This window comes from Triturus cristatus, chromosome 1_1 (assembly GCF_964204655.1).
Source record: "Triturus cristatus chromosome 1_1, aTriCri1.1, whole genome shotgun sequence".
NCBI classification, from domain to species: Eukaryota; Metazoa; Chordata; class Amphibia; order Caudata; family Salamandridae; genus Triturus; species Triturus cristatus.
This window is the reverse complement of record NC_140579.1, coordinates 1,175,917,927-1,176,062,105: the sequence shown is the minus strand read 5'-3', so window position 1 is coordinate 1,176,062,105 and position 144,179 is coordinate 1,175,917,927.

Below are 144,179 nucleotides of genomic sequence, written 5' to 3'. Positions count from 1 at the left end.
GTGGGCCTCCCCCACCCAACCCTGTTCCCCATGACCATCCCTCCTCCCCTTCTATCCCCCGCCCTCCGAGGACCACTGCAGAGCATGCACATTCCAATGCTGGGGAATAACAATATAACAGTTCCCAACTCCCCTTCCCCAGGTCAAGGTAGTAATGGCTCCGCAGCCAGAACCAAGAGTCAAACTAAACTGTAGAAACCAAACCCACACTACCATAAGGCTGTATGTGGGTTTTCTCATGAGGGAGTGGCTGCACCAGCGTCTGTCATGAAGACCATCCTGTGCTGACTCCCATGGACATCTTAAGGATTTTAGGGGCCATGGCCCAAACATATTTTGGGGGCCCCTATTCAGCTTTAAATTTATGATACAATTTCAGCTTTCTTGCCCTCTTTGACCAGGTCACTGACAGTGCACAGGCAAACTAGTCCACTTTCTAAATGTGATAGTGGGGTGTGTTTTCAATATTGTAACCCAGCAGCATTCCACTATTACTGCAAATAACCTCTGTGACACCCTCCTATTTCTCATATGTGAATTTCTGTTTTGAGCTCAAGGAAAACGTTTTTATGGATGTTGCATGGAACATAAACACAAGGTTTCTCTGCAAAATGCCTCTAATAGACTCTTACACAGCACCCAGATTAAAAATAAATTCAAGGAAAACGGTGTTTAAAACAATCTGTTTAAGAATTATTAAAGGTCATCAGGACAAGAATCTCTGCAGAACAGAGCTGGCTCTAAGCCTCTAAGGGAACAAACAACCTGAGAGGCTAGGACCCCGGCCCAGAGCCCACGTTGCCCATCCCTTACCTTAAACTGTCTCTGCTGACTCCCTCACAGAAGGATATTGGAGAAGGCTGAATGGACCGTGCCGCCATTATGGCGGTCACACTGTTCCCGGCAAGGCAGGGGGGGAGGTTGCGTCAGCAAATGATGCGGCGCTCCCTCCCCCCGCATTATCCAATGGGTGAGGCGGTCTCTGGTGAGCCGGAAGCACTTCCGGGTCGAAAGACGTTCAGCCTGCGCACAGGCTGACTGTCTGATCCGGTCGGCCTGGGGGCGCCCTCCTTAAAAGGGGGCTGTGGGGAGCAGAACAGTCTCTTGTTCTTGCTCCCCACAGGAACATACACGGGCCAGCGGAGCTCAAACACCCAAATCTAGGGGCAGCCTAAATATCTTTGCAGCCCAAACAATCTACTAAGAAGGGACTGAGTATTGCGGGCCCGAGTCCCCTCCTAGATCCACAGCCAGGAACACCAATAGGCCCTCCAGAAGTCTCAAAGAATATTTGAAATGTAAAGGTCATTCGCTGTCCTAGGCATGAGCAGTGGACCAACGTCAAGTCCCTCCGGCAGAGTCTCAGAGTTCACACTCTCGGAGGAGGAGGTCGAGCGGAGGCCAGCGACCGCCCCAGAGAGTCCCACTGGAAGGACATTGCATCAGTCGCTGCCAATGTCTCCCTCTCCATCTGTTTCTTTGAAGGTCGCACTCCTCCAGCATGCTCTCAGCACCCCAATGCTGCTGCTTTGGTCTTGATAGTCTAGGAATCCGATCCCTGTCCGTACCATCTTTGTAAGACTCCAGCCAGTTGCAAGCCGTCATTGGGTAATTAAAAACAATGTGTGACTATCAACCGTAATTATGAGGCGGGCAGGGAACCGTAGCATGTAGCGGATACCTGCATCCCTTAACTCCTTCTGAAAAGCAAGAAAAGATTCCCTCTCTTGCGGAACTGCCAGTGTATAGTCTGGAAAGAAAGTTACTTCCTAAGGTGAAACTGCCAGGCATCTCGAGCTTTCTGCAGGATTACATCTCTGTCTTTGTACTGCAACAGGCAGGCAACCACCAGTCTAAGTGGCGCTACGAGAGGAGGCGGTTTTGCAGGGGCGCTGTGTACCCACTCCGAAGCAAAGAATTGCGACAGGCCCTCAGGAGCAATCACTGTGGTCAGCAATGTCTCAAGGAATGCGACCATGTTGGATCCTTCTGCTGTCTCCGGCACGCCCACAATTTTGGCATTGCGACAGCTACGCCCCTCAGCATCATTATTATCATTATTATTAGGCAATTTATTGAGCGCACAAATACCCTTAGGTGTCTCGGCGCTATGGAGAAGTGAGTTGAGAAGAGAAGGGGGAAGGAAGATTTATTGATTGAATAGCCACGTTTTTAATTGTTTACGGAAGGATAACAAGGTGGGAATGGTTTTAATATGTAAAGGGAGTGTGTTCCAGAGTTTGGCGGTGGCGACAGTGAATCTTTTGTCACCCCAGGTGGCTTTTTTGGTTCTGGGGACAGTTAGCAAATGATCTGCTGAGGAGCGTAGGGTTCTAGTTGGTCTGTAGAGGCATATACTTTTTTGGAGAAATTCAGGACCTATGTTATGTATTGCTTTGTAGGCAATGCATAGGGCCTTGAATTTTGTTCTGCTTTTGATGGGCAGCCAGTGTAACTGTGGAATTACCTTAGAGATAGGTTTAAACTTAGGGGTGCCTGAGAGAATTCTAGCTGCTGCGTTTTGCACCATCTGCAATTTATGTAGGACTCTTTCCTGGGCATTAATAAGTAGGCTGTTACAATAATCCATTTTTTGACATGACGAGTGTACTGATGAGAGTTTTGCCTGCATTAGAAGGCAGGTAGGGCAGAAGTTTTTTTATCATCCTAATAGTAAAAAAAAAGGATGATGAGACGACCGAATTGACGTGATGGATAAAAGAAAGTTTGTCATCAAACATGACTCCCAAGTTTCTGACCTTAGTAACAGGGAGCGGAGTAGGACCCAACTCTTCAGGCCACCAGGAAGGGGACCAGCTGGGGGAGAGGTTTCTGAAAATCATCACTTCCGTTTTTTCAGAGTTCAGCTTTAAACAATTGTTTGCCATCCAGGTGCTGATGGCAAACATTCCCTCTCTGAAATTATCCGAAATTAACTTGCCGTTATCATGGATCTCCAACACAATCTGAGTATCGTTAGCATAGGACGTGAGCCGCAGATTGTGTGACTTGATAATTCTAGCAAGGTCCGATACGTATAGGTTGAACAGGGTCGGGCTTAGCGAGGATCCCTGAGGGACCCCGCACGGCAGAGAGAAAGAAGGGGAGTTGAAGTTACCGAACTTTACACGTTGAGTGCGCTTAGACAGGAAGGATGTCAATAGGGCCTTTGCTTTGTCTTTGATGCCTATGGCTGAGACACGGTCGATTAAGATAGAGTGGTCGACCGTGTCAAATGCTGCTGAAAGATCCAGCAGCACCAAGACCGCGGCGCCTCCCTTATCAAGAGTCATCCTGATTTCGTCGGCTGTCTTAATGAGTGCAGCTTCTGTGCCGTGGCCTTTCCTAAAACCAAATTGGGTGTCGTCCAAGAAATTGTTGTTCTCAATATAGCTGGCTAGCTGGATATTCATCACTTTTTCGATGATATTTGCGTGGAGGGGAAGGCCTGCAATTGGTCTGTAGTTCTTGGTATCTGTGGGATTGAGGTTATATTTTTTGAGCAGAGGTTTCACAATGGTTTCTTTCCAGATGGAAGGGTATATTCCTGTTGAGAACATTGAATTACAGATGTTGGCCAATTCGGGACCTATGATCTCCGGTATAAGTTTTATTATGCTAGGAGGGCAGGGGTCATTGGGGGAACCAGATTTGGAGGTGGATATGAGGTCAATGATGTATTCTGTAGTGATCTGACTAAATTCTAAGAACGAGGGGGGGTTATAGTTAGTGGTGTGTGATGCTGAAAGGTCAGTAGAAAATGAATCTACGTTAGTTGTGATAATTTGTTTGTTTATAGAGGAAAGAGCTGAGAAATTGGAGTAAATGTGAGTGACTTTTTCCTGAAAGAATATAGCGAGAGAATCACAGAAGGTTTGTGTAGGGGTTATAGAAGAACTGGTCTCTGGTCCTGAGAGCTTAGTAACGACTTTGAATAGTTGTTTCACAGAATCTTGAGATGTTTCAATTTGATTCAGGTAGAATTTACTTTTTTCTATGATTAAAAGATTTTTATATTTAGACAATGCTTCCTTATAGCGTGTCTTCATGGTACTGTCGTAATTTCGGCGCCAATGATGTTCTGAGTTTCTACACTTCTGCTTTTCTAGTCTTAGTGCCTCAGAGAACCAAGGGGCGGATGGCATCTTTCTGTTTTTAGAGGCATTTTTTATCGGTACCAAGGTGTCAAAGGCTGTGTGGAGCCATTGTGTGTAGTGCATGGCTGCCTGTTCAGGGTTATCCGGTAAGTTTTGATGAGTGGATAACAAGTACGATTTTAAATCTTCAGGGGAGATGCTGCCCCAGGCTTTAAACTGGGTGGAGGGAAGGGGATTGACGTGGTTGTGGGTATTAAGTTCAGTGTTAATGTTGAAGAGGACCGTGGAGTGGTCGGTCCAAATTAAAGGGATAACGTTTATTAGAGAAATTTGTTTGTGAATAACCCATCAAGTGTGTGTCCGGCCAAATGAGTGAGCTTGGTTACTAGTTGGGAGAGTCCTATGGAGTCGAATTCTGATAGTAGGGCTGAAGTATTATAATCGTGGTTAGCTTCAAGATGGAAATTAAAATCGCCTAAGATGGTAAAGTTGGCTTCTCCTGCTGATGGTTCTGCTAGGAGATCTAGTGAGGAAAGAAATTCTGCTCGAGTGCCCGGAGGGCGATACAGTAGGATACCTTTAAAAGTGTATGATTTGGTAAGTGAGATAGAAAAAATAAAGGCTTCGCAGTTCTTGGTAGGGATTATTTCTGTTCTAACTGTATAATTGTTTCGGTGAATAAATGCTAGTCCACCACCTTTATTGTTGGTTCTATCTAATCTCAACACAAAAATCATCCGGGGTTACTGTGGCAAAGTCAGGTCCGGAGGAGGGATCACCCCAGGTCTCTGTTAGAAATAGGAGATCAAGTTTATTATTTTCAAGGAAGGAGAGTATTTCATACTTATGTTTGGGAAGGGAACGCGCATTAATGAGAGCTGCGTAGATGGTACTATGTTTAGTGGTTGGGAGTTAGAAGAAGCTGGGTTTTTACTGGGGGTGGGTATGCGCCGACATTTTGCACATGGAACTAAAACTTGGGTAAGTAAGGTATCTGATGTAAAACAGGGGCAGATTTGTGAGTCCCTAAAGGTGATAGCTATATATTTTAGTTGCTTACTAGTGTAAGTACGTACGTTAGGTTGCAGAGATGGTTTACACGAGCCAGGGGGTAAGGCCCAGGGTCCGGTCCAGACGCGGACGAGCGCAGACGGGCTTGCCTTTGGCGCGCCGGTGGCCCGCCTGCTGCACGCGTCCGCTGCGCGAAGCGAGAGACATCTAGCTTTAAAGAGATGACGAACAGCTGCTGATCAGCTGATTGGTGGGCTTGCCGGAAGTACCGGTCCCTTCCTGTAGCACGTAAAGATCCCTCCACTCAACCCGAATAATCGGTGGTGGACCAAACCACCTTTCCAAGAGGTCTACAGGATGGATTAAAGAAGCCACCTGAAGTCCTCGAACTGTAGGCTCCACTCCCTCAAGTGCGTCTGCGTTTCATTTCACCTTGTTTGCCAACTTACGGTGGTCATCTCGAAGGATCCGTAGGCCAACAGACACCTTGTCAATTTTGCTTTCAAGCACTTCTCGAGATGCATTCACCGAGTTCAAGTAAGGAGTCAGTATCTGGCCTGTATCTCCCTCCTATGCATCATTATCTGTCCCAGGACGATTCCCTGTACTTTGCACGCTCGTTGTGTGACCCACAATGCCCGGTTGCTCTTCCCCCCAGCACCAGTAGCATGTTCCCACCAGACGGGGAGAGCCTCTATGGAAGAGCACCGTCTCTGTGTCACAATAAAAGGGCCAATGGATGATGACTAGTCTGGTGGACCCAGCTACTTGTATTCTGGATCATCCAGTTGACATCCTTGACTGAAAGTCCTGCTAACAAATGAAAGGCAGCAGTGTGGGTTATGCAGTTACCCCAAGATCACCAAGGACCCAATCATATCTGTGGGGGACAACAAAAACCCTGCATCACATGTATCCTTTCCAATACACCACTGTGTTCGCTGCACCCCTCCTAGGCTAGAGCAGGCTAGTGGTCCTGCTGTGGCCACCCATCTCTCATCCCGTCATCTCCTTCAGATCCCGGCTGTTAGACGGACCGGGAGGGTCGGCCGAGGACAAGGGGAGAGGTCTCCGGGGAGAGCCGTCTCCAGCGATCGTACAGACGAGTAACTTCCCCCCCACAGATGTACACCACACAAAGATAAGGTTTTGACGTTCTTTATAAGCAATCTTTAGGTACGATAGAATGGTACAAGGAGGTCAGGACTCAGGGGTCCCCTCGATTCTAGTCTCTTGGTTGGGAAAGGGGGTAGCGGGACAGTCTTGTTACCAATCTGGTAGCTGAGATGGTATGATGGATAGCTCACAATCCTCGAGCTCGGCGTTCTAGATGGACGGGCCGCGGCGGCGCCAGCAGGTCCCGGTGAAGGTGGTAGTTACAACGGTCCGCGGCAGCGCCAGCAGGTCCCAGTGAAGGTGGTAGTTACAACGGTCCGCGGCAGCGCCAGCAGGTCCCGACGAGGATGGAGGATGCAGAAGGCCGCGGCAGTGCCAGCAGGTCCCAGTGAAGGTGGTAGTTACAACGGTCCGCGGCAGCGCCAGCAGGTCCCGACGAGGATGGAGGATGCAGAAGGCCGCGGCAGTGCCAGCAGGCAGGACGATAGTTCGCAAGGCAGGGCTACGGCAGCGCCAGTAGTCCGTCAGGGATGAGTTCTTCACGGTGTCTCTTGACTCCAGGATACAACTGCCTTCCTGCTCTGGAGCTGCCCCAGTTATAGGTCTGGCGCCCTTTGATGTCCGGACCCTCGCACTTGGAGGTCGGGAGGTCCGGGATGAGGGAGTCCAGACACCCAGCAGGGGGGTGGAGCCAGCGCCCGGGGGAGCTGGGGGGCGATCGGCACCTGGCGGGGGAGAGCCATCGACACTTCTTTCTCCCATCGACCTGCCAAGTGGTCCGTTCACCTCCTGGGTGGATGGTGGTGCCGGGATGTCGGGGCCTGGCCAGGGTTAGGGTCGAGCTGAGGCCACGCGGCCTCGTGGTGCAGTGTCCAAGATGGCGGCCGGGCCGGGCGAGGGAGCCGGTAGTGGTTCGGCCCCATGATACAGAGAGGTCCGGGGGCAGGAGTCCCGTCTGGGGACGGGGTGCGGGTTGTTTCTGTGGGTAACACCTGGAGGGCCGGGGCTCGGGCCCTGTCATGCGGGGAGGGAGCAAGCCCTTCACGTGGCCTGTCCAACATGCGTCCCCCCCAGCTGAAGGCGGGGAGAGTCACCCATCCTCTTGGGGACTCTCCTCGTCGAGGCGGAAAAAGCGTGACAGGCCATCTGCGTTGGCGTGGTCTTGGCCCGGTCGATGTTCCACAGTGAAGTCCATCCCCTGCAGGGAGATGGACCAACGCAATAGTTTGGGGTTTTCCCCCCGCATCTGCATTAGCCACTGCAGGGGTCGATGATCTGTTTGCACCCGGAAGTGGGTACCGAAGAGATAGGGCCGGAGCTTTTTGAGGGCCCACACCACTGCGAAGGCCTCCCTCTCGATGGTGCTCCAGCGCTGTTCTCGGGCCAGGAGGCGTCTGCTGATGAAGGCCACCGGTTGGTCAAGTCCCTCGGAGTTCAGCTGGGAGAGGACCGCCCCGATGCCATGGTCGGAGGCATCTGTTTGTACGATGAATTCCCGACTGTAGTCGGGGGCCTGGAGCACAGGGGCAGTGCACATGGCGGCTTTCAGCTTCTCGAAGGCCGCTTGACAGTCTGGGGTCCAGTTGACCTTCTTCGGGTGGTTTTTGGATGTGAGTCCCGTGAGGGGCCCCACAATGCTGCCATAGTCCCTCACGAACCGCCGGTAGTAGCCGGTGAGCCCCAAGAAGGCTCGGACCTCGGTCTGCGTGACTGGAGGCTGCCAGGACTGGATGGCAGCAATTTTGAGTTGCAGAGGGGCCACCAGACCGCTTCCCACCTGGGCATGACTTTGAAGTGGTAGTGGCCATCGGGGGTAGAAAAGGCGGATCGTTCTTGGGCCCGGGGTGTGAGACCGATCTGCCAGTAGCCCGCTGTCAGGTCGAAGATGCTGAGGTAGCGGGCAGCCCCCATGCGGTCGATCAGTTCATCCGCTCGGGGGATGGGATGAGCGTCGGTTCTGGTGACAGCATTCAAGCCCCGATAGTCGACGCAGAATCGGAGCTCAGGAGTGGTGCCGGGGGCAGCAGCTTTGGGGACCAGCACGACCGGGCTGGCCCAGGGGCTGTCCGAGGGCTCGATGACCCCGAGCGTGAGCATCTTTGATACCTCCTCTTGGATGCAGGCCCGTACCCGATCTGGTACGCGGTACGCCCGGTGTCTGATAGGGGGACTGTCCCCAGTGTCCACGTCGTGCAAGCACCAGGGGGTGACCCCTGGGGTGAGGGAAAACAAGGTAGCAAACTGCAGCAGGAGGTCCCGGCAGCCTTGGCGCTGTTCCGGGGTGAGGGCATCGGAGAGCCGGACCCCGTCCACGGAACCATCTTTCTCACGAGTCTTCAGGAGATCAGGGAGAGGCTCGGAGTCTTCTTCCGCTCCACTGTCTGTAGCCATCAGGAGGCTGAGCTCCGAGCGCACAAAGTGGGGTTTGAGTCTGTTGGTGTGGAGGACCCGGAGGGGGTTCCGTGGAGATTCCATATCGATGAGATAGGTGACGGGGCTCTTGCGTTCGACCACTTTGAAGGGCCCCGTCCACTTGTCCTGCAAGGCACATGGTTCGGTGGGGGACATCACCCACACTTGTTGGCCAGGTTCGAATTCGATGGAGGAGGCATTTTGATCGTACCATTTTTTCATGTCCTCCTGACTGGCCTCAAGGTTCGCTTTCGCCATTTCTCTGAATCGCCTGGTCTGATTGCGTAGGGTCAGGAGGTACTTGAAGACGTCTGGAGGGGTCTTTAGGGGGGCCATCTCCCAACCTTCTTTGACTAGGCTGAGGGGCCCTCGCACAGGGTGCCCGTACAAGAGTTCGAAAGGGCTAAAGCCGAGGGACTTCTGGGGAACTTCTCGATAGGCGAAGAGGAGGCACAGAAGTAGTACATCCCACTGGCGACGGAGGGGCTCTTCCAATCCTCCAATCATTCCCTTGAGCGTGCGGTTGAACCGCTCGACTAGTCAGTTTCCTTAAGGGTGATAGGGGGTCGTGAATCGGTAGGTGACCCCGCACTGTTGCCAGAGGGACTTCATATACTTCGAAATAAAGTTTGTGCCTCTGTCGCTGACGACTTCTCGGGGGAAGCCCACCCGGGAGAAGATCCCCATTAAGGCCCGGCCGACCACCGGGGCTGTTACAGTTCGCAGGGGCACAGGCTCGGGGTAGCGGGTGGCGTGGTCCACCAGTACCAGGATGAACCGATGTCCTTGTGCTGTACGGGGGTCCAGGGGCCCCACAATGTCTATTCCCACCCTCTCGAACGGGGTGGTGACAACGGGGAAGGGTTGCAGAGGTGCTTTGAGTTTGCGGCCGCTCTTCCCGCTGGCCTGGCACGTGGGGCAGGACCGGCAGTGGTTGAGGACGTTGTTTCTCATCTTTGGCCAGAAAAAGTGGGTCACCAGGCGACTGTAGGTTTTGTCCTGGCCCAGGTGTCCAGCCAGAGGGACATCGTGGGCCAAATTTAACAGGAAGTCTCTAAAACGGAGGGGCACCACCAGCACTCGACTGGCCCCTAACTCCGCGATTCTCTGTTCACTGTACAATAGGTCGTTGTCCCAATAGATCCAATGGGCTCCGGTGGTGTCCCCTGCGCTCTGGGCGAGGGCTTGCTGGCGGAGTCCCTCGAGGGAGGGACAGGTCTTCTGTTCTTGACGGAACTGTTCCTGGGTGGGCCCCCCTTCTTGACGCCACTGAGCCAGGTTGGGAAGGTCCTGGGGCTGAGCGAGCCCTTCGGGGGTTTGCTCTGGGGGGTCGGTATGGTCGGTGTCCTCTAATGGAGCGATCGGGGGAGGAGGTGCTGGCCATTCTGGTTCTTCTGGTCGGGGGATGGCACGGGCGGCCATGGACCGGGTGGTTACGCACACCCAGTCCGGGAGGCCCAACATCCCCAGGTGCTCTCTTCTTTCTACGGCGGCCCACGGGGAACTCTCAAGATCATTCCCCAGGAGACAGTCCACGGGGGCATCATCTCGGACCGTCACCTTCAACATGCCGGAGACTCCTCCCCATTCGAAGGGGACGCAGGCCATCCGACATAGACTCTCCGAATTGTCGGCTGAACGGACGGGGCAGAGAATGTTCGGCAGGATCTGCTCTGGTTTTACCAGGTGACAGCGGACGGCCGTCACACTGGCCCCCGTGTCACGTAGTGCTTCGGCCCGGCGTCCATTAATGTTCACCCACTGACTATATTTTCTGGTGTTGGCGGGTAGGGGAGCCCGCGGGACCATGTCTCTTCCCCCTAGGCACGCTAGAACCATGGCGGCCGGTTCCCACTCTTGTTGTTCCTGCTCGTATTCTTCCTGTTCTTCGGAGATTTGTTCTCCCCCCAGGGCGGCGGCAGCTACCTGGCGGGGTCTCGGAGTTTGGTTCTGTGGACAGTTCGGGTCATTGGCGTAGTGGCCGACTCGCTGGCATCGGTGACACGTGACATTGGCTCGGAACCCCGGGCGCATCGGGGGGTTGCCCCGGCTGGCCGGGGGCGGGGTGCTGACAGCGGGAGCGGCCGGGACGGTGTCTCTTCCTCGTCCCTGGCCTCCTCCTCCTCCTCGGGGACGGTGCTGACCTTGGTTGTTCCGGTTCTGTTCGTGAGGCCCTCTCCGGCCCACTCGGGTGCTTTCCCACCGGTCAGCTTCGGCGGCGAGTTGCCGTGGGTCAGTCAATTTACTGTCGAGGAGGTGCTGCCTGAGCTCGACGAAGCAGTTGTTAGAGAGGTGCTCCCACACCATGAGATTAAAAAGTTGCTCGTAGGTCGTTACGTGGCTTCCCTTGATCCAACCCTCGAAGGCTCGGCTGAAATAGTTGACATATTCCACCCAAGTTGTACCCGGGATCCGGGTGCAGTCTTGGAAACTCTGGCGGTACATTTCGGGTGTGAGCCCATATCGGGTGAGGAGGGCAGCCTTCATGTGGTCTGGGAGCTGTAACAGGGCATCGCGGCCTTCATTGACGAACCTCCCCCATAGACCGGCTCCCCAGTCACTTCGATCGATCCGGTGGGAGGTCATGGCGATCTCGTAGGCCTTGAACCACTGTTGTATGTCGTCCTCTCGGACATACTCTCGAACGACATCCTTGGGGATGTGGACTTTCTTTTCTGTCGCTCCCGGGGTGCGCGGTCGCTCGGGCACCTCCAGTTCTTTGTTCTGCTTCCGTAGGTCTATTTCTGCCAGTTTGCGCTCGTGTTCGTACGCTAATCTCTTTTCTTTGAGCTCTCTCTGCCTCTGTTTTTCTTCCCGTTCTTCTCGGAGCCGCAGATGTTCTAGGTTCAGTTTTTGTTCGGCTAATTTTAGTTCACCGTCCATTTTGAGCCGTGCCATTTCTAGCTCATGTAGTCTGCTTTTTTCTCTCTCTTGGATCTCTTCCTGCGAGAGACCCGTTCTTCGCTCCTCGGGAGCCGTGGTGTTCCTCTCTGATGCTGCAATGTTTTGGTCCAAGGATCTGGCGGCCCCGGTTTCTGCCCACGACTCAATGGCGTGCTTGAAATCGTCTTTGGTACTCAGGCCGGTGGTAGCAATGCCTAGTTCAATGCAGAATTGTTTCAAATCACGATGGCTGTACTCTTCCAATTTCTCCATCTGGAATTTCTCGGTGGATCCGCTCTCTTTGGTTGACATTGTGGTTTCGTCATGGGGTGAGCTACTCTCTGTACGATTATGCGTTGATTCGGATCGCGCCGCTGGCCACCAATGTTAGACGGACCGGGAGGGTCGGCCGAGGACAAGGGGAGAGGTCTCCGGGGAGAGCCGTCTCCAGCGATCGTACAGACGAGTAACTTCCCCCCCACAGATGTACACCACACAAAGATAAGGTTTTGACGTTCTTTATAAGCAATCTTTAGGTACGATAGAATGGTACAAGGAGGTCAGGACTCAGGGGTCCCCTCGATTCTAGTCTCTTGGTTGGGAAAGGGGGTAGCGGGACAGTCTTGTTACCAATCTGGTAGCTGAGATGGTATGATGGATAGCTCACAATCCTCGAGCTCGGCGTTCTAGATGGACGGGCCGCGGCGGCGCCAGCAGGTCCCGGTGAAGGTGGTAGTTACAACGGTCCGCGGCAGCGCCAGCAGGTCCCAGTGAAGGTGGTAGTTACAACGGTCCGCGGCAGCGCCAGCAGGTCCCAGTGAAGGTGGTAGTTACAACGGTCCGCGGCAGCGCCAGCAGGTACCGACGAGGATGGAGGATGCAGAAGGCCGCGGCAGTGCCAGCAGGTCCCAGTGAAGGTGGTAGTTACAACGGTCCGCGGCAGCGCCAGCAGGTCCCGACGAGGATGGAGGATGCAGAAGGCCGCGGCAGTGCCAGCAGGCAGGACGATAGTTCGCAAGGCAGGGCTACGGCAGCGCCAGTAGTCCGTCAGGGATGAGTTCTTCACGGTGTCTCTCGACTCCAGGATACAACTGCCTTCCTGCTCTGGAGCTGCCCCAGTTATAGGTCTGGCGCCCTTTGATGTCCGGACCCTCGCACTTGGAGGTCGGGAGGTCCGGGATGAGGGAGTCCAGACACCCAGCAGGGGGGTGGAGCCAGCGCCCGGGGGAGCTGGGGGGCGATCGGCACCTGGCGGGGGAGAGCCATCGACACTTCTTTCTCCCATCGACCTGCCAAGTGGTCCGTTCACCTCCTGGGTGGATGGTGGTGCCGGGATGTCGGGGCCTGGCCAGGCCCAGGGTTAGGGTCGAGCTGAGGCCACGCGGCCTCGTGGTGCAGTGTCCAAGATGGCGGCCGGGCCGGGCGAGGGAGCCGGTAGTGGTTCGGCCCCATGATACAGAGAGGTCCGGGGGCAGGAGTCCCGTCTGGGGACGGGGTGCGGGTTGTTTCTGTGGGTAACACCTGGAGGGCCGGGGCTCGGGCCCTGTCATGCGGGGAGGGAGCAAGCCCTTCACGTGGCCTGTCCAACACCGGCCCCTTCAGCTCCGGGGGGCAGAGCCACCAGGCTGTACAGCTGCACACATGGAGCAGTCACCGCTAGGAGGGTGCGGGGGCCCCGATCTTTTTCTATGAGAAAATGCCCCAGCACCGCAGTGCAGCCAGGCCCAGCATGCAACACTTCAGGGCCCAGTCCAGAAAGCTTGAGCTGCCTGGTGCTTACTCCAAGGGAGGAATGTAAGTTCCACACCAATCTTCGGGGGGACAGCAGCCTCCAATGCCGGTCTGCAAGCCTCACTGGGGCCGCCTACGCCTGGACCACACACCCCAGCCAGGCGGTCACACCCCCCCATTCCCCGGTAGAGGAGGGATGAAAGGATGCTGACAAGACCTAGAGCACAGCCCAGGGGGCACGAGTGAGACTAAACACCTATGCAGCCCCGCAATGTCTCCCTAGCTGCGCAAGGGCACACCTCTCAGGGCCAACGCCCTGCCGCTGGTTCCTCCTCCGCGTCTTGCTCCAAGGGCAGCCGGGCAGCAAAGTTCTTCATCCGTTCCCGACCCTTCTGCCTGCCATCTTGGATGCTGCGCTGCAGTGAGTCTGTGCCGTTGGCTCCAGCGCCCCTAACAGGATATCTCCCAGCATGGCCCCCACAGGCCTTCTCGTCTCTCAATGCCCGGACTGCGCAATTGCCTCCTCGCTGAGGTCTAGGAGCTCCAGTAGTATTCGGGAGTCAGCAGCGGCCTCCGAAGCTCCACTACTGTGTGGCCATTTTGGTGCATGCTTGGACACGCCCCCCATTATTTTATGTTTATGTTATACATTTTTAAATATATTTTTATATTATAAGTATATTTTATTGAGATGTGATATTAGTTTTAAAGTTAATATACTTTTAAAAAGTGAAAGTTCAATATACCTACCCATTTTTGACGATATCGTGGTCTTCTTTATTTTTGTTGTTGAGATTTAGAATTTTGCATATGAAGTATTTTAAGTAGAAGGGGCGTGGCCAAGCCGGCGACCAAGATGGGCGTCCGGCATTTAAGTTCCACAGAGCGTTCCAGCCAATCGGTGTTTTCTCCCAGTAAGTCGCCGCTTCAATACCCCGCAATCGGCAGCGCTGAGTGTCAGAATTCCTCCGGCTCCAGAAAATGTGATCCAGACAACTCAATGAGCCCTGCGGACAGCAGATACAGCAAGGAGATCGGCTGTGAGGCGGGGCCCACAGCGGTGTGACTCGGCACCATTTTACATGAAGCCCGACCGGCTGACTCGTGGTTCCAAGATGCCGACGTGGGAGACACCAAGATTGCAGTGGTGGTGAGTCGCCGGAGGTTACGTCGCAGCGGAGCTTGCTTTCCCCCCGCCTCCCTGACCCCGCTGCTGCGGTACAGAAACGGTTGCGCCTGGCGGCTCCTGAGCCGGCGGATTGCGCCTCCCTGCCTCCATTACGTGGGCGGAGACAGGGCCCACCAGCCAATATATGCTGCGCCCGCCCGGGTATACAGGGGCGCAAAACAAAGGGGGATTGGGGCTGGCGGGGGGCCCGCGGCCTGCGTGCCTGGCAGCCCCATGCAACATGCAGGCAAGCTGATTTGTTCTCTACATTCTCCCGGCAAGAAGCGCTGAGACCTGTGGACATCGCCTCGAGGCACTCGGCAGCCACCCCATATCATTATAGGGCATCGGACTGACTCCTGCACAGGCCGGTTCCCCTGGTGAACACAGTTTATGCAGCCTCAGACTCCATTGCCACTGGATGCTGTCCTACATGGGCAGATGCCCCACGGCTGCTGTGACAGGTCAGGCTGTTGTACATAGCCGCTCCACTGATTAGTACCAGCCCACCAGTCTGAAGACAACTGCACATAACTGAACTTGCTCCTGACCCAAGAGATCACCCTGAACTAAGGGGCGACAGGGGTCGGACATGTACAAGCTGGCACAGACATCCTTGCCTGCCACGACTGGGGTCCCGGCATATCTTGCGCTGCACACGTGTTCTCTCACCACCAGGGCAACGCAACACTGAGGCCTCCTCTCTGGACGAAGTCCCCCGCTAGGCCTTATTTCAAGCCCGCCTCTCGCTACCACGCTTAATTACGCCGTTACTGCCCTAGCTACTGCCCGTTGCCACTGGGGCCGCTGATTCACTGGCAGACAAAGTTCCCGTAGAAAGATCCAACATGGCGGAAGGCGCACGCGCCCTGGACCACGCAATTGACCCCTCAACAATCACTGCCTCCATGTTGCAGGAGACGAGGCGGGCTTTAAGGCGCTAGATAGCCGCTTTGATGTTCTTGACAAAAACTTTGCCACTCTTGGGGCCAAACTCCAGGTACACAACAGGCGACTAGATGTAGCTGAGGCACGTATCTCCGACATAGAAGACGGGACTGCCCAATCAGTTAAACGACTAGAACGTGTTGAACGAATACTTAAAGAGGTGGCCATCAAAAACGAGGGCCTTGAGGCGGGCAGTCGCCGCAACATCATCTGCGTCCTGGGGGTCCCGGAGACAGCCTCCACCGGCCGCATGGATCTGTTTGTGGAGAACCTATTAACTGAACCGTTTGGTAAGGAGTCCTTCACTGCAGACTTTGTGGGGGAAAGAGCGCATAGATTCTTGGGGCCTCGGCCTAATCCTGGTCTCCCGCCCAGGCCTATCACTGTACGTCTCATGAACTTTTGGGACCGAGATACGGCGCTCAGACTGGCCAGAGAGCATGGGTACATTGCCTGGCAGGGCTCCAAGCTGTCCTTCTATCCGGACTTTACCGTGATGGTGCAAGACGCCCGTCGCAAATACAATGGGGTAAAGGCCACCCTCAGGAACCTTGGGCTCAGATATGGAATGCTTTACCCTGCTCGACTAAGAATTGATGTCGGTGGCAGGGCGCGCATCTTTGACACTCCCACTGAGGCACAGGAGTTTTGCCAGACATACAAACAAAATAATAATAATCAGGTCTCAGCGGGTGGGAGTCGCCTGTCCCCCCACTCCCCCGCATAGTGGCTCAGACGCTAGCGCTGACCTATTCTCTGGATCAGGCACTGTTAACACTCTTTCAGGGCTTAAGATACATTGGTGTAACACAATTTAGGAAAATGTTATTCATTCTGTTATGATGTTGCACTAGGCAGGCTGATTGCTCTTGCGTTGCCACACCCCATGGTGTATCTGTTCGGTTTGTTATTCCTCACACTGGGGTACTGTTCTAGGGAATTGACAGTTAATTGGTACTCCATGTTCTGTTGCGCATTCGGGTTTGGCCTCGCTCTAATTGGGGTGAGGTTGGGTGGGGGCCGGGGGGGTTGATCAGGCCTATCTCTAGTGTCCTGGAATGTGCGTGGGCTCAACGACAATCGCAAGCGAAGACAAGTGCTTCACTACCTATTGAGACATAACATAGACATAGTCTATTTACAGGAAACGCACCTACCCATTACAGATGTAGCACGATTTGGGGCAAGCTGGGGTGCACATAGATAGTTCGCAAATTATAGTAACTACGCCAGGCGTGCAGCCATTCTTATCCACAAAAGGGTTCCCTTTAGTCTACACGCCGTAATACGCGATGCCAAGGGTAGATACATCATTGTCACGGGAACCTTGGGGGGATTCACGACTACATTGGTATGTGGATATGCCCCGAACACTGACTCCCCTGACTTTTTCCCCACTCTACACGCCCAACTAGTGAAATTGGAGCCGCAATTGATATTAATGGGAGGGAACTTTAACCTGCTACTTAACCCCAGATTGGACAGCACCTCTATGACACCAGATACCAAACCTCGTGCGCGTCGCGCCCTTACAGAGCTATGTGAACAATTTACATTATTAGACATATGGCGAAAGCGTAATCCCGCACTCGCAGATTATACACATTATTCCGGCCAACACAACACCTGGACCAGAATTGACTATTGGCTATTGACACCAGAAGCGGCTGGCTGGTTTGATACGCTTAGTACACTCCCTCGGACATATTCAGACCACTCCCCAATATTATTACGCCTGAAAGTCCCCCGCCCTGAGGGTTTCGAGCGGCACTGGCGGTTCCCGAGTCACGCCCTGCGCGATGACCTCTTCAGGACAGAGGTGCCCAAAGCTATCGAGGACTACTTTGACATCAACACAGGCTCCGTACATTCCTGGGCTACCTTATGGGAGGGATTTAAGGCAGTCATCAGGGGCGTCTGTATTTCCTAACATGCCGGGGTTCTCAAGGACCTCCCTAACACACTGACACGCATTGAGCGAGACATGGCAACCCTGGATGCTTCCTCAGTGCAATCCTCTGACTCTGCCGACGGGGGGCGGCGCTTGGCCCTTCTGACTGAGTATAGAGACACGGCAGACCGGGAGATATTGTACATGGGCAAATACCACACAGCCCGAAGCTACGGTGAGGGCGAGGGGCCTGGCAGACTGCTGGAGCAAATGATGCGTCCGCCGTACAACAAGGCTTACATCACGGAAATTCACTCCGCCACAGACCAGATCCTCGCCACAACCTCAGAGATTCGTGACAAATTTCTGGACTATTACACTACATTATGCACCTCTAAAACGGGGAGTGATCGCACAGCACAGGAAGAATACTTATGAGAGATTGCACTGGTGTATCTTGAAAAGGACATGCAAGACTTTTTGGCAGCGCCTATTTCCACCGAAGACGTCATTGGTGCCATCGATACCTCCGTGGCTCTTCAGCACCCGGGTTAGATGGCTTCACGGGTGATTTTTATAAAGAATACAAAGACCTACTTGCGCCGCGATTGATCGAGGTGTACGCTGAGGCATTGGAGAAACAGGTCCTTCCCCCCACGCTCCGTGAGGCAGTTATTATATTACTCCCCAAGCCTGGTAAAGACGCATCTCTATGTGGGTCCTACGGATGTTGTCCCTCCTAAATCTAGATTATAAAATATTGGCCAAGGTCATTGCTAATCGCCAAGCGCAATTGATGGAGTTTATAATATCTCCAGTCCAATCGGGATCCGTGCTCCATCGTTCACCCTCACTGAATCTTAGGACATTATTTGCAGTCCTCCACAGGATAGATCCCAGAGTCCCGGCTGCTGCAATACTTCTTGATGCGGAAAAGGCCTTTGATTCCCTGGAATGGCCGTTTTTCCTTTCAGTGATGTGCCGTATGGGAATGTCTCTGGGATTTGTGGCCACCACTGCCCTATTATACAGTAATCCCACGGCCAGACTCCGCTTGAATGGTACGCTCTCCCGACCCTTCAGGCTATCAAGTGGCACCCAGCAGGGCTGCCCACTGTCACCTCTCCTGTCATTCTTGCCATGGACCCGTTAATTAGGCATTTTCAGGAACGACATCTACAGCGAGGGATACAGTTTAACACAGGCCGACTTTTTGCCTCGCTTTATGCAGATGACACAATCCTTTATGTCAGGGAGCCCCAGGTAAATCTGGAACCTCTCATTAGAGAGATACTCAGATTCTGCCTTTTTTCCGGCCTTGGCCTCAATTGGCACAAATCAGTAATTTTCCCCTTAACCTCAAGCACAAAACAATGGGAGTGCGAATACCCTCTGGAATGGTGCACGGATTCGGTCAAATACCTGGGGATACATATACATCTAGACACTGCGCAAATCATTTGTTTAAATTACGGACAGGCTATTCTAAAGATGGTGGTACTTCCCAAATTTCTGTATTTATTCAATAATATCCCCATTCCCCTCACTAACAGATTTTTCAGGACACTACGCACCCACCTTAAACGTCTGGTCTGGGGAGGGAGACAGCCTCGGGTTCGTTGGCCAGTGCTCACTTTACCATATAGCGGGGGTACGGGGTACCGAATCTGCAATTGTATTACCTTGTGGCCCAGTGCTGCTATGCGCATACATGGTTTCACCCGGACGTCAGAATACCGTATCTTCGGCCTGAGTCGGATTTTGTATTGCCGGAGCAACTGTCCACGGTTTTGCCCGAAGGCATCCCTAGGGATCCCCAGAACATACAAACCGTGTCCACTACTAGCTGGGCGTGGGAGAAACTCAGATGGCTATCCGGCGCCACAACGCTGTACTCCTCCGCCCTTCCTCTCCTGAACACCCGCTGGATCCCGATATCGGGTGAATGGCTGGTGCAGCGAACCTTGAACACATTCAATATTACCAAAATGGGATACCTATACCCTGGGTGCCATGCCTTTTCACTAGAAGATGATATACGCTTCCTAGATGGTAGCCTCATGGATAGGTTTTTCCTAGGGCGCATCCGGTCGGCTCTGTGTGCCACACTGCCGAATTTCCTGATCAAACCAGAATCATGCCTCCCACTAACAACGATATGGGGCGCATTTAATTTCTAAATTGTATAACGCTTGTGCTAACATGAGGCCCATCAGCGACGACAAAATCCGCAGTGATTGGGAAATAGTCTTGGGCCGCCCAATAACTGATGAGCAGTGGGCCAAGTGTTGTGTTGTCACCAAGGAAGTGTCCCTTAACAGTAAACACAAACTACTCCATTTAAAATTTTAGCGACGCGCATACTTCACCCCCGCCAAAGCGCATAGGATAGACTCATCCAGACCACACACTTGCCTGAAATGCGCTGTGCCCCAAGCTGACTTCGCACATCTTGCATGGACATGCCCACAGCTACAGATTTATTGGAAACACATCCACTGCACATTGGGGAAAATAATTCACTTTCCCCTCATTCCAACTCCAGAGGTGGCCTTATTGGGATATATGGTAAACTTCCCTAAAGGGGTTAGGCGATTTGCTTCACTAGGTCTGCTCCTGGCCGAAAGGGAAGTCGCTATTCATTGGGGCAAGAGGACGGCTCCTAAAGTACAGAATTGGCTGAAAAGTCTGGCTTATTGCAATGTGAATAGCGAGCTTTATGTCAACACAATGCCCAGCTCTTCTCGTCCCAAAGACATATGGGGCCCATATCGTTCCTATATAGAGGCTTCAAGACAGGCCTCCAATTCCCATCTGGAGGATGGAATCATCCCGGAGGGAGTGGGGTGACAGTCTAAATATACTAGACTCACATAGTGGCAGGCACCATTCACGAATCATAGTACACACCGGGCACCGGAGCTTTCACCCTTGGATGCATCAGGAGTGTTGCAATACTAGGAGGAGGGGGGTTGGGTACCAGGGAGGGTCCAGGGGAACTGTAATTATAACATCACTGTATCCATTTTACTAGCCTAGCCAGGACTTGCATTTATTTGCACTCTACGGCATATGCACTGATTGGGCGACAATGTCATTTTAATTGTTAGTGAACAAATTGGCATGTACGACGTAAATTGGAAAAATAAAGTTATTAAAAAAAAAGTATTTTAAGTAGATATTTGTGTCCTTGATACTTTTTGGTGATACTGTTGTTGCCAATATTTATGTTTGTGATATTTTTTCACTCAACCAATTGAATACAACAAGGGGACGATTTGTGCAAAAATACATTTATTTATTAAGTAGTATCAAAAAAAGATAAAAATTACATCAAGCGATGCAATAAATAAAGTGCATTAAGCATTACCATCGTTAGTGACTTCCAATTCATCCAGCAATACCTCGAATAAAATATCAAGCTCTCCTACGAGGAACTCTGGAAGAGAGAACTAAAACATCATCAAGACCCTATATCTATATAGATTTAAAATGAGTATTAAGAGCAGCATCTAGCCCTGAGCCTAGGATTATCGAAGCACCAATAGCTTTTATTCTTCAAAAAACCACCAAATCTCTTGAAACTTGGCAAACTGGAAGCATATATAAATTCAAAAGTTCTAACCAGTAGAATTTGTACCTGTCATTGATCCATTGATGATACTTCACTTGATTTCCAATACAGAAATAAAAGTGATCGAGATGGCAAAAAAATCACATTTTTGGTCAGATTTTGAAAGACCCTTTTATTACCTAAGTAGCCAAATAATACTATATAAGGATATTTTTACCTAGCCTAAAAGTAATATATTCAAATATATTATGCAAAAATTACAGAGTACAGCACGGGTGAAAGAGACATGTAGCCAGTCTACTAAGGAGTCAATTTGACATCTATAACATTGTTCAGCCACAGATGGAAATATCTTATGCAAAAACTAAGGAGTATGTTTTAGGATTCCCTTTGAGAAACATTCCATTCTTTTAAAGTTTGCAGCCTGCAGCAATTTATGAACCATTAGAATATTCTCCTACTATTGTAAATAATTCTTTTGTTTCCATTTGGTGGCTTCATACATTTTTTCTATAATACTGAGAATGTCAGAAAGATGTAAGTTCTGATGATGATCCTTATACCAACATTCAACCCCCAATAGATAATTTTTTTAAATAATTCAACACTAAATTAGTTGTTTTATTAATCAAAGAAGAATAGATATTGAGAATCCTACTTATCTGTGCAGAGCTAAACCATAGCTGAGTAATTTGCTTCAGAGAATTCAGATTGACCCATGTTTGGTTCACTATAAAATCATCTATAAAATTATAACCAATTGCATTCCAATTCTGAATTATCCTGCTGAGTAAATTTAGAACTTAGTTTACACAGTCAGTCAAAGACATCAAAGAATGGCATTTAGGAATCTTATAGTTCTATAAACCTGGTTTTGTCAAAATACCATAGAGTATAATGTCATATAACTAGTTTTTTTAGGACGTTTTGCAGATTTGAAGAATACTGGTAAGTGAGTCTCTGCTCCCTTAATCAATCTGTTACGGAAATGGTTATCATGGAAAGGAATATCAATCTTAAGCCCGCCTGCTCTTTGTTTAGCTGTAAACGTAGGTGTTGAATACAAGTATGTTGCTTTTTCCAAAGAAAAATTCATAGTAGAGTGTCAATTTACTGAAAGCATGCTTGATTCAACTTAATGAGGACACTAGAAAATAAACATAAAAATAGGTGTTGCATTGCCATTTTTACAAGAGAAACCCTGCCAATCAATGATAATGGTAAAAATGTCCATTGATTAAAATTTGACAAATCCTCTATAAGGTATAGATATAGTTTAAAGAAAGTAAAGAAGCAAAGTTGGAAGTAACATATATCCCTAAGTAGCAAATCAAACGGGTAGGTATAAATTGTTCTCTAATTTGACCTGGAAGATCTCACTCTGTAGCATTAAATAAAAGAATCTCAGATATGGAGTGACTGATTTTATAACCATGGATCAAAGTAAAATTGTTAATCCTACCTAAAGCCATTTGGATATTTGCTTGTTCAACTGACAAGTACAACATAATATAATTGGTGAACAATTTTAATTTCAAAGTGCTGGTAAGTTGGGGCTGAATTAATCCATCACTACAAAGTAGACTAGTCAGTGGTTCAATGATAAATGTACATAGAACTGGAGACATTGAACACCACTGGTGAGTACCTCTGTTAAATATCACTTTTCTTATCTCTTTGTAAATAATTATAATTCTTACCTCAGCATCTACATATAAATTCATATAATCAAATTGATATGGAAAGAATCTAAAATAGGGGTGACTAATTAACTAAAACGAATGCCTTTTCTACATTGAGCTTGCATTGTTAACTGAAAAATAATTAATGGCCTGAGCTTGATAATTTGTACTGGTTGTGGTTAATCTCTGTGGCAAAAAACCATTCTGGTCCATATTTATAATTTTAGAGGCAATAGGCATAATCCGGCTAGCTAATACTTTAGTAAAAAGGAAATAGGATTTGTGGAGTGGTGCACTACTCGTTATCGCGACAAAATGGTGGTCAGTCAGTCAATGAGTCTTGATGTTTAAAGAGTCTTGAGTGATTCTTTATTTTCAAAAAAGAAGTTGCCAGCCAATGCGTTTCGTTCATAAAATGAACTTCTTCAGGGCTGTAAGTTATAATGAAGACACATGAGAATGTGCACCAATAGACATGTGCACGTGTATATTACATAGATATCGTGACACAGAGGTGAGTACCGAAACGGAACAGTGATGTGGGGAAGCAGATGTGTTGGATGAGGGAAAGGGGGTATCGTGTAAAGGAACAACATTACATGAAGAGAGTTCAGTGAGCGATAAGGCGGGAGGGGTGGTGAGGGGGACTGGGGCCTAGATGATAGTCGAAACGGTGTACTATTGCAACTTCATGATGCCTGAACAGTACTGAGAATGCATCCAAGGCATGAGTATGCCACAAAATCCCAAAATGCACCATGGTAATTGAATCGAAGTACTATTACAAATTCATGATGCCTGAACAATCCTGAGAATACATCCAAGGCATGAGTATGCCACAAAATCACAAAATGCACCATGATGCTCAAATGAGAAGTTAGTGTGATAAACATAAATGGAGCTCCCAACATCAGCAAACAAAATAAAAGAAACATGAATAAAGTTTAGATAAAAATCGTGATGCCGAGACCATCAATGGTGTGGGTAAGTATAGGGGCCGAGATGCCTATTTATATGCAATACGACGACCCATTTTGAAATCAGAGCTATCCCTCCCACAGGTGCTGCACAAAGACTACGTAGTGACAGATGCATCTGGTGTACGTACATACCATATGTTCACATTCTTCGTTTGAGTAGGGCAGTGAAATGCGGTGGTCGTCCGCGCTTAGGGGGCCGCCTTGATAAGGGCCTGTGAGCGTATTATCTGTGGGAAAAGAAGGAAAAATGAGAGCAAAATACTGCGCAGTGGGGAGGGAAGGAACGAGGGGGTAACTGCGAGAAAGAAGTAAGCTGGGGATTTCAAGAACGTCAGAGCATCTAGGGATAGGCATGGACAAGGGCCTCAGGTTGTGAGCATAAACATTAGTCAAGGGCTGGCGGCCGGTATGAAGAAAAGATAAAAAATAAATAAAATAAAAAGTGAAGCCGATCAAGGAATCGGCGCATAGCCGATAGCCGTTACGGGGCATGTGGCCACAAATAAAGACCAACAACTGCACGAGTGTGGAGACAAAGGGTGGTGGGGCTCCGGAGGTGGTGTGGGTGAAGAAAAGCGAGGCCTAACGGACAAGAGACTCTAGTGAGACGCGGAAAAAGGGTGAAGGAAAAGAGCCTCGGAAAAATATGTGAAATAAAAATACAAGTGAAATTAAAAGTACAAGCGCGCGGGGCCCGGCGCGGTTCGAGATCTCGGTCTGGAATTGGGCCAGGGTGCCCGCCTGGCGCTGCGGTTGCCAAATCAAATGAAGTGACTGCGAGGCGAAAAGGGGGCGGAAAAGTTGGCCTGGGCATGAGTCTAGGGGGAAAAGTAGATCGCAGCCTGTGAATGACACGTACCTGGAAGTAGGGCTGGATATCGAGCTGTCAGTTTCTGTGGTGAGAGTGGTGGCTCTCCGTTGGATCTGTACATATACAGTACTAGGGGCAGAGGCGGTAAACCGAATACGTGCAAAGATGCACGTCGCTGTAATGGCGGCAGGGGAGGGCCACTAGGTGGGGTAGTGGCGCTGCGAGATATGGATGTATTCGTTACTCAGGTGATGTCAAGGCCCAAGGGGGCAGTGTCAGCACAGGTGAAAGCTGTAGGAGCACAGGGAGTGATAGATGCAATGGGAGTGAAGGGTATCTATCGCTCCGGTTAGTTGAGAAACCGGAGGGGCAGTGTCAGCACAAGTCACTGTAGAAAAAGAAAGGTCAGAAATGACTGACGTAAAGTGAAATCCGAAAAACTCGGTCATGCGGACATAGAAAAATAAGATGTGTGGAGGTGTGACAAAAAAATCACAGTAACAAATCATAAAAAATGCCACAAAATGGTACAGAGCTAGAGTAGTAACAAGGGACAATGGACAAGGGGGTGGGATGCTGGAAGAGGGATGCTGGATCAGAAGGTACAGAGCTGGAGTAGTGGCAAAGAACAATGGACAAGGGGGTGGGATGTTAAGAGAGGGATGCTCAATCAGAAGGGGTGGGAAGAGAAAAGGCGTGGGTCAGGCAATGGAAAGCATAAGTCAGGGTTTATGTGGGAATGGCATGAAGACAAAGGCGGCTGAACTGCAGGGCTACTTTGTCATAGGAAATAGTGAAACTCGTGGTCAGAGTTCTGTCCCCTCTTGACCGCGTCAAGTCTGCATATCCATTTCGCTACTGCTCTCCTAAGTGACAATTCCCTATTGCCACCCCTGTTACTTGTTGGAATGTGGTTTATCCCAGGCAGGTCGCTCCCCTCACCGCCACGCAGCCCCCAGTGTGACCTGCATTCTCGCTACCGCTCGCACTAGCCCTCTTCTTGGTAATTTTACTGCCGTCTCTGTGCCTCTCCCCGCCCCTCTCTCCTCCGTGCCCTGACTGCCTGTGCCTTTTTGCCTTTTGTATCCTGAGTGCCTGTGTCCTTTTTTGCTTTTGTATCCCGAGTGCCTGTGTCCTCCTTTGCATCTTGTGCCCTGAATTTTGCCCCCCTTTTACTTCTGTACCCTTGTTTGCGCCTAGTTACTCTCCTCGCCACTTGTTCCCACCGCCGCTTCCCGGTTGCCCTGCCCCCTTGCATCCCATTGGCCGCCCCGCTCCCACCGCCCAGCTGCTCCTCCCTCCCTCTCCCCATCATATGGAGGCTGTGCAGCGGTAGAGAGAGCGGCCTCTGACCCTGTTTCCCAGGCAGGTCGCTCCCCTCACCGCCACGCAGCCCCCAGTGTGACCTGCATTCTCGCTACCGCTCGCACTAGCCCTCTGCTTGGTAATTTTACGGCCGTTTCTGTGCCTCTCCCCGCCCCTCTCTCCTCCGTGCCCTGACTGCCTGTGCCTTTTGTATCCTGAGTGCCTGTGTCCTTTTTTGCTTTTGTATCCCGAGTGCCTGTGTCCTCCTTTGCATCTTGTGCCCTGAATTTTGCCCCCCTTTTACTTCTGTACCCTTGTTTGCGCCTCGTTACTCTCCTCGCCACTCGTTCCCGCCGCTGCTTCCCGGTTGCCCCGCCCCTTGCATCCCATTGGCCGCCCCGCTCCCACCTCCCAGCTGCTCCTCCCTCCCTCTCCCCCTCATATGGAGGCCGCGCAGCGGTAGAGAGAGCGACCTCTGACCCTGTTTCCCAGGCATGTCGCTCCCCTCACCGCCACACAGCACCCAGTGTGACCTGCATTCTCGCTACCGCTCGCACTAGCCCTCTGCTTGGTAATTTTACTGCCGTCTCTGTGCCTCTCCCCGCCCCTCTCTCCTCCGTGCCCTGACTGCCTGTGCCTTTTTAGGTCTCGCCTGAAACAGCGCTTTAGCGCTGCTCGCGAGAGCTTTTGTAAAAGGGGGATCTGGAAGTGCAAACAGTGCTTTTCAGGCCTCCAAATACAGTACATGTGCGCCAGGCGCGCGCACCATTTGGCATGCTGAAAGAACTAGTTTGCACTTTCAAATCCCCCGTTTACAAAAGCTCATTTCACGGCCGCTTTGATGAGAACATCAAAGCGGCCGCGAAATGAGCTCACCATTTGCCACCCCCTCCCTTATCCCACTTCCCTCACAATGGCGACAGCTTGTTGTTTCTTGCCAGCTCCTGGACTTTTCAAAGGAAAAAACGTCCATGCTCCGTTGCTGCTGGTTCTGCATTCCTACAACACAATTGCCGGAGTCCAACAGGTACGTGCCTCTTCCGTGAATTTGTTACAATGTAACCCGATGCACCGTTCAACGACCAGCACTTACAGGCGCAGTCGTGGAAGTAATGATCTCCAGGACGCCAATTGGGAGAGGATTAGCGTTTATTGTCTTGTCAGAGGTTGAGTCATTAATTGCCGCAATTGTGTTTTTAAGGGAATCCCGCTTTATTTCGTTCTGTCTTTAGCATGACTCAGGCATGTCAAGCATCCCGCCGGCATACACGTACTGGAGACCATGTAAACAAGACCCTTTGCCTGGAAGCTTTCTTTGCTGGGAAATACTGACACGTTTTTCAGTCACGAGGCCATGCTCAGTAACAAGTTAGCATCTCTCTGGCCGCAACAGAAGTAACTTGCAACAGCTATGGATTATTTTTACACGTTTTAGTTGCTTGGCAGAAAGTCCGTCATCCCTATTAGAGTGTCAGTCGCAAGGCTATCGAGGAAGTATTTGTCGTCGTGCATTCCAGCAGCCTAACTATCAAAACACTTTTGCCTACAAACTAAAATGCTCAACAACATCCTCTACATGAGGAGACTGGGGAGGGGCGGTGGAGGGCACATGTTGTTGAATGGGAGAAAAATATACTTCTATGTCCATCAAAGACAGATTCGTGCAATATTTCCTCATAAACTATCAGTTGCCCACCATCGTGTTTTCTTCATTGTTCATTACGCCCTCCTTGTCCAGCTGTCACGCTCTCCTTCCTCTATCTTTCCCCCCCCCCCCCTTGTCCCCAACCACGACCTGTTATGTGGTTGGAAACAGTACAACGCTTTTGTTAGAAGGAAATAAAGCAACAAGCATTTGCAATGCAACAGGTCTCGCATTTACGTGAGTTTGAGCTGTTGGCATTGTAAATGACAATGCTTTTTATTTATGTTTTGGTTTTGGAACATAAATAAAACACATTGTCATTTATAATGCCAATAGCTTAAACTCGAGTAAATGCGAGACCTATTGCATTGCAAATGCTTGTTGCCTTTTGTATCCTGAGTGCCTGTGTCCTTTTTTGCTTTTGTATCCCGAGTGCCTGTGTCCTCCTTTGCATCTTGTGCCCTGAATTTTGCCCCCCTTTTACTTCTGTACGCTTGTTTGCACCTCGTTACTCTCCTCGCCACTCGTTCCCGCCGCCGCTTCCCGGTTGCCCCGCCCCTTGCATCCCATTGGCCGCCCCGCTCCCACCTCCCAGCTGCTCCTCCCTCCCTCTCCCCCTCATATGGAGGCCGCGCGTAGTGGGTGCGCCGCTGGTGCGCCGCTGGCACGCCAAAGGCAAGCCCGTCTGCGCCCGTCCACGCCTGGACCGCGCCCAGCGCCAGACGCCCCTGGCCCCCGCAGACGCCAGCCCACCCGCCGGACCTACGACGCCGCCACCCTCATCGCACTCAACACCGGACGGATCCCCGGCTGCTACCGAGCCACCCCAAGACGCACCCACGGACCATTCACCTGCCACTCCTGCAAGTTCTCCTGCATCCGGACCTGTACCGCACCCGCCAAGCCGAGCACCAGCAGCAACCACCTGAAGTGAATCCTGCTCAACACCCGCTCTGTCCACAGACACGCCATGGAACTCTGGAACCTGCTCGACACCACATCTCCAGACGTCGCCTTCCTCACGGAAACATGGATAAACGCCTCCTCAGCACCCAACATCGCCATCGCCATCCCGGACGGATACAAGATCACCCGGAGGGACCGCGTCAACCAGACAGGAGGAGGCATCGCCATCGTCCACAAGAACACCATCCGCATCACGACCAACTCCGACGACACCCTCACAGCCGCCGAACATCTTCACTTCCAGATACACACCGACCCCAAGACCACACTCAGAGGCACCCTCATCTACAGACCCCCAGGACCCCGCACTCAATTCAGCGAAGACATTGCAGACTTCATCAGCCCACACGCCCTCCCCTCCGCTGACTACATCCTCCTAGGGGACCTCAACTTCCACCTGGAGAACAACAACGACCACAACACCACCACCCTGCTGGACAACCTCGCCAACCTCGGACTCAAGCAACTGGTGAACACCCCCACCCACTACGCCGGACACACGCTTGACCCAGTCTTCTCCTCCAGCAAGTACATCTCCTTCAGCCACGCTACCGGACTCCACTGGACAGACCACAGCTGCGTCCACTTCTGCTTCAGAAGAACCACGACTCACCACCACCCGCAACAGGCTCCCCGCAGGAGCTGGAACAAGATCACCACCGACCAGCTCACCACATCACTGAGCCAGAACCCTCCCGCCAGCTCAACGGACCCCAACCAAGCAGCCAACAACCTCACACAGTGGATCACCAACTGCGCTGACGACCTCGCACCTCTAAAAAACCATCCCAGCAGGCCCGGCAGCAAGAAAGCCTCCTATTTCAATGACGACCTCAAGAACTCCAAGAAGAACTGCCGTACCTTCGAGAAAGCCTGGCGAAAAAACCCGACTACAGACAACATGACCGCCCTCAAGCACGCCTCCCACAAACACCACCAGCTGATCCACACCACCAAGAGGACAGCATTCAAGGAACGACTAGACAACAACGCACACAACAGCAAGGAACTCTTCAGCATCGTCAAAGAGCTCTCCAACCCCAGCGCCGGAAACAACGACATCACTCCCTCACAAGACCTCTGCGACTCACTCGCCTCGTTCTTTCACCGCAAGATCGCCGAGATACACAACAGCTTCGGCGCACAGACCACGCACCCAACCACCGAACCGACGCCCCCCACCACCACCATCCGCGCCTGGACCCCGGTCAGCACCGAAGACACCATCCACACGATGAGCACCATCCACTCCGGATCACCAACCGACCCATGCCCCCACCACGTCTTCAACAAGGCCGACTCCGTCATCGCACCCCAACTCCGGGACATCATCAACTGCTCCTTCAACACCGCCACCTTCCCGGAGAGCTGGAAGCATGCCGAACTCAGCGCCCTCCTGAAGAAACCATCAACAGACCCCTCCGACCTCAAGAACTACCGCCCCATCTCGCTCCTCCCTTTTCCTGCCAAAGTCATTGAGAAGACCGTCAACAGACAGCTTGCCGCCTTCCTCGAGACAAACGGATCCCTCGACCACTCGCAGTCCGGCTTCTGAGCCAACCACAGCACCGAGACCGCCCTCATCGCAGCCACTGACGACATCCGAGCCCTGCTCGACAACGGGGAAACAGCGGCCCTCATCCTCCTGGACCTCTCCGCAGCGTTCGATACTGTCTGCCACCGCACCCTAGTGCAGCGCCTCAGCAACATCGGAATCCAAGAAAAGGCACTAAATTGGATCATCTCGTTCCTCGCCGGAAGAACCCAGAGAGTCCGCCTCCCCCCGTTCAGATCCGAGGCCACCGAAGTCATCTGCGGCGTACCACAAGGATCATCACTCAGCCCCACCCTCTTCAACGTCTACATGAGCCCCCTCGCAGCCATCGCACGCCAACACAACCTCAACATCATCTCCTATGCCGACGACACCCAGCTGATCCTCTCCCTCACCAACGACCCAGCCACCGCCAGAACCAACCTACACGAAGGGATGAAAGACGTAGCCGAGTGGATGATGAACAGCCACCTGAAACTGAACTCAGACAAGACAGAAGTCCTCATCCTTGGATCATCACCCTCTGCCTGGGACGACTCCTGGTGGCCCCCCGCCCTGGGCAGTGCACCCAAACCTACGGACCACGCACGCAACCTGGGCTTCATCCTGGACTCCTCCCTCTCGATGACCAGACAAGTCAACGCCGTCTCATCATCCTGTTTCAACATCCTACGCATGCTCCGAAAGGTCACCCAGGCTCTCATCACCAGCCGACTGGGCTACGGAAACACCCTCTACACCGGAACCACAGCCAAACTACAGAAAAGACTCCAACGCATCCAGAACGCCTCCGCACGACTCATCCTTGACATCACCCGACACAGCCACATCTCCGGACACCTAAGAGACCTGCACTGGCTCCCCGTCAGCAAGAGAATCACGTTCCGACTCCTCACCCACGCACACAAGGCCCTCCACGACCTGGGCCCCAGGTACCTCAACAACCGCCTGACCTTCTACAATCCCACCCGCCAGCTACGATCGACCAGCCACGCCCTCGCCGCCGTTCCACGCATCCGAAGAGCCACCATGGGAGGAATATCCTTCTCCTACCTGGCAGCCAAGACTTGGAACTCCCTCCCCATCCACCTCCGTCTGACCCAAGACCACCTCTCCTTCAGGAAGCAACTCAAGTCCTGGCTGTTCGAGCAGTAGCGGACCCCCCTCCCCCTAGCGCCTTGAGACCCTCCGTGTGAGTAGCGCGCTATATAAATGTCTTGATTGATTGATTGATTGATCCATTTCGCTACTGCTCTCCTAAGTGACAATTCCCTATTGCCACCCCTGTTACTTGTTGGAATGTGGTTTATCCCAAAGAAGCCAAATATGATGGGTCCTTTATGTGTAGTGCGGTAATGCGCCGTCATAGGGTACCTGTTATCATTGTTGATGAGTGCCCTGCGGTGTTCTTGGATTCTGGTCTTGAGGTTGCGAACTGTGCTCCCCACATAAATGGTTCCACACGGGCATTCCAGGATATAAACAACATATAGTGTATTGCATGTAATGTGATGCCTGATTCTGTGCGTGCGACTTGAGTTGTACCTGAAGTTTTTGCATTTGTTGAGTCCCAGACAGCAGATGTTGCAATTAGTGCATGTACTGAAGCCCTCTGGTGGGTGTGGCAGCCAAGTGTTGGTGCTAGCTTTCCCTGTTGTGACGTAGCTGGGGCATAGGGAACTTCTTAGGGTGCGCCCTCTCCTGAAAATCAAGGATGGATGGCTGTTGATGAGAGGCGTAGTGTTGGAATTTCGACTAGAAGGTGCCAGTGTTTCCTAAAGGCCTTGAATATCTTATCACTGTGGGCCGTGTAGTTAGTGAAAAAGGATACCCTATCCTTTATCAATTTGTTACCGTGGGCCGTTGCCCCATGTAGATGTTTGTTGGTGAGTGTCTCTGCCCTGGGTAATGCTAGTACTCTCCGCTCTGCCTTGTCTACAACCTTTTGTTCATAGCCCCTAGACGTGAAGCGTGCCTTAATGTCAGCAATTTTCTTCCTGAATCTCCCTTCCTCACTGCATGTGCGACGTGCCCGTACCATTTCCCCATAAGGAATGTTAGTGATGACTGATTTGGCATGGGCACTGTCTGCGTGTAGTATACTGTTGCAGGAGGTGGGTTTGCAGTACAGTGAGCTGTGTACGACTCCTTCTTTGACAAAGAAGTGAATGTCAAGGAATTCAATGTGCGCTGGGTGGTATTGCATGGTGAGCTGGACATTGAAGGGGTTGTCATTAAGGTGGTGCAGATAGTCATGCAAAAGTGTCTCTGAACCAGACCAAATACAGATGATGTCGTCTATGTACCTTCCCCAGTAAACGACGTATTGAGTCCAGGGGGAGGCATGTCTGGCCCATGCATGTTCTTTTTCTAACCAGCCCATGAAGAGCCCAGCGTACAAAGGCGCAAATCTAGAACCCATGGCGGTCCCTTGCAATTGGTGGTACCACCTCTCGTTGTGTTTGAAGAAATTGTTTGTAAGGATTAACTCTATCATGTCCATGATCATATTGTTATAGGCAAAATGTTCTGCCCCTTCAGTGTCAAGGTAGTGGCGTGTGGCAAGCATGCCATACTGTTTGTCTATGCATGTATATAGTCCTACCACATCCAGTGTTACAAATCTAAGTTCCTCGGACCATGTGAATCAGTCCAGCTTCACCAGGATGTCCTTGCTATCTTTCAAATATGAAGGCAGATTGGTGACGTGTTTCTGGAGTGTGATGTCCACAAATTGGGACAGTCTTTCTGTGGGGGAGCCCACCCCTGAAATGATGGGTCGGCCTGGTGGAAAGGGACCCCATTTGTGTACCTTAGGCAGAATATAAATGCACGGGAAGCGTGCATTGTTGACCTTTAGGTATCTATATTCCTGATCTGTCAGTAAGCACTCCTCTTTCCATTCCGATAATCTGGTGTTAATGATGTTTTGTAATGTGTTAGTAGGGTTGTGTGTAATGGATTGATAGCACTGTGAGTTTTTTTTATAAAGTATTTTATTGAGTTTTTCCAACCAACGTACCAATAAATCACTGTTACATACAGTAGCATCTTATATAAGACCCAACCATCAATGTGCATATCAGGAGAAACCAGTTCTTCAACATTTACTACCCTAACTTCCCCCTCATAGCATTGTGAGTTATTCAACTGTTGTGAAATTTCCCCCATGTACTCCTGCACGTTCATGACAACCACATTTCCCCCCTTATCAGCCTCTCTGATGACGATATTGTGGTCATCTTGTAGTCTCTGGAGTGCCTCTCTCTCCTCTCGTGGCAGGTTTGGGGATGGGTGTGGTGCGTATTTATCAGGGATTTCTAATGTCCTGAGTTCCTGTGTAATCAGGTCACCAATTTCTCAATATTAGCTTGGAATCCCCCTGGGGGCATGAACTTGGATTTACACCTGAGGCCTGTGTCTCTGTTATAATCCTCTTGAATGTTCAAGTCATCCAGGATATTCTGTATGTTGGGTGTTTCATCTAGTTCGATAGCCAGAAGTGTTTGTACTCCCCGTATGTCTCCAATGGTGCGGTCAGTGGGTGTAGTAGGTACAGTATTGATAACAGGTCTAATTGTTTGCTGTGAAAACAATTCCTATAATTTGAGTGTTCTTATAAACTTGTACAGATCAATGTGCACATCAACTAGGTCAGTTGCCAACAGTATGTCCTTACGAAATTTCACAAGACGAATTCTTGTTTACTTGATCATGCGCACATTGCATGAAATACCGATGGCTCCGTACTATTCACTCCCAATAACAGTACGATACTAATAACACTCACCATACAACAATAGAATAGCACTGAGAACCCCATCGTCGCCCCCACGACACACATAACTAATAATTCAATCCTCACTTTAATAATGGCATCAAACGACGAGTTCACCTCTGGAAAGTATGTTCATAACCCAATTAACTTTTACAAAGATACCCATTGTTTCCTCATTATATGATTGCATTCTAGATTTGTCCCTGACGAAGGGTTATCCCAAAATGCATTGGACAGGACAAACAAATGCCTGAAACATACAAGATGTCTTAAATTTGAAATTTTGAAGTGCAAAAGAATTAAACTTCATGACTAAACATCACATCTCTTCTGACTAATTTTTATCAAGAACTTGTGTTATAAAAATCTCCACGCGGAGACCACTTTAGCGCTCAGGGGGACACATTCACTGAAGATTGTGCTGCCTCCTTTATTTCATTGACGTTCATGACCGACACGTCGCCCCAAGAGCACTATTAAAAACTTTACAAAATATTGAACTTCATTTTTTCAACCCACCGTTGTAGCGCGCACTATCCACTGTTCATCACATCAACTAGGTCCCCATATTGGGTGGGACAAACACCTAAACCCATTTTTAAAACATTACACTCTTGTTTGTCAAGAGGCCTGCTCGAAAGGTTGATGATCTGTAGCTCAGAGTTTGGGAGTGCCAAGGATGAGGGCACGCTAGTTCCCCCCGTGGTGGGAGCCTCAGGCTCCTCGGTGGTGGAGGTGGTTACTTGGTCTTTTGGGGGCGGAGGGACATTGAGTGACTGTCTGTTTTTCCTCCCTGTCCTTCCGCCTCTTCTGGTTTTCTTGTGTTCATTTTTGACTGTCTCTCGCCTATGCATAATCTTTTCAATTCCCTTTGGAAATTGGATGTGCCCTCCTCTAAAGGGATAGGGTGCTGTGTTGTACTTTATGTTGTACTATCATTTGAGGCCAGTGAGCTACTGGTGACAGATTTAATTTCTAGGCTTTCTTCCCTGTTTCTTTTCCTGTCATCGCTATTTGTAGGATTGTCATATTTTTTGGCAAAAGTGTAGATTCTGCGGTCCCTGCCCTACTCGAACGAAGAATGTGAACATATGGTATGTACGTACACCAGATGCATCTGTCACTACGTAGTCTTTGTCTATGTGCAGCACCTGTGGGAGGAATAGCTCTGATTTCAAAATGGGTCGTCGTATTGCATATAAATAGGCATCTCGGCCCCTATACTTACCCACTCCATATCCACACCATTGATGGTCTCGGCATCACGATTTTTATCTAAACTTTATTCATGTTTCTTTTATTTTGTTTGCTGATGCTGGGAGCTCCATTTATGTTTATCATACTAACTTCTCATTTGAGTATCATGGTGCATTTTGTGATTTTGTGGCATACTCATGCCTTGGATGTATTCTCAGGATTGTTCAGGCATCATGAATTTGTAATAGTACTTTGATTCAATTATCATGGTGCATTTTGGGATTTTGTGGCATACTCATGCCTTGGATGCATTCTCAGTACTGTTCAGGCATCATGAAGTTGTAATAGTACACCGTTTCGACTATCATCTAGGCCCCAGTCCCCCTCACCACCCCTCCCGCCTTATCGCTCACTGAACTCTCTTGATGTAATATTGTTCCTTTACACAATACCCCCCTTCCCTCATCCAACACATCTCCTTCCCCACATCACTGTTCCGTTTCTGTACTCACCTCTGTGTCACGATATCTATGTAATATACACGTGCACATGTCTATTGGTGCACATTCTCATGTGTCGTCATTATAACTTACAGCCCTGAAGAAGTTCATTTTATGAACGAAACGCGTTGGCTGGCAACTTCTTTTTTGAAAATAAAGAATCACTCAAGACTCTTTAAACATCAAGACTCATTGACTAATTGACCCCCATTTTGTCACGATAACGAGTAGTGCACTACTCCACAAATCCTATTTCCTCACTTATCTGCACAGCAGTTGGCACTCAACGACGGCGAGTGCTGGAGTAGTTTTGTGCACACTCAACCTATTTTGACTACCTGTTTACATCAAGGGAACAACACAGGGAAGTGCGGTCATTGTGTCCGCCATTGTCTGGAACCACAATTTGCATTTGTTTGGACCGACCAGCACACCTGACCATCCCACAAAGAAATGTCTAAATTAATCGATCGACGAGAAGAAATAGCACAAGACCTCTTTGGGAAGGGGTTCAGTGCGGGGACGGCCGCACAACCAACAGAACAACCCAACACTGGACTCAAATAATGCTTTATACATCTGGAAAAGATCAAAAAACAAGAACTTGCTCGCTGGTGGGACGGAAGGACCCTCCAGCAATACATGGACAACGACAAAATCCCCAGAGGCCTCAGAATCCTAATTTTTCCAACATTTGAGGACCTGAGTGGGGGCCTCTTGGAAGAATGGGAGCACAATCTCAAAGAATCATCCTTCACTATGATGAGAATCCTTGTGAAACATGCTAGCGAGAAAGGCCAGAAATTACAGGCAGAAATAGAGGAGATTGAAAAACAGATAGCTTCCATGAACTGTCACGACTTAGTTGAGAAAAACTATGCTATACTTAATAAAGTCATTGATGAATACCAACAATACCTCAGGGACAAAAAAATGGTAAAAATCAGGAGGGACGACCAGGACTACAGGGACGGCAGAATCTACACTTTTGCCCAAAAATATGACAATCCTACAAATAGCGATGACAGGAAAAGAAACAGGGAAGAAAGCCTAGAAATTAAATCTGTCAGCAGTAGCTCACTGGCCTCAAATGATAGTACAACATCAAGTACAGCACAGCACCCTATCCCTTTAGAGGAGGGCACATCCAATTTCCAAAGGGAATTGGAAAGATTACGCATAGGCGAGAGACTGTCAAAAAGGAACACTTAAGTAAGACTGTAAGATTTAAGTAAAGACTGCAGACACGCATGGCAGCCTGGACCTAAACGGCGGCGCCACACTAAATACAGGGACCATGGCCCTTCCCTGATCTAATCATTCACTCAAACATCACCAAGGTGAGCAGTTAGCATTTAAAAAGTATATCCTGCCTATCACCAACCATGTTTTTCTATCAGTATCATCACAGCATTCTCATACCTAGCAGACTGCTCATCGCCTGACCCTAAAATGGCCACAGTTTAAGACAACACATTCGCCTCTCACTGCCTGACCTCATAAGGATGAAAATCCTATAGACAACCACACTATCCTCTCCCTCACTAGTTATTTCTCTATAGTTGCCAACCAATCATCTTCTTCCCTGCCAGATATTCTGCGCTCTTCCCGATACTGACACCCTTCAACTCCTGTTTTCTGCACGGTGAGCACCCCACTTCACTACACAACTGTCTCTATTGATCCTCGAGTTGCCCACCTGAGCCAACATGGCAAATCCTGGCCTTTCCGCTATGGGGGCAAATTCTTACACTCTGGTCTACCCCCCCAACCTCTCCAAAACCGCCGCTAAATACTTCAAACACTCCACCCTTAAAAGACACATTCAGTCATTGATCTCTGACCTTCGCTATTGCGCGGACAACGGCATAATCATTAATGACCTCATTTTTTACTCCAGAAGGACTTCTGCCTGGCGCAAAACCTTTGCCCTCCTCCACAATGTATGCACAACAAAGAACATCCCATATGGCACTAAGCTAACATTAACACCATCCCCTACACTGCGAGCTGACCTCACCATCACTCTTTCCAAAAATGGCATTATCCTGATCCAAGCCTCAGCCAAAAACTTGGACAAATTTGCCGACCTTTTCACCCTCCTTCGAAACCACGTGTATGATTCAGGCAGGGGAACCATGTCCCGCCCCGACGAGCCCTCATCTAGCCTACCCAGCGTAGCTAACCATTCACAAACCCCCCAAAGGTCTTCCAACACAGACCCCCCCCTACCCACTCCAACACGGTGCCCGGCCTTACCCCCAGAATCTCCCCTAGACCTCTGGTCCCCCTCCTAATATCCCCCCATGTAGACTATGCCACTGGTATGCCCCCTATGACCTCTGACACTAGTCGTGTTTGCCCTCCTAGCCCGCAACCCAACCCACAGAGGAGCCCCAGCTCTGATCCAACGACCTACAACACAGGCCATACTAATCCTCCCCCCGAATCTCCTATACATGCTGACAGAACGGCTCCTGAACCACTGCCCTTCCGCCCTCTATCGCCCCCACCGGATAGGAACATGGCCTCTCTGTTCTCCAGAGCTACCAAACTTACCCAGAGCATTCACATCTCTATCTCGAAATTAACGAACCTCCTCCACCTCGCTGAACTCGCCCTCGCTAACCTCACGTCCCTGCCTATTTGCACACCCCCGCACTTAACTGAGCACCCGAAACAGCCTCTTCCTCTAGTCTTGAGACAGCTTCGTCCCCGTAAACAACCATGCCACCTCTCAGAGGAAGAATGCCTCGCTCTGGCCCTCTTTTACACCGCTTCTCCAACTCTAAGTCCACTAGACCTCACTGAAATTGAAATCCTGGCCATCCTCCGAGATTACAACCCCACCACAGCTACCCCTCTTCCCTTTGACGGGAATTCTGAACATCCCATCCTCTCGGTCACTATCAACCCCAACAGGCCAGCCACCCTCCACAACAGAGCTGTGGTCATGAGCAATCTAGCACCTGTCCACCAGTCTGCCCAGACTCACGAAATTCCACCCAAATCCTCCCTGTCAGGTTTTTTAATCAACTGCTGATCGGCAGCTAAGCATGCCGCAGATATTGCTGATCTCATCCTTTGCAAAAACTTCAACTTAGCAATCCTAACAGAATCATGGCTCAATGATTCCTCATCCCCATACCTGGACCTCCTAGTCCCCCCTAACTTCAACATCGCAAGGCTGGACAGACAAACTAACAAGAAAGGAGGAGGCATCGCCTGCATCTACCGCTCTAACCTCCTCGTCACCGAACTTCTGGCGGACTCCATCGAATCCTGCGAATACCTCGCTCTCGCTATTTGCAACAACTCCACCCTACTATGCAACCTTCACATCTTTTACCACCCCCCAGGTACGAACGACTCTTTCACCGACCACCTCATGGAAATCATCACAGCTAAGATTCCCACCAACTCCAAAGATATTTTCTTAGGCGATTTTAACTTACACTGGAACGATCCCAAGGATCTACATGTCAACGCCATCAAAGACCTCCTGGCAGATCAAGCCTTGACCCAAGCCTGCTCACGACCAACTCACTCAAAAGGGGCCACCCTTGACTGGATCATCTCCAAAGAATCAACTGTCAAGCTTATCTCTATTGACCCATGCGATTGGTCTGACCATCACGCCATCACCTTCCATCTACCTGGCACCCACAAGACAAAAGCACCGCAACCAACGATTCCTAAACGCTGGATCAGAGACACCAAGAACTTGGACTGAAGTGAACTTGTGGCCCGATGTAAATCCAACCTCCCCTTCGCATCTCACAACAGTCAGTGACCTCAATGATCACTACTCTGCGATCATCTCAAACATCCTGGATGATCTAGCCCCACTAAAACTGAAAAGAACCCAAATCAAAGACAGAAACTCCTGGTTCCCGGGTTCCCTTAACAACGAGAGGAGAGCCCTCGGCAAGCTGAAAGAGCCTGGAGGCAGCACCCCTCTACTGCACATCTACAACTCCTCCGCCAGGCCAGAAATACCTACAACAGGAACATTCTCAACTCAAAAAAAGATACTTCAGAACCGAACTTGAGAAAGCCAAGAACAGACCCCACAAGCTCTTCGAACTGGTCAAACACCAATCTAATAAACTGGCCAAATCTTCTAAAGAAACCCCCAGATCTCTTATATCCTCTGAAGAATTCTCCTCTTTCTTCACCGACAAAATCTTGGCCCTTGGAAATGAACTCAGCGCCATCACACACCCCCAACCCCCTCCTGACCCGCCTCCTCGCACAACGACACACCCACAGGCTCCTCCCAAAAATCACACTCACTGGTCTGCCTTCAAAGACTATGATGAAGACTCCATCTCCAAAATCCTTTCTACCTTAAAACCGAACAACCATTTCAACGACCCGCTCCCTGCCAACTGCCTTGCGGTCGTCGCCCAATCCATTATTTCCAGCTGGACTACAATAATCAATGCCTCCCTCCAGCAGGGAACGATGCCAGACTCTCTAAAATGCGGCCAAGTCCTCCCCATCCTGAAAAAGCCATCGCTGGATCCAGCCTCCCCAGACAACTTCAGACCCATCTCCAACATCCCCCTCTTAGCCAAAGTGCTGGAGAAATGTGTGCAACAGCAGCTAAGTCTCCACATCAACAACTTCCACCTCCTCGATGACTTTCAATCCGGATTTAGACCAGGGCACAGCACCGAAACCACCATGCTCCACATCGTGGATGATGCCCTCCAAGCCCTCGACCAAGGCAAAACTTGTCTCCTAATCCTCCTGTACCTATCCTCGGCCTTCGACACAGTCAACCATTAAAAATTACTCGAACGCCTCAAACTCAGAATGGGATTAGATGGAACTGTTCTAGATTGGTTGAGGTCCTTCCTCCATAACCGGTCACAGAGATTCCTGATTAATGGCAACCTTTCATCACCATCCCCGGTCACAGTTGGAGTCCCTCAAGGATCAACCCTGTCCCCCACCCTTTTCAACCTCTACCTAGAACCGCTTACCGAAGTATTGCACGCAGCTAATATCTACTATCATATGTACGCCGATGACCCCCAGATCTACATCAAAACCTCTTCTCTCGAAGATATTCTCTCCCTGAACAAAGCCCTGAAACTCACCGCCCAATGGCTCGCATCCAATCAACTCAAACTCAACGCAAAGAAAACAGAATTTCTCCTGATCTCCCCTCCCAATGCCAATTTAGAGATTCAATCATGGATTAAGGCTATTACAGCCTTAAATTGCCCACCGACCATTGTGAATTCGGCTAAATCCCTGGCAATTACCCTTGACACCAACCTTAACATGAGGGACCACATAAACTCTATGGCTAAAACAGCCAGATTCCATCTGAGCTACCTTAGGACATTGAAACCCTTCCTTGATGCTCCCGACCTAAAAATGGCAGTCCAAGCACTCGTCATCTCTAGACTGGAATATGGCTGCTCAACCCTCTTGGGCTTACCCAAGATCTCCCTGGCACCTCTTAAAGCCTGCCTCAACGCGGCCGCCAGACTACTCACCGGCACAAGGAAATATGATCATATTTCCCCACACCTGAAAGCTCTCAACTGGCTTCCCCTGGAGGCAAGAATACAGCTCAAACTAGCATGCATCACGCACAAAGCTTTACACTCTAACTCCCCTGCATATCTGACACAGAAACTCGTGATCTCCGGAGGAACCAGAAACTCCAGATCCGCCAGAGATTTTCTGCTCCAACCTGCACGCTTTCGGAAAAAAAAAAAACTTACAATCGAGCCTTCTCAGGGGCTGCTCCAAGAATATGGAACTCTCTCCCACCCGACATCAGAAGAATCCCCTCACTGACTCGCTTCAAAAAGGATGCCAAAACCTTCCTTATGGGCAAATTTCTTGTCTATCACTACCTCAACTACTTCTATGGCACAACCTATGGCGGCCCACTACCTCCCTTCTAACTTCCGGGTCTCCCGAAACATCAGAAACTTGGGACCTGGTCAGAATAATTGAAAACGTACTCTGTAAATATGGTTTCTCGCTCTGTGTAATTGGTTACGTAAACTGTAAATACATGCTACGCTTTACCCTATATATTCCTGCACTATATTGCTACTCGAGCTGTAACTGCTCTAAATCTGTCTGTATATTGCTTTGCTCTCCTGTAAAGTGCTCTGATACCCTAACGGGTCAAGTTCGTGCTCTATAAAACACATAAATAAATAAATAAATAAATAAATGAATGAATGAATAAACAAAAACACAAGAAAACCAGAAGAGGCGGGAGGACAGGGAGGAAAAACAGACAGTCACTCAATGTCCCTCCGCCCCAAAAAGATCAAGTAACCACCTCCACCACCGAGCAGCCTGAGGCTCCCACCACGGGGGTAACTAGCTGGCCCTCATCCTTGGCACTTCCAAACTCTGAGCTACAGATCATCAACCTTTTGAGCAGGCCTCTTGACAAACATGAGTGTAATGTTTTAAAAATGGGTTTAGGTTTTTGTCCCACCCAGTATGGGGACCTAGTTGATGTGCACATTGATCTGTACAAGTTTATCAGAACACTCAAATTAAAGGAATTTTTTGCACCGCAAACAATTAGACCTGTTATCAATACTGTACCTACTACACCCACTGACCGCACCATTGGAGACATTCGGGGAGTACAAACACTTCTGGCTATCGAACTAGATGAAACACCCAACATACAGAATATCCTGGATGACAGGAAGAATATTGCTGACATTAAGGCACGCTTCACGTCTAGGGGCTATGAACAAAAGGTTGTAGACAAGGCATAGCGGAGAGTACTAGCATTACCCAGGGCAGAGACACTCACCAACAAACACCCACATGGGGCAACGGCCCACGGTAACAAATTGATAAAGGATAGGGTATCCTTTTTCACTAACTACACGGCCCACAGAGATAAGATATTCAAGGCCTTTAGGAAACACTGGTACCTTCTAGTCGAAATTCCAACACTACGCCCTCTCATCAACAGCCATCCATCCTTGATTTTCAGGAGAGGGCGCACCCTAAGAAGTTCCCTATGCCCCAGCTACGTCACAACAGGGAAAGCTAGCACCAACACTTGGCTGCCACACCCACCAGAGGGCTTCTTTACATGCACTAATTGCAACGTCTGCTGTCTGGGACTCAACAAATGCAAAAACTTCAGGTACAACTCAAGTTGTACGCACAGAATCAGGCATCACATTACATGCAATACACAATATGTTGTCCTGGAATGCCCGTGTGGAAACATTTATGTGGGAAGCTCAGTTCGCAACTTCAAGACCAGAATCCAAGAACACCGCAGGACACTCATCAACAATGATGACAGGTACACTATGACGGAGCATTACCGCACTACACATAAAGGACCCATCAAATTTGGCTTCTTTGAGATAGACCACTTTCCAACAAGTAACAGGGGTGGCAATAGGGAATTGTCACTTAGGACAGCAGAAGCGAAATGGATATGCAGACTTGACGCGGTCCAGAGCGGACACAACTCTGACCACGAGTTTCACTATTTCCTATGACAAAGTAGCCCTGCAGTTCAGCCGCCTTTGTCTTCATGCCATTCCCACATAAGCCCTGACTTATGCTTTCCATTGCCTGACCCACGCCTTTTCTCTTCCCACCCCATCTGATTGAGCATCCCTCTCTTAACATCCCACCCCCTTGTCCATTGTTCTTTGCCACTACTCCAGCTCTGTACCTTCTGATCGAGCATCCCTCTTCCAGCATCCCACCCCCTTGTCCATTGTCCCTTGTTACTACTCTAGCTCTGTACCATTTTGCGGCATTTTTAATGATTTCTTTACTGTGATTTTTTGTCACACCTCCACACATCTTATTTTTCTATGTCCGCATGACCGAGTTTTTCGGATTTCACTTTACGTCAGCCATTTCTGACCTTTCTTTTTCTACAGTTACTTGTGCTGACACTGCCCCTCAGGTTTCTCAACTAACCGGAGCGATAGATAGATCCTTCACTCCCATTGCATCTATCACTCCCTGTGCTCCTACAGCTTTCACCTGTGCTGACACTGCCCCCTTGGGCCTTGACATCACCTGAGTAACGAATACATCCATATCTCGCAGCGCCACTACCCCACCTAGTGGCCCTCCCCTGCCGCCATTACAGCGACGTGCATCTTTGCACGTATTCGGTTTACCGCCTCTGCCCCTAGTACTGTATATGTACAGATCCAACGGAGAGCCACCACTCTCACCACAGAAACTGACAGCTCGATATCCAGCCCTACTTCCAGGTATAAGTCATTCACAGGCTCCGATCTACTTTTCCCCCTAGACTCATGCCCAGGCCAACTTTTCCGCCCCCTCTTCACCTCGTAGCCACTTCATTTGATTTGGCAACCGCAGCGCCAGGCGGGCACCCTGGCCCAAATCCAGACCGAGATCTCGAACCACGCCGGGCCCCGCGCGCTTGTACTTTTAGTTTCACTTGTATTTTTATTTCACATATTTTTCCGAGGCTCTTTTCCTTCACCCTTTTTCCGCGTCTCACTAGAGTCTCTTGTCCGTTAGGCCTCACTTGTCTTCACCCACACCACCTCTGGAGCCTCACCACCCTTTGTCTCCACACTCGTGCAGTTGTTGGTCTTTATTTGTGGCCACATGCCCCGTAACGGCTATCGGCTATGTGCCGATTCCTTGATCGGCTTCACTTTTTATTTTATTTATTTTTTATCTTTTCTTCATACCGGCTGCCAGCCCTTGACTAATGTTTATGCTCACCACCTGAGGCCCTTGTCCATGCCTATCCCTAGATGCTTCGACGTTCTTGAAATCCCCAGCTTACTTCTTTCTCGCAGTTACCCCCTCGTTCCTTCCCTCCCCACTGCGCAGTATTTTGCTCTCATTTTTCCTTCTTTTCCCACAGATAATACGCTCACAGGCCCTTATCAAGGCGGCCCCCTAAGCGCGGACCACCACCGCATTTCACTGGCCTACTCAAACGAAGAATGTGAACATATGGTATGTACGTACACCTGCTGCATCTGTCACTACGTAGTCTTTGTCTATGTGCAGCACCTGTGGGAGGGATAGCTCTGATTTCAAAATGGTTGTCGTATTGCATATAAATAGGCATCTCGGCCCCTATACTTACCCACTCCATATCCACACCATTGATGGTCTCGGCATCACGATTTTTATCTAAACTTTATTCATGTTTCTTTTATTTTGTTTGCTGATGTTGGGAGCTCCATTTATGTTTATCACACTAACTACTCATTTGAGTATCATGGTGCATTTTGTGATTTTGTGGCATACTCATGCCTTGGATGTATTCTCAGGATTGTTCAGGCATCATGAATTTGTAATAGTGCTTCGATTCAATTATCATGGTGCATTTTGGGATTTTGTGGCATACTCATGCCTTGGATACATTCTCAGTACTGTTCAGGCATCATAAAGTTGTAATAGTACAACATTTCGACTATCATCTAGGCCCCAGTCCCCCTCACCACCCCTCCCGCCTTATCGCTAACTGAACTCTCTTCATGTAATATTGTTCCTTTACACGATACCCCCTTCCCTCATCCAACACATCTCCTTCCCCACATCACTGTTCCGTTTCCGTACTCACCTCTGTGTCACGATATCTATGTAATATACACGTGCACATGTCTATTGGTGCACATTCTCATGTGTCTTCATTATAACTTACAGCCCTGAAGAAGTTAATTTTATGAACGAACCGCGTTGGCTGGGAACTTCTTTTTTGAAAATAAAGAATCACTCAAGACTCTTTAAACATCAAGACTCATTGACTAATTGACCACCATTGTGTTGCGATAACGAGTAGTGCACCACTCCACAAATCCTATTTCCTCACTTATCTGCACAGCAGTTGGCACTCAACGACGGCGAGTGCTGGAGTAGTTCTGTGCACACTCAACCTATTTTGACTACCTGTTTACATCAAGGGAACAACATAGGGAAGTACGGTCATTGTGTCCGCCGTTGTCTGGAACCACAATTTACTTTAGTATTAAACTTTTAGTCAGCATTAAGCAATTGAAGCGGCCTATAAGAATTGGGATTATTAAGTTGTTTACGCTTTTTTGTTTTTAAACTGATCACTATGGCTTCTGAGAAAGAAGTCGGGTTTGGAGTCCCTAACATAATTTAATTGAGAAGCTCTGTTCAAAAATCTGAAAGCTGGGATAAGAGCTTCTCTTAAACCTCAATAGGTATGCCGTCGCTACCTCTCACTTTCAAGTTCGCAACTGTAGCTAGAATCTTCTCAATTTGTTTTGGTGTAACTAGAGTCATCAAACTTTGCTGCTATTCCTCTGATACCATCAGAAGATGAAGTGGAGCAAGAAATGTAACTTTTGCTTCCTTCGAAACAGAATCCGTAGTCTGATATAAACCCTTTTAATGTTCAATAAACACCTTTTGAATGGCCTAATTTTACTTTAGTTGACCAGTCTAATTGTTTCACAATATGCTCACTTTGCTCATGTGATTTCAGTGGACAGTTGTTTTCATTTAATAATTACTTGTTGAAAAAATCAGAATGATTTGATCTAGCTTGTGTTAATGCCTTATTGTCTGATGATGATTTTAAATCATAGTAGTGATATATAAGGCTTTTGTAATTTGTTAATCTTCTGTTTTTTTTATCAAGCTGAGACTTTTACACGATCATCTGGATACTAAAACAGCTCCAAATGACTCCCATATAGAGAAAATTGGGACTGAATTTAATCAGAAAATTCTATATTATGATGATTCTAATGTTTTGCTTCCATGCCTGATCTAAAAGAGGACTCTTATCAAAATGCTACCTAAAGGAAAGATTAGGCCTAATAACCTGAATTTCGACCATAACAATAGAATGGTCCAAAAATCCGCTGGCCAAAATTGAAGAAGTCTTCCTAAATAGCAAGTTATAAATTAGAAAGAAATCAGGTCTTGAGGCTGAGTTAAATTTCTTAGGAAAGCGAGTATACTGTTTTGTAGAGATGTTATCAAAGAGACATGGATTTATCAGCTCATAGTCTTGTTTAAGCCTCAAAAGGCAGCTGTTTTAGGTTTTGACTACTTTTCCCACTGCATGAAGTATCAAGCTCCAAACTTTGTACAATTTTAAATTACCCACATAATTATAGGGCTAATGGAATTTATCGCTACACTATAGAGCTGCTGGAGTGAAACAGTGAGGTCCTCAAAAGGGCCACAATAGTTAACGAAGTTATAATGTTGTCCTTAAGGAGAAGCTGATATCTAAAGCCAGCTGCCCTAACTATTGTGATTAACCTCCCTTATCTTCCAATTTAGGGCTTGAGAATTAAATATAGCAACTTCTCTGACAGCGGCTCCTGAAGAAGCAAAGAATGTGTGAGAAACATAGATAAGAAAACCAGCTTGGGTTCATTGTTTTTAATAAGATTCCTAAAACAAATTGTACAAATGCATAACAAAGTTCATGAAAACAGCCAAAAACGTTCAAATAGTGTATGTAATTTCTGAACACACAGGTGCCAATCACGATCCGGTAAAAACCGGGTACGAACCGTCGGACGGAGCATATTCTCCGTCCGACGCGTACCCGGTCGTCAAAATATACCAACCTGGAATTACGATTCGCACGAAAACACCATTTCCATACGAATCGTACAAAACACCGACCGACTAAAATAAACATACAAATGCGATCCGGGAAAGCGCCGACCTGACGTCGGGACGCACGCAGCCTGCCATTCACGAACCAGGAATTACGATTCGCACCGACGTCATCCCGCACGGTGAATATTTTCCGGCTGCCAAAAACTGCCGGGAAATCAGGACGACGCGAACAAGGAGTACCAGTACGCGACGGACAGACAGGACGACGCGAACAAGGAGTACCCGTACGCGACGGACAGACATGGACCCGAACCTACGTGTCATCCCGGCCCTCATAGCAGTCGACCTCCTCTACAGGTTACGACGCAGACGCCGCAGAAGGTCAGAACAACAAAGGGAGGGGGGAAAGGGGGGGGTGGCAGGTCCAGGGCAGGCCACAAAATCACCACCATAGTCACACAGCACACATGCCCTGGACATACCTGACCCTCAGGCCCTGGTCACTACGAGGGGGTGGGGGCGTGTCCAGCTAAGCCAGCGACCGCCACAACGGAAGTTCTTGACGACGCGAACCGGCAACACAACCAGACAGGTACGTCCCGTACCCACGCCTTAAGAGCGTGGGTACGAGTCGTACCACGCCCACACCTACGTCACCCCAACAATGGCTGGACGGCTCGTACCCACGTGGCAAAGGCCGCACAAGCATCACATAGTGTGGGGACGGATATGTACGGACCGTACCCCCACCCCGTATGCATGGAGCGTACCCCCCACCCCAACAGTGTAAGTACGACCCGTACCCCCACCTGCGTATGCAAGGAGCGTACCCCCCATGCCAACAGTGTAAGTACGACACGTACCCCCACCCGCGTATGCAAGGAGCGTACCCCCCACCCCAACCGTGTATGTACGACCCATACTCTCACCCACGTATGCATGGAGCATACCCCCATGCCAACAGTGTAAGTACGACACGTACCCCCACCCGCCTATGCAAGGAGCGTACCCCCCACCCCAACTGTGTATGTACGACCCGTACCCTCACCCGCGTATGCATGGAGCGTACCCCCCACCCCAACAGTGTAAGTACGACACGTACCGCCACCCGCGTATGCAAGGAGCGTACCCCCCATGCCAACAGTGTAAGTACGACACGTACCCCCACCCGCGTATGCATGGAGCGTACCCCCCACCCCAACAGTGTAAGTACGACACGTACCCTCACCCGCCTATGCAAGGAGCGTACCCCCCATGCCAACAGTGTAAGTACGACACGTACCCCCACCCGCGTATGCAAGGAGCGTACCCCCCACCCCAACCCTGTATGTACGACCCGTACCCTCACCCGCGTATGCATGGAGCGTACCCCCCATGCCAACAGTGTAAGTACGACACGTACCCCCACCCGCGTATACAAGGAGTGTACCCCCCACCCCAACCGTGTAAGTACGACCCGTACCCCCATGGAGCGAACCCACACACGTGTATGGACAAAGCGTACATATTGTTAAATAGGAGGGGTGTGTGCAGAGTCCTCCCAGCAGTGCCCAGAGACAGGAGGGGTGGGTGCCTATCACTCCCAGCAGTGCCCAGAGACAGGAGGGGTGGGTGCCTATCACTCCCAGCAGTACCCAGACACAGGAGGGGTGTGTGCAGAGTCCTCCCAGCAGTGCCCAGAGACAGGAGGGGTGTGTGCAGAGTCCTCCCAGCAGTGCCCAGAGACAGGAGGGGTGTGTGCAGAGTCCTCCCAGCAGTGCCCAGAGACAGGAGGGGTGGGTGTCTATCACTCCCAGCAGTGCCCAGTCAGGAGGAGTGTGTGCAGAGTCCTCCCAGCAGTGCCCAGAGACAGGAGGGGTGTGTGTAGAGTCCTCCCAGCAGTGCCCAGAGACAGGAGGGGTGGGTGCCTATCACTCCCAGCAGTGCCCAGAGACAGGAGGGGTGGGTGCCTATCACTCCCAGCAGTGCCTAGAGACAGGAGGGGTGTGTGCAGAGTCCTCCCAGCAGTGCCCAGAGACAGGAGGGGTGTGTGCAGAGTCCTCCCAGCAGTGCCCAGAGACAGGAGGGGTGGGTGCCTATCACTCCCAGCAGTGCCCAGAGTCAGGAGGGGTGTGTGCAGAGTCCTCCCAGCAGTGCCCAGAGACAGGAGGGGTGGGTGCCTATCACTCCCAGCAGTGCCCAGAGACAGGAGGGGTGGGTGCCTATCACTCCCAGCAGTGCCCAGAGTCAGGAGGGGTGTGTGCAGAGTCCTCCCAGCAGTGCCCAAAGACAGGAGGGGTGGGTGCCTATCACTCCCAGCAGTGCCCAGACACAGGAGGGGTGGGTGCCTATCACGCACAGCAGTGCCCATGGAACGCAAAGGGTGGAGTAGCCACAGATACCATGCCCACAAATTTCAGTCAGGTGCACAAAGACCCTGCAGTACATGTACCACATGTATGCGAGGCTGGGAGTATACGCATGCATAGTGCAGAAAAGAAAACATGTACACATGAAGTCATGTCAATAGTCCACATACACAAGTACAATGACTACCAAGAATGCCACGAATGATGCAGGTGGAGACATCGCTCAGCATGCATGTGCAAAGTAGAAGGAGTCCGTCACACACCCAGCTAATGTACACACAGCTCAGCGCTAAATATTGGGAACACCCTGCAGGGAAGATGTCAGGGTACACAGAGGAAGGAATACACCTTTGGACAATTTCACCATGCAGCAACTGCTTACATGAACACAGAAACCTAGCTAACACCGTGTGATGGCACACAGATCCCAGGGTCCCCCCTATGACCAGCACACTACTATATTTCCCACACAACCAACACATGATCACCACCCAAAATCATGTAGCAGCCCCACCAACAGCAATATCAGAAAAGCAGTAGTGTTCAAAGGAAACAAAAATGGCTTTAATCAGTAATATCAAAAATTGTATGTTCGTAGAAAGTTCAATATTTACAAAGCCCATTGGGCAGTCCAGAAGTCACAGCTGGAACGGGGGACACAGTGGGATGCGTGTCCCCTAGCTTGCCTGCACAGTTACATTCCATCGTCTTCCACAGGGGTGAGGGCATCATGTGGGGGGGAAGTAACAGGCACCGCAGGGACAGGAGGGTGAAGGGTAGGCGTGGTGGGTGCAGGGATGGAGGACTCCACCACAGGGGGTGGGGCAGGGCACAAGGCGGAGGCCAGGATCTCGCTGCACACCTTAGCAAGGTCCTCCAGGGAATCCCCTGCACCCGAAGGAACCACAGGCCCCAAGGAGGGGGGGGGGGTCAGAGGGATGGGTCGCAGCGCCACTGGAGGAGGGTGTAGACAGGGGGGGGGGAATCAACCACCCTGACCGAGGACTTCCTTGACCGCTTGCGTGGTGGTGTCACTGTGGGGCTCAGGGACAGAGCGGCCATGAAGGAGTCTTTGGGGGAGATGTGGCCAGGAGAGCTGAGGGGAGGGGATTTGGAGGGAGTGGATTGGGTGGAATGCGGACTCCCACTCTGGCTGCGTGTCACACGTTTGCCCCCCGACCCAGTGGGTGTGCCTACCTCACCCTGTGTGTGCGTGTCAGGAGGTGTGCGGTGGACCTTCCCTGCTGGTGCGGTGCCTGTGTGTGTTGTGGTGGGTGCATGCTGACGTCTGGGTGTACGTGGGACAGGGATGGGAGTGGGAAGTGTGGATGGGGCAGGGGTAGGGGGTGGGACGTAGCGCTGCAGGAGACCCACTGCTGCAGTTAGTGTGGAGTCTATGGACCTCAGCAAGTTGCGTTGGTCAGCCTGCGATGAATGAATGCCCTCCAAGTATGCCTCCATGTTGTTGAGGACCTGGCTGTGGGCATGGAGGACAGTAAGGATCGCAGTCTGACCAATCTGCAACTGCCGCTGGATGTCCACAGACTCAGCATTGGCGGCAGCAGTGGAGACAGGGGCAGGGGGTGCGGTGCCTGGCAGGAAGGTGACATGTGGTGACCGGGCACGTTGGGAAGGGACACGAGCACGTGGGAGGCGGCTGATGCCAATGGAGGGGGCGGTGCGAGATGTAGGGCTGCTGTCAGATGGTGGTGCAGCCACCGCCCACTCGGAGAGATCATCCTCGGACCCGTCAGCTTCATACTCTGTTGTGCCAGTCGACAGGTCCCCGGGTTCACTCTCCTCCGCCTCAGTCCCACTCGATGTGCCAGGCACGATGTCACCGCTGGCACTGGTGCTCGGTCCCTCCGCGCCGTCTGTGTCCATGTCTCCCTCCGTGTCCCCCGACGATGCTGTGGGCAGGGTGAAGAGACAGAAATTAATCATACACCTGTATACATATGTCACATGAGTCCAATCTACTTAGGTTACAGTGCATAGCCTGAAACAAAGGAAGAGTTACAACTACAAAACAAGGTACATATGTAGGCCCTGCAAGACACAGTTGTGTGACCCACCATGCCATGGAAAAACTATGGAGAGCATGACACAATAGCAAATGAGATGACATGGAATTTTGACTGAGGAGCAAGGCCCTGGGGACAATCCAGCACTGCATCTGCACCACACAGCGTGGCAGGCAATATGGATGAGCAGGGACCGCATCCAGGAACTAGAGGCACATGCAGCATAGGTAATACTGATAACATGCCCACCCTGACTGGCACACTGCACCTTGAGTGTATGTCCAGACAAACATCACACACTGGCCAGTCCTAGCAAGGAGATTACAGGTCTTGACATGTAGGCCATGCCCGCACCACCCACCCCCTACATGAGACAAATCTGTGGAGACACAGGAAGCACTTACAGCTCTTAGTCTGGGTGAAATGCACATGGGATGCAAAAATTCAATATTGCACACAAAATACACAAGGTGCGCCTGTCCAAATAATCATGTACAAATGGGCATCATCAGATGATTGCAACAAGACACACAGGCAATGGCCACCGTGAGTATGTACTTGGAAAATCAGGTCAGGCCGGACAGTGGACACTTGTAATACATCTCACGTCAATATACATGGTGCCAGGGGACAATGGCACAGAGCACAACCTATGCTGTAGACACAGAGATTGTCGACATTCTCGGATTACACACATGATACCTAGGAAAAGATGCCCCTGGGGACAGGAGTGGCCACACAACTCCATGCTCCTGAATGGGAATGACTGCAACACACGCTAACATCCCTGCACTATGCGTAACGCACACTCATGCACATCATGTCACAGGCCACCACATGGGACATGCCTGCTGGAAGGCATCGCACTTGAGAGATTAACTCCCATGTCTGGACTCAGCATTAGTGCCAACTGACATGGAACCCACAAGTCCAGAACTGGACAGGGCACAGGCAAGGTCACAAAACCTGTTACACACCACCCCCACACATGATGCTGCAGGCATAGTACACTTGGAGAAGGTGTCAGGCTACATAACCTTGTGATGGAGTGACTACACACAGACCAGGGAACACATTGCAAGGAGGGGAAGGGAGGCAGGAGAGCACTGCAATACTGTGGGTAACAGGATCTGCACAGCACCATAAACCCTGGAAGTGAATCCATGGAACAGTGCACTTACAAATGCTGGTGAAACACAACAAACACACATGTACCTACCCCCTTCCGTCTGCTGCATCTCCTGTAGGCGCCTGTCCAAGTCTGGAAAGACCACCGCCAGCACACGTTTCTGGATGTGGGAGAGACGGCGGCGCCCGCGGTTCTTATGGCTCTCAGGTGAGTCCCCCAGCAGGATCCGTGCGATCCTCCGCGTCCAGCACCGGATATCCTGCCAGCGTTTCCTCACCTGGGACAAGCGCCGCTTCCGACCATCCGCACTCCTCGCGGCGCTGACGGCGTCCAGCCATATCTACTCCTTGGCAGAGGCGTCTACCTGTGAGGATGAACAAGTGACACTACATCAATACACCTGGCACATGTCACAGAGACACAGATTAGAACACATTTGCTGTTTACAACAAGGCATAGTATGCATCCAACGCATTGCACCTTTGTCATAGGGACATGATCCTCTGGGGGAAGGCCAAAAGCAGTACGTGCCATTGAAAGGACACAGGTGGAATGAGGGCAACTACACAATCAATGATCCAGGCTCACACTGTGCATCACACCCACCCCTCCTGTCTCTGGGCACTGCTGGGAGTGATAGGCACCCACCCCTCCTGTCTCTGGGCACTGCTGGGAGTGATAGGCACCCACCCCTCCTGTCTCTGGGCACTGCTGGGAGTGATAGGCACCCACCCCTCCTGTCTCTGGGCACTGCTGGGAGTGATAGGCACCCACCACTCCTGTCTCTGGGTACTACTGGGAGGACTCTGCACACACCCCTCCTGTCTCTGGGCACTGTTGGGAGACATCAGGCATTCCCCGCCTCTGGAACCCCCCCTACAGTACATAGCATGTGTGTCACACCTGGACACAATGGCAGAAGTCACAGTCAAAAAAAAGGGACACAGTCTGTGCCAGTGGACACTGCACTCACCTGATAACCTGGTCGCCCATACAGCATGGGGTACCGTGGGAGGATCACATCCACCAAAGCCATGTTCTCCTCCAGGGTGAATGGCTGTGACCTCTCCACAGCCCTTGACATGGTTCCAGGGAATCAGTAGCAGCAGCTGGGTCGTGGAATACAGAGATGTGCAGGCAAGTGCTCCCTCATGGGACCTGGCTGCCTTATATCTGCCTTGCTGGCCCATCTCATGCACAGGAGTACAGAGTGATTGGTCACTCACATTTGCATCCTATGTTTCCTCCAATCCCTTCAAACATAGCAGTCTGTGGGTTCTTAATCTGTTTTTTTCTCCTGCATGATGTCAGCCCCACAAACACATTGCAACAAAGTAGATTCATTCCAACTGACTTCTGCTGTGCACCTTCCAGAACTAAATCAAAATTTGAACTTGGTCTCCATGACAACCAGCATGCATGTAGGCCTTAATACCTGTCCCTCATGTGTCCCCTATGTAATTTGGAGCTTCACACACAGGTACGGTGCGTTCCGGGGACCTAGGGCACCCCAAATGCATAGCAACGGCCTGTACACGCGTGCCTACGTTCACTATCACTATGGGTGTCCTCGCGTATGCGTACTCGTAGTGGTACGGCCCGTACACGCGCCTGTACGCTCCGTATCACTATGGGTGTCCTCGCGTATGCGTACTCGTAGTGGTACGGCCCGTACACGCGCCTGTACGCTCCCTATCACTATGGGTGTCCTCGCGTATGCGTACACGTAGTGGTACGGGCCGTACATGCGCCTGTACGCTCCCTATCACTATGGATGTCCTCGCGTATGCGTACACGTAGTGGTACGGGCCGTACACGCGTCTGTACGCTCCCTATCACTATGGGTGTCCTCGCGTATGCATACACGTAGTGATAGTGAGCGTACAGGCGTGTGTACGGCCCGTACCACTACGTGTACGCATACGCGAGGACACCCATAGTGATAGGGAGCGTACAGGCGCGTGTACGGCCCGTACCACTACGTGTACGCATACGCGAGGACACCCATAGTGATAGGGAGCGTACAGGCGCGTGTACGGCCCGTACCACTATGGGTGTTCTTGCGTATGCGTACTCGTAGTGGTACGGACCGTACACATGCCTGTACGCTCACCATCACGATGGGTACACATACGGCAGCACTCCCATAGTGATATGGGAACGTACACAGGCCCTCTTAGCAGCAGTATGGCGGTTTTCACACATCACAGTGGTGACAGGCAGCACACAGGAAGGAATAGGGCGGACATACTTGTCCATGGATGGACATCAAGGCATTGTCTGTGCAGTACTACATGTGTGGGGCACAGGTGTGACAGGCTGTGATGTGGAACATTACTCCTGAGTCGAGAAGGCACCAGATGTATGATGAGATGTGTACAGATGTAATGTGTGACGGTGCAATGTGTGCCAGGCATGCCCTTGACTCCTTGGACATGTGTGCATGTCGTACTGCACACTTGGGATGACCGACACTGGCATGGCACGGACACCAACACACGGAAGTGTCCCCTGATGCCCGGTACAGGGGTTACCACACCTGACTTGTCACTACCCATGGTGCACGATGTGACTATGTCATGTATGTGTGGGGGGTTCCCATTAGGTTGATGTTGGAGCACCCTCAAAAGCTGCAGCTGTTGCAGCAACCAACATGTGTCTGTGTGTAGATTGACATTGCACACTGTTCCGCACACCATGCCACATGTGGTATCGGATGTGAGGTGCGTATGTATGCATGTGACACGGAGTAGCGTAACAAGGACATGTCTGCATCCTCTCAATGAATGTGTGGTGAGTCATGACATGTGCACCTTCATGGCAAGGTGTGTGGGCTATCCTAGTGTAATGTCATGTGACCTGTGGCTCTAGTGTTCCGCTTCCAGTCTCTGCAATCAGCATCCGACTTCTGCTGATGTGTGGGTGTATGTCACTCCTGTCTTGCGTCTGGCTGTTCACTTGCACTGGGACACAGCTAATCCCATGGCATGGCATGTGGAGGTTCTCAATCTCCGTGTGTAGCTGGCTCTTGGTAGGAGTGTCACCTGGCAGCCATACGTGTCCAGGGCATGTGGCACATACCTGACTCCGTATGTAGCATATGTGTATAGACAGATTAACATGTGCTCAGTACAAATTATTTGTTGTTGTGGTGCACTCACTCTTCCTTGTCACTTCCAAATTACTGCAGAGCGCCGCCTCTTCCCCGAGCAATTCCGGACTTGGCTGCCATGCGGGAGAATGATCGTATCCGGTGCTACCGCTTCCCTCAACGGTTGATTCTGGAGTTGCCGGCGAGACTGGCACCACACCTGCAACCGCTGCACAGGTATCCTACGGCACTGACACCCAAGCTGAAGGTAATGGCAGCCCTACATTTTCTAGCCACGGGTACCTTTCAAAATACCATAGCTCATGTTGGTGGCATGTCCCAGAGCATGTTCTGCCGTGTGCTGCATGATTTCTTAGAGGCCATGTTGATTCACCTGGATGACTTCATCAAGTTCCCAACCCCTGAAATGTTGACTGGGGTCAAGCGTGGATTCTATGCCCTGGGAGGGATGCCCCATGTCATTGGGTCCATAGATGGGACACATGTTGCTTTGGTACCACCACACGCACAGGAGGTAGCGTACCGCAATCGGAAGCACTACCACTCCATCAATGCCCTTGTGGTGTGTCTGTCCAACATGGTGATTTCACATGTCTGTGCTTGTTTTCCAGGATCAGCACACGATGCCTACATCATGAGGCGTAGCAGGGTGCCTGAAATGATGACGCAGCTGCGCAACGAACGAGCATGTGTTGTTGGTGGGTACAGTCTGTCTGTCCTGTATTTTGCGTAGACTACCGCCACGACCGCTTCTCCAGTTCTAACGATGTCCATGTGCTTCCCATGTAGGGGACGCTGGCTATCCCAACATGCCATGGCTGATCACACCTCTCCGCAACCCCATCACGCCGGCCCAGCTCCGCTACAACACCGCCCATGGCCGGACAAGGCGATTGATAGAGAGGACGTTTGGCCTGCTGAAGAGCCGATTCAGGTGCCTACACAAGACCGGCGGCGCGCTCCCATATGCCCCTGCGAAGGTCTGCAAAATCTTCATGGTCTGCTGCATGCTGCACAACATGGCAGTTGAGAAAGCTGTGCCACTCATCCTGGATCAAGATGACCAGGACCATCCACCCGTGGAGGACGAAGGGCTTGGCAATGGGGCTAGTGATGTGGAGGATGTGGAGCCACAAGAGGACATCCGGACTCGGCTCATACGCGACTTCTTTGCTTAGTGGTGAGTACCAGTGTCTGAGTGTGCACACATTGCTCCCCGTGTGGCATGTGTTGTGATGTGTGTCTCCACCTGCATGTATGGCACGTGAGTCAGAGGTGTGTGTGGGTGTGTCACTGGAGTGATGGTGGCAGTGATGGTTGTATTTCCCCAGTCATAATTGTGACCTAGCATGTTGTCATCCATACATGTGTCGAGTACATGCACATGCAAGTGGCTGTGCTTTTTGTGGCTGACTTCTTGTGTGTCTCTCTTCCCCAGGTACTTGCGCATGCCATCTGCTGCTTGCATTGTTGTGGCACTGCTATTCCTCATGGACACGTCATCGTGTGCTGACTCAGCGTTACACGCACGGACAAGTTTGGAAGTCTCCTTAGGGTAAGGGATGCATCATGGGTATATTGGGTGTGGCAGTTGTTCACGATGTATGCACACTGCCCCTGTCGATGTTTGGTTCCTCTGCAGCCATGTAGCATCACCATGGGACACGACATGCAGCTGTGTACACCTGAATAGATGGTCTGACTTGTTGACAGTCATCAGTGATGGGATAGTGGATTGTGATGATGGCATCAATGTGTGTAACACTGCCCTCGGACACATACGGTTTGCATTGGCTTGACATGGTGTGGGACTTCTACATCAGCGAATCAATGGTGTATGGCAGTCTCTCCGTGAGCAGCTGTGGGTGTTTAGCTGTTAGCCGACAATTGTGTGCCAGTTCCATGGCTATCACGCATTTGTGCTGCAGAAGGGGGGGTGCCAGTGTTGGATCCACATGTTACTCCACATGAAGTGTTCATGTGTACTTCAAGTTGCCTCTGCAATCCCGAAAACATGACTAATAAAGGTGTCCCTATGCCTCCAAGGTGCCTCTTCTCAGTCAATGCTGGTGTGTTGCCATGGTGCATCCAGCATGTCTGGCATGGTTTTCCCTGATAGTGGCTATGTGGCTATGTGTCGAGTAGCAAGATGCAAGCTGTGTGTGTGGGATGAGACTGTGTATTGTGCATGATGTCCATGACTGTGTGGGTATTGTGACATGTGCCATCCCCATGCATCCAACGTTGGCCAGGCCCCCATTCTCTGCATCCACCGGACTCAAGCTTGCAGGACATGGTTCTGCCACCTGTCTACACATACCTGGGTGCCCCCCAGGACACTGGACTGGATCCCTGACCTCTGCGCATGACTGTTGCTGTACTCAATGTGTCTGTCAGCACGGTTGTGCGGCCACCCCCTCAGCTGGTTGGGCCCATCACGGGTGTGTATGATGCTCCATGTCTGTCTTGCCTAATACACTGTGACCCGTGTGTCCTGTGCCAGACTCAGGCCCCAGGGTGTGGATGGTTGAAGTCAAAAGAGAACTCAGGCATGTTTAGACTTTACAAGACACATGTACGGTAATAATGCAACCAGCAGGCATCTACTCTTCATGGTGTGAATTTTTATTTTTGTGGGGGGGTATGACGTGATGGGCTTTCCGGAAGTTCGGAAGCCATTGGAAATCCTCAGAGTCCATGCCACAGTCTTTGTCAACATTGGTCAGACAGTGACCAGCAAGGCCATGTGGCAGAGAATGTCTCTTGATGCTGTGATGCTGTTGCTCCAGTGGGCCAGGTGCCAGGCCAGGTGTCCTGGGAGATGGTGATGTAGCGCCGACCCTCACGGTCCTTTCCGTGGACGACCCGGCCTCCTGCGGGGACCCTCAGAAGCAGGCCGTGACGATGTTTGGGATGCTCCATCAGATGTTTCCTCCTCCTCCTGATCCCTCCCTGTGGGTGGTGATGTTCTACGCCTTCTGGCACAGGGAGGGTTGCCCATGTTGTCGGCCATCCAACGGAGTGTATTGTGAATCCCCTGGAACACCGTCACGAGCTCAGCCTGTCTGTCCTCCATCCTCCGTTGGTGTTGCAGTAGACAGGCATGTTGCTGGGCCTGCTGGGTCTTTATCTCATCGAGGGTCCCCTTCATCTCATTGAGGGTGGACACAACCTGGGCCATGCCCGTGGTGTCCTGCCGGTATGTGTCCAGGATGTTACGGACATGGGAATATACCGGTTCCCCAGCCAACTGGTCAGGCTGGCGCCTCCGCCGTCCTCCACTCCCACCACCCCTGCCCACTTGCACCTGGCCTGCCCTTGTGGGCACATCGGGTCTCCGGGACCCCTGAGGGGTGGCATTGGCGTTGTCGCCTGCCTCCTCCTGGGTGCCCGGGACACCGTGTCCCTCCTGGCCAGCCTGGCTGCTTTGTGGTGGTGGGGCAGGGATCCTGGGTGTCTCCTGGGATGTGGCAGGAGTGGGGGTGGTGGTTGGCCCCGTTGTACCTGACGCAGGTGCTGCAGGTCGTTGGACACCAGAGGGGCCAGGTTGGTCGGGGTCGTCCACAGAGTGGTGAGAGTCGTCGCTGCCGGTGGGATCGGCCTCCCGCAGAGCCGGGTCCTGTGAGTCTTCCCCCCCAGTGTTGGGGGGTGAACCACGAGGTTGACCTGTGTGTGAGTGAGACAATGTTAATATTGGTCCATGCAACATCCATGTTTCATCAGTTTCAAAGTTGGCACATTTCCTCTTGGAATTAGGATCTGTCTTGCATTCCACTCACAGTGCACTTGTGCATGGGTGTGTCCCTTGGGCACCACTTTGGCGCCTTTAACTATGTGTGGCACAGTCTTACTTGCTGCGTCAAGTGTGACTGCAGTCAGCAGTGGAGTGGGCAGGTGTGGCGAGCCATGCATTGGTGCCTTCCGTGTAGCCCTGTACATGTGCACATGGAGTGGATCCACACACTTATATAATGCAGGTAGCTGTCGTTGTGCTCATGCACAGGTTGTGACATGGCCCTGTGTTTTGCCATGGAGAAGAGGGGGGGTTCTGGCACTGGCCACCCTTGTCTACATGCACACAGTCCACCTGCTGACGAGCAGACATTCCCACACACCACAAGGCTGATTTGCTCTCCCTGTGTCTCCCTCCCTCTCTGTCCCCCTCTCCCTCCCTCTCTGTCCCCCTTTCCCTCCCTCTGTGTGTCAGCCTCCTCCCTCTGTCCGTCTTCCCGTGTCTCCCTCCCTCTGTGTCACCCTGTCCCTCCCTCTGTGTGTCAGCCTCCTCCCTCTGTCCGTCTCCCTGTGTCTCCCTCCCTCTGTGTCCCCCTGTCCCTCCCTCTGTGTGTCAGCCTCCTCCCTCTGTCCGTCTTCCCGTGTCTCCCTCCCTCTGTGTCACCCTGTCCCTCCCTCTGTGTGTCAGCCTCCTCCCTCTGTCCGTCTCCCTGTGTCTCCCTCCCTCTGTGTCCCCCTGTCCCTCCCTCTGTGTGTCAGCCTCCTCCCTCTGTCCGTCTTCCCGTGTCTCCCTCCCTCTGTGTCACCCTGTCCCTCCCTCTGTGTGTCAGCCTCCTCCCTCTGTCCGTCTCCCTGTGTCTCCCTCCCTCTGTGTCCCCCTGTCCCTCCCTCTGTGTGTCAGCCTCCTCCCTCTGTCCGTCTTCCCGTTTCTCCCTCCCTCTGTGTCACCCTGTCCCTCCCTCTGTGTGTCAGCCTCCTCCCTCTGTCCGTCTCCCTGTGTCTCCCTCCCTCTGTGTCCCCCTGTCCCTCCCTCTGTGTGTCAGCCTCCTCCCTCTGTCCGTCTTCCCGTGTCTCCCTCCCTCTCTGTCCCCCTCTCCCTCCCTCTGTGTGTCAGCCTCCTCCCTCTGTCCGTCTCCCTGTGTCTCCCTCCCTCTCTGTCCCCCTCTCCCTCCCTCTGTGTCCCCCTGTCCCTCCCTCTGTGTGTCACCCTCTGTCACCTAAGGCCAGCTTCCTGGGCACACACTGTTAGCAGATCTTTGAATGGCCCTTGGCTTGTTGCTGTGATTTTGTTTCTGATCTCCAGGCACCCATTGGGTGTAGTGTGTGTGTCTGCGCTGCTGCTGTGGTGGTGTGTGCTGCCACTCTTTCACAGTGTTGGCTGTTCATTAGCTGCTGTCATGTGGAAAAACGTGCCTTCACCCCCATGTGTTAATGCAAGGCGTCCGCCATTTGCTGGCGAGTCTTTCCTGTGTGGGGACACAGTGTTAGTCTGGCTGTGACCTAGGCCATATGGGCAGAGGGCATTGTTGTCTGCTTCTGAGTTGCACTATGTGATTTTTGGGGCCCACCCTCCCGCCATCCGGCTTATCGTGTCATGTGTTGGTGTCTTTTGTGGCCTGTGACTTGACATTGTCCAGCTGGGTGCATGGGGCATGGTGGCGCCAGTGGCATGTGCGTGTTCATGGAGTGTGGTTGAGTCATGCGATAGCTTGGGGTGGTTGCGTGCCTGTTTGTGGGTTTGGTTGTGGATGACGTTCCCCCCATGTGAGGTGCGTTGTTTGTGTACTCACCTGGGTCTCGGAGTCCTCCTAATCCTTCGACTGCCTCCACCGGCAGTTTGGCCATCACCCTCTCCTCCCAGGGATGGTAGTGTACGGCTCTGCGGGACGGCCCTCCTCCAGTGACGTTGGCCTGGTTGTGTTCGTCCGTCATCTTGGCTCGGACCCTCCTCCGCAGATCGTACCACCTGGCTTGACATTCCTGCTTGTTCCTTCTGGTGTCCGCAACAGCATTCACAGCATCGACGATGGTCTGCCACATGGCTGTTTTTTCTGAAATGCTGGTCTGTCTGACCAATGTTCCAAAGAGGTGTGGCTCGACTCTGAGGATTTCATCGACAAGGACCTCCAACTCTCGGTTACTGAACTTTGGATTCTTGTTAGTGGGCATGGTGAGGGGTGTGGGTGTGGATGGTGGGGGGTGTGTGTGGATGGTTGTGGGTGTGTGGGTGTGGTTGTGCAGGTGTGTGTGTGTGTGAATGTGATGAGGGGGTGTTTGTGAAGGTGGTTGTGTGAAGGTGTGCAAGTGTAAGGTGTGGTGAAGCTTGTAGTATGGTGCTGTAGGTTGTCTGAGGGGTCTGGCAGCAGTGATTCTGTTGCAAAGGCTCATGGTTTGTGTGTGTGGGCCCTTTTTATTGGTCCATTGGTGGGTGTGGCTGTGTTTGAAGTTTGGGTGGGTGTGTTATAAGGAGTGGTGGTGTTTTGGGCCTCTGTTTGTTTTTGGCAGTTGCAGGTCAGTGAATGTGTTGTTTTAGTTGTTGTTGGACATGTTTAGTGGCTTTGTGCCATTCGAATGGTGTATTCTTGTGTTGTTTTGTTTTGTCCTGGTTGTGTACGTGTGTTTTTAGCATGTGTACGGTGTGTACATGGGCCATTTGGTTGTACAGTGCTGTCCTTGTGTGTGGCTTGGTACGACTCGTACATGCGGTTGTGATGTTGGGGCCTGGGGTGCGCTCCGTACTTAGGAGGTTGTGGTGGGGGTGTGACTCTGGCGTACACGGGTGTACATACACGGGAGGTACGACACGTACACGGGTGTACATACACGGGGTACGACACGTACAGGGGTGTACATACATGGGGGTACGACACGTACACGGGTGGGGTAGGACTCGAACGTACAGGGGTGTACATACACGGTGGTACGACACGTACACGGGTGGGGGTAGGACTCGAACGTACAGGGGTGTACATACACGGGGGTAGGACACGTACACGGGTGGGGGTAGGACTCGAACGTACAGGGGTGTACATACACGGTGGTACGACACGTACACGGGTGGGGGTAAGACTCGAACGTACTGGGGTGTACATACACGGTGGTATGACACGTACACGGGTGGGGGTAGGACTAGAACGTACTGGGGTGTACATACACGGTGGTACGACACGTACACGGGTGGGGGTAGGACTCGAACGTACAGGGGTGTACATACATGGTGGTACGACACATACACGGGTGGGGGTAGGACTCGAACGTACAGGGGTGTACATACACGGTGGTACGACACGTACAGGGGTGGGGGTACGACTCGAACGTACAGGGGTGTACATACACGGGGGTACGACACGTACAGGGGTGTACATACACGGGGGTAGGACACGTACACGGGTGGGGGTAGGACTCGAACGTACAGGGGTGTACATACACGGGTGGGGGGTGTACATACACGGGGGTAGGACACGTACACGGGTGGGGGTAGGACTCGAACGTACAGGGGTGTACATACACGGTGGTACGACACGTACACGGGTGGGGGTAGGACTCGAACGTACAGGGGTGTACATACACGGTGGTACGACACGTACACGGGTGGGGGTAGGACTCGAACGCACAGGGGTGTACATACACGGTGGTACGACACGTACACGGGTGGGGGTAGGACTCGAACGTACAGGGGTGTACATACACGGTGGTACGACACGTACAGGGGTGGGGGTACGACTCGAACATACAGGGGTGTACATACACGGGGGTACGGCACGTACAGGGGTGTACATACACGGGGGTAGGACACGTACACGGGTGGGGGTAGGACTCGAACGTACAGGGGTGTACATACACGGGTGGGGGTGTACATACACGGGGGTAGGACACGTACACGGGTGGGGGTTGGACTCGAACGTACAGGGGTGTACATACACGGTGGTACGACACGTACACGGGTGGGGGTAGGACTCGAACGTACAGGGGTGTACATACACGGGGGTAGGACACGTACACGGGTGGGGGTACGACTCGAACATACTGGGGTGTACATACACGGTGGTACGACACGTACACGGGTGGGGGTAGGACTCGAACGTACAGGGGTGTACATACACAGTGGTACGACACGTACACGGGTGGGGGTAGAACTCGAACGTACAGGGGTGTACATACACGGTGGTACGACACGTACAGGGGTGGGGGTACGACTCGAACGTACAGGGGTGTACATACACGGGGGTACGACACGTACAGGGGTGTACATACACGGGGGTAGGACACGTACATGGGTGGGGGTAGGACTCGAACGTACAGGGGTGTACATACACGGGTGGGGGTGTACATACACGGGGGTAGGACACGTACACGGGTGGGGGTAGGACTCAAACGTACAGGGGTGTACATACACGGTGGTACGACACGTACACGGGTGGGGGTATGACTCGAACGTACTGGGGTGTACATACACGGTGGTACGACACGTACACGGGTGGGGGTAGGACTCAAACGTACAGGGGTGTACATACACGGTGGTACGACACGTACACGGGTGGGGGTACGACTCGAACGTACAGGGGTGTACATACACGGGTGGGGGTGTACATACACGGGGGGTACGTCTCGGACGTACGGGGGCTGGGGGGAGTGTTGGGCGCGTATGCGGGCACATGTCTCCATGGTTGCTATGGGAGTTCGGTGCGGACGGTGTTTTTTCCATACGGTTGTCACATCGGACGCACGGGATGGATCGTGATTCCTCGGTCGGACTTCACTTTTCACATTTGTACGGTAAATTGTCCGAGGACGTGTCGGACACATTTTCCAACCCGAGGACGTGTGGGGAATCATTCCCAATGCGGTTCGTATGGACTTTTTCCCATGCGAATCGTGATTGCCAGTTTGTACGGCACTTGTACGATTCGTACGGTAAAAAGACCGGATACGAGTCGTACGGGGAAAATTGTTCCAGGATCGTGATCGGCACCTTTGATTCTTTTTTCTGTACTTTTGTTATCAAAAAAAATAAAAGGTTCATTATTGTGGGTGATAGTTAATTCTGGTGGAATGAAGATATCTTGAAAAGTTTTAGGGGATGGTATTGTTGTTGTGGTTGATTTTTTGGTCCTAGCAATTGTTCTTTTTATAGAAGCAGTTGATGGTAATTGGCCTCTTGCTTCTTTGGGCACTCTAGGTAATGGTTCTTTTAGGATTACACTTGTAGCAGTTTGTGAACCAGTGCTTAATTCTTTTATATTTTCAAGGGTTGATCTGACTTCTATTTCAGAGAGATTGGGTGGATGGTTATGCTCTCTTGTATATAGTACAGTTGTTTCTCTTGTTGTTGCTCGTCGGTAGCATTTGTTAGAATAATATTTAGAACACTTCCAGTTCCCTTTTCGTTCCGTCTGCTTTTCTTGGGTGTATGTGTATCCCATGGAACACAATAGGAATTTTCCTTTCTGCGATGTTATAAATTGGGCTTCTTCTGTCATTGTGATGTGTTAGAAATCTGGAAAAAATGTATATGAAAATATATGCAATAGTACTTTATATATTTCTATGAAAATAGCAAAAAACAAACTTTTTTATATATACTTACCAAGTGTTTTTGGTTGTATTTGAATGAAGATGTTCTTTGTAGACAAAATGCTATTTAGTTGATGTAGTCTCTGAAAGTTAAAGAACATATTGTTTTGGTTGTTTTAGTTTTTTTAAGTGGGGTGGTATTGCTGTTTGGTATAGACTATAGGTGTTAATTTATACAGGTTTTTAAAAACTTAAAAAAGAGAACATGGATTTGTTTAGGGGTTTAGGATGTTTTGGGGTTTGAGTAGGATTTAATTAATATTTTAGAAAGTATTTTGATAGTATACTTACTTTTTTAGTGAGTCCTTTCTGGCAATGTTCAATCTTTTCTTTAGCTGTTTTGAGTAATATCTGTAGTGGAAACATAAAGAGATGGAATATATAAGTTATTTATTTATTTGAGTAAAGATAAATTAGTGTTTTAGTTTAATTTGGCAGTTTAGTTAGAAAAGATAATTTACTTACGTTTTTAGAATAGTAGTAGGATGTAGGTTTCTTCTGTTTAGCAGAGTTTCTCCTTCGTTTAATGCTTTGGTTTAAGGCACAGTAGAAGACTTGTTTTAATTGGTTTATATAGTGGTTTTAAATTGTTTCTTGAATGTTATTGGTTGCTTTCTGTATGTGGCCTTTCTATTGGATGTTTTGAATTTTTTTTATTTAATTGGTTTCCTTTTATGGAAAATGCTAAGTAAGAGTATATTTAGTTTTAAAGGAGGAGAGTTTTAAATAATTATATAGAAAAAGATTGTTTATAATGTGTTTTAATTTTTTTGAATGTGTTCGAAATGCCTATGTGATAATTATTTCTGTTTTTTTTTATTATGTTGTTAAATATTTATATAATTATAAATGTTATGTTTATGTTTAAGTAGAATATAATTGGAAAATGTATGTTTTAGGAAAATATTGTATTTATGTTGTTTAAAGTATTGGTTTTATTAGTATTAGAATTGTCGATATATTTAAAAAAAAACGATATTATTGATGTCTATATTTTGGTTATCGATATTTGTTACATGTGTTATATTTATTTATTTATGTCGATATTTAGTATTGCGATATTGATGTGTGTGATTTTAGTGTGATCGATATAATTGTATTACGATATTGTAGTGTCGATATTAGTGTAGTTTTTTAATTAAGTATACAATGTCGATAATTTTGATGTCGATATTTTTGTTGCGATATTTGTGTAGTTCGATAATGTGTCTTTCGATAATATGTCAGAGATCCGTGTGAGGCATGTCCTAATAGTGAATTACAGCCATTTTCGTTTTTCACTATTGTAAGGCTACCTGTTCTCCATAGGCCAAAATGGGCTGTTAGAATTGTTACATCCTATGATCCTAACAGACCCAGGGAACATGGTAGAAATTAGAGTTTAGTATGCCTGAACTCGAATAATAAAATACATCTTTTAGTAAAGTTTATTTTAATATTCTGTGTTGCAAATACCACTTTTAGAAAGTTGGTATTTGCTTGCCTAACCATTTCAGACCGCCTCTGCTATGATGTGTATCTGCCTGTCTGGTTTGTGTGAGTGACAGGGCTGGGGAAACCCAGAGGGGCAGGGCTAGGTAGCCTGGTGGTGAAAGGAGAGATTGACATCCAGATGGGTGGGAGGAGTGCACCTGGACTCTGAATAGGGCTGTGCTCTGCCACCACAATGCTGGCTCCACCTCCTGTGGAGCGGCTGATGTCTCTGCCCTGCACCCTGAATAGAAAGTCAGAGTCATGTCAACAAAGTGCTCAGGAACTGGTTTGGACTGGGCAAAGGCCCCTCTACCCCAGAGGAACAAAGGAATTAGGGGTATAAGTATTGGGACCCTGCTCCCAAGAAATTAGATCCTGCTTGACAAGAAGAACCTCTGCCTGAGGAGAAGGAACCGGGAAAGCTGTAAGGAGGAGTACTGTCCCTGACTTGGGGGATTGGCCTGCAGTGGTTGCCTTGCTGCTGAAAGGAGAGGAGAAATACTACAAAGACTTTATTTCAACTTGTGCTTCAAAAGATCTCCAAGGGCTTGGAATAGAGCTTGCCTCCTGCTGAAGTCTCAGGAACAACAGACTTCACCCCCCCAGCTCCCCAAAGTTCTTTGGAAGTGCCTGCTGCTGTTGTTGGGCCTTTTGAGGGACTGCGTGTCGCAAGGAGCTGGAAGCGCGACTCAAGAAGGAGAAGCGTGCCGCCGTCGGAACTGCTGTCGTCGCATCACGTAAAGGGTGTCGCCGCTGCAGCATCGCATCGAGCGGAAGCGTCTCGCATCATCCAAGAAGTGTCTCGCAACGCCGAAGAAGCGTGTCGCCATCGCAGCCATCGTAGCTGACGCATTGCACCGCATCAAGAGAAGAGTCTCGCATCGAGGACGAAGTGTGTCGCCATCGCAGCCATCGTAGCTGTCGCATTGCACCGCATCAAGAAAAGCGCCTCGCATCCACGGAGAAGCGTGCCGCCGTCGGAGCTGCTGTCGTCGCATCGCGTAAAGGGGTGTCACCGCTGCAACATCGCATCGAGCGGAAGCGTCTCGCAAACATCAGAGATGAGTGCCGCTGCCAAGGCTGCTGTCGTCGCATCGCGTAAAGTGTGACGCCGCTGTAGCTGACGCACCGAGTCGAGTCTTCTCGCAACATTGGAGAAGCGTAACGCATCTGGAAGATCTTCACATCTTTATTTCTTTGCACCAAAAACTACATCGCATCAACAACGTTGCAACACTTTTGTTGCCCTGCGTGTCGCATCTAAAAGGTACATTGACTTAAAGTGTCGCATTTAAGAACTTAAGAGAACTAAGCAAACTTCTACCATCTAAAGTAACAGTATTGTGTATTTTTTGTCGTTTAATGGTCTTGTGGTAACTCTATATAAAGAATCCTTATTTTTAATAGAAAACCTGTGTGGTGTCCATTTGTAGTGTTGTCACTTGGTTACTGTATGTGTTCACAAATGCTTAACCTATAACGCTCTGAGATAAGCCTTGTCTGCTCGCGCCAAGCTACCTAGAGGGTGAGCAGGGGTTATTTTAGGAGTGTAACCCCTTACCCAGACTAGAGGAAAGGTTCCCTGCTTGTCACAAGTACCTACCTGTGCCAACCAGAGAACCCGGATTCTAACAGTTGGTTTGTTCCTGTGTGTGCAGCAGCCCTCTCTCTCAGTGTCAGGCTGAGTTGATTTGTCCCTGTGAGTGCAGCAGCCCTCTCTCTTAGTGTCAGGCTGAGTTGGTTTGTACCTGTGTGAGCAGCAGCCCTCTCAGTGTCAGGCTGAGTTGGTTTGTACCTGTGTGGGCAGCAGCCCTCTCTCTCGGTGTCAGGCTGAGTTAGTTTGTCCCTGTGTGTGCAGCAGCTGTCTCTATCAGTGTCAGGATGAGTTGGTTTGTACTTGTGTGAGCAGCAGCCCTCTCAGTGTCAGGCTGAGTTGGTTTGTTCCTGTGTGTGCAGCAACCCTCTCTCTCAGTGTCTGGCTTAGTTGGTTTGTCCCTGTGTGTGCAGCAGCCGTCTTTCTCAGTGTCAGGCTGAGTTGGTTTGTACCTGTGCGGGCAGCAGCCCTCTCTCTCAGTGTCTGGCTGAGTTGGTTTGTCATTGTGTGTGCAACACCCTCTCAGTGTCAGACTGAGTTGGTTTGTCCCTGTGTGCAGCAGCCCTTTCTCTCAGTGTCTGGCTGAGTTGGTTTGTCCCTGTGTGTGCAGCAGCCCTCTTTCTCTTTGTCAGGCTGAGTTGGTTTGTCCCTGTGTCTGCGGTAGCACTCTCTATCACTGTCTGGCTGAGTTGGTTTGTCATTGTGTGCAACAGCCCTCTCAGTGTCAGGCTGAGTTGGTTTGTCCCTGTGTGTGCAGCAGCCCTCTCTCTCAGTGTCAGGCTGAGTTGGTTTGTCCCTGTATATGCATCAGTGTCTGGCTGAGTTGGTTTGTCCCTGTGTCTGCAGTAGCACTCTCTATCAGTGTCTGGCTGAGTTGGTTTGTCATTGTGTGCAGCAGCCCTCTCAGTGTCAGGCTGAGTTGGTTTGTCCCTGTGTGTGCAGCAGCCCTCTCTCTCAATGTCAGGCTGAGTTGGTTTGTCCCTGTGTGTGCATCAGTGTCTGGCCGAGTTGGTTTTTCACTGTGTGTGCAGCAGCCCTCTCTCTCAGTGTCAGGCTGAGTTGGTTTTTCCCTGTGTGTGCAACAGCCCTCTCTCTCAGTGTCAGGCTGAGTTGGTTTGTCCCTGTGTGTGCATCAGTGTCAGGCTGAGTTGGTTTTTTCCTGTGTGTGCAGCAGCCCTCTCTCTCAGTGTCAGGCTGAGCTGGTTTGTCCCTGTGTGTGCAGCAGACCTCTCTCTCAGTGTCAGGCTGAGTTGATTTGTACCTGTGTGAGTAACAACCCTCTCAATGCCAGGCTGAGTTGGTTTGTCCCTGTGTGTGCAGCAGCCCTCTCTCTCAGTGTCAGGCTGAGTTGGTTTGTTCCTGTGTGTGCAGCAGCCCTCTCTCTCAGTGTCAGGCTGAGTTGGTTTGTCCCTGTGTGTGCAGCAGGCCTCTCTCTCAGTGTCTGGCTGAGCTGGTTTGTCCCTGTGTGTGCAGCAGCCCTCTCAGTGTCAGGCTGAGGTGGTTTGTCCCTTTGTGTGCAGCAGCCCTCTCTCTCTTTGTCTGGCTCAGTTGGTTTGTCCCTGTGTGTGCAGCAGCCCACTTTCTCAGTGTCAGGCGGAGTTGGTTTGTCCCTGTGTCTGCAGCTGCCCTCGCTCTCAGTGTCTGGCTGAGTTGGTTTGTCATTGTGTGCAGCAGCCCTCTCAGTGTCAGGCTGAGTTGGTTTGTCCCTGTGTGTGCATCAGCGTCAGGCTGAGTTGGTTTGCCCCTCTGTGTGCAGCAGCCCTCTCTCTCAGTGTCAGGCTGAGTTGGTTTGTCCCTGTGTGTGCAGCAGCCCTCTATCTAAGTGTCAGGCTGAGTTGGTTTGTCCCTGTGTGTGCATCAGCGTCAGGCTGAGTTGGTTTGCCCCTGTGTGTGCAGCAGCCCTCTCTCTCAGTGTCAGGCTGAGTTGGTTTGTACCTGTGTGAGCAGCACCCTCTCAGTGTCAGGCTGAGTTGGTTTGTACCTGTGTGGGCAGCAGCCCTCTCTCTCAGTGTCAGGCTGAGTTAGTTTGTCCCTCTGTGTGCAGCAGCTGTCTCTATCAGTGTCAGGATGAGTTGGTTTGTACTTGTGTGAGCAGCATCTCTCTCAGTGTCAGGCTGAGTTGGTTTGTCCCTGTGTGTGCAGCAGCCCTCTCTCTCAGTGTCTGGCTGAATTGTTTTTTTTCCCTGTGTGTGCAGCAGCCCTCTCAGTGTCAGGCTGAGTTGGTTTGTCCCTGTGTGTGCAGCAACCCTCTCTCTCAGTGTCTGGCTGAGTTGGTTTGTCCCTGTGTGTGCAGCAGCCCTCTTTCTCAGTGTCAGGCTGAGTTGGTTTGTCCCTCTGTGTGCAGCAGCCCTCTCTCTTAGTGTCTGGCTGAGTTGGTTTGTCATTGTGTGCAGCAGCCCTCTCAGTGTCAGGCTGAGTTGGTGTGTCCCTGTTTGTGCAGCAGCCCTCTCTCTCAGTGTCAGTCTGAGTTGGTTTGTCCCTGTTTGTGCATCAGTGTGAGGTTGAGTTGGTTCGTTCCTGTGTGTGCGGCAGCCCTCTCTCTCAGTGTCAGGCTGAGTTGGTTTGTCCCTGTGTGTGCAACAGCCCTCTCTCTCAGTGTCAGCCTGAGTTTGTTTGTCCCTGTGTGTGCATCAGTGTCAGGCTGAGTTGGTTTGTCCCTGTGTGTGCAGCAACCGTAGCGATCAGTGTCAGGCTGAGTTGGTTTGTACCTATGTGAGCAGCAGCCCTCTCAGTGTCAGCCTGTGTTGGTGTGTCCCTGTGTATGCAGCAACCCTCTCTCTCAGTGTCAGGCTGCGTGGGTTTGTCCCTGTGTGTGTATCTGTGTCAGGCTGAGTTGGTTTCTACCTGTGTGAGTAGCAGCCCTCTCAGTGTCAGGCTGAGTTGGTTTGTCCCTGTGTGTGCAGCAGCCCTCTCACTCAGTGTCTAGCTGAGTTGGTTTGTCCCTGTGTTTGCAAAAAGCCGTCTCTCTCAGTGTCGGGCTGAGTGGGTTTGTCCCTGTGTGTGTATCCGTGTCGGGCAGAGTTGGTTTGTACCTGTGTGAGCAGCAGTCCTCTAGTTGTGAGGCTGAGTTGGTTTGTACCTGTGTGGGCAGCAACACTCTCTCTCAGTGTCAGTCTTAGTTGGATTTTCCCTGTGTGTGCAGCAGCCCTCTCTCTCAGTGTCAGGCTGAGTTAGTTTGTCCCTGTGTGTGCAGCAGCCGTCTCTATCAGTGTCTGGATGAGTTGGTTTGTACTTGTGTGAGCAGCAGCCCTCTCAGTGTCAGGCTGAGTTGGTTTGTCCCTGTGTCTGCAGCAGCCCTCTCTCTCAGTGTCTGGCTGAGTTGGATTGTCCCCGTGTGTGCAACAGCCCTCTCAGTGTCAGACTGAGTTGGTTTGTCCCTGTGTGCAGCAGCCCTTTCTCTCAGTGTCAGGATGAGTAAGTTTGTCCCTGTGTGTGCAGCAGCCGTCTCAGTGTCAGGCTGAATTGCTTTGTACCTGTGTGAGCAACAGCCCTCTCAGTGTCAGGCTGAGTTGGTTTGTACCTTTGTGTGCAGCAGCCCTCTCTCTCAGTGTCAGGATGAGTGGGTTTGTCCCTGTGTGTGTATCCGTGTCAGGCTGAGTTGGTTTGTACCTGTGTGAGCAGAAGCCCTCTCTCTCAGTGTCAGGTTGAGTTGGTTTGTCCCTGTGTGTGCATCAGTGTTAGGCTGAGTTGGTTTGTTCCTGTTTGTGCAGCAGCCCTCTCTCTCAGAGTCAGGCTGAGCTGGTTTGTCCCTGTGTGTGTGTACCAACCCCTCTCTCAGTGTCAAGCTGAGTTCGTTTGTCCCTGTGTGTGCATCAGTGTCAGGCTGAGTTGGTTTTTCCATGTGTGTGCAGCAGCCGTCCATCTCTATCAGTGTCAGGCTGAGTTGGCTTGTCCCTGTGTGTGCAGCAGCCCTCTCTCACAGTGTCTTGCTGAGTTGGTTTGTCCCTGTGTGTGTAGCAGCCCTCTCTCTCAATGTCAGGCTGAGTGTGTTTGTCCCTGTGTGTGCATCCGTGTCAGGCTGAGTTGGTTTGTACCTGTGTGAGCAGCAGCCCTCTCAGTTTCAGGCTGAGTTGGTTTGTACCTGTGTGGGCAGCAGCCCTCTCTCTCAGTGTCAGGCTGAGTTGGTTTTTCCTTGTGTGTGCAGCAGCCCTCTCTCTCAGTGTCAGGATGAGTAAGTTTGTCCCTGTGTGTGCAGCAGCCGTCTCAGTGTCAGGCTGAATTGGTTTGTACCTGTGTGAGCAACAGCCCTCTCAGTGTCAGGCTGAGTTGGTGTGTACCTTTGTGTGCAGCAACCCTCTCTCACAGTGTCTTGCTGAGTTGGTTTGTCCCTGTGTGTGTAGCAGCCCTCTCTCTCAATGTCAGGCTGAGCGTGTTTGTCCCTGTGTGTGCATCCGTGTCAGGCTGAGTTGGTTTGTACCTGTGTGAGCAGCAGCCCTCTCAGTGTCAGGCTGAATTGTTTTTTTTCCTGTGTGTGCAGCAGCCCTCTCAGTGTCAGGCTGAGTTGGTTTGTCCCTCTGTGCGCTGCAACCCTCTCTCTCAGTGTCTGGCTGAGTTGGTTTGTCCCTGTGTGTGCAGCAGCCCTCTCTCGCAGTGTCAGGCTGAGTTGGTTTGTCCCTGTGTCTGCAGCAGCCCTCTCTCTCAGTGTCTGGCTGAGTTTGTTTGTCATTGTGGGCAGCAGCCCTCTCAGTGTCAGGCTGAGTTGGTTTGTGCCTGTTTGTGCAGCAGCCCTCTCTCTCAGTGTCAGTCTGAGTTGGTTTGTCCCTGTGTGTGCATCAGTGTGAGGTTGAGTTGGTTTGTTCCTGTGTGTGCAACAGCCCTCTCTCTCAGTGTCAGCCTGAGTTTGTTTGTCCCTGTGTGTGCATCAGTGTCAGGCTGAGTTGGTTTCTCCCTGTGTGTGGAGCAGCCATCTCTATCAGTGTCAGGCTGAGTTGGTTTGTACCTGTGTGTGCAGCAGCCCTCTCAGTGTCAGGCTGAGTTGGTTTGTCCCTGTGTGTGCAGCAACCCTCTCTCTGAGTGTCAGGTTGAGTGAGTTTGTCCCTGTGTGTGTATCTGTGTCAGGCTGAGTTGGTTTCTACCTGTGTGAGTAGCAGCCCTCTCAGTGTCAGGCTGAGTTGGTTTGTCCCTGTGTGTGCAGCAGCCCTCTCTCACAGTGTCTAGCTGAGTTGGTTTGTCCCTGTGTGTGCAACAGCCCTCTCTCTCAGTGTCGGGCTGAGTGGGTTTGTTCCTGTGTGTGTATCTGTGTCGGGCTGAGTTGGTTTGTACGTGTGTGAGCAGCAGCCCTCTAGTTGTCAGACTGAGTTGGTTTGTACCTGTGTAGCCAGCAACACTCTCTCTCAGTGTCAGGCTTAGTTGGTTTTTCCCTGTGTGTGCAGCAGCCCTCTCTCTCAGTATCAGGCTGAGTTAGTTTGTCCCTGTGTGTGCAGCAGCCGTCTCTATCAGTGTCCGGATGAGTTGGTTTGTACTTGTGTGAGCAGCAGCCCTCTCAGTGTCAGGCTGCATTGGTTTGTCCCTGTGTGTGCAGCAGCCCTCTCTCTCAGTGTCTGGCTGAGTTGGATTGTCCCTGTGTGTGCAACAGCCCTCTCAGTGTCAGACTGAGTTGGTTTGTCCCTGTGTGCAGCAGCCCTTTCTCTCAGTGTCTGGCTGAGTTAGTTTGTCCCTGTGTGTGCAGCAGCCCTCTTTCTCTTTGTCAGGCTGAGTTGGTTAGTCCCTGTGTCTGCGGTAGCACTCTCTATCAGTGTCTGGCTGAGTTGGTTTGTCATTGTGTGCAGCAGCCCTCTCAGTGACAGGCTGAGTTGGTTTGTCCCTGTGTGTGCAGCAGCCCTCTCTCTCAGTGTCAGGCTGAGTTGGTTTGTCCCTGTGTGTGCATCAGCCCTCTCTCTCAGTGTCTGGCTGAGTTGGATTGTCCCTGTGTGTGCAACACCCTCTCAGTGTCAGACTGAGTTGGTTTGTCCCTGTGTGCAGCAGCCCTTTCTCTCAGTGTCTAGCTGAGTTGGTATGTCCCTGTGTGTGCAGCAGCCCTCTTTCTCTTTGTCAGGCTGAGTTGGTTTGTCCCTGTGTCTGCGGTAGCACTCTCTATCAGTGTTTGGCTGAGTTGGTTTGTCATTGTGTGCAGCACCCCTCTCAGTGTCAGGCTGAGTTGTTTTGTCCCTGTGTATGCATCAGTATCTGGCTGAGTTGGTTTGTCCCTGTGTCTGCAGTAGCACTCTCTATCAGTGTCTGGCTGAGTTGGTTTGTCATTGTGCACAGCAGCCCTCTCAGTGTCAGGCTGAGTTGGTTTGTCCCTGTGTGTGTAGCAGCCCTCTCTCTCAATGTCTGGCTGAGTTGGATTGTCCCTGTGTGTGCAACACCCTCTCAGTGTCAGACTGAGTTGGTTTGTCCCTGTGTGCAGCAGCCCTTTCTCTCAGTGTCTGGCTGAGTTGGTATGTCCCTGAGTGTGCAGCACCCCTCTTTCTCTTTGTCAGGCTGAGTTGATTTGTACCTGTGTGCGCAGCAGCCCTCTCAGTGTCAGGCTGAGCTGGTTTGTCCCTGTGTGTGCAGCAGACCTCTCTCTCAGTGACAGGCTGAGTTGATTTGTACCTGTGTGAGCAGCAGCCCTCTCAATGTCAGTCTGAGTTGGTTTGTCCCTGTGTGTGCAACAGCCCTCTCTCTCGGTGTCAGGCTAAGTTGGTTTGTTCCTGTGTGTGCAGCAGCCCTCTCACTCAGTGTCAGGCTGAGCTGGTTTGTCCTTGTGTGTGCAGCAGACCTCTCTCTCAGTGTCAGGCTGAGTTGATTTGTACCTGTGTGAGCAGCAGCCCTCTCAAAGTCAGGCTGAGTTGGTTTGTCCCTGTGTGTGCAGCAGCCCTCTCTCTCAGTGTCTGGCTGAGTCGGTTTGTCCCTGTGTGTGTAGCAGCCCTCTCTCTCAATGTCAGGCTGAGTGGGTTTGTCCCTGTGTGTGTATCAGTGTCAGGCTGAGTTGGTTTGTACCTGTGTGAGCAGAAGCCCTCTCAGTGTCAAGCTGAGTTGGTTTGTACCTGTGTGGGCAGCAGCCCACTCTCTCAGTGTCAGGCTGAGTTGGTTTGTCCCTGTGTGTGCAGCAGCCGTCTCTATCAGTGTCAGGATGAGTTGGTTTTTTACTTGTGTGAGCAGCAGCCCTCTCAGTGTCAGGCTGAGTTGGTTTGTGCCTGTGTGTGCAGCAGCCCTCTCTCTCTTCTTCTGACTCAGTTGGTTTGTCCCTGTGTGTGCAGCAGCCGTCTCTATCAGTGTCAGGATGAGTTGGTTTTTTACTTGTGTGAGCAGCAGCCCTCTCAGTGTCGGGCTGAGTTGGTTTGTGCCTGTGTGTGCAGCAGCCCTCTCTCTCAGTGTCTGGCTGAGTTGGTTTGTCATTGTGTGTGCAACACCCTCTCAGTGTCAGACTGAGTTGGTTTGTCCCTGTGTGCAGCAGCCCTTTCTCTCAGTGTCTGGCTGAGTTGGTTTGTTATTGTGTGCAGCAGCCCTCTCAGTGTCAGGCTGAGTTGGTTTGTCCCTGTGTGTGCAGCAGCCCTCTCTCTCAGTGTCAGGCTGAGTTGGTTTGTCCCTGTGTATGCATCAGTGTCTGGCTGAGTTGGTTTTTCTCTGTGTGTGCAGCAGCCCTCTTTCTCAGTGTCAGGCTGAGTTGGTTTGTCCCTGTGTGTGCATCAGTGTCTGGCTGAGTTGGTTTTTCCCTGTGTGTGCAACAGCCCTCTCTCTCAGTGTCAGGCTGAGTTGGTTTGTCCCTGTGTGTGCATCAGTGTCAGGCTACATTGGTTTGTTCCTGTGTGTGCAGCAGCCCTCTCTCTCAGTGTCAGGCTGAGCTGGTTTGTCCCTGTGTGTGCAGCAGACCTCTCTCTCAGTGTCAGGCTGAGTTGATTTGTACCTGTGTGAGCTGCAACCCTCTCAATGTCAGTGTGAGTTGGTTTGTCCCTGTGTGTGCAACAGCCCTCTCTCTCAGTGTCAGGCTGAGTTGGTTTGTTCCTGTGTGTGCAGCAGCCCTCTCTCTCAGTGTCAGGCTGAGCTGGTTTGTCCCTGTGTGTGCAGCAGACCTCTCTCTCAGTGTCAGGCTGAGTTGATTTGTACCTGTGTGAGCAGCAGCCCTCTCAATGTCAGGCTGAGTTGGTTTGTCCCTGTGTGTGCAGCAGCCCTCTCTCTCAGCGTCTGGCTGAGTCGGTTTGTCCCTGTGTGTGTAGCAGCCCTCTCTCTCAATGTCAGGCTGAGTGGGTTTGTCCCTGTGTGTGTATCCGTGTCAGGCTGAGTTGGTTTGTACCTGTGTGAGCAGGAGCCCTCTCAGTGTCAGGCTGAGTTGGTTTGTACCTGTGTGGGCAGCAGCCCCCTCTCTCAGTGTCAGGCTGAGTTGGTTTGTCCCTGTGTGTGCAGCAGCTGTCTCTATCAGTGTCAGGATGAGTTGGTTTTTTACTTGTGTGAGCAGCAGCCCTCTCAGTGTCAGGCTGAGTTGGTTTGTCCCTGTGTGTGCAGCAGCCCTCTCTCTCAGTGTCTGGCTGAGCTGTTTTGTCCCTGTGTGTGCAGCAGCCCTCTCAGTGTCAGGCTGAGGTGGTTTGTCTCTTTGTGTGCAGCAGCCCTCTCTCTCTTTGTCTGGCTCAGTTGGTTTGTCCCTGTGTGTGCAGCAGCCCTCTTTCTCAGTGTCAGGCGGAGTTGGTTTGTCCCTGTGTCTGCAGCAGCCCTCGTTCTCAGTGTCCGGCTGAGTTTGTTTGTCATTGTGTGCAGCAGCCCTCTATCTAAGTGTCAGGCTGAGTTGGTTTGTCCCTGTGTGTGCATCAGCGTCAGGCTGAGTTGGTTTGCCCCTGTGTGTGCAACAGCCCTCTCTCTCAGTGTCAGGCTGAGTTGGTGTGTACCTGTGTGAGTGCTGGAGCAGGGTTTTCTATTGAAAATTTATTGAAATTTAAACTCCAGTTTATGTTTATATGTCATAATTAAAATTACTGATAATTAAATATTAAATATTAATTTTGTTGAAGTCTCTTATTAATCAACATTACTAATGAAAGAATTACACGTGGGAATGCATTTATGTTGCTATATTAATACATGAATTAAGTCGGTGAGCAAATTAATTAAATAAGTGTTGCTAAATTGCTATTTGTAATGTGTTTGCGCTTTTAAAATAACGTGCTTTAATGCTTCTTTGTGTCGCAGATGGCTAGATAATTACATACACATAAGGGTATTAGTGGGAATTAACACTGTATAATCATTACAATGTGGTAACGCTGTTTTGTGTTTCTTTTAATTAAGATGTCTGTTTTGGCCTAGACAAAGATGGCCGATATTTACAGCCTGCATTTGAGTAGATGAAATACGACGAGAGGCCTCGCTGAATATGGTTGGAAACCACCTGACCTCAGCCTCTGACTGTATTAAAAGTTTCCGTGAGGACAGCCGCTCCGGGCTCGATGCCAGTTGCCCTTGGAGAAGAATAAAGCCACAATGAACTCTGATAAACTTGCGGTGGCTTCACTATGATTCCGAGGAAGAGCATTCATGGATGTTGCATTTTTTAGTTTGAGCTTCCTTCTTCCATGTTTTTATTTTTGAGATTTTCGAGAGCGGAGATTTTCTAAATGTTGCGAGTCAACATCCTTTCCTGCTCGCTCTGCTCAATGGCTCAACAGACGTTCAGAGTTTGTTTGTTACTTTCAATGTTTAAGTTTTAGTATAAATACTGTTAGACTAGGGAGGGTCTAAGGCCACTTCTTCTTGAACCTATGCTCGAGAGGATCGACGCTGATTGAGAGGACGGCGACTCGGGAGACTTTACTGAGAGACCTGTCCTGACCTATTTACATCATTTAGCTAGAATAGGTAACTATGAGAATAATGATTTTGTTAGTGATTGACTTTCATTTGAACTAATTTAGATAAAATAACCTTTTGTTTGGATCACAGTGTCGGGTGGTTATTTCTTTGTCATTTATTGAATTTCCGAATATGTTCTTATTGTTTAAATCATGACTCAAGACATAACAATTAGGTCGCATTGACCTCAGTTTAGATGCAGATTGGTTTAGGAGTTCTCTCGTATATTCAGTGTGGATAGAGTAATAGAATGAATGTTAGTGTGATGGGCCCTAGCGTATGATGAGTGTATGTGCGTATGACTGTGGAATTACTCTGTCCGTGGAAGTAGGGAGAATTTATATGCTCTGATCTGCAGCAGTTTCCTGGTAGCAGTATGATGGTTTTTGATTATTGTCTTGATCTGATAGATTGCTTGTACATAGGCTTTTGGATTCATTGATGTATTGATTGATGTTGATATATGTACTAATACTATATGTTGAAGTCGTCGTATTGAGTTTTATGTAGTGTGTACGGCTTCTGGAACGTGGGGAGCTGGTGACGGTTCCGTAGTAGGGCAGAGGGAAGTGAGTGCTGCTCTCGGGAAAGACTGGATTGTTGGCCCTGTACGTATGCAGGGAAAAGCGTGTGACAATTGAAGTTGTGCGTCACATTGTCTGGGTTCGGAATCAGTGACATCGTCGTGTGTTACTATTAGAGACATATTTTCAGTATAAAAGGAGTGCGTATGGTAGCGAAGGTTATCTGTGAAACTCTGGTCATAAGTCCCAGGGATCCGTAAGGTTTGCCGTTAAAGCTTGCTGCTGGAGGAGTAATAGGTATTCTCTGAGCTTGTTTGAAGGAGTGGGCAGAGGTAAGTGCTGCTTGGTTAACGTGTGTTATAATTCTGTAGTGGGACAGACTGTTCGCTGTTCTCGGGAAAAGCAGGATTCTGTGTAAATGTACTACATTTTCTGGTGTGAAAGTGCGTGAATGTATGAGCATTTAGTTGATTGTGAGACTCTTTGGAGCATTCCTGGAGGAAGCAGTTAATGGATGCATGATAGAAGGGCAGAGTAGAGGGATGTGCTACTGTGTCAACGAAAGTAATGATTCCGTAGTGGAGCAGAGGTAAGCGCTGTTCTAGAGAGAAGCGGGATTCTTGTGAGAAAGACTTTTCTTTACTATTCTGTGGTTAGCGAAGCAGACAATGGAGATGTCTATATGTTGTAACTAATAGATTTTGTAGAATCTGAAACAGAGTCTACTAAGAAGGCTTTGTAAAGGAGGGGTAGACGAGTGACAGGAGACAAGAGTAGAAGCGACTGCAGCGACTACTGACGTAAGAAAGACCGCGCTCTGATTGGACAGTGGATTAGAACAGTGCTCGCGCTGGGATTGGTGCGTTGGTGTGAGCCGCGCAGGGATTGGAAGGAGTACAGGGTGACGTAGACGCTCCAGGATTGGTGCGTTGGTGTGAGTCGCGCTGTTATTGGACAAAAGATCATACAGTTGCGGCAGGGACTAGAGAATAGTGGTAAACGCTAAAATGTATTACCAAACGGAGGAAAAGAAGAAAAAATCCTTGTTCGGTAAAATTAAAAGGTGGTTCGACAAGGATAAAGACATAATAACTAGAGAAGGTGAATTGCTACCTCCGACAAGAACTCCTGCATCCTTTATGGTTGCGAAATAGGGGTATCATACCTGTATATGGTTAGACAATTGGGCTAAGTACACTAAAGACGATGATGTTTTAGCGTTCCCGGAACATGGTTCATTTAATTTGGTTGTGTTGAGAAATTTACGGGAAAAGATGATGTGTCTGGAGCCTAGACCAAGACCGACACAGTTTGAGGCGTTGGTAGAATGGGAAGATGAGGTGCATGAGCGAGAAAAGCAGAGGAGTGGAGGCAATTATAGGTATATTTTCGGGAGGAAATATGATCGTGAAACTCATCATGATCGAATGAGGAGATGGCTAGATGCTAGTATGTCAGAGGGATTATATCCTATGAGGACTGTTGAAGAGAAGGAAGGGAGGAAGGGTACGGAAAAGGTACCTGAAGCAGAAGTGAGAAGGTATGGGGCTAATGATTATGAGGATGAAGTCTTAGATGACATGATCTATAAGAGACCGCCACCATATAGACCAGAACCAGAAGAGAGAACGCCAGTTGCTACTCCCATAAGAGATACTTTGCGAATTGTTAAAACAGAAATTGTGACACCTGATCTGAAGAGTGGTAGCTCTTTCACGGAAAGGGAAAGAGAGAGAGAGCGAGAGAGAGAGAATCAAATCGGGGATGAGAAAACAAGAGAATTAGCAAGAACGACATCTGAGTTGACAGAGAAAATAAGAGAGCTTACGAAAAATCTAGAAGCTGTTACAGTGCCTGTAACAATAGGTCCGGTTATGCCTATTTTTGATAAACAAAGAATGGGTGAAAATGGTTTGACAGTTCTCTATGTAGGAAATGGTTTGGTTGGTTCTTGTTCTTTGGAGGAATCAGGAATGAGGACGGGAGAAAATAATTTGAGACAGCTGAGACATGACACATGTAGTGGAGGATCAGATGTACAGCCTAATTCAGGATTGAGTACTGGTTGTTTAGGAGGATCAATTTTGGAACCACAGAGGATGGCAGAACAAGTGGGTGCAGTGAAAAGATCTACAGAAATAACAGCTGAAGATTTGAATGATTGGTTGAAGGTTCTTCAAAAGAAGGATAAAGATTCACAGGCAATTGATGTAGCCAGGTTGCGCATAGAATTGGAAGAGCTTATTGCGGGAACAATTCCTACAGAAATGTTAAAGAATCATCATGATGGAGAGTTGTTATTCATGTGCAAGAGTATTACCTGGAGGGCTAAGAGTACACATGACAGGTTAAAAGGAATAGCGAGTGAACTGGGAGTTGATATGGATAAGGTGAAAGCTTTGCAGAAGCCTTACAGGGTGGATTTCTCTGATAAGGATATTGAGAATCTAAATGATGTTGGCAGAACAGGGCAGATTAAGGAAATGATTTCCTTATTGCGAAAATGGGGTGATGTAGAGAAGTGGAAGGATAGATGGTACAAGAAAAGGGAAGATTCAGTGGACAGGACTTATTCAGCATTTCCCATGAGAGAAAAAGAAAAAACAGTGGATGCTTATCCTATGAGAGAGATTCCTGGAGGAGGGTATGTACATGTCCCATGGACTAGACAGGATATTTTGTCATTTACGAATGATTTCCCTCGACTGAGAGAAAAGCCCGTCGAGTGGTATAGGCAGGTAGACAGGTTTGTGAAATTGTCAAAAGTGCTGTGGATTGACCTGAATAGTCTGTTTGATATAATTGTTCCAGCAGATTTGTGGACAGAGTGTAAAATAGTTGTAGATTGGCCTGCTAAGGAGTACCCAAGAGATCAGAAAACAGGAGCTCCAGACCCGGAGGTCATGAGGAAATATGAGCAGGTTATTGTGTTCCTGAAGAATAAGGTACCCCCTAAAGAGACAGACTAGGTAAAGATAGATCGGACATATCAGGAAGCAAAATAATCAGTTCATGCTTTTTATGAAATGCTGATACTGGCTTTTAAACAGTTTAGTGGAGATGAACACCTGGGTTATAAGGATTTGAGTCATTTTGTGTACAGGTTTGTATATGGTTTGAGACCTGAAATCAGTGAAAGGATTCGTGAGCATACAGTTGATTGGCAGAGTAAAAAGATTGAAATTTTTAGACATGCGAAATACTTCAGTGATGAAATTGAGGCAAAGCAAAGAAAGCTGAAAGAGAAAGCAATGTGGCCACAGGTGAAAGTTGCAGAAAGACAAGAAGCACAGCTGGTGGAACAAGCAAATAATCCTGGAAATAGGCCCAGATATGGAACAGGAAAGGGAAAGGGAAATCTAGAAGAAGCAAAGAAGAAGTTCCCATGTCACAACTGTGGACAATTGGGGCATTGGAGATCCGAGTGTACCAATCCACCATTAGTGACTAATGGGAATAAATCATTGAATCAACAGGTGCAGAACGAGGGGTGTAATCACCAGCAGCAACAGCAGAAGGTTGTCAGACAGCAGAGTCAAGAGCCAAAACCGCCCTTGCCGCAGAATAGAGGGTCCCAGAAATATAACCAGGACTCGGGATTCTACAATGATGAGCAGGTAAACAAACCGAGACGTTCAAACCCGGTACAACAGTACTGGTTAAAGAATGAGGGGAGTGAGTCTGAAGGGGACTATTGACGGTGCCGAAGAGAGGAGGAAGAGTGCATACTTGGTGCAACTCTAGAAATAGATCAGGCAGGACCATTTGTAGATGGGAAAATAAATGGGGAGAGTGTTACTTTTTTGGTAGACACAGGAGCGACGAGATCAACTGTCAGGTCAGCAGATATAAGAAATCTTCCTCTCTCGGACGAAGCAATCCAAGTGGTTGGTGTAGCTAATACACAGATTAGGACTCGTCTTACCAAACCAGTAAGGGTAAGAATAGGGAAATTTTCAGATATGCACAGATTTGTGGTCTGTGACACTAGTCCAGTGAACCTGTTAGGTAGGGACTTATTGTGTAAAATGAATAGCACAATTTTCTGTACTCCGGATGGAATAGCTTTTGAAACACCAGATGAGGATGTTCTGTACAGGATGACTCTAGATAATAGAGAGAGTGAGATTGTTGGTACATATGCTGTGTTTAATCCAGATGATTTGCCTCAAGAGTTGAGACACACAGTAAAAGCAGCAGTTTGGGATTTTACTGGAGAAGATGTGGGATTGATGAATAATGTAGATCCAGTGAAAATTTCAGTGAAAGAAGGAATCGTTTATCCTAATATCCCACAGTATAGATTGACACCAGAGATAATTGAGGGAATAACCCCTATAATTGACAAGATGATTCAACAGGGAGTTTTGAGAGAGTTACTGAGTAGCCTGTGTAATTCACCGATAATGGGGCTGAAGAAACCTAATGGGAAGTTCAGGATTGTGCAAGATTTGAGAAAGGTTAACAAAATTGTGGTAGCATGTTGTCCTATTGTGCCAAATCCGTCAGTGATTTTGTATCAGATTCCTCATGATGCTGAGTGGTACACGGTAATTGATTTGTGTCATGCTTTCTTTTCAATTCCATTGCATCATGACAGCCAGCCGATTTTTGCATTTCGGTTTGGACAGTGTATTTTAGCATGGTGTCGTATCCCACAGGGGTATACAGAGAGTCCTTCAATATTCAATCAGTTGTTGAAGAAGTCTTTGGAGAGTTTGATCATGCCTGAAAGCTCAGTACTAGTGCAGTATATCGATGACCTACTTGTGGCATCGAAGACACATGAAGCTTGTGAAGTAGATACCATAGCTTTACTGAATCATCTGGCAGATGGAGGGTTAAAGGTATCTCCAGCCAAATTGCAATTTTGCAAGAAAGAGGTGCATTATCTTGGACACAATATTGAGAAAGGTCTGAGAAAAGTGACCAATGACAGGATCAAAATTATCAGAGGAATGAGAGCCCCAATGACCCAGAGAGAAGTGAGGATGTTTCTGGGCATGGTGGGTTATTGTCGTCAGTTGATAAGTAATTTCTCCCTGATAGCAAAGCCACTGATTAAGTTGACTAAAAGTGAGGTGAGAGACCCATTGGAACTGAATGCAGAACAAATGGCAGCATTTGAGGAATTGAAGAGCAGAATGTGTGAAGCTCCTGCTTTGGGAATGCCAGATTATGAGAAAGAGTTTGAGTTGTACTGCAGTGAGAGAAATGGATGTGCACTTTCAGTGTTAATCCAGAAACATGGACGACTGAGAAGGCCAATTGCATACTTCTCATCAACACTTGACCCCGTAGCTGTGGGTTTGCCAGGTTGCCTGAAAGCAGTAGCTGCTACATGCAGAAGCTTGGAACAGAGTGAGGGTATAATAATGGGATATCCTGTAAGGGTATTCGTACCTCATGATGTAGCAATTCTTTTGACAAGAAGCAGAACTCAATATATGTCACATAGTCGGCTGACTAAATATGAGAAAATCATTCTGGGAGCATCAAATGTGACTCTTGAGAGATGTGTGAATGTGAATCTAGCAACTCTGTTGCCAGATGCTGAAAATGTGAATGTGGGAGATGATGTTGATCATGATTGTTTGGATGTGCTTGACTACTGCACAAAACCAAGACCAGAAATAAGAGATCTGCCATTGCCTGAGAGTGATCATGTGCTGTTTGTGGATGGATCATGTTTGAGAACTGATGATGGTGTGTTAAGTGCAGCATATGCGGTGTGCAAGGTTTCAGAAGTTATGGAAGCTTCGCCTTTGAAAGGAGTTAGATCTGCTCAAGTAGCTGAATTGGTGGCATTGACAAAGCTTGCAAGATTGGGAAGAATTTGAGAGTGACTGTGATGACTGATAGTCAGTATGGATTTGGAGTGGTTCATGATTTTGGCCAACTTTGGCTGCAGAGAGGTTTCTTGACGTCGAGTGGGACTCCTATAAAGAATGCTGAAGTGATTGGGAAATTGCTTGAGGCGATACAGCTGCCTAAAGAACTAGCAGTTGTAAAATGTGCTGCTCATGGACAAGGAGATGATTTTGTTACCCTTGGTAATCGTTTTGCAAATGACATAGCACAGTATTGTGCAAAGAACAATCATTCGATTAACCGGGGACGAGAAAGGGAAATGTCTTTTTGTTCTGTGATGTTTACTAATGTCCTGGAAACATGGGATGAGGTGAAACAGTTGCAGGAGGAAGCAGGAGATGAGGAAATGAGGGATTGGATCAAGGCAGGTTGTGCCCCAAGAGAGAAAGATCATGTTTGGATCTATAGAGATGGAAGACCAGTCATGCCTAAGTCGATGCTATCAACAATGGCGAGAATGTATCATGGTCAGGGACATCTGGGGAGGGACGCTATGATTAGGTCCTTTAAGCAAACCTGGTACAATGCAAAGTTCAGGCTGATTGCAGAAAGCATCTGTCAGAGATGTTTGATTTGTCAGCAGTTCAATACTGGAAAGAAGACAGTGGTGAGTCTAGGAACAATAGGCAGAGAAGGAGGTCCTTTTACCAGAATGCAAATTGATTTCATTGAAATGCCCCAAGTGAATAGATTGAGGTATGTTCTAGTGGTTGTCTGTTTGTTCTCAAGATGGGTGGAAGCCTATCCGACTAGGAGAAATGATGGAATAACAGTGGCAAAGTTACTGTTAAGAGAGTTGATTCCTAGGTATGGGTTCCCAGTGACAATTGAGTCAGACAGAGGTGGACACTTCTACAATGAGCTCATGGGTTTAATTTGTGAAGCATTAAGCATACAGCAGAAGCTACATTGTGCATACAGACCAGAGGCTTCTGGTGTTGTCGAACAGATGAATGGCACAATCAAAAACAGGATTGGTAAGATGTGTTTAGCCACTGGAATGAAATGGCCAGATGTCTTGCCTCTAGTGCTAATGACTATTAGGTCTACTCCAGATAGAACTACAGGGTTGAGTCCACATGAAATATTGATGGGACGAGCAATGAGACATGCTTTTGTGCCTGTCAACAAGTTGATGACAATCACTGATGACATGATTTTGGATTACTGTAAAGGCCTGGCTGACGCAGTTCATTCTGTGTTTCACCAGGTTGGAGGAGACGCCACCACACTTGAAAAGAAGCAAGCCCATGATCTGAGTCCAGGGGACTGGGTGAGGATAAAAGTGCACAGAAGAAGAAATTGCTTGGTTCCAAGGTGGGGAAGGCCAAGACAAGTCATTCTGACTACGACAACTGCAGTAAAGTGTGCTGGTGTGAAAAACTGGGTTCATGCAAGTCATACTCTGAGAGTTCCTAATCCAAAGGATGGAACTGATAAAGAGTATTTTGAAGAGTCAGATTCCAGTGATGATGCAGAGACTGAACCAGTGAGAAGAAAAAAGAATCCTGAAAGGGGGGAAGGAGAAAGAGAGTCAGGTGATTCTTTTTTCTTCCCGAGAGAGGCTTCAAGAGAAACATTGAGAGCCTCAGAGGAGAGATCGGATTCTGTAAGAGTGCCTGAAGTTCCAACAACGACTGGTGAAGAAAGAGGAGAAAGGAGCAATTCCACAGAGACTACACCTGAGTCAGATGAAGAGATTGAGAATCCACTTGAGATTACTCCTGAAGAAGTAGGGTCAGAAGAAGATAGAGAGGGACAGATTGCGGAAGACCCCCGAGGAGGTGTAGGGAACATTCCAAATAAGCTAGGTGAAGGGACAAGTAGACAGCAAGAAGATTGCGTGTCAGAGACTCGAGGAGGGACAGTAGTAGGGAAATCTCAATTGGTGGAGAAGAGGTCTGTGGAGCAAGAGAAAATTGTTGATGAACCAGAGGCAAATGAAACAGAATCAGATGAGAGTGAGAATGGGAAACCAGAGGGTCGAGTTCTGAGAAAGAGAACCTGGATCGGAGAAAGGAATAATAAAGAAGTGAGACCAAAAAGGAGTGTAAGAGGAGATCTTTGGCCTAACAAGATAAAGAGGCTAAGGTACAGACTGACACGAGCAAATTCATCGAAAGCTGAACAGGTGAACGAGGTGTCCAGTCAGAATCAAGCAAAGGGTGAAAAACAAAAGGAAACAAAAGAACCAGCGGAGATTAAGAGAATAAGAAAACCTAACCAGAAGTATAGGTCACCGGAATGGACGTACGTGGCACTGTCTGAAGAAGAAGAGGCAGAAAGTCAAGGAAATCCAGAGGGGACCTTACGAGAAGTGGTTGAGGAGGAGAAAACTGTTGGAATCCTGAAAGTTATCTTGACTGATATTGGAGAAGAGTCGGATGCTCAGGATATTGAAGATCTGATACAGTTTGATGTTGCTGAAGAAGAAGTGAAGAGTGATGAAAATCCAAATTGAGTGAATTGAAGGAGTCACTTGGAGAAGAGTTAGAGAAGAAAATCTAAAATTAGCAGTTTGAAATAATCTAGTGTTCTAGAAGTTCAGTAGTGAAGTAGTAGAGGCTAAGCCAAAAGACACTGCCAGGGTAATAAGATGGCTAACACAGAAAATAATCAAAGTAGATGTGCCTTCTTGAAAAAATGGTGTAGAATGTGCTGCTGCTGTACAGGATTATTAATGCTACTATGGAGTGTACTTGCTTTACTAGTTACATTTAGGGTTACAATAGACACCTTTGGAATACCTACTGAGAATATGACTAACATAGGGAAAAGTTCGCAGAAAATAGTGCCAACTAGAATTAGTAACATTTACATACATAAAGATAGGTCGATTAATGATTTTTCTAGCAATGTTTTTTCAAAGTTGTTGTACGAATACGTAAAGACAATGGAAGTAAGGGATTGCTACGTCTGTATGCAATTGCCTGCATCCGTTTCAGAGGGAGTTACTTATCACCATCTTCCAGCTACGTATGGGATTTCGTGTAGTGTGTTAGGTAGTGTTTTTTATTTGTTAGGGAAAATAGATTATGAGATGTCTAATAAAGATAACATTTTTGGGCAATTGCCTATGGATAAAAAACTGAACCCTGCTAAAGAAGCTAACATTTTTGGTGAGATTTTTATTGAAACAGAAGAATTAACATTAGATTACATTTTTAGAAACAATTTAACTTGCAGTTTGAAAGAAGAAGAAAAGGCTTTCTTAGACATGGTAGAGAAAAGGAGAGTGAGCATGCATGAAAAGGCAGGGGAATATAAAATGAGTGAGACAATCTGGGACATTGAGATGGGAAAGGAGTTGAAGAAAGGGGCCAGTCCAACTTTGGCTTTAGATGCACCACAGAAGGGTAAACTATGCATTACCAGAAGGAAATCCCAATATGATAGCTATTTTGTTGGGACTAGTGAGTGCCATGATACATACTTTATTGCAACAGGATGGGGATTCAAGGGAGGAGAAGATCCAGTTTTCCCGGGAGTGTATTATATTTGTGGGAATAAGGCTTATTACAGGTTGCCTGACCATTGGTATGGCACATGTTATGTTGGCCTGGTCTTTCCAAAGATTTTTCATATAGATAAGATAGAAGATGCAGAACAAATTAATCTACTAACACGCTTTAAGAGAGAAACTTGGTCAGAAATCGTAGGTGATATTTTTGGAGCTTTAATTCCAGCAGTGGGAATTTCATTAAATGCATATGGAATTCGTAAACTGTCAACAGTGGTGGATCGCTTATCGACAAGTACCGCTGGTGGGTTTCTTTTGGTAAATACGGAGATGGTTGCCTTACGCGCCATGTCAATGCAAAATCGACTTGCCCTTGATATTCTATTGGCCAAAGAGGGTGGAGTTTGTGGAATGCTGAAAGTTCAACATTGTTGCACTTACATTCCTGACGAAAGCAAAGATCTAAAGGTCTATATCAAAAATATTACTGATTTGCATGAAGAATTAGTACCACTGGAAGCTGAAAGTATCTGGACTAAAATGGCTAATAAAATAGTTGCTGTTAAGAACTTCATTGCTAAAATAGGTAGTACCATAATTGGTAAGATATTGTTTCCTTTGACATGTGTAATTGTTGCTTTATTGATACTTAGATTAGGGTGTTTGTGTTGTAAAAACAGGGGAGGGAAAAAGAAAATAATAAGAGAAAATACTGAAAAGAAACAAAAGAGGTCAAAGAGAGACCCACAAGAAATAAAATTAGAAGAATTGAGGGAGAGTGTTTACTTGGAGTCGAAGAGGGATGATGAAAGAGAGTCTGGTGTGTAGTGTCATAAAAAGACATATCAATTTCTCCTAAGAAATGGGGACTAAATTTTTTTTTGGGTTGGTTTTTGTGGTGATAATATATCACCAAAGGGGGGATTGCTGGAGCAGGGGTTTCTATTGAAAATTTATTGAAATTTAAACTCAAGTTTATGTTTATATGTCATAATTAAAATTACTGATAATTAATTATTAAATATTAATTTTGTTGAAGTCTCTTATTAATCAACATTACTAATGAAAGAATTACACATGGGAATGCATTTATGTTGCTATATTAATACGTGAATTAAGTCGGTGAACAAATTAATTAAATAAGTGTTGCTAAATTGCTATTTGTAATGTGTTTGCGCTTTTAAAATAACGTGCTTTAATGCTTCTTTGTGTCGCAGATGGCTAGATAATTACATACACATAAGGGTATTAGTGGGAATTAACACTGTATAATCATTACGATGTGGTAACGCTGTTTTGTGTTTCTTTTAATTAAGATGGTCTGTTTTGGCCTAGACAAAGATGGCCGATATTTACAGCCTGCATTTGAGTAGATGAAATACGACGAGAGGCCTCGCTGAATATGGTTGGAAACCACCTGACCTCAGCCTCTGACTGTATTAAAAGTTTCCGTGAGGACAGCAGCTCCGGGCTCGATGCCAGTTGCCCTTGGAGAAGAATAAAGCCACAATGAACTCTGATAAACTTGCGGTGGCTTCACTATGATTCCGAGGAAGAGCATTCATGGATGTTGCATTTTTTAGTTTGAGCTTCCTTCTTCCATGTTTTTATTTTTGAGATTTTCGAGAGCGGAGATTTTCTAAATGTTGCGAGTCAACACCCTTTCCTGCTCGCTCTGCTCAATGACTCAACGGACGTTCAGAGTTTGTTTGTTACTTTCAATGTTTAAGTTTTAGTATAAATACTGTCAGACTAGGGAGGGTCTAAGGCCACTTCTTCTTGAACCTATGCTCGAGAGGATCGACGCTGATTGAGAGGACGGCGACTCGGGAGACTTTACTGAGAGACCTGTCCTGACCTATTTACATCATTTAGCTAGAATAGGTAACTATGAGAATAATGATTTTGTTATTGATTGACTTTCATTTGAACTAATTTAGATAAAATAACCTTTTGTTTGAATCACAGTGTCGGGTGGTTATTTCTTTGTCATTTATTGAATTTCCGAATATGTTCTTATTGTTTAAATCATGACTCAAGACATAACAATTAGGTCGCATTGACCTCAGTTTAGATGCAGATTGGTTTAGGAGTTCTCTCGTATATTCAGTGTGGATAGAGTAATAGAATGAATGTTAGTGTGATGGGCCCTAGCGTATGATGAGTGTATGTGCGTATGACTGTGGAATTACTCTCTCCATGGAAGTAGGGAGAATTTATATGCTCTGATCTGCAGCATGAGCAGCACCCTCTCAGTGTCAGGCTGAGTTGGTTTGTACCTGTGTGGGCAGCAGTCCTCTCTCTCAGTGTCAGGCTGAGTTAGTTTGTCCCTCTGTGTGCAGAAGCTGTCTCTATCAGTGTCAGGATGAGTTGGTTTGTACTTGTGTGAGCAGCAGCCCTCTCAGTGTCAGGCTGAGTTGGTTTGTCCCTGTGTGTGCAGCAACCCTCTCTCTCAGTGTCTGGCTGAGTTGGTTTGTCCCTGTGTGTGCAGCAGCCCTCTTTCTCAGTGTCAGGCTGAGTTGGTTTGTCCCTCTGTGTGCAGCAGCCCTCTCTCTTAGTGTCTGGCTGAGTTGGTTTGTCATTGTGTGCAGCAGCCCTCTCAGTGTCAGGCTGAGTTGGTGTGTCCCTGTTTGTGCAGCAGCCCTCTCTCTCAGTGTCAGTCTGAGTTGGTTTGTCCCTGTTTGTGCATCAGTGTGAGGTTGAGTTGGTTCGTTCCTGTGTGTGCGGCAGCCCTCTCTCTCAGTGTCAGGCTGAGTTGGTTTGTCCCTGTGTGTGCAACAGCCCTCTCTCTCAGTGTCAGCCTGAGTTTGTTTGTCCCTGTGTGTGCATCAGTGTCAGGCTGAGTTGGTTTGTCCCTGTATGTGCAGCAACCGTAGCTATCAGTGTCAGGCTGAGTTGGTTTGTACCTGTGTGAGCAGCAGCCCTCTCAGTGTCAGCCTGTGCTGGTGTGTCCCTGTGTGTGCAGCAACCCTCTCTCTCAGTGTCAGGCTGAGTGGGTTTGTCCCTGTGTGTGTATCTGTGTCAGGCTGAGTTGGTTTCTACCTGTGTGAGCAGCAGCCCTCTCAGTGTCAGGCTGAGTTGGTTTGTCCCTGTGTGTGCAGCAGCCCTCTCTCTCAGTGTCTAGCTGAGTTGGTTTGTCCCTGTGTTTGCAAAAAGCCCTCTCTCTCAGTGTCGGGCTGAGTGGGTTTGTCCCTGTGTGTGTATCCGTGTCGGGCTGAGTTGGTTTGTACATGTGTGAGCAGCAGTCCTCTAGTTGTGAGGCTGAGTTGGTTTGTACCTGTGTGGGCAGCAACACTCTCTCTCAGTGTCAGTCTTAGTTGGATTTTCCCTGTGTGTGCAGCAGCCCTCTCTCTCAGTGTCAGGCTGAGTTAATTTGTCCCTGTGTGTGCAGCAGCCGTCTCTATCAGTGTCTGGATGAGTTGGTTTGTACTTGTGTGAGCAGCAGCCCTCTCAGTGTCAGGCTGAGTTGGTTTGTCCCTGTGTGTGCAGCAGCACTCTCTCTCAGTGTCTGGCTGAGTTGGATTGTCCCTGTGTGTGCAACAGTCCTCTCAGTGTCAGACTGAGTTGGTTTGTCCCTGTGTGCAGCAGCCCTTTCTCTCAGTGTCAGGATGAGTAAGTTTGTCCCTGTGTGTGCAGCAGCCGTCTCAGTGTCAGGCTGAATTGGTTTGTATCTGTGTGAGCAACAGCCCTCTCAGTGGCAGGCTGAGTTGGTTTGTACCTTTGTGTGCAGCAGCCCTCTCTCTCAGTGTCAGGATGAGTGGGTTTGTCCCTGTGTGTGTATCCGTGTCAGGCTGAGTTGGTTTGTACCTGTGTGAGCAGCAGCCCTCTCTATCAGTGTCAGGTTGAGTTGGTTTGTCCCTGTGTGTGCATCAGTGTCAGGCTGAGTTGGTTTGTTCCTGTTTGTGCAGCAGCCCTCTCTCAGAGTCAGGCTGAGCTGGTTTGTCCCTGTGTGTGTGTACCAGACCTCTCTCTCAGTGTCAAGCTGAGTTAGTTTGTCCCTGTGTGTGCATCAGTGTCAGGCTGAGTTGGTTTTTCCATGTGTGTGCAGCAGCCGTCCATCTCTATCAGTGTCAGGCTGAGTTGATTTGTACCTGTGTGAGCAGCAGCCCTCTCAATGTCAGGCTGAGTTGGCTTGTCCCTGTGTGTGCAGCAGCCCTCTCTCTCAGTGTCTTGCTGAGTTGGTTTGTCCCTGTGTGTGTAGCAGCCCTCTCTCTCAATGTCAGGCTGAGTGTGTTTGTCCCTGTGTGTGCATCCGTGTCAGGCTGAGTTGGTTTTAACCTGTGTGAGCAGCAGCCCTCTCAGTGTCAGACTGAGTTGGTTTGTACCTGTGTGGGCAGCAGCCCTCTCTTTCAGTGGCAGGCTGAGTTGGTTTTTCCTTGTTTGTGCAGCAGCCCTCTCTCTCAGTGTCAGGATGAGTAAGTTTGTCCCTGTGTGTGCAGCAGCCGTCTCAGTGTCAGGCTGAATTGGTTTGTACCTGTGTGAGCAACAGCCCTCTCAGTGTCAGGCTGAGTTGGTTTGTACCTTTGTGTGCAGCAGCCCTCTCTCTCAGTGTCTTGCTGAGTTGGTTTGTCCCTGTGTGTGTAGCAGCCCTCTCTCTCAATGTCAGGCTGAGTGTGTTTGTCCCTGTGTGTGCATCCGTGTCAGGCTGAGTTGGTTTGTACCTGTGTGAGCAGCAGCCCTCTCAGTGTCAGGCTGAGTTGGTTTGTATCTGTGTGGGCAGCAGCCCTCTCTCTCAGTGTCAGGCTGAGTTGGTTTTTCCTTGTGTGTGCAGCAGCCCTCTCTCTCAGTGTCAGGATGAGTAAGTTTGTCCCTGTGTGTGCAGCAGCCGTCTCAGTGTCAGGCTGAATTGGTTTGTACCTGTGTGAGCAACAGCCCTCTCAGTGTCAGGCTGAGTTGGTTTGTACCTTTGTGTGCAGCAGCCCTCTCTCTCAGTGTCAGGCTGAGCGGGTTTGTCCCTGTGTGTGTATCCGTGTCAGGCTGAGTTGGTTTGTACCTGTGTGAGCAGCAGCCCTCTAAGTGTCAGGCTGAGTTGGTTTGTACCTGTGTGGGCAGCAGCCCTCTCTCTCAGTGTCAGGCTGAGTTAGTTTGTCCCTGTGCGTGCAGCAGCTGTCTCTATCAGTGTCAGGATGAGTTGGTTTGTACTTGTGTGAGGAGCAGCCCTCTCTCTCAGTGTCTGGCTGAGTTGGTTTGTCCCTGTGTGTGCAACAGCCCTCTTTCTCAGTATCAGACTGAGTTGGTTTGTCCCTGTGTGTGCAGCAGCCCTCTCTCTCAGTGTCTGGCTGAATTGTTATTTTCCAGTGTGTGCAGCAGCCCTCTCAGTGTCAGGCTGATTTGGTTTGTCCCTGTGTGTGCAGCAACCCTCTCTCTCAGTGTCTGGCTGAGTTGGTTTGTCCCTGTGTGTGCAACAGCCCTCTTTCTCAGTGTCAGGCTGAGTTGGTTTGTTCCTGTGTCTGCAGCAGCCCTCGCTCTCAGTGTCTGGCTGAGTTGGTTTGTCATTGTGTGCAGCAGCCCTCTCAGTGTCAGGCTGAGTTGGTTTGTCCCTGTGTGTGCAGCAGCCCTCTCTCTCAGTGTCAGTCTGAGTTGGTTTGTCCCTGTGTGTGCATCAGTGTCAGGTTGATTTGGTGTTGGACTTGGCCCTTTTTGCAGGGTCATCCCTAAACTTTTTGCATTCCACCTTCATTTTTTCTGACCTGTTGTTGGCTGTTTTATGACTCTGGGCACTTTACCACTGCTGATCAGTGCTAAAGTGCATATGCTCTCCCTACTGTAAAATGTATATTTTGGTTGGATTCCATGATTGGCTTCTTTGGTTTACTGTCAGACCCCAGTAAAGTGCACCAGAAGTGCCCAGGGCTTGTAAATCCAAATGCTGTCGGTGGGCTTGCAGCACTGGTTGTGCCACCCACAGAAGCGGCCTAGTAAGATTTGTCTAAGGTCTGCCAATGCAGAACCTACGTGCAGACTGGTACTGTCATGCTGACTGGGCAAGTGCACCCACTTCCCAGTCCCTAAACTTTCCCTTAACTTCATATTAGTCACCCCTATGGTAGGCCCAAGGGCAGGGTGCATTGTAAGCATAAGGTAGGACAAGCCCTGATGTGTGTGGCATGTCCTAATAGTGAATTACAGCCATTTTCGTTTTTCACTATTGTAAGGCTACCTGTTCTCCATAGGCCAAAATGGGCTGTTAGAATTGTTACATCCTATGATCCTAACAGACCCAGGGAACTTGGTAGAAATTAGAGTTTAGTATGCCTGAACTCGAATAATAAAAGACATCTTTTAGTAAAGTTTATTTTAATATTCTGTGTTGCAAATACCACTTTTAGAAAGTTGGTATTTGCTTGCCTAACCATTTCAGCCCGCCTCTGCTATGATGTGTATCTGCCTGTCTGGTTTGTGTGAGTGACAGGGCTGGGGAAACCCAGAGGGGCAGGGCTAGGTAGCCTGGTGGTGAATGGAGAGATTGACATCCAGATGGGTGGGAGGAGTGCACCTGGACTCTGAATAGGGCTGTGCTCTGCCACCACAATGCTGGCTCCACCTCCTGTGGAGCGGCTGATGTCTCTGCCCTGCACCCTGAATAGAAAGTCAGAGTCATGTCAACAAAGTGCTCAGGAACTGGTTTGGACTGGGCAAAGGCCCCTCTACCCCAGAGGAACAAAGGAATTAGGGGTATAAGTATTGGGACCCTGCTCCCAAGAAATTAGATCCTGCTTGACAAGAAGAACCTCTGCCTGAGGAGAAGGAACCGGGAAAGCTGTAAGGAGGAGTACTGTCCCTGACCTGGGGGATTGGCCTGCAGTGGTTGCCTTTCTGCTGAAAGGAGAGGAGAAATACTACAAAGACTTGATTTCAGCTTGTGCTTCAAAAGATCTCCAAGGGCTTGGAATAGAGCTTGCCTCCTGCTGAAGTCTCAGGAACAACAGACTTCACCCCCCCAGCTCCCCAGAGTTCTTTGGAAGTGCCTGCTGCTGTTGTTGGGCCTTTTGAGGGACTGCGTGTCGCAAGGAGCTGGAAGCGCGACTCAAGAAGGAGAAGCGTGCCGCCGTCGGAACTGCTGTCGTAGCATCACGTAAAGGGTGTCGCTGCTGCAGCATCGCATCGAGCGGAAGCGTCTCGCATCATCCAAGAAGTGTCTCGCAACGCCGAAGAAGCGTGTCGCCATCGCAGCCATCGTAGCTGACGCATTGCACCGCATCAAGAGAAGAGTCTCGCATCGAGGAAGAAGCGTGTCGCCATCGCAGCCATCGTAGCTGTCGCATTGCACCGCATCAAGAAAAGCGCCTCGCATCCACGGAGAAGCGTGCCGCCGTCGGAGCTGCTGTCGTCGCATCGCGTAAAGGGGTGTCGCCGCTGCAACATCGCATCGAGCGGAAGCGTCTCGCAAACGTCAGAGATGAGTGCCGCTGCCAAGGCCTCTGTCGTCGCATCGCGTAAAGGGTGACGCCGCTGTAGCTGACGCACCGAGTCGAGTCTTCTCGCAACATTGGAGAAGCGTAACGCATCTGGAAGATCTTCACATCTTTATTTCTTTGCACCAAAAACTTCATCGCATCAACAACGTTGCAACACTTTCGTTGCCCTGCGTGTCGCATCTAAAAGGTACATTGACTTAAAGTGTCGCATTTAAGAACTTAAGAGAACTAAGCAAACTTCTACCATCTAAAGTAACAGTATTGTGTATTTTTTGTCGTTTAATGGTCTTGTGGTAACTCTATATAAAGAATCCTTATTTTTAATAGAAAACCTATGTGGTGTCCATTTGTAGTGTTGTCACTTGGTTACTGTATGTGTTCACAAATGCTTAACCTATAACACTCTGAGATAAGCCTTGTCTGCTCGCGCCAAGCTACCTAGAGGGTGAGCAGGGGTTATTTTAGGAGTGTAACCCCTTACCCAGACTAGAGGAAAGGTTCCCTGCTTGTCACAAGTACCTACCTGTGCCAACCAGAGAACCCGGATTCTAACTGTTGGTTTGTTCCTGTGTGTGCAGCAGCCCTCTCTCTCAGTGTCAGGCTGAGTTGGTTTGTCCATGTGTGTGCAACAGCCCTCTCTCTCAGTGTCAGGCTGAGTTTATTTGTCCCTGTGTGTGCAGCAGCCATCTCTATCAGTGTCAGGCTGAGTTGGTTTGTGTCTGTGTGAGCAGCAGCCCTCTCAGTGTCCGGCTGAGTTGGTTTGTCCCTGTGTGCAGCAGCCCTCTCACTCAGTGTCAGGCTGAGTTGGTTTGTACCTGTGTGAGCAGCAGCCCTCTCAGTGTCAGGCTGAGTTGGTTTGTACCTGTGTGTGCAGCAGCCCTCTCTCTTAGTGTCAGGCTGAGTTGGTTTGTACCTGTGTGAGCAGCAGCCCTCTCAGTGTCAGGCTGAGTTGGTTTGTACCTGTGTGGGCAGCAGCCCTCTCTCTCAGTGTCAGGCTGAGTTAGTTTGTCCCTGTGTGTGCAGCAGCTGTCTCTATCAGTGTCAGGATGAGTTGGTTTGTACTTGTGTGAGCAGCAGCCCTCTCAGTGTCAGGCTGAGTTGGTTTGTTCCTGTGTGTGCAGCAACCCTCTCTCTCAGTGTCTGGCTGAGTTGGTTTGTCCCTGTGTGTGCAGCAGCCCTCTCTCTCAGTGTCTGGCTGAGTTGGTTTGTCATTGTGTGCAGCAGCCCTCTCAGTGTCAGGCTGAGTTGGTTTGTCCCTGTGTGTGCAGCAGCCCTCTCTCTCAGTGTCAGTCTGAGTTGGTTTGTCCCTGTGTGTGCATCAGTGTCAGGTTGATTTGGTGTTGGACTTGGCCCTTTTTGCAGGGTCATCCCTAAACTTTTTGCCTTCCTCATGCATTTTTTCTGACCTGTTGTTGGCTGTTTTTTGACTCTGGGCACTTTACCACTGCTGATCAGTGCTAAAGTGCATATGCTCTCCCTACTGTAAAATGTATATTTTTGTTGGATTCCATGATTGGCTTATTTGGTTTACTGTCAGACCCCAGTAAAGTGCACCAGAAGTGCCCAGGGCTTGTAAATCCAAATGGTGCTGGTGGGCTTGCAGCACTGGTTGTGCCACCCACAGAAGCGGCCTAGTAAGATTTGTCTAAGGTCTGCCATTGCAGAACCTACGTGCAGTCTGGTACTGTCATGCTGACTGGGCAAGTGCACCCACTTCCCAGTCCCTAAACCTTCCCTTAACTTCATATTAGTCACCCCTATGGTAGGCCCAAGGGCAGGGTGCATTGTAAGCATAAGGTAGGACAAGCCCTGATGTGTGTGGCATGTCCTAATAGTGAATTACAGCCATTTTCGTTTTTCACTATTGTAAGGCTACCTGTTCTCCATAGGCCAAAATGGGCTGTTAGAATTGTTACATCCTATGATCCTAACAGACCCAGGGAACATGGTAGAAATTAGAGTTTAGTATGCCTGAACTCGAATAATAAAATACATCTTTTAGTAAAGTTTATTTTAATATTCTGTGTTGCAAATACCACTTTTAGAAAGTTGGTATTTGCTTGCCTAACCATTTCAGCCCGCCTCTGCTATGATGTGTATCTGCCTGTCTGGTTTGTGTGAGTGACAGGGCTGGGGAAACCCAGAGGGGCAGGGCTAGGTAGCCTGGTGGTGAATAGAGAGATTGACATCCAGATGGGTGGGAGGAGTGCACCTGGACTCTGAATAGGGCTGTGCTCTGCCACCACAATGCTGGCTCCACCTCCTGTGGAGCGGCTGATGTCTCTGCCCTGCACCCTGAATAGAAAGTCAGAGTCATGTCAACAAAGTGCTCAGGAACTGGTTTGGACTGGGCAAAGGCCCCTCTACCCCAGAGGAACAAAGGAATTAGGGGTATAAGTATTGGGACCCTGCTCCCAAGAAATTAGATCCTGCTTGACAAGAAGAACCTCTGCCTGAGGAGAAGGAACCGGGAAAGCTGTAAGGAGGAGTACTGTCCCTGACCTGGGGGATTGGCCTGCAGTGGTTGCCTTGCTGCTGAAAGGAGAGGAGAAATACTACAAAGACTTTATTTCAAGTTGTGCTTGAAAAGATCTCCAAGGGCTTGGAATAGAGCTTGCCTCCTGCTGAAGTCTCAGGAACAACAGACTTCACCCCCCCCAGCTCCCCAAAGTTCTTTGGAAGTGCCTGCTGCTGTTGTTGGGCCTTTTGAGGGACTGCTTGTCGCAAGGAGCTGGAAGCGCGACTCAAGAAGGAGAAGCGTGCCGCCGTCGGAACTGCTGTCGTCGCATCACGTAAAGGGTGTCGCCGCTGCAGCATCGCATCGAGCGGAAGCGTCTCGCATCATCCAATAAGTGTCTCGCAACGCCGAAGAAGCGTGTCGCCATCGCAGCCATCGTAGCTGACGCATTGCACCGCATCAAGAGAAGAGTCTCGCATCGAGGAAGAAGCGTGTCGCCATCGCAGCCATCGTAGCTGTCGCATTGCACCGCATCAAGAAAAGCGCCTCGCATCCACGGAGAAGCGTGCCGCCGTCGGAGCTGCTGTCGTCGCATCGCGTAAGGGGGTGTCGCCGCTGCACCTTCGCATCGAGCGGAAGCGTCTCGCAAACGTCAGAGAAGAGTGCCGCTGCCAAGGCCGCTGTCGTCGCATCGCGTAAAGGGTGACGCCGCTGTAGCTGACGCACCGAGTCGAGTCTTCTCGCAACATTGGAGAAGCGTAACGCATCTGGAAGATCTTCACATCTTTATTTCTTTGCACCAAAAACTTCATCGCATCAACAACGTTGCAACACTTTCGTTGCCCTGCGTGTCGCATCTAAAAGGTACATTGACTTAAAGTGTCGCATTTAAGAACTTAAGAGAACTAAGCAAACTTCTACCATCTAAAGTAACAGTATTGTGTATTTTTTGTTGTTTAATGGTCTTGTGGTAACTCTATATAAAGAATCCTTATTTTTAATAGAAAACCTGTGTGGTGTCCATTTGTAGTGTTATCACTTGGTTACTGTATGTGTTCACAAATGCTTAACCTATAACGCTCTGAGATAAGCCTTGTCTGCTCGCGCCAAGCTACCTAGAGGGTGAGCAGGGGTTATTTTAGGAGTGCAACCCCTTACCCAGACTAGAGGAAAGGTTCCCTGCTTGTCACAAGTACCTACCTGTGCCAACCAGAGAACCCGGATTCTAACAGTTGGTTTGTTCCTGTGTGTGCAGCAGCCCTCTCTCTCAGTGTCAGGCTGAGTTGGTTTGTCCCTGTGTGTGCAGCAGCCCTCTCTCTTAGTGTCAGGCTGAGTTGGTTTGTACCTGTGTGAGCAGCAGCCCTCTCAGTGTCAAGCTGAGTTGGTTTGTTCCTGTGTGTGCAGCAGCCCTCTCTCTCAGTGTCAGGCTGAGTTGGTTTGTCCCTGTGTGTGCAGCAGCCCTCTCTCTTAGTGTCAGGCTGAGTTGGTTTGTACCTGTGTGAGCAGCAGCCCTCTCAGTGTCAGGCTGAGTTAGTTTGTCCCTGTGTGTGCAGCAGCTGTCTCTATGAGTGTCAGGATGAGTTGGTTTGTACTTGTATGAGCAGCAGCCCTCTCAGTGTCAGGCTGAGTTGGTTTGTTCCTGTGTGTGCAGCAACCCTCTCTCTCAGTGTCTGGCTGAGTTGGTTTGTCCCTGTGTGTGCAGCAGCCCTCTCTCTCAGTGTCAGGCTGAGTTGGTTTGTCATTGTGTGTGCAACACCCTCTCAGTGTCAGACTGAGTTGGTTTGTCCCTGTGTGCAGCAGCCCTTTCTCTCAGTGTCTGGCTGTGTTGGTTTGTCCCTGTGTGTGCAGCAGCCCTCTTTCTCTTTGTCAGGCTGAGTTGGTTTGTCCCTGTGTCTGCGGTAGCACTCTCTATCACTGTCTGGCTGAGTTGGTTCGTCATTGTGTGCAGCAGCCCTCTCAGTGTCAGGCTGAGTTGGTTTGTCCCTGTGTGTGCAGCAGCCCTCTCTCTCAGTGTCAGGCTGAGTTGGTTTCTCCCTGTGTATGCATCAGTGTCTGGCTGAGTTGGTTTGTCCCTGTGTCTGCAGTAGCACTCTCTATCAGTGTCTGGCTGAGTTGGTTTGTCATTGTGTGCAGCAGCCCTCTCAGTGTCAGGCTGAGTTGGTTTGTCATTGTGTGCAGCAGCCCTCTTAGTGTCAGGCTGAGTTGGTTTGTCCCTGTGTGTGCAGCATCCCTCTCTCTCAATGTCAGGCTGAGTTGGTTTTTCCCTGTGTGTGCAGCAGCCCTCTCTCTCAGTGTCAGGCTGAGTTGGTTTTTCCCTGTGTGTGCAACAACCCTCTCTCTCAGTGTCAGGCTGAGTTGGTTTGTCCCTGTGTGTGCATCAGTGTCAGGCTGAGTTGGTTTGTTCCTGTGTGTGCAGCAGCCCTCTCTCTCGGTGTCAGGCTGAGCTGGTTTGTCCCTGTGTGTGCAGCAGACCTCTCTCTCAGTGTCAGGCTGAGTTGATGTATACCTGTGTGAGCAGCAACCCTCTCAATGTCAGTCTGAGCTGGTTTGTCCCTGTGTGTGCAACAGCCCTCTCTCAGTGTCAGGCTGAGTTGGTTTGTTCATGTGTGTGCAGCAGCCCTCTCTCTCAGTGTCAGGCTGAGCTGGTTTGTCCCTGTGTGTGCAGCAGACTTCTCTCTCAGTGTCAGGCTGAGTTGATTTGTACCTGTGTGAGCAACAACCCTCTCAATGTCAGGCTGAGTTGGTTTGTCCCTGTGTGTGCAGCAGCCCTCTCTCTCAGTGTCAGGCTGAGTTGGTTTGTTCCTGTGTGTGCAGCAGCCCTCTCTCTCAGTGTCAGGCTGAGTTGGTTTGTCCCTGTGTGTGCAGCAGCCCTCTCTCTCAGTGTCTGGCTGAGCTGGTTTGTCCCTGTGTGTGCAGCAGCCCTCTCAGTGTCAGGCTGAGGTGGTTTGTCCCTTTGTGTGCAGCAGCCCTCTCTCTCTTTGTCTGGCTCAGTTGGTTTGTCCCTGTGTGTGCAGCAGCCCACTTTCTCAGTGTCAGGCGGAGTTGGTTTGTCCCTGTGTCTGCAGCAGCCCTCGCTCTCAGTGTCTGGCTGAGTTGGTTTGTCATTGTGTGCAGCAGCCCTCTCAGTGTCAGGCTGAGTTGGTTTGTCCCTGTGTGTGCAGCAGCCCTCTATCTAAGTGTCAGGCTGAGTTGGTTTGTCCCTGTGTGTGCATCAGTGTCAGGCTGAGTTGGTTTGCCCCTCTGTGTGCAGCAGCCCTCTCTCTCAGTGTCAGGCTGAGTTGGTTTGTACCTGTGTGAGCAGCAGCCCTCTCAGTGTCAGGCTGAGTTGGTTTGTACCTGTGTGGGCAGCAGCCCTCTTTCTCAGTGTCAGGCTGAGCTAGTTTGTCCCTGTGTGTGCAGCAGCTGTCTCTGTCAGTGTCAGGATGAGTTGGTTTGTACTTGTGTGAGCACCATCTCTCTCAGTGTCAGGCTGAGTTGGTTTGTCCCTGTGTGTGCAGCAGCCCTCTCTCTCAGTGTCTGGCTGAATTTTTTTTTCCTGTGTGTGCAGCAGCCCTCTCAGTGTCAGGCTGAGTTGGTTTGTCCCTGTGTGTGCAGCAACCCTCTCTCTCAGTGTCTGGCTGAGTTGGTTTGTCCCTGTGTGTGCAGCAGCCCTCTATCTAAGTGTCAGGCTGAGTTGGTTTGTCCCTGTGTGTGCATCAGTGTCAGGCTGAGTTGGTTTGCCCCTCTGTGTGCAGCAGCCCTCTCTCTCAGTGTCAGGCTGAGTTGGTTTGTACCTGTGTGAGCAGCAGCCCTCTCAGTGTCAGGCTGAGTTGGTTTGTACCTGTGTGGGCAGCATCCCTCTTTCTCAGTGTCAGGCTGAGCTAGTTTGTCCCTGTGTGTGCAGCAGCTGTCTCTGTCAGTGTCAGGATGAGTTGGTTTGTACTTGTGTGAGCACCATCTCTCTCAGTGTCCGGCTGAGTTGGTTTGTCCCTGTGTGTGCAGCAGCCCTCTCTCTCAGTGTCTGGCTGAATTTTTTTTTCTCCTGTGTGTGCAGCAGCCCTTTCAGTGTCAGGCTGAGTTGGTTTGTCCCTGTGTGTGCAGCAACCCTCTCTCTCAGTGTCTGGCTGAGTTGGTTTGTCCCTGTGTGTGCAGCAGCCCCCTTTCTCAGTGTCAGGCTGAGTTGGTTTGTCCCTGTGTTTGCAGCAGCCCTCTCACTCAGTGTCTGGCTGAGTTGGTTTGTCATTGTGTGCAACAGCCCTCTCAGTGTCAGGCTGAGTTGGTTTGTTCCTGTGTGTACAGCAGCCCTCTCTCTCAGTGTCAGGCTGAGCTGGTTTGTCCCTGTGTGTGCAGCAGACCTCTCTGTCAGTGTCAGGCTGAGCTGGTTTGTCCCTGTGTGTGCAACAGCCCTCTCTCTCAGTGTCAGGCTGAGTTGGTTTGTTCATGTGTGTGCAGCAGCCCTCTTTCTCAGTGTCAGGCTGAGCTGGTTTGTCCCTGTGTTTGCAGCAGACTTCTCTCTCAGTGTCAGGCTGAGTTGATTTGTACCTGTGTGAGCAGCAGCCCTCTTAATGTCAGGCTGAGTTGGTTTGTCCCTGTGTGTGCAGCAGCCCTCTCTCTCAGTGTCAGGCTGAGTTGGTTTGTCCCTGTGTGTGCAGCAACCCTCTCTCTCAGTGTCTGGCTGAGCTGGTTTGTCCCTGTGTGTGCAGCAGCCCTCTCAGTGTCAGGCTGAGGTGGTTTGTCCCTTTGTGTGCAGCAGCCCTCTCTCTCTTTGTCTGGCTCAGTTGGTTTGTCCCTGTGTGTGCAGCAGCCCACTTTCTCAGTGTCAGGCAGAGTTGGTTTGACCCTGTGTCTGCAGCAGCCCTCGCTCTCAGTGTCTGGCTGAGTTGGTTTGTCATTGTGTGCAGCAGCCCTCTCAGTGTCAGGCTGAGTTGGTTTGTCCCTGTGTGTGCAGCAGCCCTCTATCTAAGTGTCAGGCTGAGTTGGTTTGTCCCTGTGTGTGCATCAGCGTCAGGCTGAGTTGGTTTGCCCCTCTGTGTGCAGCAGCCCTCTCTCTCAGTGTCAGGCTGAGTTGGTTTGTACCTGTGTGAGCAGCAGCCCTCTCAGTGTCAGGCTGAGTTGGTTTGTACCTGTGTGGGCAGCAGCCCTCTTTCTCAGTGTCAGGCTGAGCTAGTTTGTCCCTGTGTGTGCAGCAGCTGTCTCTGTCAGTGTCAGGATGAGTTGGTTTGTACTTGTGTGAGCACCATCTCTCTCAGTGTCAGGCTGAGTTGGTTTGTCCCTGTGTGTGCAGCAGCCCTCTCTCTCAGTGTCTGGCTGAATTTTTTTTTTTCCTGTGTGTGCAGCAGCCCTCTCAGTGTCAGGCTGAGTTGGTTTGTCCCTGTGTGTGCAGCAACCCTCTCTCTCAGTGTCTGGCTGAGTTGGTTTGTCCCTGTGTGTGCAGCAGCCCTCTTTCTCACTGTCAGGCTTAGTTGGTTTGTCCCTGTGTGTGCAGCAGCCCTCTCTCTCAGTGTCTGGCTGAGTTGGTTTGTCATTGTGTGCAACAGCCCTCTCAGTGGCAGGCTGAGTTGGTTTGTTCCTGTGTGTACAGCAGCCCTCTCTCTCAGTGTCAGGCTGAGCTGGTTTGTCCCTGTGTGTGCAGCAGACCTCTCTCTCAGTGTCAGGCTGAGTTGATTTGTACCTGTGTGAGCAGCAACCCTCTCAATGTCAGTCTGAGTTGGTTTGTCCCTGTGTGTGCAACAGCCGTCTCTCTCAGTGTCAGGCTGAGTTGGTTTGTTCATGTGTGTGCAGCAGCCCTCTTTCTCAGTGTCAGGCTGAGCTGGTTTGTCCCTGTGTTTGCAGCAGACTTCTCTCTCAGTGTCAGGCTGAGTTGATTTGTACCTGTGTGAGCAGCAGCCCTCTCAAAGTCAGGCTGAGTTGGTTTGTCCCTGTAGGTGCAGCAGCCCTCTCTCTCAGTGTCAGGCTGAGTTGGTTTGTTCCTGTGTGTGCAGCAGCCCTCTCTCTCAGTGTCTGGCTGAGCTGGTTTGTCCCTGTGTGTCCAGCAGCCCTCTCAGTGTCAGGCTGAGGTGGTTTGTCCCTTTGTGTGCAGCAGCCCTCTCTCTCTTTGTCTGGCTCAGTTGGTTTGTCCCTGTGTGTGCAGCAGCCCACTTTCTCAGTGTCAGGCGGAGTTGGTTTGTCCCTGTGTCTGCAGCATCCCTCGCTCTCAGTGTCTGGCTGATTTGGTTTGTCATTGTGGGCAGCAGCCTTCTCAGTGTCAGGCTGAGTTGGTTTGTCCCTGTGTGTGCAGCAGCTCTCTATCTAAGTGTCAGGCTGAGTTGGTTTGTCCCTGTGTGTGCATCAGTGTCAGGCTGAGTTGGTTTGTACCTGTGTGGGCAGCAGCCCTCTTTCTCAGTGTCAGGCTGAGTTAGTTTGTCCCTGTGTGTGCAGCAGCTGTCTCTGTCAGCGTCAGGATGAGTTGGTTTGTACTTGTGTGAGCACCATCTCTCAGTGTCAGGCTGAATTGTTTTTTTTCCTGTGTGTGCAGCAGCCCTCTCAGTGTCAGGCTGAGTTGGTTTGTTCCTGTGTGTGCAGCAGCCCTCTTTCTCAGTGTCAGGCTGAGTTGGTTTGTCCCTGTGTGTGCAGCGGCCCTCTCTCTCAGTGTCTGGCTGAGTTGGTTTGTCATTGTGTGCAACAGCCCTCTCAGTGTCAGGCTGAGTTGGTTTGTCCCTGTTTGTGCAGCAGCCCTCTCTCTCAGTGTCAGTCTGAGTTGGTTTGTCCCTGTGTGTGCATCAGTGTGAGGTTGAGTTGGTTCGTTCCTGTGTGTGCAGCAGCCCTCTCTCTCAGTGTCAGGCTGAGTTAGTTTGTCCCTGTGTGTGCAACAGCCCTCTCTCTCAGTGTCAGCCTGAGTTTGTTTGTCCCTGTGTGTGCATCAGTGTCAGGCTGAGTTGGTTTGTCCCTGTGTGTGCAGCAACCGTAGCTATCAGTGTCAGTTTGAGTTGGTTTGTACCTGTGTGAGCAGCAGCCCTCTCAGTGTCAGGCTGAGTTGGTTTGTCCCTGTGTGTGCAGCAACCCTCTCTCTCAGTGTCAGGCTGAGTGGGTTTGTCCCTGTGTGTGTATCTGTGTCAGGCTGAGTTGGTTTCTACCTGTGTGAGCAGCAGCCCTCTCAGTGTCAGACTGAGTTGGTTTGTCCCTGTGTGTGCAGCAGCCCTCTCTCTCAGTGTCTAGCTGAGTTGGTTTGTCCCTGTGTTTGCAACAGCCCTCTCTCTCAGTGTCGGGCTGAGTGGGTTTGTCCCTGTGTGTGTATCCGTGTCGGGCTGAGTTGGTTTGTACCTGTGTGAGCAGCAGCCCTCTAGTTGTGAGGCTGAGTTGGTTTGTACCTGTGTAGGCAGCAACACTCTCTCTCAGTGTCAGGCTTAGTTGGATTTTCCCTGTGTGTGCAGCAGCCCTCTCTCTCAGTGTCAGGCTGAGTTAGTGTGTCCCTGTGTGTGCAGCAGCCGTCTCTATCAGTGTCCGGATGAGTTGGTTTGTACTTGTGTGAGCAGCAGCCCTCTCAGTGTCAGGCTGAGTTGGGTTGTCCCTGTGTGTGTATCCGTGTCAGGCTGATTTGGTTTGTACCTGTGTGAGCAGCAGCCCTCTCAGTGTCAGGCTGAGTTGGTTTGTACCTGTGTGGGCAGTGGCCCTCTCTCTCAGTGGCAGGCTGAGTTAGTTTGTCCCTGTGTGTGCAGCAGCTGTCTCTATTAGTGTCTGTGAGAAGGTGGCCTGATATATGCTGTCCACTAGTTCTAGTGGGCAACTTGTATCAGTCCAAACAACCCCTTATGGTGATAGGTTAAAGACAACCTTTATTGAAAGCTATCCTAGTGGTAGCTATGGAGTGCAGCCTTCAGGCTAAGTCTTGAAGGAATGTAACGCATCTTGTTTTACCAGTCTATATTCTCTTGAATGATCAAATGAAAAGACAACCACACCAGGTATATTAAAAATATATGTATTTAAGGTTAAACACACCCCTCTAGTCTCTTTATGAGACTGGCGTTCGAAGTACTAAAGTTACAAGTGATAAAGCATCAGTAAAAGCACAAATACATGTTTGGGCCCTAGGGGCGTGCCAAACCATAAACTAAAAAAAATGGTATAAGAACCACGATTGAGATAGGCACTAGGCCTATTGCCTCTAGAATCGCTGGGACCCCAAGGAACCACCCAAGGTAGTGACACAGGCAACCGTAAGTCACAGGAATGCAGAGAAAAGACTGCGGTGCAGACCAGCAAGGTCTGAGGGACTCACCCAGCAAGGGTAAGTCAGGGCACGTCTGGAGCAATCAGGTAAGCCCAATCAGAAAAGGAGTCGCCTTCGTACGGACCTGCTAGCCAACGGGCTAGTGATCGCGAAGGAGCCTCGAGCATTCGCACTTGAAGCTGGCCCACGGGTCACTCGTGGAGTGGAGGCCAACAATCTTCGGTGCAGGAGGTGCTCAGGGCTGGGGCTACTCAGAGCCCAAAGCACAACTTCGAAGATGACCAGGAAGGTAGTGTTGCTGCAAAAGTTCACGGTTTCCAGGAGTCACGGTTCCACATCACCCACGATAGCTACGAGCCTCAGCTTTGCTGTGGACTCAGGGTAGCCTCGGTGAAGTCTGGAAATCTACCTCTGGGGATGCAGAGACTTTGGCGACCGGCAGGAGCTTCAGAATTGCAGACCAGTCAGTTGCTTCTTTGGTGCCTGCCAAGCAGGGGAGTCACTCCTTAACCCCAAGGGACATTTCTTCCATCTTCTAGTCGAGATAGAAAGTCGAAGGTCCAGGATATATGTTGCAGAGTTTCGTACAGGGTAATCTAAAGTCCTAGGGACTGGATTCTTATACTTATACTAAGTTTAGGGGATGGACTAACTCTAAGGCCCCACCTATGGGTGGGCCAGGAAAGAGGGGTGGCTACACCCATTACCTTTGTCCAGTTTCGCGCCAGAGCAGGGGCAAGTAGCCCCTGCAACCGGTTTGAACTGGAGTATGCACAGGGACACCAAATGTACCCCCAGTGCAGGACTTTAAGCACCAGAGAGTGCTCCCGTCCAGCCCCAATACACATCAGCCTGTCTGGGGAGGTGGGGATACCTCCCCTCGACAGGAAACGTATTGTCCAGTCCTTCCCTGCCGGAGTTTCGGTCAGCAGCAGGAGGTCAGACCCGTGTCTGTGGCAGAGGCCTCCATTTTGTGATGCCAGGGCTCAGGAAAGTCCTACCGGGTTTAGCCAGTGTGAAAATGTCTCCCCCTCTAGAAGGGTGGAATGCTAACCCCGCCGCCATGACTGGCAGGAGGGCTAGTATTCCAAAGTGTTTGACAGTAAACACGACATGTTTTGATGCAGCCATCCCAAAGTTAGCATTTACCGCGAGGTTATAATGCACTTAAGAGTGTATGGTATGGCTGTATCACAGAACAGCCATAAGGAAGTATTTCCGAATGCTGCAGAGGGGCTCAGCTCATGCTTGGGCACCCTCTCATATAAAACCAAGCACTCTGCCTTCAGGATTGTCAAGGCCTGCCACAGGAGTGGCTTATAGGTTTATATGTGTCTGTATAAGGTAGTGATAAAGGTAGCCTATACCACAGTTAGGGGTGCAAGCACACCCTTACCCAGGCTGCAGTAGCAGCCCTGTGGTGTCATTTTGGAGTGCTTCCTAGGGGTGGCATAATACATGCTGCAGCCCCTGGTAGGCCTCTGAGGTACCTATGCCCTAGGTACATAGTATACCATATACGAGGGGCTTATAAAGGTACTCCAGAATCCAATTATATATGTACCTAATGTACATGGAACCCATTTTAGAGAGGAAGCAGCTGGGCTGTGGTTCTGATTAGCAGGGCCACAGCCAGACTAAGGTCGAAAAACAGTGAAACACCAGAAAAAAGTGGGGGTACCCATGTGAAGCAGATCCTACTCTCCTACACAACCCCCCCCCCCGAAACGCAGGGACATTAAACTAACCTTGACCAGTTGAGTCTTCATGTTCTAAGTGGAAATACCTAGAGAGTCCATCTGCATTGGCATGGTTACTCTCAGGTCTATGTTCCACTGTAAAGTCCATCCCCTGTAGGGAAATGGACCACCTAAGCAGTTTGGGGTTTTCACCCTTCATGTGTTTTAGGCATAAGAGGGGCTTATGGTCTGTCTGAACAAGGAAGTGAGTACCAAACAAGTATGGCCTCAACTTCTTCAGAGCCCTAACCACAGCAAAGGCCTCCCTCACAATGGCTGACCAACGTTTCTCTCTAGGGGTCAGCCTTCTCCTTATGAAAGCTACTGGCTGATCCTGACCTTCTTCATTCAATAGTGACAGTACAGCCCTGTAGGAAACCGGGGTCTCCAGTCCCAATGGCGGTAACGTGACACGAGCGGCTGGGCACCCAAAGGCCTGTGTGTAAAGCAACCATACAACACACACCTCTCATGGAACGGGGAACACACACAATAAGGGACGCCACACTGTATATTTTATGCAAACAATTGTACATGCAGTTTACGAGACATATGCAGTTTAGGAATTGTACATGCAGCTCATGAGACATAGCGCTACTCGTGGTAAGGGCGTAGGGAACTCCGGTGAGCGGAGCCTATCACCATAGCGGTACTCGTAATAAGGAAGCCTGTAACAATTCCACTCAGCGCCTGCAAGCAAAGCGTTCCTCGTTATCACCCACAGCATATATCGTTCGGAGCAGAACCTGCAATTATGGCCTTACTCGTAATCAGCAAAGCGTATAACATTTAGAGCAGAACCTGCAAGTATGGCATTACTCGTAATCGGCAAAGCATATAACATTCAGAGCAGAACCTGCAAATGCGGCATTACTCGTAATCAGCAACGCGTATAACATTCAGAGCAGAACCTGCAAATGTGGCATTACTCGTAATCACCAAAGCATATAACATTCAGAGCAGAACCTGCAAATGTGGCATTACTCGTAATCAGCAACGCGTATAACATTCAGAGCAGAACCTGAAAATGTGGCATTATTCGTAATCACCAAAGCATATAACATTCAGAGCAGAACCTGCAAATGTGGCATTACTCGTAATCAGCAACGCGTATAACATTCAGAGTAGGACCTGCAAATATGGCATTACTTGTAATTAGCACAGCGTATAACCTTCAAAGCAGAACCTGCAAATGTGGCATTACTCGTAATTAGCACAGCGTATAACATTCAGAGTAGAGACTGTTTCAGTGCGGTTCGAGGGGGCCACGCTACTCGGAGCGAGCAAGCTTCCAGTGTTCCTTCGGTGCAGTTCGTGGCGCACCAAGCTTCCGAACAGTCTGGGGAAAGGGGGCAAATCCCTCGGAGGGGTGTCCACGTCGTGGTGAACGGGGGACTCCCACGGAGAGGGAACCCGGGCCCAGGGTGCGGTGTGGCTCCCAGCCTGCAGGGTGCTCTCGATGTCGGAAGGCGTCCGCTCCGGCGGCGACGGGGGAAATCGTCCACGGCCTCGCGCACCTTCTCCAACAGCTGCGACGGCAGCGACGGGGCCCCGGGCTTCTCCGCGGGCCTCGTGACGCTGAGGGGCACTCTTCCGGCCTCCGGGCCGCAGCGGTGAGCGCGCTTCGCCTCCACGCCACAGGGGGGGGGCTCAAATTAAGTAGGGGAGCTCCGCGCTCAGCGGAGCACGCTGCCGGGGGTTCCAGGCCAGGTCAGGGAGCGCAGGGGTCACAGCGCTAATACCTGGTCGATCCCCAGTGGTTCCTCAATCTGCTTTGCATAAGGTTTCAGGGTTCAGTCTGGACACGCAGTCTCAGCGCTTGGCATATGATTTCAGGGTTCCGTCTGGACACGCAGTCTCAGTGCTTGGCATATGATTTCAGGGATCAGTCTGGACACGCAGTCTCAGTGCTTGGCATATGATTTCAGGGTTCAGTCTCTGCACTCAGTGGTTCTATGAAGTCTTGATTGGCGCAGATGTCTCTGGCGCCCTTAAGGGGTTCTGGTACAGGGGGGTAGGGATTGAGTTGGCGACTAGGTCCTTCCTAGTCAGGCTGGGCAGAGGTTCTCTGGGTCCTCCTACTGCTGGGCAAGATCAGTGGGTTTCACAGGATCCCTCACTCACTTAAGAGGCAGCACCTAAATCCTGTCACTCTCAGAGGCATAAGTCCCTGGCTAGGCCCTACCGCCTATACTCCTGCGTGGATTCTCCAGCTCTGCTTTACCCCACTGGCCAACTAACCAAAAAAAGTTCCCTCCCTCTCTTAAGTAGCCCTAGGTCAGGTGACCTCTAGCCAAGGCGGCAAAAGTAAAACCACACCTCCCTTCTAGAAGGTTCCAGCCCATTCCAGGAGCTTCCCCACTCTACCTATGGGACAAAAAGGCGGGCTGGTGTCGCAACATTGTTGTGGGGTCCCAGCCAGCTCCTGGCAGCTAGGGTGCTACTATGAAAGACCACTCTGCAGTAGCAGGGGTCTGTGGCAGCCATCTTGGGAGAAGGGAACACCTGCACCGTAACACTGATTGGCAATGTAAAGGTGCCCGGAAACCTAGTCCAACATAAAAATGAGGGTGGAAAAAATGAGGCACGATCAAAAATAGAAGGGGAGACTACCCTAGGGCTGACAGGTCCAACACGCGTCCCCCCCAGCCGAAAGAGGGGAGAGGTACCCAACCTCTAGGGAGTTCTCATTGCTAAGGCGGAAAAACCTGGAGAGACCGTCAGCATTGGCGTGGTCAACTCCGGGCCGATGTTCCACCCGAAAGTCCATCCCCTGTAGGGAAATGGACCACCTAACAACTTGGGGTTTTCGCCTCTCATCTGCATGAGCCAGCGAAGGGGGCGGTGGTCGGTCTGAATAAGGAAGTGTGTTCCAAAGAGATATGGCCTCAACTTCTTCAGAGCCCAGACCACCGCGAAGGCTTCTCTCTCAATGGTGCTCCATCGCCGTTCCCGAGGGAGGAGTCTCCTGGATATGAAGGCCACTGGTTGATCTTGGCCCTCGGTGTTGAGTTGCGAGAGCACCGCACCTATGCCGTGCTCTGAGGCGTCTGTCTGCACAATAAATTCCTTGCTGAAATCTGGTGTTGCTAGTACTGGAGCGGTACACATTGCATGTTTCAGCGTGTCAAAGGCTTCTTGGCATGCAGCTGTCCATATGATCTTGCGAGGCTGCTTCTTTGAGGTCAATTCCGTCAAGGGGGTTACGATGGTACCATATCCCTTGACGAACCGGCGGTAATACCCAGTGAGGCCGAGGAAAGCTCGGACCTCTGTTTGGGTCTTGGGGGGCTCCCAAGCCAAGATGGTTTCTATTTTGGCCTGGAGGGGTTGCACCTTACCTCCCCCCACCAGGTGTCCCAGGTACACTACAGATCCCTGTCCAATCTGGCACTTGCTGGCTTTAATTGTTAAGCCAGCCCGTTGCAGTGCCTGCAATACCTCCTGGAGGTGCTGCAGATGGTCGTCCCAGGTGCTACTGAAGACAGCTATGTCATCCAGGTAGGCCGCTGAGAAGGACTCCAGGCCATATAGTACCTGATTCACTAACCGCTGGAATGTGGCCGGAGCATTTTTGAGCCCAAAGGGCATCACTCGAAACTGGTAGTGGCCCTCGGGGGTGGAGAATGCTGTCTTCTCCCTTGCTCCATCGGCCATGGCAATCTGCCAATATCCGGATGTCAGATCAATAGTGCTGAGTTACCGGGCTGCTCCCAGCCGGTCCACCAGCTCGTCTGCACGTGGGATGGGGTGAGCATCTGTCTTCGTGACAGAGTTCAACCCCCGGTAGTCCACACAGAACCGAAGCTCCGGCGTCGTACCTGGTGGGGCCGCTTTCGGCACCAACACCACTGGACTAGCCCACGGGCTGCTGGAAGGTTCTATCACCCCCAGCTCCAGCATTTTTGCCACCTCACGCTGGATGCTATCCTTCACTTGGTCAGAGAGCCGGTAAGACTTGTTCTTTACCGGGGGGCTGTCCCCTGTTTCCACATCATGGGTACACAGATGAGTGATTCCAGGCGTGAGGTAGAACAACGAGGCGAACTGTCCCAGGACATGGCGACAGTCCCTCTGTTGCTCTGGGGTCAAGGATGGGGAGAGGACTACACCTTCCACAGAACCATCCTTCTCCTGTACCGCTAGAAGGTCAGGAAGAACCTCACTCTCTTCCTCTTCGCTCCCATCCGTCACCATAAGGAGAGCAAGCTCTGATCGCTCATGGTGCGGCTTCAGGCGGTTGACGTGGAGCACCCTGAGGGGCTGACGGGGGGTTTTCAAATTCACAACGTACGTGGTCTGGCCTCGCCGCTCCACAATGTCGTACGGGCCAGTCCACCGGTCCTGGAGGGCACAAAGCTCCCCAGGTTCCATAACCCACACCTTCTGTCCAACGTCCAACTCGACCGTCCAAGTGTTGCGGTCATACCACTCCTTCATCACGGTCTGGCTAGCCTCCAGCTTCTCTAATGCCGCCTTCCACAGCTTGGCCATCTGGCTGTGGAACGCCAGCATGTAGCTGACAATGTCACGGGGAAGCTTCTGTGAAGTCTTCTCCCACCCCTCTTTCACTAAACTGAGGGGACCCCTAACGGGATGGCCATAGAGCAACTCAAACGGGCTGAACCCGACTCCCTTCTGCGGTACTTCCCGGTAGGAGAATAACAAGCAGGGGAGGAGGACGTCCCATTTACGCCTCAAGCCCTCTGGCAGGCTCCGGATCATACCCTTCAATGTCTTATTGAAGCGTTCTACAAGTCCGTTAGTCTGGGGGTGGTAAGGAGTGGAGAACCGGTAGGTCACCCCACACTCCTTCCACATGGCCTGCATGTAGGCCGACATGAAATTGGTGCCCCTGTCCGACACCACGACCTTGGGGAATCCCACTCGGGTAAAAATCCCCAATAGGGCCCGCGCCACCACCGGTGCAGTGATGGTCCTCAGAGGAATAGCCTCTGGGTACCTTGTGGCGTGGTCCACCAAAACCAGAATGAACCGGTGTCCCGCTGCGGTCGGAGGGTCCAATGGCCCAACAATATCAATACCGACCCTCTCAAAAGGGGTCCCGACCACAGGGAGCGGTTCCAAAGGGACCTTCAATTTAGTCCGAGTCTTGCCACTTGCCTGACAAGACTTACAGGTCTTGCAAAAGGTGTCTGAGGCAATCCTCATCCTGGGCCAATAAAAATGAGGGACCAACCGTGCAAAGGTTTTGTCCTGGCCCAGGTGTCCGGCTAAGGGAATCTCGTGCACTAACTCCAGCAGGAAGGCCCGGTAACATTGGGGGACCACTATGGCCTACGAAGATCCATGTACCGGCACCCTGGGCTCACTGTATAGGAGACCATCCTCCCAATACACATGATATCCTCCCATCTCCTGACTGGCCACTTGGGCTTCGGCCTGTCGCCGCATGCCTTCAAGCGTGGGGCACGCCCTGTGTGCCTGACAAAATTCCTACCGGGTAGGGCCTCCTCCCACATGCCAGTCAGCAAGGGTCGGCAAGTCCTCCACGGGAACGACATCCACCTCCACGGACTCCGGGGGCACCTCTGCGGCCTCCCCATCCATCTCACGGGGTGTGTCCTCTACCACCTTCTTCTTTCCTCTTCTGGTGTTGGGTTGGGCCATTATCCCAGGCTCCAACCCAGGGTGAGTTCCATGCTGGGCAGCCATGGACCGCGTGACTACGCAAGTCCACCCTGGTAATCCCAGCATCTCGGTGTGAGCTCGAAACTCGACATCTTTCCACTTGGTGTGCTCCAGGTCGTTCCCTAGCAAGCACCCCACAGGCAAGGCAGGGCTCACAGCAACTCTCAGTAGGCCTTTGACTCCTCCCCACTCAAATGGAACACGAGCCACTGGATAGTGACTCACACTGCCGTCAGCTAATATGGCGGGATGGAACTCCTCGGGACTACTTGGTCTGGGGACACCAGCCGCCGCACGACATTGGTCATGCTGGCCCCTGTGTCCCTCAGAGCATCCACCTCCTCCCCATTAACTCTCACCCTCTGCTGATATTTAGCAGTGTTCGGGGGCAGGGACACTACGGGAACCACCTCTCTATCCCGAGTAAAACCAGCGTCAGGCCTGTCCACTCCCCTTTCCTATCTAAGGGCAGCTCCGCCCCAAGCGCTATACTACTCACCCTGGGACTTTTCCCGCCCGTTGGGGCTGGGGGTCGCTTGCGACACTTGGGATCTCCCTTGTAGTGTCCAATCTCCCCACATTCGTAGCACCGCACAATCCTTGGCTGCTGACTCCTGTCAGGGTAAGTGGGTCTTGTGGAATTGGACTGGGGTGGGGTTCCTACTCCCTTCCCAAACTTATTTTGGGGGCCTTTAGAGAACTCCACCTTTTTATCTCCCCCTCTTTCTTCTGGGGGAAACCCTGTCTGCCTTTCGAGCCATCTCCCCCGGGGCCCTTGTGAGACACCCGGGTGCTCACCCAAATATCTGCCTCCTCCGCAAGCTCACGGGGATCCATCAACTTGCGGTCCACCAGATGTTGGCGCAGCTCCGGAAAGCACTTATCCAAGAGGTGCTCCCGTAAAAAAAGATTGTACACCCCTTGGTAGTCCTGCACCTCGCTGCCACGCACCCAACCATCTAGTGCCTTTCTCGCATAATCAAAAAAATCCACCCATGTCTGTGTGGACAGCTTATGGCTGCCACGGAACTTCAGCCTGTACCTCTCGGGGTTAAGACCAAACTTTTTCAGTAAAGCCTCTTTCATGGGGGCATACCTGACCTGATCCGCCTTGGCCAAATATAGCAGGGTGTCCCTGACATTGGGAGGTATATACCGATATAAACCACCTCCCCTATTACTCTCGGGTACCCCATGGGCAGTCAAGGCTACCTCGTATGCCTCCAACCATTTAGCAATGTCGTCCCCCACTGTGTAATTGGCAATGACTTCCTTAGGTAGGTAGAATTTTGACTCGTGAGACTCCTTAGGTATGCTGCCACCATTGTCCTTATTGGACGCATTCAATTGGAGGGCACGCAGCTCCAACTCTTTCAGCTGAAGCTTGTGCGCCAGCTTCTTTTCCTCCATTACCCATTTCTTGTTCTCTCTCTCTCTTTCTCTTTCATGTTCCAATTTGGCCAGTTCCCATTTTCTTTCTTGTTCCAACTTGGCCAGCTCCCACTTTAACTGCCTTTCTTCCCTTCTGTCCTCGTACTCCTCTGGAGACGCGCTTCTCCTAGACCCTGTCCTACTACTGGCCCCAGAACGTCTCCCTGGGGGCACATTTTCAGACATATCCACATTAAGTATGTCTAGTACTTCTTGGGCGCTCTCCTCCTGAGGTGCATCTGGCACCTCCTGTCCCTCATCCTCTCTCCCTTCTGGGTGGGCCTCTACCCATGCCCTAATGGCGGTACGGAGTTCCGGTCCTTTGGCCTTCCGCACCCCAGGCACCCCTATCCCCTGCCCGAACTCTCTCAGTTGCTTTACAGTGTACCCCTCGAGGTCAGCTAACCGGAATTCCATCGTGACAGGTGGGGACCTAGATACTAAGGAAAAATTCCTAGGATATGGGTGACAGTAACCAGCTAACCAGGATTCTCTTACACTCTCAGCCTGGACAGTGGAATCAATAAATGCAGCAAATAATGGTTGCAGAGCTTTTTGAAAAAAAACAATAGGCGTTTAATTGTGGCGCCCTCCGCTTCACGGAAGGGTGCTGTATGGTCACAGGTTCCAAAATCCCACCGCTCGCCAACGATGTAGGAAACCGGGGTCTCCAGTCCCTATGGCGGTAACGTGACACGAGCGGCTGGGCACCCAAAGGCCTGTGTGTAAAGCAACCATACAACACGCACCTCTCATGGAACGGGGAACACACACAATAAGGGATGCCACACTGTATATTTTATGCAAATACTCAAGTTTATCCAACAGTTCAAGATCAATGCAGTTCAGGATTTGTACCTGCAGCTCATGGGGTTCAAATGCCGTTTACGAATTGTACATGCAGTTTACGAGACATATGCAGTTTAGGAATTGTACATGCAGCTCATGAGACATAGCGCTACTCGTGGTAAGGGCGTAGGGAACTCCGGTGAGCGGAGCCTATCACCATAGCGGTACTCGTAATAAGGAAGCCTGTAACAATTCCACTCAGCGCCTGCAAGCAAAGCGTTCCTCGTAATCACCCACAGCATATATCGTTCGGAGCAGAACCTGCAATTATGGCCTTACTCGTAATCAGCAAAGCGTATAACATTTAGAGCAGAACCTGCAAGTATGGCATTACTCGTAATCGGCAAAGCATATAACATTCAGAGCAGAACCTGCAAATGCGGCATTACTCGTAATCAGCAACGCGTATAACATTCAGAGCAGAACCTGCAAATGTGGCATTACTCGTAATCACCAAAGCATATAACATTCAGAGCAGAACCTGCAAATGTGGCATTACTCGTAATCAGCAACGCGTATAACATTCAGAGCAGAACCTGCAAATGTGGCATTATTCGTAATCACCAAAGCATATAACATTCAGAGCAGAACCTGCAAATGTGGCATTACTCGTAATCAGCAACGCGTATAACATTCAGAGTAGGACCTGCAAATATGGCATTACTCGTAATTAGCACAGCGTATAACCTTCAAAGCAGAACCTGCAAATGTGGCATTACTCGTAATTAGCACAGCGTATAACAATCAGAGTAGAGACTGTTTCAGTGCGGTTCGAGGGGGCCACGCTACTCGGAGCGAGCAAGCTTCCAGTGTTCCTTGGGTGCAGTTCGTGGCGCACCAAGCTTCCAAACAGTCTGGGGAAAGGGGGCAAATCTCTCGGAGGGGTGTCCACGTCGTGGTGAACGGGGGACTCCCACGGAGAGGGAACCCGGGCCCATGGTGCGGTGTGGCTCCCAGCCTGCAGGGGGCGCACCGGGGTCAATCCCAGCCTCCGGGCTTACCTTGCTCTCGACGTCGGAAGGCGTCCGCTCCGGCGGCGACGGGGGAAATCGTCCACGGCCTCGCGCACCTTCTCCAACAGCTGCGACGGGGCCCCGGGCTTCTACGCGGGCCTCGTGACGCTGAGGGGCACTCTTCCGGCCTCCGGGCCGCAGCGATGAGCGCGCTTCGCCTCCACGCTGCAGGGGGGGGCTCAAATTAAGTAGGGGAGCTCCGCGCTCAGCGGAGCACGCTGCCGGGGGTTCCAGGCCAGGTCAGGGAGCGCAAGGGTCACAGCGCTAATACCTGGTCGATCCCCAGCGGTTCCTCAATCTGCTTTGCATAGGGTTTCAGGGTTCAGTCTGGACACGCAGTCTCAATCAATCAATCAATCAATCAATCATGGAATTTATATCGCGCACTACTCACCCGGAAGGGTCTCAAGGCGCTTGGGGGAGGGGGTCTGCTACTGCTCGAACAGCCAGGTCTTGAGCTGTTTCCTGAAGGCGAAGTGGTCCTGGGTCAGCCGCAGGTGGACGGGCAGGGAGTTCCATGTCTTGGCCGCTAGGTAGGAGAAGGATCTTCCTCCGGCGGTGGCTCTCTGGATGCGAGGGACGACGGCGAGGGCGAGGTTTGCGGATCGTAGCTGTCGGGTGGGCGTGTAGAAAGTCAGGCGGTCGTTGAGGTACCTTGGGCCCAGGTCGTGGAGGGATTTGTGTGCGTGGGTGAGGAGTCTGAACGAGATCCTCTTGTTGACAGGGAGCCAGTGCAGGTCTCTCAGGTGGCTCGAGATGTGGCTGCGTCGGGGGGCGTCCAGGATGAGACGGGCGGAGGCGTTCTGGATACGCTGAAGTCTTTTCAGAAGCTTGGCTGTTGTGCCGGCGTAGAGGGTGTTTCCGTAGTCTAGTCTGCTGGTGACGAGGGCCTGGGTGACAGTCTTCCTGGTCTCGGTCGGGATCCATCTGAAGATCTTGCGGAGCATGCGGAGGTTGTGGAAGCAAGATGAGGAGACAGCGTTGACTTGTCTGGTCATCGATAGGGAGGAGTCCAGGATGACGCCCAGGTTGCGTGCGTGGTCCGTTGGCTTGGGTGCGGTGCCCAGGGCCGGGGGCCACCAGGAGTCGTCCCATGCGGAGGGCGACGGTCCCAGGATGAGGACTTCTGTCTTGTCCGTGTTCAACTTCAGGCGGCTGATGTTCATCCATTCGGCGACATCTTTCATCCCTTCGTGTAGGTCGGCTTTGGCGGTGTCTCTGGTGAGGGAGAGAATCAGCTGGGTGTCATCGGCGTAGGAAATGATGTTGAGGTTGTGTTGGCGTGCGATGGCAGCGAGGGGTTTCATGTAGATGTTGAAGAGAGTGGGGCTGAGCGACGATCCTTGCGGGACGCCGCAGATGACTTCGGTGGCCTCAGAGCGGAACGGAGGGAGGCGTACTCTCTGTGTTCTGCCGGAGAGGAATGAGATGATCCATTCCAGAGCAGTCCCCTGGATGCCGGTGTCATTGAGGCGTTGGACCAGGGTGCGGTGGCAGACAGTGTCAAATGCTGCGGAGAGGTCAAGGAGGATGAGTGCCGATGTTTCACCTTTGTCGAGCAGGGCTCGGATGTCGTCGGTGGCTGCGATGAGGGCGGTCTCGGTACTGTGGTTGGCTCTGAATCCGGATTGCGATGGGTCGAGGGATCCGTTCGTCTCGAGGAAGGCGGCCAGCTGCTTGTTGACGACCTTCTCGATGACTTTGGCAGGGAATGGAAGGAGCGAGATTGGGCGGAAGTTCTTGAGGTCGGTCGGGTCCGCTGTTGGTTTTTTCAGTAGTGCGCTGAGCTCGGCGTGCTTCCAGCTCTCCGGGAAGGTGGCTGTGTCGAAAGAGGCGTTGAGGATGTCTCGGAGGTGAGGTGCGATGGTAGAGGCGGCCTTGTTGAAGACATGGTGGGGGCATGGGTCGGTCGGAGATCCGGAGTGGATGGTGTTCATCATGCGTGTCGTGTCTTCGGGGGTCACTTTGGTCCATGACTGGAGGATAGCGGCGGGGTGTGTAGGTTCAGTCGATGGGTGCGGGGGTGGAGCGCCGAAACTGTTGTGGATGTCGGCGATCTTGCGGTGGAAGTACGAGGCGAGGGAGTCGCAGAGGTCCTGCGAGGGAGTGATGTCGTTGTTGCCGGCGCTGGGGTTGGAGAACTCCTTGACGATGTTTGTGAGAAGTTGGCCTGGTATATGATGCTCACTAGTTAAAGGGATCACCTTGTACCATGCCAAGCAACCCTTATGGTGTGGTTGTAAGTCAACCTTTTCGGACTAGCTGCCCTAGTGGTAGCGTAGGCTAAGCAGTCTTTGAGGCTAAACTCGTGAAGCGTGTTAAGCCAGCTGTTTTACCAAATGTAACCCCCTTTTATACCAATGAAAGGACACCACACAGATATATATTCAAAATATATATGTATTTATTTCTCAAAGTAACCCCTAGTCTCTTTATGAGCACAGGAGCACAAATCGTCAAACAAGATTATCACAGAATACACAGAAGTTGCACGTTATATGGATAGGCCCTGGTGGCCACTCAAACCATATACTAAAATAGTGGTATAAGTACCACGAACAGAAAAGGGAAAAGGCCTAGGGCCTCTAGAATCGCTGGGCCTACAAGGAGCTAACGTCAGTTAGTGACCAGGAGGTCCACGGGTGGCGTGTGCAGAGCAAATAGTCACACGCGTGCTCCCATAGGTTTCAATGGGTGCGTAAAAAGTACAAAGTTACTGCAAAGAGGATCTTCCGGATGGACTAGGAACTCAAGATTTGGAACACAGGCACTAGAGATGTAATACTACACTTGGGCACAGGTGTGCCAGCTTTACCTCACCCACAGGAAGCGGGTGCATAGGCCTCGAAGTGCGTCGGGTTTCTTCTATCTGTTCCGTGGAGCTTGAAGACAAAGATGCTGCAGGCGGTCGGTCCGGGGGAGATGCAGTGGATCCAAGAGTGGATCGGAGATGTTGAAGACCTGTAAGCAGAGGGGACAGTGTTCACAGTCACTAGCCAGTGACCAGCGTGGCACCAGGTGGGTACCAGGCGATGTCGGGTGCAAACAGGTGATGAGGGGTAGCTTGTCTCCGCAGCCACGTGGTCCCTGAAGGTCGACGACGTCCAGGAGTCGGCTCACGAGCTGTCCCATGCAGGCTCTCGCTGTCGGCGGTGTCGGCGACTTGATCGAAGCAAACAAGCCTTGGCAAAAGCAATTGTAGGAGGATTCGGAAATCAGCTGTTGGTTCTGACCAGCAAGGTCAGAGGGATTGCTCCTTTGGAGGGGAGCAAGAGCCAGTCTGGAGCAACCAGACCAGCAGTGTATTTCGTAGAGTTCGTCGCCAAGATGGCCACTAGCCAGCGGGCCAGCAACCGGTTAGGCGCGTCGAGTGGCAAAATGCAGAAGGGCCCCACGCAGATCGTGGAGATGCTGGAGGGCTCACCTTTGGTGCAGATGCTGCTCGAGGGTTGGGCTTCTCAGGACCCAAAGCACAACTTGGAGGGAGCCTCGGTTGTTGCACTGGTCAGCTTGTCGTAGCCGTTCCAAGATGGCTGGCTCCACGTGTCTCGGTGCCTCCACGGGTCTCCTCTTTTCAGGGACTGTGGATCGGGCGGTGAGAGGTCTGGAGGTCCAGGTCTTGTCAGTCTCTGGGCTCGGGCTCCGGCGGGAGGCGGCGGCAAAGCAGACGGTGATTCGCTGGATGGTGCTTGCGTTAGCAAGGTGGTCACTCCCTGACCACAGGGGAGATTTTCTTCAGTCTTCTGTGCAGCAGAATGTCGAAGTTCCCGTCTTCTTCTTAGTTTCAAGTTGATTCCAGGATGTCTGAAGTCTTAGGACACAGCTCCTACCTTTAAGCGGATTCTAGGGGCCGGACTACCTGCTAGGTCCCTCCCTATGGGTGGGACCAGGAAGGGGGGTGGTTACACCCCCAATCCTTTGTCCAGCTCGCCCCAGGCCCGGGACTGGTGTGCCCCAGGACCGGTTTGAACTGGCATATGCACCGAGGCTCCTTGTGAGCCACAGGCATGTCTGGTTTCTTTCAAGCCCTACCTGACCAATACACAAAATCCTGTCTGGGGTGGTGCACGCACCTCCCCTGGCAGGAAACCCTTTGTCCACACCTCCCAAGCTGGAAGGACTCCCAGCAGCAGGAGGGCAGACTTGTGTCTGTGGTGGCAGCATCCATTTTGTGGAGCTGAGGCTATGTCTGATTTTACCCGGGTTTCAGGCACTGTACATGTCGTGTCCCTCTAGAAGGGTGGAATGCTAACCCCGTCGCCAGAATTGGCGAGGGGTTAGTATTCCAATTCGTATGACACCTTACTCGACATGTTTTGATAAAGCCAAACCAAAGATAGCATTTAACCGCGAGGTTCATAATGCACTTAAGAGTATATGGTATGACGATATCTGGAAACAGTAGAAGGAAGTTGTTCCGACCACTGCAGACAGGCTCAGCTCATGCCAGAGCACCATCTCACATGGAACCAAGCACTCTGCCTTCAGGATTGTTAAGGCCTGCCATAGGAGTGACTTATAGGTTACCAGGTGTCCCATTTAAGGTTAGGTATAGGTATACTACACCTAAGTAAGAGGTGATTACACCAACTTACCCCAGCTGAGTGATCAGCCAGTTGTGTCAGATTGTTAGGCCAAGCCTGGGGTGGCATAATACATGCTTCAGCCCTTGGCAGGCCTTGGGTACACCAATGCCCTGGGTACCTAGTGTACACTGGTACAGGGGCTGACAGGGTGATCCAACCAATTGGGTATGTACCTAGGGTACATGGAGTCCATTTTAAAGAGAGAACAGCCAGGCTGAGATCCTGAATAGCAGGATCTCAGGCCAACTAAGTCGAAAAACCAGCTAGACACTAGGCAAAAATTTGGGGGTAACCATAGTCAGGTATCCACCTTCCTACACAACCCCCCCCCAAACGAAGGGAGATAAGGCTGACCTTGACCAGGTAAGCCTATATTGCCCAAGTGGCCATATAAGGAGGAACCAGCACTGGCATGGTTACCCCCTGTCTCATGGTCCACTAAGCAATCCCTCACCCTAAGGGTATCAGAGGGTCTCCACCATAGGGAATCTCTACCTTTGGTGTGTCTTGGCAAAGTAAAAGGCTGGTGTTGAGATGGAGTACTGAAGTGAGTGTCCTCAAAGTGAGGCCTCACCTTCCTCCAATCCCCCTCCACCATGGATGCCTTTCTTTCCTTAACTGAGTTGCACTGTGCTCTCAGGGTCAGCCTCTGGCTACCTAAAGCTGGAGGCTGGGTCCCTTTTGTGGGCTTACTGGAGGGACAGGTCAGGTCTGGGGCCCTAAGGTCCCATGTTTGCCTGTACCCAACAGAATCCCTCTGGGGGAGGTCCCTAACTACCTGTAAAGGAGATCCCTCAGGAATGTTTTTACCCATCACCTGACTAGGGCTACTAGCCAGGCAATCCTCATTCTTTTGATGGGGGGGTTCTTGTGGACAGGGGCCCTCTTGGGGTCCACTGGCCTCCCTGACCTCTGCAGCCCTGGGCTGACTGAGGCAGGGTAGAGAGAGGCAGGCTACCTGCACCAGACTGGGTCCCACCTTGGAAGGGGCCACTGACATCAGAGGCTCTGCCAGGCCAGGCCTGGCTACCTCTGGGGCAGTTCCTTCACAAGGGGTGAGGTCAGCTCCCTGAGGAGGCTGACTTTTTCCTAATGTCTGGGGAGAGGGAGACTTTTCTTCCTCCCCACTACTCTCTGTTTGTGTGGAGTGATCCATAGTTTCAGGCTTCACTACACCTATGTCAGTCTGAGTATAGGCTGAGACCATTACAGCCTTGCCAACCTTTTCAGGGGGGCACTCAGTTTGTGTTTGAGCTGTGACTGTCACAGCTCTGCCAGTCTCTACAGGGAAGTCTGTCTGTGCCTGGGCTGTGGCTACCACTGCCCTTCCAACCTTTCCAGGGAGGAAATCTATTTGGACAGGGGTTGTGAATGGCACAACCCCACTACCCTTTTGTGAAAGGCCTACCATTTTAGAATGGGTGTCTTGTTCAACTCCAGCCCAAGCTGAGAGTTCTAAGTCATTCCCCAGTAAGCAGTCTACAGGCAAGGTTGGGGACACTGCCACCCTTTTAGGGCCAGTGACACCTCCCCAGCTGAGACATACCTCTGCCATGGGATGACTGTTCTGTTTGCCATCAATGTTGGTCACCTGGTAGGAGAAACCAGGCAAAAGCTGCTCAGAGGGAACTAGCCAATGGGCCACCATTGTGATGCTAGCTCCAGTGTCTCTGTAGGCCTCAGCTTTTGTACCATTGATGTAGGGCTCCTGTCTGTACCTACCCAAAGTGTTGGGACAGGCAGTGAAGTTGGCAAACCCCATGCCACCATCATAGACAAGAGTATCTGCTGCAGGGGAATTGGCTAAGCCAGGGTCCCCCTGTGTTCCCCAAGTAAGCCCACCCAAATTTTTGGGGGCACTCCCACCACCTGGGGGATTACTGCTGACAGTAATAGGTGGTGTGACAGGAGTAATTGGAGGAACAGTTTTGTTTGTAGCCCTTGGGCAACTGCTGTCAGTTTTCCAATGCCCAGGAGTTTTACACTCATGGCAGTAAGGCTTTTTAGCTGTGGTAGAGGAGGGAGCTTGGGACCCACCACCCTGTGTGGAGTTTTGGGGCCCTGAGGAAGATTTCTCTTTTGCTTTATCCCCACCCTTCTCTTGAGGCTTGGTGGTATCTTTCTTTTGGTCACCACCCTGGTTTTTAGGCCTGATCCTGGTCCTGACCCATTTATCTGCCCTCTTTCCCAATTCTTGGGGAGAGGTCAAATCTGAGTCTACCAGGTGTTGATGGAGAAGCTGGTTTTGACAATTACTTAAAATCTGCTCTCTCATCATCAAATTGTACAATCCTGTATAATCAGACACCTTACTTCCCAGCAACCAACCCTCCAAAGCCTTAGTTGCACATTCCACATATTCAGACCAGTCCTGAGTCTGTGTCTTTTGGGTGTCTCTGAACATTAACCTGTACTGTTCAGTGGTTAAGCCTAACCCATCAACCAGAACACTCTTCAGGACTCTGTAGTTTCTGACATCCTCTTCTCTAACAGTGAGGAGTCTGTCTCTGCCTCTTCCTTCAAAGGAGAGCCAGAGGATTGCTGCCCACTGGTCTTCAGGAACCTGCTGTACTTTGCAGGCTCTCTCAAGAGCAGTTATCCATTTGTGGATGTCATCCCCACTTTTGTAGGGGGGCACAACCTGAGACAGGTTCCTATTATCAAAGACCCTATCTTTGTCCTTAGGGACAATGCTGCCACCAGTGGGTATAGACCCACTCTCTCTAGGTTGCCTAGCCTTGTTCAGTTTTTCTTCCATCAGGGCTACTTCTAGCTCCTGCTTCCTGATCCTCAGCTGGGCTTCCTGCATTCTGGCCTCATGTTCCCTCCTCTGAGGGGTGGTCATCCTTTTCCTGGAGTGACCTTGAGAGCCTCTAGAGCCATGAGAAGCATTGGAGTCACCTGAGCGATTCCTTTGCCTCCCAAGCCCTGTGTTAAGTCCACTGGGGAGATCCAATGGGGTGAACCCATTGTCAGTCCCCAATAGCCTTAGTTTAGCTGGGCCAAGTATAATACTTGGCACTGGGCTAGTTCTCCCTTCATCATCACTACTTTCTGTATCCTCACCACTTTCCTCCCCTGTAGTATGGTTCTCATCTAAGGGATGGCTATTGGAACTGGGTACCTCTGTAGTATCTTCAGAAGGGGGGCCTCCTGTTCCTGACCCTAAGGGGGCTAACTGGGAAGCTTTCTTGAGTGCTCTCTGATTCTCATCATTCTGTAAGAGCTCTCTGAGCTCAGCAGAGTTTGGGTTCTTGGGCTGTTTAAGGCCTCTAAGAGTTGCCAAATGCCTGAGCTCATTCTGATTAAGGGTAGCAAAGCTGGATGTTGCCCTCTGGGGGTCACTCTCAACAGAGATGGGTACAGTGGACCCCTCTGCCCCGGCCATTGCTCTTAAGTGTGGGTGGATGTGTTGCAATCTACCTACACTTGTGTTTACCTACTAAACCTATCTAGTAGTTGTAGTCAGGGTGTGCTACTCCCTTTGCTCTACAACAACTAAGTTCAGTAGAACTTATGTATATCTAATCTTGTTTTATATGTACCTACAGGTACCTATGTGATCTTTCAATTGGTAACCAAGAGATTACAATGGTAAAACACAGCAAGCTCAAATCCCACCGCTGCCACCAATGTGAGAAGTTGGCCTGGTATATGATGCTCACTAGTTAAAGTGATCACCTTGTACCATGCCAAGCAACCCTTATGGTGTGGTTGTAAGTCAACCTTTTCGGACTAGCTGCCCTAGTGGTAGCGTAGGCTAAGCAGTCTTTGAGGCTAAACTCGTGAAGCGTGTTAAGCCAGCTGTTTTACCAAATGTAACCCCCTTTTATACCAATGAAAGGACACCACACAGATATATATTCAAAATATATATGTATTTATTTCTCAAAGTAACCCCTAGTCTCTTTATGAGCACAGGAGCACAAATCGTCAAACAAGATTATCACAGAATACACAGAAGTTGCACGTTATATGGATAGGCCCTGGTGGCCACTCAAACCATATACTAAAATAGTGGTATAAGTACCACGAACAGAAAAGGGAAAAGGCCTAGGGCCTCTAGAATCGCTGGGCCTACAAGGAGCTAACGTCAGTTAGTGACCAGGAGGTCCACGGGTGGCGTGTGCAGAGCAAATAGTCACACGCGTGCTCCCATAGGTTTCAATGGGTGCGTAAAAAGTACAAAGTTACTGCAAAGAGGATCTTCCGGATGGACTAGGAACTCAAGATTTGGAACACAGGCACTAGAGATGTAATACTACACTTGGGCACAGGTGTGCCAGCTTTACCTCACCCACAGGAAGCGGGTGCATAGGCCTCGAAGTGCGTCGGGTTTCTTCTATCTGTTCCGTGGAGCTTGAAGACAAAGATGCTGCAGGCGGTCGGTCCGGGGGAGATGCAGTGGATCCAAGAGTGGATCGGAGATGTTGAAGACCTGTAAGCAGAGGGGACAGTGTTCACAGTCACTAGCCAGTGACCAGCGTGGCACCAGGTGGGTACCAAGCGATGTCGGGTGCAAACAGGTGATGAGGGGTAGCTTGTCTCCGCAGCCACGTGGTCCCTGAAGGTCGACGACGTCCAGGAGTCGGCTCACGAGCTGTCCCACGCAGGCTCTCGCTGTCGGCGGTGTCGGCGACTTGATCGAAGCAAACAAGCCTTGGCAAAAGCAATTGTAGGAGGATTCGGAAATCAGCTGTTGGTTCTGACCAGCAAGGTCAGAGGGATTGCTCCTTTGGAGGGGAGCAAGGGCCAGTCTGGAGCAACCAGACCAGCAGTGTATTTCGTAGAGTTCGTCGCCAAGATGGCCACTAGCCAGCGGGCCAGCAACCGGTTAGGCGCGTCGAGTGGCAAAATGCAGAAGGGCCCCACGCAGATCGTGGAGATGCTGGAGGGCTCACCTTTGGTGCAGATGCTGCTCGAGGGTTGGGCTTCTCAGGACCCAAAGCACAACTTGGAGGGAGCCTCGGTTGTTGCACTGGTCAGCTTGTCGTTGTTGTTCCAAGATGGCTGGCTCCACGTGTCTCGGTGCCTCCACGGGTCTCTTCTTTTCAGGGACTGTGGATCGGGCGGTGAGAGGTCTGGAGGTCCAGGTCTTGTCAGTCTCCGGGCTCGGGCTCCGGCAGGAGGCGGCAGCAAAGCAGATGGTGATTCGCTGGATGGTGCTTGCGTTAGCAAGGTGGTCACTCCCTGACCACAGGGGAGATTTTCTTCAGTCTTCTGTGCAGCAGAATGTCGAAGTTCCCGTCTTCTTCTTAGTTTCAAGTTGATTCCAGGATGTCTGAAGTCTTAGGACACAGCTCCTACCTTTAAGCGGATTCTAGGGGCCGGACTACCTGCTAGGTCCCTCCCTATGGGTGGGACCAGGAAGGGGGGTGGTTACACCCCCAATCCTTTGTCCAGCTCGCCCCAGGCCCGGGACTGGTGTGCCCCAGGACCGGTTTGAACTGGCATATGCACCGAGGCTCCTTGTGAGCCACAGGCATGTCTGGTTTCTTTCAAGCCCTACCTGACCAATACACAAAATCCTGTCTGGGGTGGTGCACGCACCTCCCCTGGCAGGAAACCCTTTGTCCACACCTCCCAAGCTGGAAGGACTCCCAGCAGCAGGAGGGCAGACTTGTGTCTGTGGTGGCAGCATCCATTTTGTGGAGCTGAGGCTATGTCTGATTTTACCCGGGTTTCAGGCACTGTACATGTCGTGTCCCTCTAGAAGGGTGGAATGCTAACCCCGTCGCCAGAATTGGCGAGGGGTTAGTATTCCAATTCGTATGACACCTTACTCGACATGTTTTGATAAAGCCAAACCAAAGATAGCATTTAACCGCGAGGTTCATAATGCACTTAAGAGTATATGGTATGACGATATCTGGAAACAGTAGAAGGAAGTTGTTCCGACCACTGCAGACAGGCTCAGCTCATGCCAGAGCACCATCTCACATGGAACCAAGCACTCTGCCTTCAGGATTGTTAAGGCCTGCCATAGGAGTGACTTATAGGTTACCAGGTGTCCCATTTAAGGTTAGGTATAGGTATAGGTATACTACACCTAAGTAAGAGGTGATTACACCAACTTACCCCAGCTGAGTGATCAGCCAGTTGTGTCAGATTGTTAGGCCAAGCCTGGGGTGGCATAATACATGCTTCAGCCCTTGGCAGGCGTTGGGTACACCAATGCCCTGGGTACCTAGTGTACACTGGTACAGGGGCTGACAGGGTGATCCAACCAATTGGGTATGTACCTAGGGTACATGGAGTCCATTTTAAAGAGAGAACAGCCAGGCTGAGATCCTGAATAGCAGGATCTCAGGCCAACTAAGTCGAAAAACCAGCTAGACACTAGGCAAAAATTTGGGGGTAACCATAGTCAGGTATCCACCTTCCTACAATGTTGAAGAGCTCCTTGCTGTCATGGGCGTTCTTGTCCAGTCGTTCCTTCAAAGATTTCTTCTTGGTGGTGCGGATGAGCTGATGATGTCTGCGGGTGGCGAGTTTGAGGGCGGTCATGTTGTCGGTGGTCTTGTCGAGGCGCCAGGCCTTCTCGAGGGTGCGGCAGGCCTTCTTGGAGTCCTTGAGTTCGTCGGTGAACCAGGGGGCCTTCTTGCTTCTGGGCCTGGTGAGTGGGTTCTTCAGTGGGGCGAGGTCGTTGGCACAGGAGGTCAGCCATTGCGTGAGGTCGAGGGCTGCTGTGTTAGGGTCCGTTGTCCTGACCGGTGGGTTCTGGCTGAGGGAGGTGGTGAGCTGGTCGACGGTGATCTTGCTCCAGTTTCTGTGGGGAACCTGCTTCGGGTGGTGGTGGACCGTGTTCTTCTTGAAGCTGAAGTGGACGCAGCTGTGGTCAGTCCAGTGGAGTCCGGTGCAGTGGCTGAAGGTGACGTGCTTGCTGGATGAGAAGAGGGGGTCGAGCGTGTGGCCGGCGTGGTGGGTGGGGGTGTTGACCAGTTGCTGGAGTCCGAGGTTGGCGAGGTTGTCCAGCAGGGTGGTCGTGTTGCGGTCGTTGTTGTTCTCCAGGTGGAAGTTGAGGTCCCCGAGGAGGATGTAGTCGGTGGAGGGGAGGGCGTGAGGGCTGATGAAGTCCGTGATGTCTTCGCAGAACTGTGCGCGTGGTCCCGGGGGTCTGTAGATGAGGGTGCCTCTGAGGGTAGTCTTGGGGTCGGTGTGGATCTGGAAGTGCAGGTATTCGGCGGTGTTGAATGCGTCGGTGGAGTCAGTCGAGATGCGAATGGTGTCTTTGTGTACGATGGCGATCCCTCCTCCGGTCTGGTTGACGCGATCCCTCCTGATGATCTTGTAGCCGTCCGGGATGGCTATGGCGATGTCGGGGGCTGAGGAGGTGTTCATCCAGGTTTCCGTGAGGAAGGCGACATCTGGAGATGCGGTGTCGAGGAGGTTCCAGAGTTCCACGGCGTGTCTGTGGACGGAGCGTGTGTTGATCAGGATGCACTTGAGGTGGTTGCTGTTGTCCGTCTTGGTGGGCGTGGTGCTTGTTTGGAGGCAGGAGAAGTTGCAGGATCGGCAGGCGAAGGGTCCATGGGTGTGTCGCGGGGACGCTCGGTAGCACCCGGGGGCTCGGGCGGTTTTGAGTGCGATGAGCGTAGTGAAGTCGTAGGTCCTGCGGGGGGGCAGGCGGGCGCGGGGGCCAGGGGGTCTGGCGCTGGGCGCGGTCCAGGCACGGACGGGCGCAGACGGGCTTACCTTTGGCGCACCTTCGGCGCACATAAGGCGCTCCCGCTGCGCGCGTCCGCTGCGCGGTCGCTCAGGGGGCGTCATAAATAAGGAGCCGGGAGGGAGGGCAGCTGGGAGGCGGGAGCGGGTTGTCCAATGGGCAGTGTGGGGAGGCGGGGACTGCAGGCGGGAGCAGGAAGGAGGAGAGCGGGTCAGCGGTGGCGAAAACGGCGGGAAAAAACGGAGCGGAAGTCACCGGGGCAGCGTCGGAGGTCAGCGGGCGAGAAGGGGCAGCAGCGGCAGGAAGCGACAGGCAGGAGGCAGGAGGCGGCAGCGGCGTGAACCAGGTGAGTGGCGTCAGGCGGAGGTAACAGGGTGGGCAGGTGCCAGGCAGCGACAGGTAGGCAGAGCAGTGAGGGGGAGCGACCGGCTGTGGGGGCACAGGGGTCACACTGACCAGCCCGCTACTGTCCCTTTAAATAAGGAGCCGGGAGGGAGGGCAGCTGGGAGGCGGGAGCGGGTTGTCCAATGGGCAGTGGGGGGAGGCGGGGACTGCAGGCGGGAGCAGGAAGGAGGAGAGCGGGTCAGCGGTGGCGAAAACGGCGGGAAAAAACGGAGCGGACGTCACCGGGGCAGCGTCGGAGGTCAGCGGGCGAGAAGGGGCAGCAGCGGCAGGAAGCGACAGGCAGGAGGCAGGAGGCAGGAGGCGGCAGCGGCGTGAACCAGGTGAGTGGCGTCAGGCGGAGGTAACAGGGTGGGCAGGTGCCAGGCAGCGACAGGTAGGCAGAGCAGTGAGGGGGAGCGACCGGCTGTGGGGGCACAGGGGTCACACTGACCAGCCCGCTACTGTCCCTTTAAATAAGGAGCCGGGAGGGAGGGCAGCTGGGAGGCGGGAGCGGGTTGTCCAATGGGCAGTGGGGGGAGGCGGGGACTGCAGGCGGGAGCAGGAAGGAGGAGAGCGGGTCAGCGGTGGCGAAAACGGCGGGAAAAAACGGAGCGGAAGTCACCGGGGCAGCGTCGGAGGTCAGCGGGCGAGAAGGGGCAGCAGCGGCAGGAAGCGACAGGCAGGAGGCAGGAGGCAGGAGGCGGCAGCGGCGTGAACCAGGTGAGTGGCGTCAGGCGGAGGTAACAGGGTGGGCAGGTGCCAGGCAGCGACAGGTAGGCAGAGCAGTGAGGGGGAGCGACCGGCTGTGGGGGCACAGGGGTCACACTGACCAGCCCGCTACTGTCCCTTTAAATAAGGAGCCGGGAGGGAGGGCAGCTGGGAGGCGGGAGCGGGTTGTCCAATGGGCAGTGGGGGGAGGCGGGGACTGCAGGCGGGAGCAGGAAGGAGGAGAGCGGGTCAGCGGTGGCGAAAACGGCGGGAAAAAACGGAGCGGACGTCACCGGGGCAGCGTCGGAGGTCAGCGGGCGAGAAGGGGCAGCAGCGGCAGGAAGCGACAGGCAGGAGGCAGGAGGCAGGAGGCGGCAGCGGCGTGAACCAGGTGAGTGGCGTCAGGCGGAGGTAACAGGGTGGGCAGGTGCCAGGCAGCGACAGGTAGGCAGAGCAGTGAGGGGGAGCGACCGGCTGTGGGGGCACAGGGGTCACACTGACCAGCCCGCTACTGTCCCTTTAAATAAGGAGCCGGGAGGGAGGGCAGCTGGGAGGCGGGAGCGGGTTGTCCAATGGGCAGTGGGGGGAGGCGGGGACTGCAGGCGGGAGGGGAAAGGGGAAGAGCGGGTCAGCGGTGGCGAAAACGGCGGGAAAAAACGGAGCGGAAGTCACCGGGGCAGCGTCGGAGGTCAGCGGGCGAGAAGGGGCAGCAGCGGCAGGAAGCGACAGGCAGGAGGCAGGAGGCAGGAGGCGGCAGCGGCGTGAACCAGGTGAGTGGCGTCAGGCGGAGGTAACAGGGTGGGCAGGTGCCAGGCAGCGACAGGTAGGCAGAGCAGTGAGGGGGAGCGACCGGCTGTGGGGGCACAGGGGTCACACTGACCAGCCCGCTACTGTCCCTTTAAATAAGGAGCCGGGAGGGAGGGCAGCTGGGAGGCGGGAGCGGGTTGTCCAATGGGCAGTGGGGGGAGGCGGGGACTGCAGCCGGGAGCAGGAAGGAGGAGAGCGGGTCAGCGGTGGCGAAAACGGCGGGAAAAAACGGAGCGGAAGTCACCGGGGCAGCGTCGGAGGTCAGCGGGCGAGAAGGGGCAGCAGCGGCAGGAAGCGACAGGCAGGAGGCAGGAGGCAGGAGGCGGCAGCGGCGTGAACCAGGTGAGTGGCGTCAGGCGGAGGTAACAGGGTGGGCAGGTGCCAGGCAGCGACAGTCTCAGCGCTTGGCATATGATTTCAGGGTTCAGTCTGGACACGCAGTCTCAGTGCTTGGTATATGATTTCAGGGTTCAGTCTGGACACGCAGTCTCAGTGCTTGGCATATGATTTCAGGGTTCAGTCTCTGCACTCAGTGGTTCTATGAAGTCTTGATTGGCGCAGATGTCTCTGGCGCCCTTAAGGGGTTCTGGTACAGGGGGGTAGGGATTGAGTTGGCGACTAGGTCCTTCCTAGTCAGGCTGGGCAGAGGTTCTCTGGGTCCTCCTACTGCTGGGCAAGATCAGTGGGTTTCACAGGATCCCTCACTCACTTAAGAGGCAGCACCTAAATCCTGTCACTCTCAGAGGCATAAGTCCCTGGCTAGGCCCTACCGCCTATACTTCTGCGTGGATTCTCCAGCTCTGCTTTACCCCACTGGCCAACTAACCAAAAAAAGTTCCCTCCCTCACTTAAGTAGCCCTAGGTCAGGTGACCTCTAGCCAAGGCGGCAAAAGTAAAACCACACCTCCCTTCTAGAAGGTTCCAGCACATTCCAGGAGCTTCCCCATTCTACCTATGGGTCAAAAAGGCGGGCTGGTGTCGCAACATTGTTGTGGGGTCCCAGCCAGCTCCTGGCAGCTAGGGTGCAACTATGAAAGACCACTCTGCAGTAGCAGGGGTCTGTGGCAGCCGTCTTGGGAGAAGGGAACACCTGCACCTTAACACTGATTGGCAATGTAAAGGCACCCGGAGACCTATTCCAACATAAAAATGAGGGTGGAAAAAATGAGGCACGATCAAAAATAGAAGGGGAGACCACCCTAGGGCTGACAGGTCCAACAAGCCCCAACCCCCAATTCAGATGCATCAGTTTGAACAATGAACTTTTTGGAGTAGTCAGGACTCTGCAGAATGGGAGCAGTACACATGGCCTGCTTCAGGTCATCAAATGCCTTTTGACAGCTAGCTGTCCACTGAACCTTTTTGGGCATTTTCGTAGAAGTCATTCAAGGGTGTCACTATTGATCCATACCCTTTGACAAATCTCCTATAGTACCCAGTCAGGCCTAAGAAGGCTCTCACCTGAGTCTGGGTAGTTGGAGCAGTCCATTCCATTATGGTCTGGATCTTGCTCTGCAATGGTTGAACCTGGCCTCCACCTACAAGGTGACCCGGGTACACAACCTTACTCTGCCCTATCTGGCACTTAGTAGCCTTGATAGTTAGGCCAGCTTTTTGCAGGGCCTCCAAAACATTCCTTAGGTGGACCAGGTGATCCTCCCAGGTGGAGCTAAAGACAGCAATATCATCTAGATATGCTGCACTAAAGGCTTCCAGGCCTGTGAGAACTGTATTCACCAACCTTTGTAAAGTGGCAGGTGCATTCTTTAAACCAAAGGGCATTACCACAAATTGATAGTGCCCACTAGGGGTAGAAAATGCTGTTTTTGGCTTTGCATCATCAGTTAGTCTGATCTGCCAGTAGCCAGCTGTCAAGTCAAATGTTCTAAGGTACTTGGCTGAGGCCAAAGTATCTATAAGCTCATCTGTCCTTGGTATTGAATGGGCATCAGTCCTAGTGACTGCATTGAGACCCCTGTAGTCCACACAAAACCTCATCTCTTTTTTTCCACCACTTGTGTGAGGTTTTGGCACAAGGACCACTGGACTAGCCCAAGGGCTATCTGAGGGTTCAATCACACCCAAATCAAACATTTCCTGGACTTCTGTCCTTATACAGTCCCTGACATGGTCAGGTTGCCCATAAATCTTATTTTTAATAAGCAGACTGTCCCCAGTGTCCACTTCATGAGTGCACCAGGTAGTCTGACTTGGAGTCAGTGAGAACATGTGTCTGAACTGATTGAGATCCTGTCTACAATCAGTTTGCTGCTGGGCAGTGAGGCTGCCTGCCAAGGCTGCACCACCAACTGTTCCATCATCAGGGTTCTGTGAGAGGAGGTCAGGGAGTGGGTCACTCTCTCCCTCCTGTCCCTCATCAGTTGCCATGAGCAAGCCCATGTCAGCCCTGTCAAGATATGGCTTTAGCCTGTTGATATGGAGAACCCTATGGGGACTCCTAGGGGTTCCAAGGTCTACCAAATAGGTAACCTCCCCTTTCTGTTCAACAACAGTGTGGGGTCCACTCCACTTGTCCTGGGGAGCTGCTGGGGCTACAGGCTCCAACACCCACACTTTCTGTCCTGGCTGATAAACAGTCAGTACAGACTGTTGGTCATGCAAGGCTTTTTGCAGTTCATGGCTAGCCTCAAGGTTTTTGTTTGCCTTTTTCATGTACTCAGCCATCCGGGAGCAGAGACCAAGTACATAGTCTACTATGTCTTGCTTCGGGGGCTTGAGAGGTAACTCCCATCCTTCCTTCACCAAACACAATGGACCCCTGACAGGGTGACCAAACAGAAGTTCAAATGGGCTGTAGCCAACCTCCTTCTGAGCACCTCCCTATATGCAAATAAAAGGCAGGGCAAGAGCAGGTCCCATTTTCGGCTAAGCTTCTCTGGGAGTCCTTTGATCATGCCCTTTAAGGTTTTGTTGAACCTTTCAACTAAACCATTGCATTGTGGGTGATAGGGTGTGATGAATTTGTAATTCACTTCACACTCCTTCCACATTGCAGTTAAGTAACTTGACATAAAGTTTGCATCTCTGTCAGATACCTCCTTTGGAAAACCTACTCTTGAGAACACACTCAAGAGAGCTCTTGCCACCACAGGTGCTGTAGTGGTCCTTAGGGGAATAGCTTCTGGATACCTGGTGGCATGATCCACTACCACCAGTATAAATCTGTGCCCAGATGGTGTTTGAGGATCCATGGGACCAACAATGTCAATCCCAACCCTCTCAAAGGGAACCCCCACCACAGGTAGTGGTATCAGGGGGGCCTTTGTAGTGTCACCTGCTTTACCACTGGCTTGGCAGGTTACACAGGAGCGACAAAACTCCTTTGTGTCTTCAGACATGTGTGGCCAGTGCAAGTGAGGAACAATTCGGTCCCAAGTCTTGTTCTGGCCTAAGTGTCCTGCTAGGGGAATATCATGGACTAATGTCAATAGGAAACCCCTAAACTTCAGAGGTATAACCAACCTCCTGGATGCACCAGGCTAGGGGTCTCTACTCTCTGAGTATAGGAGTCCATCAACCCAATAAACACTAGCATTCCCAGCAGCCTCATCAGCAGCTTTCTGTCTGAGGGTTTCAAGAGAGGGGCAGGTTTTCTGCTCCCGGCTCAGATCAGACCTGGAAGGGCCCCCTGTCCCCATGAACTCAACCTGGTCAGGTTCAAGCTCCTCTGGGACAGTTCCTTCTGCAGGCTCAAGATCATCTCCCTGAGGAGACTGATCAGTATCCTGAGACAGGTGGGAAGGCTCTGCCTTAACCCTACTGCTCCTCCTCTTGTGAGGCATCTGGTCCATTATTCCAGAATCCAGGGCCTGTCCAGTTTTTGATATTTTTGCCTGTGACCTTGTCACAGCAAAGACATGTGCAGGGATCCCTAACATTTCTGCATGTGTCCTGAACTCCACTTCAGCCCAAGCTGAAGTTTCCAGATCATTGCCAAGCAAGCACTGCACTGGTAGGTCCGCACTTACCACAACCTTCTTAAGGCCAGTTATCCCTCCCCAGGAGAAGTTAACAACTGTCAGAGAATGGTCTGTTCTGACATTGCTAGCATTGATCACTTGGTACATTTCACCAAGTATTATCTGCCCAGGATCCACAAGATCTTTTGTCACCATTGTGACATTTGCTCCTGTGTCCCTGAATGCCCAAGCTTCTACTCCATTAATTAAAGGCTGCTGTCTGTATTTGCCCAGGTTACTGGGGCTCACAAAGGGGGACATATCCATGCCCCCATCACTGACAAGCACAGCCTGAGTTGGTACTCTGACTAGGCCAGAGTCCATCTCAGAACCCAGGGTCAACCCTACTACACCCTTATTCTGTGTATTCCCACCACCAATTGTAACTGCACTAGGGGGAGCAGGTGCCTTAGGGGCATTGGTGAGGGCTGGAGCATTTTATTTAGCCTTGGTGCAGTCACTGGTCCAGTGAGTTTTCTGCTTACAGATTTTGCACCAGGGCTTCTTTTGGCCTTTCCCTTAGTTAGCCTGTGAATACCCACCCGAAGAAGATTTTTGGGGCCCTTGTGAAGACTTCTGTTCTTTACCCTTGTCCCCACCCTTATCAGAGTTTTGGGAATCTTGCCTCTTAGGGTCACCACCTTGGTTCTGTACTTTCAGCCTTACCCTGGTTCTGACCCATTTGTCTGCCTTCTTTCCCAAATCTTTGGGAGAGGTCAGATCAGAGTCTACCAGGTACTGGTGCAACAGCTGATTTTGACAGTTATTAAGAATCTGCTCCCTCATTATCAGATTGTACAATCCTTTGAAGTCACACTCTTTACTGCCCAATAACTAACCTTTCAGAGCCTTAGCAGCACAGTCAACAAAGTCAACCCAGTCCTGATTGTGTGCCTTTTGGGTATCTCTGAACTTTAACCTGTATTGTTCAGTGGTTAGGCCAAACCCATCTATCAGAGCACTTTTCAAGACTTTGTAATCATCAGCATCCTCTTCTCTTACAGTGAGGAGCTTATCTCTACCTTTGTCTGCAAAGGAGAGCCATAAGATTGCTGCCCACTGACCTTGAGGGACCTTCTGTACTTTACAGGCCCTCTCCAAGGCAGTTATCCATTTGTGGATGTCATCCCCACTCTGGTAGGGAGGGACAATCTTACTTAGGTTTCTATGGTCATAAGACCTCTCCCTATCTCTAGGGAAATTGCTGCCACCAAGGGACTCTAGTCCCTCCTTTTTACGAGCTCTGTAGAGCTTCAGGGCTTCCCTATCTAAGGCCATCTGCTGCTTTCTGAGGTTGAACTTGTCTTGCTCATACTTCAGCAGTCTCTCTCTCCTCTCCTGGGAGATTTCCCTCCCTCTATGAGAAGAAACAGAGGTTCCAATAGAGGAGTTAGACTGAATAGATCCCCTTGACAGAGATCTATCCCTTCTAGCCCTGTGTTCAGGCCTACCAGGAGGAATGAAGGAAGTGGCATTATTGTCATCATCCTCATCCTCATCATGATGGTCTGTGTTCACCAGTGTCTGGTCATTGTCACCAGCCTGGTCAGCGTCAGAGTTAGGGTCAGGTCAGGGGAGTTTCCACCCCTGGACCTACCCTCAGGTGCTGCCCCACCCACACTGTCTCCATCTACAGGCCCACTAGGACTTGTGATATCATCCAGTTTCAGTATCTGTATGAGATGCTGGGTGGATGGACCTTTGCCTGTCTTCAGCTTCCTAATGGTACATAAAGCCCTAAGTCTAGCAAAGGAGAGACCCTCATATTTATAGGGAAGGAGCTCACTGGTTCCAGGTAGGGACTCAGTGGTTCCTGGCTGGTTAGACATTACTAATGTGATGTGGTGTATTGCACTACCTACACTAGTGTGGCCTACTAAACTCTCTTGAGTTGTAGAAAGGGTGTGCTATCCCTTGACACACAATTCTAAGTTCAGTAGAGCTTACTGTAGCTAAACTTGATATTATATGTACCTCAGGTACCTTTAGTGGTTTTCAGTTGATCAATTCAATTGAGATTATCTGGTAAAACAATAGCAAGCTGGAATCCCACACGCTGCACACCAATGTGAGAAGGTGGCCTGATATGTGCTGTCCACTAGTTCTAGTGGGCACCTTGTATCAGTCCAAACAACCCCTTAAGGTGATAGGTTAAAGACAACCTTTATTGAAAGCTATCCTAGTGGTAGCTATGGAGAGCAGCCTTCAGGCTAAGTCTTGAAGGAATGTAAAGCAGCTTGTTTTACCAGTCTATAATCTCTTGAATGATCAAATGAAAAGACAACCACACCAGGTATATTCAAAATATATGTATTTAAGGTTAAACACACCCCTCTAGTCTCTTTATGAGACTGGAGTTCGAAGTACTAAAGTTACAAGTGATAAAGCATCAGTAAAAGCACAAATACACGTTTGGGCCCTAGGGGCGCGCCAAACCATATACTAAAAAAGTGGTATAAGAACCACGACTGAGATAGGCACTAGGCCTATTGCCTCTAGAATCGCTGGGACCCCAAGGAACCACCCAAGGTAGTGACACAGGGGACCCACGGGAACTGTATGCAGTGTGGAAACACAACCACGGATTCCTATTATCTTCTAAGGGCAATGTCGCGGTTGGAATTTTAAAGATTAGGGACACTTCTAATCGAGTCTGGACCAAACCCTTTTGGACTTAAGAAGTTCTAGGGCTAGCACCCACGAGAGCACCGGAGTACTTGAGTTACCTCACCCAGGGAATCCGGGTGCATAGGTATCTTTTGGTGTCGGGTCACGTCGTCGATTTCAATGGAAGCCTGCAAAGAACTGCTGCTGCCATGAAGAGAAGTATACGGAGAGATCCAAGCCTGGATCTCGGATGTAAGGAACCTGAAAGCAGAGGGGACAGAGTCTGGGTCACTTGCCAGTGACCTAGGGCAGGATGGACCAATGCCCACAGATGTCAGGTGCTTCAGGTGAGTTGATGGGTGTCTTGACTCTTCAGCCACGCAGTCCAGGAGGTGTTGACGAAGTCCACGAGCCGGATTCAAAATATCCAACAAAGTCTGTCGAGTGCTGCAGTGTCGGCGACCAGAAAGGACCCAACAAGCCTTGGCAACGGCAAGTCACAGGAATGCAGAGAAAAGACTGCGGTGCAGACCAGCAAAGTCTGAGGGACTCACCCAGTGAGGGTAAGTCAGGGCTCGTCTGGAGCAACCAGGTAAGCCCAATCAGAAAAGGAGTCGCCTTCGTGGGGACCTGCTAGCCAATGGGCTAGTGATCGCAAAGGAACCTCAAGTGTTCGCACATGAAGCTGGCCCACGGGTCACTCGTGGAGTGGAGGCCAACAATCTTCGGTGCAGGAGGTGCTCAAGGCTGGGGCTACTAGGAGCCCAAAGCACACCTTCACGGATGACCAGGAAGGTAGTGTTGCTGCAAAAGTTCACGGTGTCCAGTGGTCACGGTTCCACGTCACCCACGATAGCCACGGGCCTCAACTTTGCTGTGGACTCAGGGTAGCCTCTGTGAAGTCTGGAAATCCACCTCTGGGGATGCAGAGACTTCGGCATCCAGCGGGAGCTTCAGAATTGCAGACCGTTCAGTTGCTTCTTTGGTGCCTGCCAAGCAGGGGAGTCACTCCTTGACCCCAAGGGAGATTTCTTCCATCTTCTAGTCGAGATAGAAAGTCGATGGTCCAGGATATATGTTGCAGAGTTTCGTCCAGGGTAATCTAAAATCCTAGGGACTGTATTCCTATACTTATACTAAGTTTAGGGGATGGACTAACTCTAAGGCCCCACCTATGGGTGGGCTGGAAAGAGGGGTGGCTCTTTGTTCAGTTTCACGCCAGAGCAGGGGCAGGTAGCCCCTGCAACCGGTTTCAACTGGAGTATGCACAGGGACACCAAATGTGCCCCCAGTGCAGGACTTCAAGCACCAGAGAGTGCTCCCGCCCAGCCCCAATACACATCAGCCTGTCTGGGGAGGTGGGGACACCTCCCCTCGACAGGAAACCTATTGTCCAGGCCTCCCATGCCAGAGTTTCGGTCAGCAGCAGGAGGCCAGACACGTGTCTGTGGCAGAGGCATCCATTTTGTGATGCCAGGGCTCAGGAAAGTCCTACCGGGTTTAGCCAGTGTGAACATGTCTCCCCTTCTAGAAGGGTGGAATGCTACCCCCGCCGCCAGGACAGGCGGGGGGGGGGGGTAGTATTCCAAAGCGTTTGACACCAAACACTACATGTTTTGATGCAGCCATCCCATAGTTAGCATTTACCGCGAGGTTATAATGCACTTAAGAGTGTATGGTATGGCTGTATCACAGAACACTTCAAAAAGGAGGAGGAACCAAGAGCTTTTTAGTGAGGTCCTGCACCGTGCTCCGAGGAGTATAGAACAAAACCAAGGGGTGCAGTTCCTCTGGGAGGGAGGGGGGGAGAGCGATTAGTCTCTATATAATGCCCTCACACACCTAGCAAGGTGTCATGCTTCATCATAGGGCTGTGCTCCTCGTCGGGCCGGCGCTGCAATGCCCGACGGGCTCCCGCGAAGGGGCTCTTTATCGGAGTTCTTTTTAAGAGACAGCCGTATGGGTGCGTGGGGGTCAGTGCAACAAGTGTAGTGAGTGGTGGTGTAGTGAGTTAAAATAGGTATGGTATTACCAGGCAATGTGTCAATTTATTCTGATGGTATACCAGCCTAAGTAAAAAATATATATAAGTGATCCCAAAGGGATTATGATGATCCCTAGGGAACTCAAACGGTCAACATGTTTCTTGCTCTATGCCCAAAAGGGTCGGTGGCAATTCATCAGGACCATTGTGAGAAAGTGCTCAAAGAAAAATGTGGAAACTCTACTACATAATGCGTGATGCAGAAATTGTCAATACATCACCATGCAATCCAATGGGGTCCCTAAAGGAAGTGGACCCGTTGTTGCAGTACCTGGAAAAGAAAGGGGAGAAGGGGGGGAAAAGGACAACACAGATACATGAAACATGATTCACAAAAGTTCAGGGCTCCTGAAGGGAACCGTGCGTATGTTGTGGCCGCCAATGGAAGTGCTCACACAGTGACCCAACCAGAGTCATATCTAATATATACAAGTGTTTATAAGAAAAGTGAAAGGTGCAGATGCCTGGCGATATTGAGAAGTGGAACAAATTGTGAAGTGCTGGCACAGGGAGTTGCCAGGTGTTGGGCATGCTTTGCGAAACTGCAAACGTGTGCCTTCGTGCACACAGAAACAAAGTTGTGCCGCGAGTATCTGGTGCGTTACACATGCTCCGAAGTAAAAGAGTAAGGCGTGGTATTATATTCAGGTGGACCGCCTTAAAGAAGTGAACACTCGCACTAATGTTGGGAGGTTTTCGAGGTGACTATAGGTGTGCCTTACGTCACTAGATGCGTGCGATTGAGTGCACACTGTGCAGAAAATACGTCGCAAATTATATGCTGGGTGCTACACATGCTCCGCCGCGAGGGGGTCAAGCGTAGTAATATGTTTCTAGGGGAATACCCTTCAAAGTAATACTCGCGCTAATGTGGGGGGACAATAATCACGGCAAAAAACTATTTCGAAAGAAGACTGCCGCGCCCGGCTCGTGCGTCTGTCAATCTTAACGAGAGTGGTGCAGAATGGACTCACCCCTATTTGGGAAATAACTTTCCGTACGGGTTCGCCTGGCGGCCAGGGAGCGCCTGTCCTAAAAAAATTATATACAAGGATAGTATGTCGTACCTGGCGATTCAAAGTTAGCTATAAAAGAACCCAGGGATGGAGGCATACTTACAAAGTGTCGGCGCGTTCGCTGCCGGATACCTACTGCGGCTCAGGCTTCCGTAACGCACTGCTGTGCGTGTGTGGTTAATAACGGAAGTGAGCAGACGTAGCCACAGTGAACGACTAGTCCGCGATTAACGGCCGCCATGATGGGAGTGAAAAATAACTTTATTGTTCATCGTGGGCGGAAATGGACCGCTGGCCCAGTTTGGAATTTGAGCGTGATAGGGAAAAAGTATATGAGAGAAATGGGTGATTATTATATGTTATAAAGTAACAAGTGGTTTAGTATCCCCTGGGCAGACATCGAGATAGATTCTGTCGCTACAATGATGGCAAAAATTGTGATTATTAAAGGGGTTTATATGTATTCTCTGCCTATGAGGCTGACAGGTCAAAAAAGAGGAATGTATGTTGGAACAGACTTACGGACCGCCTGGCCCATCGGGTATGGTTTCGGTAATCCCCAAAAATCGCTGTTGCTTGTCGCAATTATTTGCAAAACCCAAGTCACCGCCCTGAGTGGATATGCCCAATATAGAACTCTTAACACCAGATGTTCATGTGTTGTTGAGAGTGGCCCACGGTATATCATCGTTGAGGCCGTTGGTATGGCTCGAGATTCTAAAAATCCACTGTTGTTCTTTGCGGAAGAGGGCTTCCTTACTGATTGTTGGAAAGGCTTGAAGGACTGTCCATGAAAGGTCATTGGCAGTATGATTGGCTTCCAAGAAATGTGTGCACATTTTCGTGCTGATCTTTTTGCATCTAATGTTACTTCGATGTTCAGAGATCCTGATCTTTATTGGACGTGTCGTCATGCCAATGTACATTAGCTCACAAGGGCACTGGATTAGATAAATGCAGTTGCGAGTGTTACAATTGGTGTGGGTTCTTTGTTGCCAATTCAGAGTTTCCGAGAAGGTTACAGATTTACTCGTTTTTGTTAGGTTACAAGCAGTGCATTGTCCGCATGGATAGTGGCCTGTCACAGGCGGAAGTCCCCACAGTCTTTGCTCAGCTCGAGGCGCTGGTTTGGGTCTGGTGCTGATGAGCATAGTTTTCAAATTGTTAGTTCTTTTGAAAGCAAAACGTGGTTTTGGAGCTTGCCAGCCTCCTACCGATAGAAGTTTCCAATGCCTTTTGATTATTTTTTGGAAGGTGTTAGATTCTGGAGTGAAGGTGCTAACACAAGTGATTAAGTCATTTTTCATTCTTTCTGTGGATGCCAACAAGGCATCCCTGTTGGTATTGCGCGCCCTTTTGTAGGCCGTTTGTGTTAAACTTGCCGGATATTCTCTGCGGGCTAGGTGGTCAGTAAGTTCGTGTGCCTGCAATTTGAAATCCTCCAGTGCACTACAATTACGACGTAATCTGAGGTATTGCCCGTATGGCAGGTTGTTTCGTAAAGCCTTGGGGTGAAAACTACTAAAGAGTAGTGGACTATGGCTGTCAGTTGGCTTTTTATAAGTTTTTGTGGTCAACCCCGTAGTGCTTTTTTGAATAAGCAAATCCAGGAACGGCAGTTCAAGTACGGAGGAGTTAGCTGTGAAACGCAAGTAAGGGTTAAGGGAATTGACCCATGTTACAAAAGAAGGGATGGAGTTTAGATCCCCTTTCCAAAAAATGAGTATATCGTCAATATACCTCCGCCAAAGGGTGATGTTACCCTGGTAGATGTTGGTCTCACAAAGGATGTGGTTGGCCTCAAAATGAGCCATGTAGAGGCATGCCAGGCTGGGAGCAAAGGTGCTCCCCATCGAAGTGCCCTGGACTCGATGGTACATCCGATCTTCAAATTGGAAATAGTTTTTGGTTAGGGCAATCTCTGCACACTCCATAATAAAGGAGACTGGGGTGGGTGAGTTCCATGTTTGTGCTCGTAGTAATTCTTCCACAACATCCAAGGTGGCCCTCTGCGGGATGTTGGTGTAGAGGGCCTCTACATCCAAAGTGACCAAAACATCCACTCTACTGCCCGTTTCGTTAGTTTGTTTAATGATATTGAGGACGTCCCTGGTATCTAGGAGAAAAGTTGGCGTTTTCTGTACCAGAGGGCGTAAAAAGTGGTCGCAGAACCGCGAGAGGGGTTCCAGTACCGAGTTGATGCCTGACACAATTGGCCTCCCAGGTGGGGGCAGGACACCTTTGTGGATTTTGGGTAATGTGTAAAAATAAGGTATCCTAGGATCCTTATTTGTCAGGAATTCCGACTCATTTTTTGAAATCCAGCCCTGTGCTAAGGCATTGGTCACTAATGTTCTGATAGTAATGACCAGTTTGTTGGTTGGATCTTCTTTAATTTGTTGGTAGTACCTTGTGTCACTTAGTTGTCTTAGGCATTCTGTTCTGTAATCAGGGGTGGACATAATCACTATGGCTCCCCCCTTGTCAGCCTCTTTGATGGTTATAGTGGTATCTTGGTATCTCACTACACTTGTTGCACTGACCCCCACGCACCCATACGGCTGTCTCTTAAAAAGAACTCCGATAAAGAGCCCCTTCGCGGGAGCCCGTCGGGCATTGCAGCGCCGGCCCGACGAGGAGCACAGCCCTATGATGAAGCATGACACCTTGCTAGGTGTGTGAGGGCATTATATAGAGACTAATCGCTCTCCCCCCCTCCCTCCCAGAGGAACTGCACCCCTTAGTTTTGTTCTATACTCCTCGGAGCACGGTGCAGGACCTCACTAAAAAGCTCTTGGTTCCTCCTCCTTTTTGAAGCATTACGTACGGCGGCTCAGCCGTGGAACCTCAGCCCGTGTGGCTAGCGGATAATTACCGCTCTATCCTCTTCTTTCTACCCTTCCCTTGGACAACCCCGACCATGGAACAACACCAAGGTTTATCCTTTGATGACGATCTGGTGTCAGAAATTCTGAGAACACCATCTCTACTGGACGCAGACGGAGCCATGGCCACTACGAGCATGGGCAGTGACTGGAATAGCATTACCAACATGAAACGTCAACTAATGAAAATCATAATGCACGGGGCAATTATGACCGAATACCTCCGCGCAAATATAGCCCCCAATGGGCTTATTGTGTCAAATATGCCAAGAATCTTCCTTGAGGATAAACAATTTAAGGAAGAATGGTCCCTAGTTGCATGGAAGTGCACTAGGGACTGGCTGATACTGATTATTAAGACCGCCAAACGTCTTGCTGATGACCTAATCATCCAGATCACCATTGCCGAAGGAGCATTAAAAGCGACCATCACTATTGCGGCCTTCAAAGCCAAATTATCAGAAATCAATAGTGAAATCGCAGAAAATAAGGATTATCTAATGAGACAAAAAATCAACAAACTCCAAAAAGATATCAATCGCTTCAATAAAGAAAAAATTTACCCTTACCTAAAAGACGATTTCCAAAATGCACAGAGTGATTATTCGTCAGACGAAAGTTCTAACTCCCGTCGCAGAACGAATTCCAACAGCAGTAATTCTAGCTCTGAGAGTTGGAGAGGCCAACAACCTTACCAGCAACACGGACCACCGAATCCACAATACACCTACCCCATGCCACCTTTTCCAGGCCCGCACATGTGGCAACCACCTGGTTTCCAACAGGGACCTGTTCCATTCAACCCCTACCTACCACAACCTTTTTTAGGCAGAGGCTGGGGCAGGGGCAGAGGAAGAAGAAGAGGCGGGTACAATCAACAAAAACAGGTCCACTGGAAAGACCAAACAGACCAAGGCCCGATGGAACTCAGGAGCCACAGAGGGAAGAAAAACTGATAGTAAATCTATCAGATCGACAGCTAAATCAACAAGAGACCAAGATCCTCGCTAAGGGGCTGGGCTTTGTGCCCACACCACGACACAACGAATTTAGAACGCATTGTGAGGTACATGACCTCTTTCGGAAAATCCGCTTGAGGAATTTCTTCACAGGCCAAAACTCTCCTCCCTCATCTGACTCAGGCCTACGAAAACCATCCTCCTTCACACCTTCATCCGCAATGGTCCCTCCGGAAATCTTGGCCTTTGAAAAAGCAGTCCTCAATGACATTAACAACATGACTGAGAAAAAATCCTTCAACAACATCTCA